Consider the following 137,042-nt stretch of genomic DNA (forward strand, 5'->3'; position numbering starts at 1 on the left):
TGCTTAGTTTGCAGCACACAGGCTTAGTTGCTCCAGGGCATGTGGAATCTTCCTGGACCAGGGATGGAACCCGAGTCCCCTGCATTGGCAGGCAGTTTCCTAACTACTGGACAGCAGGGAAGTGCCAGCAGCAGCTCTAAGTCCCTGCTCTGACACTTCTCGCTGACTCCGGTTGAACACTGCCCCTCCGCCATCTCCTGCTGTGTCATCTCTGGCTGCTCACCACCAGCGTTGCCTCTTCACGCCCTCCTCCTCCCCAAGCCTTTTCTCAGATCTTCCTTGGACCCTCACGCACCTTAAGAGTTTACTCTTCGTTTCTAAATTAAAATTTCACTTATTTTTACCTTTGCTTCTCAAATCTGATTGGCTGGTTCTGAGTCCAGATTTTGTGTCTGTCCTTCATGTTTGAATTTCTGATCCTAGGTGGTTTCACATCTTCCACTGCTGGGAGAGTCTTGTCCCTCTCAGGCCCCATGTTACATTCTAGGGAACCTAGGGCTCCAGGCTGTGGGTTTGGGGGACCTCTACCCACCTTGGCTGGCTGCCCCCAAGGCCCGGCAGGGGTAGGCAGGAGGCCAGGCTCCTGGAGGAGCTGGGCACATTACTTATTTCATGGGTAGGACATTGCATGCCCCAGGCCTTCCTCATGTTGTCGTGACTTGGGGTCCCTGTGAAGCTGCTCCAGGAGCCACTACGGTCTCTGTCAGGCCAGAGTCAGAGGGCAGCGTGGCCGGATCCTAGTGAGGGCCCACCTCCTGGTCTGCAGACGGCTGCCTTCCTGCTGCATCCTCCGAGCAGTGGTCACTCTTCCTCTCTGTCAGGGACCCTGGCCCCATCCTGGGGGCCCAATCTCCTAAGACCGACCCCACTGAGGGTTTGGCGCAAACTCTAGGCCCCCAAGAGGGCGTTTCCTCAGCCATCCCAGGGCTCCTTGCTTTGCTGCGGGGTTCACTGGAGACCCAGCCATCCAGACACGGCTGAGGCCTTTCTGCTCCTGGAAGGGAATCCGTCTGAGTGGGGGTTTCAAGTGGATTTGTGTAAACCGGGACAAAGTTCCCGATCCTTCATGTTCGTATTTGTGGCTCCTCTGTTCTCACTGTGATGTAGTTAACTGATTTTCCCACTTGCCACCAATAAACCAACCCGGTTCTTATCTCCACTTCAGTCCTCTTGTTTCCCACCTCCGTTTCTCCTGAGCAGGGGGTTGCTACTCCCTGGCTCCCTCCCCAAGTCGTGTGCCTCCTTTCCAGACACCCAGTCTTGCGTGTCCCTTCCTAGACACACCCCTTTGACAGACTGGACACCATGCTGGGAATTAGTTTCATTTTCCTTTATTTTTTTTAAAAAAGCCCCTAAGTTCTATGGCTTCCAGGAAGCATCAGAGAAACGGAAGTGCCATTTCTGTACACTTTGTAAAGCCAGACCTAGACGCACGCACCGCGAAGACGCCCCAGCTGCTCTACCCGCAGCTCGCGGCCCCAGGGGACCACTGGAACCGCACCGACGGGGCTGCCCGCTCCACACACACCTGCGGGGCTCAGACGGGCTTTAAGGCGCTTGTCTCCAGGCTCGGCCGGCAGCGCGGAGCGACACGAAGAGCCCGCACACGCGCCGCCCACGGGCCTCGAGGTGGCTGCCCCCAGCCCAAGTTCAGGCCGGCGGCTCCGCCGACAGGTGCCCAGGACCCCTGAGGGCCGCGCCTGCCGGCCCAGGCTTTGGTGCAGCATTTTGGTTGGGGGCCGCCCCCACCCCGTCTTCCCCTCCAGTCTGGGGAGGCCCAAGGCGGGCTCACCCCCGGCAGCAACGCCCCGCAGCGCCCCCTCGAGAAAACGGCCTTTGGATCGAGGGAGACAAGCTGGACTTTATGACACTAACGGGCGGGCGGCGGTGCTGGCGGCCGCTCTACTCACTCAGCAGACGCGGGTGGGGGCGCAGGGCAGGGCAGCCGCCGTGGTTTCTCTTTTCCTTGTTTTAAATAGTTAATGCTCTCGGAGAGGAGGACTAGACACAGGTGTAGAAATCTCGGCCAAAGTCTTATGTGAAGGTCGTGACCCCGCGCGGGGGGGGGAGGGGGGCGGCAGCGCTGCCGGCCTGCAGTCTGCGTCCGGCTGTGGCCAACGCGGCCGTGGACAAGCTGGCCCCGGGGGGCTGCAGCGGGAGGATTCGGGGGTCACTGCCCTGGGGTCACTTGTGTCGCTGCAGCGATTTTCTCTTTCTCCTTTTGAAGAAACAGCAGCACCTGGAAGGGGGACACAGGCTGGAAGGGGGCACAAGCTGCAGAAGGGGTGAGGGTGGAGAAGGAGGGACAAGGGCGCGAGGGGGCAGACCCAGGACACCCCTGCTTCCCGTCCCTGCCGTGGGCCTTACTTTGTGTCGTCAGCCACCTCCACCTCTGCAGGGGCTGTGATGGGGGCGTTGGAGTGCCCGGCGGTGGGGTCGTCGGCATTCAGCTCCCCGTTGGTGGAGTTGAGTGCCTGCGGGGGAAGGGGGTGGGGAGTCATGTACGCCCCGCCTGACACCCGCCCCCCCCCCCCCCGCCCAAACACACACTTTGGTGTGGCCCTTAGCCCGGCACTCACCTGGTTTTTGCTGTAGAGCAGGGCTTTCTCTCGAACCTGAGGCTGCGCGGGCAGGTCGGAGTGAGCCGTGCCGATGGGCGTGGGCTGCACGCGAGCGAAAGGCAGCTGAGGCTCGGCTGGGGGCCCCTGCCAAACGCCCCCACCTGCCAGGGGCCCCTCCCGTGCCAGCCCCCCTCCCTCCACATACCAGGGGCTTCCCGGCCCAGTCGTACTCGTAGTCAAACACGAAGCCGCTGCGGTCAAAGAGATCGGTAAAGAGCTTGCGCAGGTAATCGTAGTCTGGCTTCTCGAAGAAGTCTAGGCGCCGCACGTAGCGCAGATATGTGGCCATCTCCTCTGCAGACACCAACAGGGCTAGTGGAGGCCCGGGGCGGGGGCACTGGGCAGGGGTCTGCAGAGCAAAGGGGCCAGGATACGTGGGGAGACGACTCTCACCTGGGAAGCTCTCACAAAGCACCTCGATGGGCGTGGCCCGCTTGGTGTCCCCGATCTTCTGGTAGCGTTCCTTGAGCGTGTCGGCCTGCGGGGGAGTGCGGTCAGCACCTTGGCCGGCCGCCCACCTGCGGGAGACCTCCGGCCTGCCCACCCGGCCTGGCCCACCCACCTTCAGACCCTGCCAGGGCAGGCTGCCGCGCAGAAAGTACATGAACATGTGGCCCAGCGCCTCCAGGTCATCACGGCGACTCTGCTCTGCGGGGGACAGCAGGTCAGCACGGCCCTCCCAACCCCCGTCCCCGCCCCGGCCCACACACCACCCACTCACCCTTGCCCAGGTGCGTGTTGATGCTCATGTAGCGTGCCGTGCCTGTCAGGCTCTTGTGCTCGCGGTACGGGATGTGCTTCTTGGTCTCGGGGTCGATGTACTCCTTGGCCAAGCCGAAGTCGATGATGTGGATGGCGTGTTGCCGCTTCGTGCCCGGCCGCCCCACTAGGAAGTTCTCCGGCTTCACATCACGGTAGATGAGGCTCTTGGTGTGCACGTACTCCATGCGCGTGATCTGCCAGTGCCCAGGCGGTAGGTGGGCCTCAGCCCGCTCTCTGCGCCCCCAACTCCCGCCCCCCCGCCCCACCCCTTCCGCCCCAGCCCAGCCCGCACCAGCTGGATGGCTATCATGAGCACCGTCTTGAGCGTGAACGTGCGGTCGCACAAGTCGAATAGGTCCTCTAGGCTAGGCCCGAGCAGCTCCAGCACCATGGCGTTGTACTTCCCACACGGGCCGAAGTAGTAGACCTGAGGGACGCCCTCTGCGGATGGAGGACATACAGACTAGCGCAGGGCCCAGGCAGGCTCCCCTGGCTCCCCCACGCCCGGCCCTGGGGTACCTGCGGCGCTGAGCTGCTTGTAGAAGCGGTACTCCAGGTGCAGCTGCGGCGCCCGGGACTTGATGGGCTCCTGGGAGAGACGAGAGGACGCATGGGCGGTACGCAGGGCGCGGTCCTGCCCTCCTCCCGCCCTGACCCTGGCCAGGCCCACTGGGACAGCTGCCGCTTGGGGCTAGGGGGAGGGCTTGGACTCACCAATTTGATAGCTACGTATTCATTTGTATAGAGATTCTTTCCTGTGGGAGAAGCAGCACGTCAGGTCCGCGGGACTTCCAGCCCACGAGACTGCGAACCACCCACCCCTCCAAGGGGCATCTCCTGTTCCCCCCACAGCACTCCTTGCGCTTGTCCCCTCCTTTCCCAGTCTGGGAGGGAAAAGGATGCCTGCAAGGGGCTTTCCCCCCGGCTGTGAGCACCCCCACCCATCCCGTCCCCAGGCCAACCCTGCCTCCGCCCACTGGGGGCTGCTCCCCTGTCCTCAGCGGGATCCTTCCCGCCAGCACGCCCACGCACTCCACTTTCTCCCATCTAGAAGAGTGAACACAGAACAGAGTCCTGGTGACCCCAAGGCCCTTCTTCAGCTCCGGAGACCTGGAGGAGACATCCACACAACCCCACACCCTGTCTCTGTCCCCAGATGCTCTCTGGGCCCTCCTCCACCACGCCATTTGACCAGCACTCACCCCTCTCGGTTCTAGGGACCCTCGAGGGCGCCCCCCAAACCGCACCCTGCCCATAAGTCCAAATAGTTAAGTTGTAAACCTCTGCTGGACAAGCCCCACCGCCTCACTGTGGAGCAAGGTCCCCAGGCCAGGAGCTCCTTCTCCAGCCTGAGGCTTCCTAGTACAAAGCCCATTGGGAGGAAAGTAACCTGTGTCCTTGGCTTAGAAACTGACATGCCTGCAGCAGGACGTCTCCGGTAGCCCCTCACCAGCCACCTGGCCCTCCAGGTGTGCATGGAGAACCAGCTACTGTGCTCAACCTCATAAAACTGCAAACACAAAAGTTCCAGAACCCCTGCGCAGGCCATCTTTTCACCTGCTAGTTGCCACCCTTGGCTGAGCCCCAGACAGCGCCCAGGGGTGGCGGCCTGTGTGCATACCCAGCAACCTGCCGCACCCTCTCTGCCCCTCTCAGCACCAGCCGGCCACCCTCTGGGGCCTGAGTGCCAGCAAGCCCCACAGCATGCTGTGCCCCCAGGAGACCTCATGCTGAATCACCCCACTGCTGCATCTTGCTTCTGAGAGGGTCCAGCGTGGGAAGAGGCCTCAGCTAACCCTCCATCCCCCTGCAGTGGGACAGTCTGAGTGCCCAAGGTACTGGGCACATCTGCCCCACTCATGGGGTGGCTGAGACACCGATCTGTAAGACCACACAGGCTGAAGCCAAGGCCCACATGCCTGTCATATCAGCTCCCTCCTCCCCCCATCCTGGGTCTCCCATCACTGTGGCCCCTGCCTGGGGTCTTCAGCTCAGCCCCTGCTCCTCCAGGGCCTCAGTTTCCCCTATGGTGCACAGTCAGCTGGTCAATTTCCCCAGAGACCTGACAGCATGGCCCCCAAGTCTGCAGAGGAATCGTGTCTTGGGAATTAACTTCACAATGCACTTAGTGCTCAGCGTAGGGCACATACCACCTTCGTTAGGTTTATCCTGGAGGCACCTGGAGGGTAGATTTTTAAATGTTTCTTTTCCGACTGTAGCTCCAACAGAGAAATACAGCTGATACATGCTGGTACACCCAGCAGCCTTACTAAACTCACTCCCTCCCGTTTACTGAGCGGCCACTCTGGCCTCCGCACATGGACAGTCAGGCTGTCTGGACAGGTCACACATGTTTCTTCCTGTCCCATCTTTCCACATTTGGTCCATTCACTGCCGCTGTCGGGAAAGGGTACACTCTGGGACCCCTCCTGCAGCCTCTATTCTTCCATTCCGATGAGTAAGACACCCGTGGGCAAGGAGAGAAAGCCTCCATCTAGTCCTGGTTGTCAGATTTTGAGTAAAAAACAGGCATGCTTCTTGTGACCCCCCAACATTTTATTGTGAAAGCTTCAGATAAAGAAAACGCAAGAGCCGGGGGCACGAAGCCTGCACCCTTGCCGCCAGGCTCGTCAGCTCATGGTCTGCTCTGCTCTGCAGCACAGCTGCCCAGTCGTCACCTGTTCATTCTCAGATGCGTCTCAAAGTTGTAGACCTCAGTCCCCTGTTCCCTAAGTACTCCAGCCTGCAGACCACCTTTAGTCTGTACTCAGTCCCTGTTTTTCCCTTGGGAAGCGACATTTATCACTAAAGAGCCCTACATGAGCTCTGTGCCACCCCACCCCATCAGGACAGAGCACATCCCACTCACCTCCCCAGAAGAGGCCTTCCTTCGGCAGCACGTCACTTCTTGGCCAGGTCTGCTGGCTTGTCCTACCCTCCACACCCCCAGCCGCCTGGCCGCTGGCTCCTGGGAGGTGTCTGCTTGGATCTCACGCCCAATTTTAACCGCACCGCCTGTCTTCTGACTGAGCCATACCCGTTTCCTGTGCCGTGGACACTGGCATTTTGTCCAGGGGTGCTCTGCAAACAGCACCTCCCAGTATGCAGCTCGCCTGCTCCTGCTCTTAACAACACTTCTGGATGTTTAAACTTCGATGATGTCTAACTGGTCCCTTCCAGTAAATAGTGATCTTCTTCTATGTCTTGTGGTAGAAACCTGATGTTTTGCTGCATGTGTGAGCTCTGGGGTTCAGCTGAGTTTAAGGTGAATGTGTGGTCTGTGCACACGCACATGCGGGCAACTAGAGTCCGTGGTTACAGTCTCCCCGTGGACCTCAGGTGTTCTGGGCTTGGCAGACTGTGTGAAGAGTAAGAGTCTGTGAGGCCTGATGAAGAACAACTCAGGGGGGACACTGTAAGCAGAACGGAGATGCCAGGGGCTGCCCAGGGCAGGAGCAGGCTGCAGACACTGCATCCAGGACACGGAGACTCCCCGAGCTCCCCTCCATTCAGCTGAAAACCCGGAGAGCCCATATATTGGGAGGGGCGTGACTCCAGCCCTTAAATAATGTCTTCTCTTGGGCCAGCCTATCAAAGCTGCGAGCCAGCCCCTCATGGGTTCAAGATGAGTCCCCAGGATGAAGCATAATCCAGACCTCACAGGTGCTACCCACGTTGTCCAACAACTGATCAAACATCAGTACACATGTGAAAAACGGAACAGGACCGTAAGAAGGAAAAACAGAATCAAAGGGACCCTAGAAACTGGCGTTTAAAATAGACACTGCAGACAGGAACCCTCCTACACTGCTGGTGGAAATGTAAGGTCGTGCAGCCACTGTGGAGAGCAGTATGCAGATTCTTCAGAAATCTAAAAACAGAGCTGCCATATGATCCTCCAACTGGGCATATATCTGATGAAAACTCTAAATTCAAAAAGACACAAGCACCCCAATGTTCACAGTAGCACTGTTCACAGTAGCCATGACAGGACATGGAAGCAACCTAAATGTCCATGGACAGATGAGTGGATTGAAGATGTGAGACATATATACAATGGAACACTACTCAGCCACAGAAAAGAATGCAATAACGTCATTTCCTGGTGGTACAGTCAATAAAAATCCCTGCCAATGCAGGGAACACAAGTTCCATCCCTGAGCCACAGCTACTGAGCCCATCCTCAACAAGAGACGCCACCACAAGGAGAAGCGAGTGCACCGCAAGGAAAAACAGCCCCTGCTAGCCTCAACTAGAGAAAGCCTGAGCACAGCAAGGAAGACCCCACAGAGCCAAAAATAAATTTTTTAAAGAAATGAAAAAAAAACAAAACAATGTCTATATATGTGTAACTAAATCACTTTGCTGGAAGGTAGAAATTAACACATCATCATAAATCAACTATACGCCAATTAAAAAATAGCTACTTTAAGTATATTCAAGAATTAAAGGAAAAGATGCAAAATTAACAAGCAGGTGGAAAAATCTCAACAGGAGAAATAAGAGGAATCAAATGGAAGTGAAAAATACCATGTATGAAATGAAAATTTCAGTGGATGTACCTAATATATTATAGATGCTGCAGAAGAAAAAAAAGAGTGAACATACAATAAAGAAATGAAAGCTGTCCAGATTGAAGAAAAAACAAGCTGGGAAAAAACTCAAAGGAACTTGAGGGACCTGTGGGCTAGCATCAAACACTCCTGACAGGCTTCTCCGGTGGCTCAGTGGTAAAGAATCTGCCTGCCAACGCAGACCTCCGGTCCAGGAGGACCCCACATGCCACAGAGCAACTGAGTCTGTGTGCCACAAACTGCACTCCAGAGCCCGGGAGCTGCAGCGCCTGAGCCCGTGCTCTGCAAGAGGAGAGGCCACTGCAAGGGGAAGCTGAGGCACTGCCACTACAGCGTAGTCCCAACTCACTGCAAACACAGAAAAGCCCACACAGCAACGAAGACCCAACGCAACCAAAAACAAACAATTAAAACAACAACACACTCCTGACCATAAGTGACTGGAGTACGAGAATGAGAAGAGACTAGACAAAGGTAGAAAAAGTATTTGAGGAAATAATGGCAATCCTTGCCCAAATTCAATGAAGAAGCGCGCAGATCCTACAAACTCAATGAACCCATAGCAGGATAAACAGAAAAGCATACCTAAACAAGGCAGAATCAAAATCTGAAGCCAAAAATAAAAAGAAATCTTTGGGGGCTTCCCTGGTGGTCCACTGGTTGGGACTCCACTCTGCAATGCTGGGGATACCAGTTGATCCCTGATCAAGGAAGATCCCACATGCCATGGGGCAACTAAACCTATGTGCCACAACTGAACCCACGATCTCAAGCCTGAGAGTTGCAAATATTGAACCCTGCACACCCTAGAGTTCGTGCTCTGCAACAAGAAGTCACTGCAACGAGATGCCCATGCACTGCAACTAGAGAATAGCCCCTGTTGCAAGTAGAGAAAGCCTGTGCCCACCTTTCTGAAAACCCAGAGCAGCCAAAAATTTAAAAAAAAAAAAAAAAGAAAGAAATCTTTGAAAACAACCAGAAAACAAGACATAGGATACACAGAACAAGGCTCGGCATTAGTCACTGGGGAAAAGCAAATGAATTCCATATTAGGCACCATTTCACACCCACCAACATGCTCAGAATGGAAAGCGGGCAACCCGAAGTGCAGAGGAGACTGTGGGACATCCAGCGCTCTCCTGTGCAGCCTGCAGGGTTTAAAGAGATTCCCCAGCTCCGGAAACCAGTCTGGCGGTCCCTCATAAGCACCTACACTCTAAAAGAGCGCCCCGGGGCGGTTTTATTCACAACACCCCAGACCTGGGCACCGGTCCCTCAGCAGGACGAGAGGAGAGAGGAACCCAGAGTCACGTAGGCAGGCGCAGGAAACCACGTGACTGAGCAGCGGGGGTGGGCGTGGGCGCCGCGCTGAAACCGCTGGCGCTCCAGCCCTGACCAACCTTTACACATGAAGGGCACAGCACGCGACATGGCGGTGTTCTGGGTTTCGGAGCAACAACCGAACCTGGATTCTTAAAAGGCATTTTCTGCTGAAATTACCCAGACCTGTGTGGTTCAGGCCGCCGCCCCAAATGCCAAGGGCAGGACCCGGGGGTGTGAGTGCCGTGCGCGTGTCCGTGAGAGCACGTGCAGATGCTTAACTCCGCAGCAGGGCTGAATTTCAGCCCCATCAGGAGAAGCTGCGGTCAGGCAGTGGGTGGTGCGGGCCACGCTGGGGGGAACCCATTGGAGGGGGGGGGGGGGGTCTGTGTCTCCCCTGCCCACACCCCTGCCATCAGCAGGCCTAGCCCCACCCTTGAACCTGGAGCCCTGGAGCCTGGGCGGCGAAGCTCTGCCGGCCCCACCCCAGCGCCCTCGGAATCTGCCAAGGTGCAGACTCTGGCGGGCCTCTCCACCCAGCCTCATGGGGCTGCCGGACACATTTGACACTGGCAACAACAGACACGAGCTGGGCAATGACCACCAGACAGGGACTCAGGATCGCCCAGAGCTCACCACCAAGGGCTGTGCAGGATACGCCCCCGGTCCTCCGCTCTGCCCCGTTGGGTACCATGGGCCAGGAGCCCCCAGCACAACTGCTCCTTCCTTGGGGGCAGAAGCCCCACGCACTTACCTGTGTCCCATCCCTACGACTCCCACCGCCCCCGGGGCCCCAGACGTGATCGCGCGGGGCTCACCTAGCCGGAGCTCCCCGAAGTTGCCACAGCCTATCTTCTTCCCGACCCGGAAGTTGGGGCCCACCATCAGGACCCCCGAGCTGGTCCCCGAGCTGCGGACGCCGTGGCTGGCCCGGCCGGCGGCCTTGGACATTCTCCGGCCCTCCTCCGACTCCCCTTTCCCTCCTTTCTTGTCAAAATCCATAAGTTTGTGGTACCCTGGCCTCTCCACGGTGACTCTGCTGCCGTGCAAATCCGGCTCCACGGAGACCTGCGGTCGCGGCGGCTCTTCAGGGCTAACACCCCATGGCGCCCGGCGCGCTCCAGCTAGTGGGACGCGGGCGCGCGCGAGGGCCCAGCCGCAGCGCTCATCTCGGTGGCCTCCGGGTCGCGCACAGGGGGAGGACTCATGCTGCTGACGGGTCCCGGGGGCTCAAATCTCGTGGGTCTCGGCTGGAGGAGAAACAGAGGCCCAGGTTAGAAAGACACGCGCCTCCCCTACACGTGCCCCGAGGTCCAGAGCACAGCCTAGCTGGACCTGGGACTGGGCTGTTCACTGCTGGTGGAACCTCCTTCTGGAAAGATCTGAGGCACTGGTGCAACCTGGAGCCTTCTGGGGGCTGAAGGGTGGGAGGTTCAGGCCTCTTGAGAATCCCACGCGTCCCCTGCTGCCCGCCCCCGCCCTCCCCAAGGGCTGCAGGATGGCTCTGTGGGCAGGGGAGATGCCCAATTGAGTGACCCAGACGCCACCCCCGCCCCTGCCATGCGGCACTGAGCCCTTCGAAGAGGACAGATGCAGAGCAGTACATGCAGGGGCCTCGGAGACAGGACCCACCACTGACATGGGGACTCCAGAGATGCCCCTCCCTCCCCCACCCAATGTCCAGGGCACATAGAGGTCCCTGGGCCTCGTTCCAGGAGCTCATGACCCTGTGGTTAGGTGGGTGACCCACTGCTGCGGGACAGAAAGCAGGCAAGGAGGGGCTGCGGAAGCCAATACCAGCCTGGCTTCATTTGGCCCAGCGGCCCCCCGCCTTGACAGGGCTGGCTGGGCACATGTCGCTGGGGTGAGTCCGGCCTGGCCTCGCCAGTACAAAGCTGGGGTTGTGGACCGGATGGCAGGCACCCCAAAAGTCCCCCAGGCTGCAGGAGAAGCAGCCCAAGCCAGGGGGTGTGGACACACGGGGCAGGTGCCCTGAAGCAACCCAGGCTGTGTCTGTGGTGTGGGCTCCTCCCTCCCCCCAGCCCTCCCTACACCCCCGTGCAGACCAGTCACCCTGTGTCCAAGACAGAGGAGGGTCTCCCCTGCCAGCCATCCCCTTCTCTCAACCACAGTTACTACACCCTCCAACAGGCCCTCACTGCCTCCCGTTCTCTCACACCAAAGTCACAGGAATCTCTCCAGAAAGAAAACACTAGCGTCCTCCTCTAACACCTCCCTAGCCCCACTCTGGCCCAGACTGGCCACCGTGAGGCTCACACCTCTGCCCCTCCCTACCAGGCACTCAAGGGCTGACACCTGGTGAAGGCCACGCCCACTTAACAGCCAGGGTGAGGGGAGGCCAGAGGTGGCTCCTTCCCGGAGGGTAGGGTGTACCAACACCAGGGCCCTAAGGTTTCAGCAGGATCAGCTCTGTAGAGCCTGGGGCCCTGGCCCCTGAATGGGTGCCCACACAGCCTCCAGTGCTGATGGACAGAAGGGCCAGGCAGCCCCCTTGTGTCACTGACGGCACAGGTGCCAAGAACAGGCCCCAAAGAGGGGACCCCCTGGGTACATGCCCAGAGGCAGGACCACAAGCTGGTAAGACTGAGGCCGGGGTGCTCACACACACGTGTACACGCCAGTCCTCACTTGGGCACAGCCCAGGAGTCCCAGACAGGCAGGAGCCCGGGCTTCAGGCCAAACCTCACTGCTTACAGCTGGCGGCTCCCACGCTTCCCAACCACATGAACAGCGTACACAATCCTACCCCAGCCAAGACCGTGCACCCAGCTCCACCGCTGCTGGGGTTCCTGGCGGCCACGTCCACCCCCGAGCAAGGGCCCAGCCTGGGGCCGTGTGAATGCGGCTTTTACACCAGCAGCGTGTGCCCCTCCTGAGACCAGCGCCCTGGCACCTGTGGACGAGACCCCCCTCACCAGGCTCAGGGGTGCTGGCCTGGCCAAGCAGCTGCTGCTCCGCCTACACCTCCATCTCCATTGGTCGCGCTTACGGGAGACTGGCCGGAACCACTGCGACGCCAAGGGGGCACCAGACAGCAGGAGTGACCAGAGGGAGGGAGGGAGGAGCCTGACCGAGGAGCTGGGGGCTCAGAGCAGAGCAGGCTGTCCACCCCCCGACTCCACAGGCCGGCCTCCACCTCAAGGGGCCATGCTGAGCCCCAACTGCCCACAGTTCCCTGTGGGGGGAGGCTGTTCAACCTCAAGGATTTGGGAGTTAACTGTGAACAGCTGCTACAAATTTACAAGTAAATAACTACATTAAAAACATTAATATGTAGTAGAGAGCAAACGACTAATAAGGACCTACAGTAGAGCACAGAGAACTCTACTCAACACTCTGCAATGACCTATATGGGAAAAGAATCTAAAAAAGAGTAGATACGTGTAAACCTGTAACCGGTTCACTTTACTATATACCTTTACTAACACAACAATGTCGATCAACTCTACTCCAATAAAATTTAAAAGCACACAAAACGGCCAGCAAGCCTACTGGGGTGGAGACTGCATGCTTGGTTCTGAGTTCCTGGGACATCTTTATTCACATCTGGAGACGACGACCACGGGGCTTACAACCCCTTCCAGAGAGGACAGATCAACGGCTCTTACTAGACCTTGCTTTATGCTTGCAGAGTTGTGCTAGTCACCTCTGGCTCCAGAATGTTCCATCCCCCAAGAGGAAGCCTGTTCCCATCAGCAGTCACCCGCCTCAGCCCCTGACCACCAGGAACCCACTCTGTGTCCGTGGATCGGCCTGTTCTGGACACTTCCCACCAGTGGACTCACGCCCTGTGTGTCCTGTGTCTGCTTCTCTCACTGAGCATCGTGTTCTCAGGGCCTGTCCACGCGGTAGCGAGTGTCAGGGCTTCTCTCCTTTCTGTGGCTGAGGGATGCTCCTGGGTGTGGAGGGACACACTCACCCACAGGACACCCAGCTGTGTCCACTCTTGGGCCACAGTGAACAGAGTGGCTACAGTGCTTTTGCACAAGTTTCCAGGAGGCCACGTGCTGTCCCCCTCCCGGGCACTACCTACGGCTAGAATGGCAGGGTCAGGTGGAGGCTCTAGCTTAATTGCTGGAGGAACTGGAGGCTGCCTCCCATCAACTATCCCGCTCCCACCGGAGCCCTCTGCTGCCTCAGGGTGGTTCTGATCTGCATTTCCCCAATGGTCCTGCTCCACCTCCAGACACATGCCTTCCCCAGCACTCCCTCCCCCCACCCAGCACCAGACACACTCCTGTGAATCACTCATTGCCTGTGGGAACAGCACCCGCAGGGGATGGGCTGAAGGGCTGAGGGTCTTCACAGGGAGGCAGGACAAGGGCCTTCCCACCTTGAGAGGAGGTAAGCCCGGAAGCCAGGGTGCAGCCAGGCTCGGAGCAGCCGGACACCTGACTGCATGGGAGCTTGTGCCCATGACTCGATAACACGCCAATGTGGGATTCCTGCAGAGAGCAAGCCATGCCCTGCAAACATCTGGGTACCTCCTGCTCCCAGACAACACACCTGCACAGGTGACCCTCCTTTCTCTGAAATCCTGCTAGATTCCACAACAAGCGGACACCAAAAGCCCCTTGCCCCCGGATGAACAATCAGAAGTGGTTTCCTGCCAGATTTTGTTTCCTCTAGGAAATTAACTAAAACACAGGTCCGCACGCACACCCCCACCCACAAAGGTGCACAGAGGTGGTCGTAGAGCCCACGGGAAGCTCAAAGACAGCAAGGAGATGTCCGCATTCTTCTGTCTCCGTGCCTGAGGACACTGCGGGCACTCCCACCAGGCGCTCCCGCCCACAAGCAGCAGAGAAAGAGCCAGGGAGTGTACAGCCGTGGCAGGACACTGTAGGGCCCCCACCCAGGGGGTGGAGGAGACACGCATGAAGTCTGGAGGGACAGCGGCCCAACCAGGAAGACCACGTGGGAACAAAGGAGGGGAGGGGAGGGTTGGAGATTGGGGCTAGACATCCTGGCCAACAAGATGTGGGTGTGTCCGCGTTGATGGAGGAGTGGTGGGCAGGGGCCTTGCAGTCCCCCATGCCACTGCTGTGACCTACTCATCCCTCACAGGCAGGGACTAAGGTCTGCGTCCCACTTTGTGCCAACTGTTTTTATGGTGCAGCACCACCAAACGTCACTCTGCCCGGACAACACATACAAGGAACCCTCCAGACCTTACTTCCCTGTACTCCAACCCCCAACTCTCCTGGGAGGCCCTCCCCGGTCAGCAGCACAGGGCGCCTGCAACAGCCGGTATCCTGCTCTGACAGACTCCATTCTGAGCCGTGACCCCTGGTCAAGGCGGGTCATGCTCTCAGCCCCACCCCGAGATCCACAGCGGCCTCTTCACCTCTGTCTGGCCTCCAGCTGCAAACCTTTCTGAGCCCGCAGAGCTGCCTTCTGAAAGCAGCAAAGCCAGGAGACCTGCGCCCTCGGGCTGGCTGGGAGGCCGCAGGGTGCAGGACGCAAGGCTCAGGGTAGGGACACTGCCCCCCACAGACCCTCCTCCAGGGCTGCCTTCGGGGACCCTGGTAATGCCCAGTGCCTACTGTAAGTGAGCCTCTGCACCAGGAGCACCGTGTCAGCCCCCATGCCCAGAGTCACGGGGTTCCTGGTGTGCGGCACACGGACAGCAACCAGGCCTCAAACTAGAAGCTGTGGCGGATGTGCTGCCCCAGCCCAGCCCGCCAGCCCACGTGGCCCTGACGCGACACCAGAGGCCCGCCCCATCCGTCAGCCCCTGGACAACAGGGCAGGCGTGTGGCCACCACAGGGTCACTGCCTGCAGGGGACAGTGGACACCAAGGAGACAGGTGAGGAGGCCAGACCCTGACCCTCCCAGAGACAGGACGCCAGCGCCTACTCAACCCATGAACAGGAGCTACCACCCACCACCCCACAGGGGTCTTCCTGGGTCCTCTTTTGGGACCTCGGGGGGGATGGCCAGAGCGAGTCACCGGCTGGCCTGTGGGGCGCAGGAACAGCAGAGTGGACACAGGACTAAAAGCAGAGTCAAACGCCGCCAGAAGCCTGGAAGCCGACAGGTGCCCCCAGCACACCTGGTGAACCGGGAAGCAGGTGTGTGTGATGTCAGCAGATGCACTAAAACTCAGGGGGGGAGGGAGGGACCCAGCCTAACACCCGGCCCTAAGGCAAGCCAGTCTCACCCCACCAGAGTGCCCCCAGTTCCTCCCAAAGGCACCTGGACTCACTCCTCACTCAGGGAAGGCCCCCCCGGCGTGTGGACTCTGCTCAGGTCCTCGTGGGGAACTTAAACCCCAGGCAGGCAGGGCTCCCAGCCTACCCCCAACCCTCCCAGCCCACACCCCCAGTGACCCCTGGCCTGCCTTCCAGCTCAGGGGGCTTACCTGCTGCGTTCTCCTGGGGGTCCTCCATCTTGTCAGGGCCAGGGCCAGGCCCCCTGGCAGAGGCCCCAGGAACCCCCTTCTCTGACCGTCTCCACCCAGTGATGTCACAGTCCCTGCTGACGTCATGGGCACAGCCCTGGGCCAGAGGCAGGGTGCACCTGGAGGAGTGGCAGCGGCTTCCCTCCTGGGCGTGGCCCCACCACACCTGCAGGTTCTGTCGTGGTAGCCACCTGGGAGCGCAGGGCTCCAGGGTGACCCTGGCCACAGCCCCCTCAAGCGCCTCTGGACACACATGTCCCCCTCCTCCGGAGTCACCCAGGTCCTGGGCCCCAGCAGCCACGAGTACCCCAAGTGCCAGGTGGTGCCATCCACGCACCACTCCCTGAAAGGGACCCGGACTCTGGAGATGCGCCAGCCTGGGAGGCCGCAGCCTGGAAGCCTGAGGTCACTGACAGGTAGTGTTAAGGCAGAGAGAAAGGGAGTGGGCCGAGAACGGGGACCAGACCCCAGGACGAGGTCAGCGTCCAAACGAAATCAAGCAGAAACGGTTCACGACCAGGGATTTACAGACAACGGAACACAACCCTGGATAAATGGGAAAGGAGGGGGCACCCAGGCAGGAGCTGCAGCAACCCTGAGGGAAAGGCCCTGTGCGAGGACACGCAGGGTTCATTGAGAAGGGCAAGGAAGACGGTCAGAGCTCACGCTCAGGGTCATGAAGAGCAGGTGTGGGCAGATGCGCAGGTTCATCCAAGTTACAGACAAGCTCAGAAGGATGTGGGACTCAGAGCACTTTCCCTTCAGCCTTTCCAAGGACTTAAACATGTGCATGACAAACCCCACGGCCCCAGCCCAGCAGTCAGCAGGCCATGTGCTTGCTGGAGTGACCACCAGCCGGCTCCCTGGGCACACTTGAAAACCCCCACGACTGAGAGCTGAGAGAGAGAGATGGGGAGATGAGGGATGGGGAGGGACACAAAAGGTGCTCAAACCCCGCATAACGCCTGCTGAGAAGGGACCAGAAGGCACAGAGCCGGGGCTAGGCAGCCACAAGTGAGAAGACAGACACGTACGGAGACGGCTGTACCCCCCACAGGAGAGCCGACAACGGGCAGAGCCCGGGGGGCCTGGGGCAGAGAGGACGGGGGAAGCGGGGACCCTGGCTGAGGATGACACACCAGCACCGGCCCATCAGCTGCGACACAGGTGACAGTGAACTGAGGTGTGACCCACAGGGACCCCAAACTGATCCACAGACTCGCCATAAACCTAACACTGCTCTGAAACTGAGTCTAAACAGGTTGTTTAAAAAACAACCTCCACCACGTCTGGCAGTGCCCCCCAGAGCCCCCCTCCCTCTACACGGTGCCAGGTGGGCACACTCCTGCCCAGGACCTTTGCACCCGCAGCCCAGCACCCGCCCAGCCCCTCGGCCTCCACCACAGAGCCAGCAAGCACCCGTCCCAGGGACACAGAGGCACCAGCCAGGAGCACGGCTGCTCCTTGACGTCAGGGTCCACGACCCCCAGAGCAGAGCAGGGAGGACAGGCGATGCCTTGGTCAGTCAGAGAGAAAGACGGAGCCCCAGCTGAGCACCGGGCGGGGACACGAGCCCTGAGAATAATGGAGACATGGGCTCTAGGGCCAGACGAGGGGGAGACGCCTGATGACCTGCAGGGCAGCCTCCACGGTGCCCGGTGCCTGTCCCATGCCCACTGGAATCCTGGGCTGGCCTCTGCTAGCAGGTGCAAACTCTCCTGAGCTCAGAACGGTGGGGAGGGGGATAGGAGAGCTGGGCTGGACCTCCCTCCAGAGTGTGTAGCCTCAGCCCAGGGCAAGGGGCTGTGCGGGCAGACATTAAAGATATTAAAGGGCCAGAGCACCTGCAGACCTACCAGAAAACCACATGCCCTGTCTCCCCGTCTTACTGGAGCTGGCCGAGCATCACTCACCCGCCTAGCTCTCCTGCTGGGGGAGATGGCTCCTTTAGTCTGGACGGGTCCTCAGAGGTCGGCACATCCGAGACAAGGACCCAGCCCCTCTGCTCAGGACTGGTGGCGGGGGGGAGGACCAGCACCCACCCACCACGCAGGATCCCGTGTCCCAAATGGAGCCTCCCCAGACCTGGTGCAGCAGCGGGAGGGCCAGGCCAAAGCACAGGAGCACACGCCCCCGGGAGGATGGCTTCACTCCTGTGGGCGCAGCTGGAATGGTCTCTCGCCCCAAGGAGGAGACCCACGGCCGCTCCCAGGGGGGAGCGGAGCACAGCAAGCAGCCAGACCCGCCTGCAACACACCCATGGTGTGTGGGGGTTTGGAAGGACATCACTGACATGTGAACAATGCCCACCACCTAGATTCTGAGTGAGTTCTCAAAACTTTCCCACGCTTGGCCAAAACACCCATTTTCCTCAATGTGTGTCTTCTGCCCCTGAAAAACACCAACGACAGGACGGGATGATGGTAACACGCGGCCAAGGCACCTGGCCCTGTGGGGCTGCAGTCCCTCCCGGCACCCAATACACCCGCTCAGAGGGGCGCCAGGATGAAGACCACGGGCCGGCCTAGGTGTCTGAGACATCAAGGGGCAGGGCCAGCCCTGGCCCACGTCCTCTGAAGGGCTGGCGCTCCAGAAAAGTGCAAGGCAGCAGGAAGATGGTCTTCCAGAAAATGGCCAGGGTTCCCAGGATCGGAGGAGGTAGAGACACTATGACCAAGGGTCAGACCCTAACCCAGGACAGGACACAGAACCTGGAGAGGGAGTCTGCAAGGACGGGGACAAACAGGACCCTCCTCCACGGCAGGTGGCACAGAAGACGAAGCAGCCACCATAGAAAACACAGCAATTCCTCACAAGAGTCACCACTCAATCTACTCAGTGTCCACCCAGGAGAACTGAGAACACATCCACACAGACCTGTGTGCACAGCGTACAGGCATCCACAGCCGCTACTCATGACGGCTACGAGGCCCACACAACCCAGTGATCACACGTGTCCCTCCACACGGGAGTGTCCTTCAACCAAGAAAAGGGGTGAAGCCCTGACATTCATTACCACGTGGAGAGACCCTGAGAACACGATGCTCACTGAGAGCAGCAGACACAGAAGGACACACAGTGTGTGATTCCACTGATGGGAAATGTCCAGAACAGGCAGATCCACAGACACAGAGTGGGGTAGTGGTTCTTGGGGGCTGTGGTTCTTTTGGGGTGACAGAATGTTCTGGAATTGACTTTAGTGATAGCTGCACAACTTGTGAATATACTAAAACCACCGAGGTCTCCTCTCCAGTGAACTTTATGGTCTGTGAGTTGTATCTTAATTAAAGCCAGTGTAGTGTGTGGCATCACAATAAAGCTGTCAGGAAGGGCATGGGGCTGGGCAGGTGGCCCAGAGCAGGGCTCCTCTGTCCAGTGTGGGTCAAAGTTCGACCCTCAGGCAGCTGCCAGAGTCACACCTCCCACTCCTGTGACAGATGCAGTAACCATTTCAGACAGAAATCAAGAGGTGTGCACCCACAGGAAGTGAAGATGCAGAAGCCAGGGAGAAGGCGGGGAGGGGAGGAAGGAGAGCTTGGTCTTCCCCAGCAGCGCTGGCCCAGGCCGAGGGGACACAGAACTCACCCACTGCTCGCCCAGCGCTCTTCAAACCGGCCAGGGCAGCCACCCGGCTCATGCTTACCCGCACCCACCCTGGGCTGCTCTCCCCACCCGAGCCACCCTGCTGGCCTCCGGCCCATCTCTTCCCATGAGCTGGCAGCACTCCAACCCTGGTCCCCCAGATTGGCCATGAGCTGGGGAAAAACCCCTGGCCGAGAGGCTGCATCATAATCACCAGATGCCCTACCTGCCCCCAGATGCTGCCTGCAAGGACCACACCTGATCGCAGAGGTTCCAAATCCAACCCACCAGCGACAATGCAGCCCTGAGCCCCAGACAGACAGCAGAAGGACGCAGCCCGGAGCGGCTAGACGTAGATTAAACCCCAGACACCCAGCAGACAACAGAAGTTCAGATAAGCAACGAGTTAACTTTTACTGCAAGTGTGTCCCACACACCACCCGGGGTACGTTTATACCAGGCAACTTTCAACCGTCTGTCAGGAACTACAATTGCGCCTGGTGCCCCAAGCTTTATCAGCAATATCTGGCCACGCCTGACAGCAGTGCAGACAGCCTCCCGGCAGGACTCACTCCCCAGGGCCCTGATGTTTTTCTGCTCAAGCTCTGTATTTGTTAAAATAGAGTGTTTCCAATGAAAATTTAGCTTCCAAATGGTGATAAGCCACACACACCCAAATATGAAGGATGTAAACTATCTCAACAGTAACCTCTCACACCAACTACATGTTTGACCGTATCTCAGATACCCCAAACTAAATGAGATAAACAGGTCACCTGTTTCTTTCTGCTAACCAGCACACTGTCCACCATCCACATAGCTCTCATCCTATCTGTATCAGGGGCAGGGGCTGTGGGTCTTGACAGATACCTGTGCCTCCAAAAGACTTGGGACCACCTGCCCCCAGGGCACCAGCATGACCATTGTGGACTAGAAAGTCGAGGCCAGGGCATGAGAGACGCCGGGCATGCCCTACAGCATGCCTGGGTTGGGGGCACAAGTCGGGGACGAGCCAAGCTGGAGCTTCTGGGCCGAGGGTCTCATCATAGACTCTCCCACAGGAAGCCCCAAAAGCCCAGCCACAGCCTGGAGACCAGAAATAAACCAGGAGGGACCCTACGGGTCACCCTTGGGCCAGCAGGAGGGCGGCCCGAGGCAAGAGCAGAGGACATTGCCCTGTGGGGGGACCTCAGCCAGCCACCATGTCTGGTCCACAGGAGCAGTATTCCTCCTGACGTGCTTCCACAGACTTCCTGCTCCCAGGGGCAAAGGAAGGGGGCCTGTGGAGGCCCAGAGACAGGCTCAGGGAGCCTCTGAAATGGGTACCTGCAAGCCCCTCGGCTGCAGCTCACTGTGCACAGCAGGCTGGTAGGAAACCCTGAGGTGGGTGCTCACTGGACCCGACTGCCTTGCCACTGGGCAACGCCTGGACATTGTCTCTCTGTGGCTGCCCTAGAAAATGACCCACTCCAGCCCCATAGGGCGGAGGGGACAGACTCGGCCTAGAGAGCGTGTCTGACACCCCTGCCTATAGCTTCAGAGGAAAGACACCCATGTCCAGGGGCCAGCAGGTGAAGGGAGAACTAGGCCCAGGCAAAAAGCCCCACGACTGCTCCCTGCTGGTGTGAGAGTAGACGCCAAGGCAGGGCACCGATGGGGGCACAAGGGGTCCTGGAAGCCTCCAGTGCCTCAGGTTAAGCCACACAAGCAAAGGGCTGCCAGGCCCGTGGGTCTCCGTGGGTGGCTCCTGGGGAGGTGCGGCCTAGTACATGGTGTGATCAGGTTCCTATAAGACACCAGGCTCCCAGTGTGGGCCTGGAATGAGCCCACAGCCAACTCTAGAAGCCACAAGGAAGGGAGCCCTCAGGGCTTTGCGCCCTAGGCACCAGCCCCGTCCCTCTGTTGGACCCCTCTTCTCTCTCAAGCCCCTGGTCTTCCCAGAATTATCTCCCTTGGATTCTTCATCTCGGCCCACTCCCCATCTAGCTGCCCCGCACACAGCTCCGCTGGGTCACCCACCAGGCTCCCAGAGAGCCCTGCCAATGCCCATCAGCCGGGCCCTGGGACCGCAGCAAGCATGAGGGGCACTGCAAACACTCATCGAGGTCCCATGGAGGCTGCGGGCCCCACAGTGAGCGACACTGCCCTGCAACCCTGCCCTGCAAACTGGGGTGGGGATGGCCGGACCTCCAAAATGGGGATCATGCTGGATCACGCCAGGGGTGACGTTTAAGCACAACTTTTTAATACCCTGAGGTGTGTCACGAACCAACAAGAAGTCGTGACGTGTGAGGTGTATCTGTTTCTACCTTTGAACAGTCACGCCGTGACCCAGGATGACACAGGACATGATCTGCACCTGGGTGCCCCCGCCCGCCACCTGCAGGAGAGACTTCTGTTGCCTTTCCACTCATGCAGGGGCACTCCTGAGGAGCACAGGCCTCGGCAGGGTGAAGGTCCTCCTCCTGAAGGTCACTTGGGCCTCACTTACTCATATGTAGAAAGAAAGAGGGCTTGAGGTCTCACCCAGCAAGGCCCCCAAAGTGCCTGAATAGGGTGGGGCAGACACAGAACTGCTCAAGGTGGGACCTTCTGCACCACCAGGCCTTGGTCCCTGACCAGGCGACAAAGAATCCTGACTCGTGGCTAGAGCGCACCTGCTGCCTAGATCACAACAGCAAGGCCCCCATCAGGTGTGACAGCCCCGGAGAAACACCAGACACTGACGATGACCACGACCCAACCCGTATATACAACTCCTTTACAAAAACCCTTTCCAGGGAAACCAAAGGTGCCCCCCCACCACGCTGACCTGTCTGACGCCCCCCAGCCCTGCTGCCAACTCCCTCCCCAGACTAAGACCTTGTAAAGCCTCCCTGTAAGGCCTCTGTGGTGCTAGCAGGGAGGGGGGTAAGTCTAGAAACTTTCCAAGGCAGAGACCAAGCCCCACAACAGCCCTGAAGAGAAATGCTGCACCTCTGAGGCAGCCATGGCAAGTCCATCAGACAAGGCGTTCCTGGTATCCCATGCTGTCCAGGGGACATGCCCCTGTCCCCGGTACTGCCTTGGGAGGGCTGGGCCCTCCCTGAGTGCTTGCTCAGACCCACCACCAAATCCCCGCGGCTGTCCAGAACACCTCTCAGCTGGGTGGCTTCCCCGGAGCTGGATGAGCAGACAGGATGCTTTCAGTTTATTAAAAAAAAAAAAAAAAAACACCTCACCTACTTCCTCTTGCAACCCAGAGGTAATTACTAGGTAGTTAGAAGGAGGAGGAGATTCAGATGGAATCAGAAGCCACAGTGCAGAGGAGTCTGTGCTCACAGGACCTGCTGTCACAGTTCAGAGCCAGGTGACCAGATACCTGTCCCCAACCCGCCTCAGAGAAATGAGACGGATCCAGAATCAGATAAGAAGGCCCAACAGCAGGGGGGTAGAAAACCAGAGCCCTGCCCAACGCCCGCTGCGGACCTTGGGGTCTCGCCCATAGCTGGGGTGGCGGTCCAGCCAGCTCCTTCCAGATCTCCTTCCCTCTCTCCACTGCCAGATGCAGCAGACACAACTGGCCCCCGAATCTGGGAGCTGACCCCCACCAGCTAGATTCCCGGCCCACACTAACCACCCCCATTCCATTTCTCAGAGGTTGGGCCACAGACACCACCGCAGGGGTTGAACTAAACATCTGGGGCTCCAGAGACAATGAGATGGGCCAGTAAAGTCTTGTCTAGCCCAGTGTGTGCTCCTGAGGGTGCTATAGTCAGCCTGCCCCCGACCCCAACCTCCAGCTGCAGAGCCCAGAGCAGGTCACAATTCGGTGGAAACACATTAGATAAAAACAAACTCCCGGCAACGACCACAAACTTCCCCCAGCAGCTCAGTCTGTTCCCCTCGGGGGCCACATCCAGCCCCCCAGTGGCTACCCCCTTCCCTATCAGAGCCATCCTCCCCTCAGATTCGTGCTTCCCCACTCATCCCCCACACCCTGAGCCAAAGGAGCCCCTGAGGGTCAGGAAACGCCAACTGAGCCTGTCTATGTCCCTCAGGGCAGGGACGAAGCTGCCCAGAAGCCCCTCAGGATGGATGTGTGGACACCCCCGGGAACCCCAGACACTGGCCGGGCCTGGAGCCCCCTATGAAGGGGGCTGGGGAGAGAACGCTGGACTCCACCTACGTGCACGGAACCCTCCAGGCCGTTTCCTGCAAACAATGCCATCCGGAGGCCAAGGGAATAACCCAGCTGCCCAAAGCCGGCCCAGGACGACGCCCCGGACGTCAGGGCAGGGCTTTCCCTCAGGCCCCCAGCCCGGTCCTGAACGCCTCCCCTGAGAAAACTGGGGCAGAGGGAGCAGGCGAAGCGCAGGACAGGGAGGGGGTGGTGTGGCTGCCGGGCACGCAGACGTCGCCCCCCCCCCCCTTCATCTGAAGTGTTTCCGGAAAACAAAGCCGGTGGCGAGGGCGGAAGGGGGAGGCGCAGCCCGGCGAGCGCCGGGAGTTCCTGAGCGTCCCACAACAGGTCCCCCAGCCCAGACCCCTCCTGCTGTTCCCCTTTCCTGCCCCTAGCTCCCCCCACAAATCTGCAGGGCCACAAAGGGGCGAGTGTGCGCGCCAGCGTGGGGAGGAGCGACGGGCCCAGCGGAGAGGGCTGGAGAGGGGGAGGCCACGGGGAGTGGGCAGTGGGCTTGAGCACTTGGGGGGGCAGTGAAGGAGGGAGGTGGGTGGGGCTGAGGGATGGACAGGCCAGCAGTCAGGAGTGACGAATCCGTGGAGAACACTGAGGTCTGAAGTGAGGGAACAGTAGGGTCTGGAGTGAGAAATGGAGGAACAGTGAGGTCAGTAGTGTGAGGATCTGTAGGGAGTGAGAAGTGGCAGGACCTGAGTTTGGGAGTCACTGACAACGACAACGTCTGGAATGCAAGGGGGTGGAAACGAGGAGTTGGGTCGACAGTGTGGGGGTCACTGGACTGTAGAGGCAGTTGAGGTCGCCGTGGGGGGTGCAGTCGGGAGTGCAAGGGTTCACAGAAGCAGGTCCACATTGTGGACGTCTGCTAAGTCCGGGGGTCCGAACTACGGGGTGTACGGGGTGCGGGATCTGAGGAGTCTTCGAGACATATGAGCAGAGGGTCTGGGGGTCCGCGGGGGTGGGGCCGCAGGACACGCGACGCGTGTCCGCCGCCGCCAGCGAGGGCGCGCGCGTCGTTACCTGACAGCCTCCGCCGCGGCCGTAGCCCCGCCGCGGGACTGGGCGACTCGGGCTCCCTCAGCAGCGCTGCGTGGACCCCCGCTCCGGACCCTGTTCGTGCTCCGGCTCTGGCTCCGGCGCCCACTTGGGTCCCCGCTCCCGCTCCCGCGCCGCCGCCGCCGCCGGCCTCCGCATGTTGAGCGCAGGCCGTCCCCGCCGCGCGGGCGCCCGGCTCGCCCCGGTCTCGCAGCGTCGCCCGCGGCCCGCGCTTACGCCGCCAGCGTCGCGGGGGAGGGCCCGGCGCCCACTGCGCAGCCGCTGGCGGCCTTGGGGCGCGCACGAGACGTCACTGAGGGCGGGGCGGGGCGGTGCGCCCGCCGCTTTGCGGCAGCGGGTGACGCCGCGCGACAACCGCTGCGCTTTGCGGCCGCTCCAGGGTGGCCGGGCCACAGCCCGCGGGACTACCGGAGGGCCGCGGCCGTGAGGACACGCAGGGGCTGAGAAGGAACCGGGCCCAGTCCACCCTCCCGGGGGGGCGGGGCTTCCGCCGCCGACCCTGTCCCACCCCGCCGTTGCCATGGCGACGCGTGGCCGGTCGCCCCGACACCGCCCCACCGCGCTTCTGTGACGTCAAGGTCTCGCCACTTGACGTCACGGCCGGGCGGTTCCGCGGGGCGTGGTCAGCGCGGGGACGCGCCGACTTCCGGGGCGGGCGGCTGGAGTCGGGTTGGGTGGGGCTGAGAGCGGCGAGGGCTGTAGGTGATGGGCGGGGGGCGGGGCGGCGCCTCTCTGCGTGGTAAGAAGCGGTGACGTCAATGAGGAGCCAAGGAGGGGGTCACCCAAGGTACTGGTCCAGCTGGGCCTTCTGACCGAGCTAGGGCCCTGACACGCAAGCTGGCACTCAACAAGTGTGATCTGCAGAGTGCTGGCTCACGCACCGTGTCAGTCGGGGGCGACTGGCAAGGGGCCCACAGTGAGACCCTGCTCCACCTGGAGCCTCTTCCTGCGGGGAATTTTTACGGTGGAGGGAGACTCATCCATTCCCGTCTTTATGAAGTGCCTGCTAGCGGCTCTGAGAATAGAATGGTGAACTAGACTCTTGGCATGGCTTCCCAGCAAGTCCTCAGTCCTGAGCGCGGGGGATAGACAGGACAGAGACTAAATACACAGGACAGTTTCAGGTGGTGTTATAAGGTGGCTTGGAGCAGAATTACCGAAGGGCAGACCCTAAAGGCCAAAAGCTAGATGTGGCACATGGAAGGAAGATTTCCGTGGTCTCTGATTATCGTCCTGCTGTCCAGCAGCCAGAAGCGGGGAAGGAGAATTAAACCTGAGGGGAACGGCGGAATGGCAGAGCTTTAGAGCGGGTTCTGCCCCACTTCTCCTTCCGCCCCCTTGTAATGTTGACACCTCCAGAAAGCCCAGGTCACGTCCCCCTGTTGTCCTTTCTCAACTGCGCCTCACCCTCCAACCTGAACCTTACCTTTGTTTCAAATCCACCTCTTCCACCAGCCATGCCAGACCAGGGGCCATATGCCTTGCTCACTGCTGTGCCCGCACACAGTATAAACTCAGTCTGTGTGTGGTCACCATGTGTGGTTCATTTGTTATGAACGAAACAACCAATGACTCTAAGGTCCTTCCAGATTCTGGAGAGCCGGGAATTGTATTTACTCAGACTTCCTGGCCCCATCTGTCCTCTTCTCTTCGTTCTTAACGTTCAAAAAAAAAAAAAAACAAAAAAAAAAACCTGCTCTGGAGAAGGAAATGGCAACCCACTCCAGTATTCTTGCCTGGAAAAGTCCATGGACAGAGGAGTCTGGCGGGCTGAAGTCCATGGGATTACATGACTGAGCATGTGTGCACAAGGGTGGAGGGAAATGGGTTGGTAGCAATAAAGTGGTAGAACTAAAAAAAAATAAAAAAAAAAAAAAACAAACCTGCTCTCCAGTGCTCAACTCCCATAAGAGCAGGGAGCATGGTGGCCTCTCCTCCAGAGGTGTTTGACCATTAAACTTGAGCGCCAGCCTTGCTTCTGTAAAATGCAGGGTGGCTTGTGCAGATGAAAGACTGCAGAAAGGCCACGGTTGGGGTTGAGCCAGCCAGAGGCTGTCTGACTATGGGTAGGCAACTGACCCCTTCTGGTCCTCTGCATCTTCTTTTGTAAATTGTAACTAATGATACCCCACTCCCTTACATCATGAGAATCCATGGGTTAGTGAATAAAGAACTGCCAGCATAGGACCTTCTGCCTCACATGGACATATTTCTTTCTAATCACCTAGGATCTGTGAAAAAGCAAACAGGTTTCAAAGCTTCCTCTTTAACCCACTTCAAATGTGGCCCACATGTTCCTGCATCCTTTCAGCTTTGATCATGGAGACACCATTTGGGAAAGTTGGGATAGGGAAAAAAAAAAAAAAAACACCTTTTGGGGCTCTAACAAAATAACATTGTAAAGAGGATGAGCTAGTCTCCCCATTGCCCCCATCCCTCAAGGGTAAGTCAAACAACATCCCAGCTTTCTAATAAATCCCAAACAGCTGTGGGTTTCAGCAAGAGACAAACAGGAAATGCTCTCTTCTGTTCCTTTTACCCATGAAAGAGGCAGGTCCATGGAAAGATCCCAGGACAGGTTCAGGGCTGCATCCTGGTTGTCCAGCTCCAGCACACAAACACAAGTTGGGGGGCCATGTGCTTTTGTTGAACTGAATGGAAGTAGTAGCTCTCCCTATGGCCAGGTCTTTCCCCCAGTGGGGCAGGAACTTGGACACAGATATCCTCATTTTCGAAATGTGGAAAGTGAGGCTTATGGAGCCCAAGTAAAGTGCCCAGTGTCTCCCAGATTTGACCTCCAATTCAGCTGCCCTCCACCAGTGAGTACAGGGTGGGCCCAGCACCCCCACCCCAATCCCAGTGGCTGCAGGCGAGGTCTGGCAACATAAGCTAACCAGTGATTGGTATTGTGAGCCACCAAACATAAAGCAAGGTCAGAAGACAAGAGGCTGTGCGGCGCAGCCATGAAAACATGAAAACTCTGTGCTTCCACTGCAGGGGGCACTGTTCTGCCCCTGGTCAGGGACTGCTGCATGGTGCAGCCCCCAAGAAAGAAACCAAGGCCTCAAGGATGCAGAAGCTCCCCGGGCACTTCACTCCAGGGGTCTACCCATCATCCTCTGAGAAGAGCCCCAAGCAACCAGGTCTGTACCATGTGACTGCCCCGCCATCTCTGATTGGCTCAGGAGCCAATCAGCGTCTCCTCTAGGGACCAGTCAGCACACGGAGGCCAAAGGACCTGATTTGTGTGAAATACGACCCAGGCGATGGCCTTCTGCCACTACATGGTTGCCATTGTTGAGGTACAGCGTAGGCTGACCCAGCATCTCAACTTCCCCGGGTCTCCTGGGACCCTGACTTCTCATTGCCAAGACCTGAAATCCCACCAAACTAAAAAGGCTTAGTCCCCGGAGCACAGGACATACAGTGTCCTACTTGTCCCCAAGGGGTCCCCACGAGGAACGCCTTTGCCCCACTCTTAGGGCCGAGGTATGGGTTTATTGTTTAGTTGCTAAGTTGTGCCTGACCCTTTTTAGCACTCCCCAAAATTCATATTCCACCTGAAACCTCAGAAGGTGACTTTGCTTGGAAATGAGTGTTTGCTGATGTCATCAGTTAAGATGAGGTCATGCTGGATCATGCCTCTTGATGAGGGTCAAAGGAGAGTGAAAAGGTGACTTAAAACCCAACATTCAAAAAAACTAAGATCATGGCATCCAATTCCATCACTTAATGGCAAACAGATGAAGAAAAAGTGGAAACAGTTGCAGATTTTATTTTCTTGGGTTCCAAAATCACTGCAGATGGTGACTGCAGCCATGAAATTAAAAGATGCTCGCTCCCTGGAAGAAAAGCTATGACAAACCTAGATAGCGTATTAAAAAGCAGAGACATTACTTTGCTGACAAAGGTCGGTCTAGTCAAAACTGTTTTGCCAGTAGTCATGTACGAATGTGAGAGTTGGACCACAAAGAAGGCTGAGCCCCAAAGAACTGAGGCTTCCCCCCCCCCCCCGTCCTGTCGCCCCCTCCCCCGCTTGGCGTCTGGATTCCACCCCCGCGGCTCGGCCTTAGCTGCCCTACCCATCGCTGGGTCGTTTCCCGAATCCTGGCGCCCCGCGCTTTCCTTCCATCACCTTTTTCTTACCTTTTACCTTTCTCTCTGCCTGCTTGGCCCCTCCCCGCTCCGGTCTCTTCTCTCCCCCCCTGTATCTCGCCCTTTGGTTGCTAAACTCTTTAACACGCACGCTCTCGCCTTTCACTAATCTTTTTTTTTTTTAAACCCCACTTTGATTCTGTCCTTCCTTATCCACCCAAAGCTCCTATTTCCATCATCTCTCCACCTGATACTCTGTGGGTTTTATTCCTCCCTCCTTCCCAGGCTGTGGATTTTGCCCTTCATTACTTGCCCTCCTCCGTTCCCTGTCCTGATCTGAACTCCAGAACTGAGGCTTTCAAATTGTGCTGGAGAAGGCTGTTAAGAGTCCCTTGGACAGCAAGATGAAACAGTCAGTCCTAAAGGAAATCAACCCTGAATATTCGTTGGAAGGACTGATGCTGAAGCTTCAATACTTCGGCCACCTGATGTGAAGAACTGACTCATTGGAAAAGACTGATGTTGGGAAAGATTGAGGGCAGAAGGGGGCGGCAGAGGATAGCATCATTGACTCTGTGGACAGGAGTTTGAGCAAACTCTGAGAGATCGTGAAGGACAGAGAAGCCTGGCGTGCTGCAGTCCATGGGGTCACAAAGACACTTGAGGCCAGCTCACTCCAGGGGCCAGGCTGTGGTCCTGCCCTCTCATCACGCAGGACGCTTCAGAAGATGGTGACCTGTTAGCATCTCTTGGTCCTTACAGCAACCTTCGCTCACACCTGAACAGGGTCTGCCTCATGGTCCCCAGTCACCCACCAATGCCACGGGCATCAGCCAAGTTCCCGTAAATCAATTTACTCTGAAGAATCAACTCCAGTGACCTCCTGGCTGCCTCAAGAGAGGCGCCCAGCTGACCTGTTGGGTGAGCAGAAGCCATGAGGCAGTGGGGAAGACATTTTGGTTGGTGACAGCTTAGGTCACAGGAACAGAGATGAAGACTGACCAGGCGATCGGGCGTGTCTAGGGGTGGCCAAAACAAAGCACCCTGAATGAGCAGCTTCAACAACAGAGATTTACTCTCCCCTGGTTCTGGAAGCCAGAAGTTCAAGGTTGAAGTGTCTCGGTGGTGTTCCCTCTGAAGGGGGAAGTAAAGGCCCTTCTCTGAGCATCTGGCAGTTCTCCGACCCTGGCTGCATCACCCCCTCTCCAGCTGCCTTCTCCCAGCCTCGGTGTCTGGGTCCAGACTTCCCCTTGGATAAGGACACCAGCCATCCATCCTGTGTTGGGGCCATCCCACCCCAGTCCCGTCTGAACTAACACCATGTGCCCTCAAGGTGACCTGTCCCAGTCCTGGTCAAGGGCAGCCCCTCCCCTCAGGGGTCCTGCTGAGGATGCTCTCAGCACAGCCTCCCCTGTGGGAAGCCCTTCCTCCCCAATGGTGTCCACCACCATCATGAACGTGGCTCTCGTCCATTCCAAGGCCCTGTCCCCCATGGCCAGACCCCTCACTGCAGCCTCAGCTCTTCCTGCTCTGAAAGCCGTGGTTTTCCTGGACAGGCTGAGTGGTGCCCCCACATCCTAAAACCTGGGACCTTCCCTGGAATCAAGGTCTTTTCAGACATTAAAGCTTAGGATGCAGTTGAGGTCATGCGCTGTGGGATGCACCCCAAATCCGAGGATGGTTACCTTGTTCTACTTTTTTTTTTTGGCCATGCTAATCTTAGTTCCCTAACTACAGATCAAATCTGCGTCCCCTGCACCCCTGCAATGGACGCATGAAATCTTAAACCCCTGGACTACCAGGGAAGTCCCCAGGGATAGTGTCCTTGTAAGAGACAGAAAAGTTTGTGAGGACAGGCAAAGCCTGGAGCCACTGGGGGCTGGAAGAGGCTGGAAGGCTGCTGCCCTGGGGCCTGACATGCAGTCTGGCCACACCTGGATGGAGAGCCAGGGATCAAGCCTTCATTTAGGCCCCAGGTCAGTGGTCCCATCCCAGCCACCCCAACAGACAAGCTACCGTCTCAACCTGGCCTTCATCCCCTCACCTCCACCCTGTCCTGTGTCCCCTGTATCACCTCTGAGTCCAGGTTGCAGATCCCCTCCCCCAGGCCCACCTGGGCCACCCATCCTATCTCCAGCAGACACTGTTCGTCCTCTAGGTGCTCCTGCCCACCAACCTGTGTCCCCCATGCCAATGGGCAGCACAACCCCCACAGCCTCCTTGTCTCACTTGTGGATACTCTCGGGGCAGCTGTGATGGAGCATGGCGGACTGCACCCACCCGTGTATCCCCTCCAGTTTGGGAGGGCAGAGGCCGAGATCTGGTATCCCAGGCTGGCTCTTGCCAAGAGGCCACCTACCGACCCCCAGCTTTTGGAGGTCGCAGCAAACCTGGGCTGATAGGGGCCTCACCCCAACTCCTCCTCCACTTTCATGCGGCCCCTCCCCACGTGGCTGTGTCCAAATACCCCGCCTCGTGAGGCCCAGTCCTGCTGCGTCAGGATCACCTGCTCCCACACAATGCCCCCTTAACTACCTACCCCTGGAAGGATCCTGTTCCCAGGCAAGTCCTGCTCTGAGATGTGGGGTCAGAACCTCACATGAACTTGGGGTTACAGCATGCAACAGCCTCTATCACTTACTTTGGGTCCTTTCTCTCTGGGCGTCTGCTGCCCTCCCCCAGTGTCTGTGGAGTGACAGATGCACTGACCCTGTCCCGTGTCTACATGGGGTGTCCACTTTGCCACCAGGACCCCCCAAGAGTCGGGTGAGGACCCCTGCTGACCAAGCTGCTCCTACTCCAGCCGCTTCTGTCCTTGTGTCTTCCGCACAGCAAGTGGCGCTGGTATTTCATTTTCTGCAAATTTCCTTTTTCAAGTGAAAGCTGTTGAGCGTGAAGAGAACATGACTGAAAGCAAACAAGAAGGGAATGACCCCAAGGTGCAAGGATATGGCTTCTGGGTCCTCTGCAGTGGGTCAGGGCAGGGTCCCCAGGCAGGGCAGCTGGCAGCGTGGACAGGACTCGGCCCAGGCGCACAGCATGGTCCTGCTTTATCCCTCTTGAAGTCACAGGAGCCAGGATCCATGGGAGGAAGGCCCTCAGAAAGCTCTCTTGGAGGCTCACCTGATGCACAAAGGATGTCTTTATTTCCTGGATATCTTCACGTAACAAAAACCACAACGCGCAGTGAGGAGCGGGGGAGGGGTGGGTGCTGTGGGCGCACCCTACTACCTGCTCAGCGCCCATCAAAAGCTGTGCCCCGGACCCGGGAGGCTTGGCCCCACCGGGAGCGCGACGCTTGCCTCATCACAGGAGGCGGCCTTGGGGACATGAGGGAACCTGGTTTCCCATCTGGGCCCCAGACCCCGGTGCTCTCGCAGCCGTGGCCACTTTCAGGCACCACAGGGCGTTCAGCAGGAGTAGCCAAGCAAGCAGGCATAGGGGGCAGCCTCGGGGAGAGACCTGGCGGCCAGTGGGACAGGAAGTACGGCTTGTCCCGAGAGCTGGGCGACTGGGAGCCAAGGGGCAGTGTCAGGGCACCCGGGGCCTGGCCCACGAGGGCCGAGAGGACACTGGGAGGTGTCTCTGGCCCGTCCCCTCACAGAGGTGCTGGCTGCTTATGTGGGAAGGAGAGGGCAGGGATTCAGATTCCTAATAAGGCACAGACTTACTGAGTCTCCCTTGTCTCCGTCCTCAGGCTGGGGACTCCAGCTCCTGCCCCACAGCAGAGGAAGGGCTCCACTCTCAAGAGATGCACCTGTGTGCCATGTGTTTCCAGCGAGGCAGGCTGGCGGCTCCCTCCCCCTCCACCGCAGGCTCTAATGAGGTTCTGCCTGAAGGTCCCGGCTCTGAGACCCCTCCATGGGACAAGCGTGGCCCCAGACAGGGAAGCTGGAGGCAAGCTGCCAACAGACGACAGACAGACAGACAGACGGAGAGCAGTAGCTCCTATCATGAGACGGAGGAGGCGCATCAGCCTCTGGGCCTCCCCATAGGCTCGCCCACTACTAGAGGACGAGCCACCACCCAGGCCCTCAGTCTCCTACCAGACACAGAACTCTGGTGCCTGGACAGCCTCCCTCCTCAAGTCACTGGGCCAGGAGCGACTGCCTGGACGGAGGCTGCGAGGGGTGGCCCTGGGCTGGGCCCTTCTCCATGTCATCAGTTCTGAGAGGGGTGGCCCGGTCAGCCCCCCGCGACCCCGAGGGAGCCGGTGTGGCTGCAGCACAGTGGACGTCGCCATGACAAACGGTGCTCCAGACTATGGGGGGCGTCCTGCCGGATGGCAGTGACCAGACAGCTCCGGGCAGAGCTGGCAAGGAGCCCTGCCTCAAGAGTGAGATGAATGTGGGCTTGGGTAGCCGAGAGCCCCTGAGCTGCCCTCTCAGCTGCGGAGGGGCCTCACCAAACCCAAGGTGGTGGGAGTGGACGGTGAGGGGCAGGTGGGCCGGCGGCAGGTGGGCAGCAGGGCTGCTGGCTCCCCCTAAGGCCACTGGCCACCACTGGCCGGGTAGCTGGGCACGGTGGGGTACTCGGGCAGGCTGTTCCCCGAGAAGTTGTTGAACTGGGCCTCCCTGGACGGCGGGTTCCTCCAGGTGCCCGTGCTCCACTCCGTCTGCGCCTTCTGGAAACTCCCACCAGCCCCTCGGTAGATACTGTGCACCTGTGGGGGTGAGGATGATGGTGGGGAGGCCACTCCTTGCATGCAAGGAGGGGCTTTTCTTAACCAATCGTGACTAACATGACAGCATTTCCAAGAACTTTAGAAAACGTACAGAAGCAGAGGCAGGGGGCTCTGAGGGCCACGCCTATACTGTGACTGCTGCCGGCTTGTCCCCAGGGGTCTCCACTGTCCCAGCCAAGCCCCAACACTCAGCACAAGTGCTTCTTCCGGGGGAGGGGCTCATCCGGGGCAGGTCTGAAGCCTGGCGACCACCTGGTGACTCCTCCCTCAGCCATGTCAGACCTGGGACCCCCAGGTCACCAAGGGGGTGACATCATTCTCTTCAATGATGTCCTCAGCAGAGGCCTAAGCGGATAGGCCACTGCCCCTGCACTGTCCAGGAAGGCTGGGCTCCTCAGATCTGCGGCTGGGCTGTTTCTGGAAGTCTGGCAAATCCCGTAACTGAATTCATTTAACTTGAGGTTCCTGACCAGCAAAGCTGACGGTACTGTCCTTTCCCATCAAAATTCGTCTTTCTTCCTTCCCGGAGAACTGCCAAACCTGGAGTGGTGCAGGGGACCCCAACGAAGTGGCCCTACTCTAGGGGGCTTGCTTGGCTCGGAAGCCCCTCCCTTGTGCCGTGACACGTCCCTGCCAGAACCACAGCCACCTTGTGTGGCCTTCATCCTGGCCTCTGACCAAGTCTTCCAGGGTCTGTTCTGCCCCGGTTATCCCCCAACCCCCTTCAGGTCGTCCACATAGTCAGGGGGCTTTGGAGGCAAACATGGGGGGAGCAAGTACCCTTCTGTCCTCCCAGACAGTCTCAGGACCAGCTGAACAGCCCAGGCCTGGAAACCTGAAAAACAGCTGGGACCCTGCAACACGGAGGCTGGAGAGACCCCAAATCCAGGTTTCAGGAGTTGCTTGCCAGGCTGCAGCACAGGGCAGATCCAGCCTCCCCAAGCAGGCTACCAGGCACATGGCCAAGAAGGTCACCCTGGGAAGGCCAGGCAGGCGCACTGTCAGCCATCAGTCTCTACATGGTCCCAGGACAACCCTCGTGTGGTCAATGCCCCAGACTACAGTGCACATGTTCCTGCTGGTGCCTCAAGGCACTTGGAGCAGGGCCGTCCAGGGAGTGGCCGTGATGGTGGAGACAGTCAGTGCCAGCCTTTCAAAGCCTGAAAGGCCACTCGGTTTGAGGGCAGTGCGATGGATGTGAATTTTCAGTTTTAGTTAATTTCACTTAATTTGGATTTAACTGTAAGCAGCAGCACGTGGCCAGTGGTGGCTGAATCAGCAGTGTGGTCAACCCTCTGGGACACACATGCTGGGGACTCCAGCAGACACCCAACTGCCCCGATATGGAAGTGGTCACCCTTGGCCACACGGCGCTGTCTGCCCTCCTCCCTGGAAGGCTATGTGGGCAGGAAGGAAGGTAGTCAAAGGCCCAGATTGCAGAGAGTCTGCCCTGCTGTCAGCAATCACTTCACTCGCCAGCGCTTGGCCTCTTGCTCCTAAAACAAGCCAGGACGAGTCCCAGGGATGGGAGGTCAGAGAACAGGATGTGAGGGGGGAAGTGGAACATCCCGGGAGCTGGAGGACTCACCTTCATGATCATGATGGCCATCATGGCAGCCGACATGGAGAACATGATGGCTGGGAGCAGCATGACCACAGCGGCCCCGACGCTGGTCTGGAAGAAACCAATGGCTGCCAGCCAACCACTGCAAGGGGCGAGAACATGTGTGGGAGCCAGCAGGACCGGCAGCTGGGCCCACTACCTCTCTTATGTAAAGAGCTCCGGCAAATCAAAAAGAAAAAGGTAACCCACCAGCAGAGACATGGGATTCCCATGAGGACTACCACGGGGCCAGTATACTTAGGGAGTGATGCCCACCCACAAAGACGTGCAGGTCAGACAGAGGTCTCATTCTCACACCATTGTCCCAACACATGTCGTGTGGAGGACAGAGAAACAAACCCTATTCTGTCAGTTTGGGCTGCACCCTTTCTGGAGCACGATGGGGTCTGACCCATAACAAGGCTTAAACACTCATTTCCTTCTCCCCGAACTGTTTCACTCATCCAGTGTCTGTAACAAGGACAATCTGAGGATGATCAAAACACCCATTGGTTGGGCAAAGCATGAACGTCAGTTACACTAAGGAGATGTGAAAACAAGAGAAAGTTGAAGGTCTGAACCAGCACATGGGAGAACATGAATCTGGGGTCCAGGCAGGCCGGGGGTGGGGTGGGGGGGAGGCAGGAAATAGAGTACTTTTGAGAATGTTTTTTCTTAGTGAGTAACAAAACCACACAGTTCAGGAAGCTTAGAAAAACACACAATAGATGCCTCTCTCCTGTCAACGCCACTCCCCAGCCCAGAGGAAACTGGCATCCCTCATCTGCTAGTACACTTCCAGAGAGAGTTTACAGAAACGTGTGCAGGGGATTCTCTGGTATCCAGGGGTTAGGACTCTGTGCTCTCACTGCCAGGACCCAGGTTCAATCACCTGTTGAGGAACTAAGATCAAGTCACACAGAAAAAAAAAAAATGTGTGTGTGTGTGCGCACATGTGCACAGGTATACAACCTGCTGGACATGCACACACACACACACACGTGGACACGCCTCGCCCCTCTGAGAAGCCAGGAGGGACGTCCTCGCGTACAAATGCACACTGCTCTGCACTTTGAGGGAGTGTAAGCATAGCTGGGGGTCTGGGAAGATGACAGACCTGGAGATAAGGGGGATGGGATGAGGGTATGAGGTGTTCCTCCAGGGCCACTCAGCCAGGAGCTCAAGGGGCCAGAGCCAGGGAGATGGGGATGCAGCCTGCGAAGGCCAGGGGAGGGTCTGGCAGCTCTGATGAAGGTTCAAGAGTTACCATGTGGCCCAGAAATTCCACAGCCAGGCTTCCACCAGAGAGAACTGAGAACACATGTCCACACAGACAGGTGTACACAATGCACAGAAGAACTACCAGCAACAGAAGAGCAGAGAACCCAACGGTCCACCCACAACAAACAGGCACACACACTGCATCCCACCAACTCAGCCACCAAAAGGGGCAAAACCCTGACACTCGCTACCATGTGGACGGACCCTGAGAATACACTTGCTCAGTGAGAGAAGCAGACACAGAAGGACACACATCGTGTGATTCCACTGATGGGAAAAGTCCAGAACAGGCCGATCCACAGACACAGAGAGTGGGTTCTTGGTTGTTAGCGGATGAGCAAGGGACTGCTCATGGGGATGGGGCTTCACTTTGGGGTGGTGGAATGTTCTGAAACTGGAGAGAGTGATCGAACCTCCATCCTTGTAAACACACAGAACCAGAATCGTGCACCTAAGTGGCTGCCTTTCTGGGCTGGGAAGGCACCTCAAGGAAGCCCCATCTGTGGAAAGGACAGGCGGTGGGGGTCCCAGTCACGGAGGGTGCACACTCCACCCTACCTGGAGTCCAATGTGGACCAACCACAAAGGCCAACTGTTAACAAGCTGCAGGGACCCCAAGGGGAAGGCCTGACATGGTAGCACTGTGGGTGAGGGCACTGTGCCCACCACATCCAGTGGAGGCAAGGGCGTCAGACGGGTGGGGAGGCAGCTTGGGGTGGACGCTCTACCCCAGATCTGCAAACCACGAAGAAGCCCCATGTGAAAAGGTCACAAGCAGGCAGGACAGACAGGTCTGAGCCTCTGGTCACTGTTGCTTCCTAGTGTGAAGCAGCACTATAGTCTTTTACACATAAAACGTCTCACAGGTTTTAAAAGGCCTTCTGAATGGACTGACAGGGAAGCGTTCACCCAGCGGATGGTGGAAGTCTGGGGCCAGCGGGGAGGGATGGATACCCAGGGCCCAGGACTGGTCGGGTGTCCCTGTAGCTCCACAGCAACAGTGGACCCCCCCCCATGCTGTCCATCGCCCCCTGGAGGGGACTTGCAGGACTGCGGCCACCCAGACTGGAGCAGGTGGCTCTCTGGAAGGACCAGCCCTGCCAACCTGTGGGTTACATGAATTCTGACCCCTGGGACTTAAGATGAAAAGTTTGTTTCAAATCACTGAACATGGAATAATTCACTATAGCAGCGGCAGACACCTCATGTGTTAATGAGTGCTAAGTCGCTTCAGTCGTGTCTGACTCTTTGTGACCCTATGGACTATAGCCGCCAGGATCCTTTGTCCATGGGATTCTCCAGGCAAGGATACTGGAGTGGGTTTCCATGCCTTCCTCCAGGGGATATTCCCAACCCAGGGATTGAACCCACCTCTTTTATGTCTCCTGCAGGGGCAGACGGGTTTTTTTTTTTTTTTTGGGCAGATGGGTTCTTTACCACTAGCACCACCTGGGAAGCAATGGAAAATACCTCTCCCAGATGGTGGGGCATGGCCCTCCCAGCTGCTCTCGGACCCCGGGGACACACAGCTGGACATGTCTGCCAGGTTTTCCCGGGGGTCAGGTGACTGGCACAAGAACCACTGCGCACGGGCTACTAACCCGGCACCTCCCAGGGTAGCGGTTTACAAGAGCGAGGAGCAGACTTCACCCTTGTCTGGCCATTGGCATTTTGGTGTTCTGGCCACAGTGTTCCACCTAAGCTCATGTCTGTCCTGCGCGTGACACATGTCCCCATGGCTGACCCCGCAAGCTTACCACGCGCCCCATCCTGAGAACCCGACGGCCTGGATGATGGTCAAGATGAACTGGGCTCCAAAGATGAAGAAAAACGCCATGAAGTTGAAGGAGCTGTCGGATCTGGAGGGAAGCAAACGGCTTTGTTACCAGTACTGGAGGGGAGGGCGGGGTGAAAGTGAAGGGGCGGGGCCGAGGAAGGGCCCAGGCCAACCCGGCTATCCACCGCACCTCCGGTTCCCGCCCCCAGGAGGAGGACACCCCTGACATGCTCCTCACCGGAAGGGGATTTAGGAGCCCCCACTATGCCCAAGGACCTGCCAATAGCCTGAGGTCAATCTGATAGGTTCGTGGTGGGTTTGTGATGCCCTGCTGTCCCGGACAAGGGAGGCTGCAGGGGGCTCACATAGGGAGGGCAAGCAAGGGGAGATCTGGGATGGAGGATGGGCGGGACCTCACAGTGCAGGGCTGCGCCTGGGCTGCCCCCAAAGCCCTCGGGGGGTCCCCATTCTTGCACACAGTTGCTGGAATCAGCTTGTGACCTGAAGTCACAGTGCCCCTTTCGCTTCAGCACAAGTGGACACGTTTCTGGTTCTTGTCTCCAAAGGGCCCCAGGGGCCCCACCTGACTCCCACTGAGGGTCTGGTATTAGGGGCCACATGGAACAGACATAGCACATGCCTGAGTGCAGAGGGCAGGTTTGGGGTGAAAGCCACAAAGCAAGATTCACAGTAGCCAGAAGGGGGCAGCAACACCAATGCCATCCACAGATGATGGAGAAACACCACTTGGTCCCTGCGCACATGGGAGCATCACTCAGACCCCCAAAGGGATAAAGCCCTGACACTTGCTACCACGTGGATGGACCCTGAGAACACGATGCTCAGTGAGAGAAGCAGACACAGAAGGACACGCAGAGTGATCCCACTGATGGGAAAAGTCCAGAACAGGCAGATCCACAGACACAGAGTGGGTTCTTGGTTGTCAGAGGCTAAGGAGATGAGGATGGCGCTAATGGGGATGGGGTTTCTTGTTGGTTTGTTCTGGAACTAGACATGCTGGCTGTCCAGCCTTGTATAAATGCTAGAAACACCAAGCTGTTGAACAGGTGAGCTGAGTGGTATGTACAATATGTCAACAAAGTCATTAACAAAACAGGGACAGATGGATGTGGCTTGTGGACCCCAGTACAGTGTCATCCAAACATGAGAAAGAGGCATACTCACACCTGGGCCAGGCGGTGGCTGCAGATAAGGGTGCACCCCTCTCAGGACTTGGCCCGGAGGGGGGCACGCACAGTGAGGTCACCTGCTCTTGTTTCTGAGCTGACCGTCAACCCCAGACACTCCCCAAGGGCCCCTGGAGGGCAGGGGCCACCCCAACTCACCGGAAGGCCTTGTAGGCGGGCCGGAACCAGCACACATAGCCGCAGGGCGAGAAGAGGAGCAGCCAGAGCAGGGCCAGGCCGAAGTTAGCGCCTGAGCCACCCGCGATCCACCAGGCCAGGCAGGCAATGAGGTTGACGCCCAGGGTGGCACAGTAGACTAGAGGAGGGGAGGAGAAAGAGGGCGCTGAGTGGGACACCCCCTACCACTGGGGTGTGGCTCCCACGAGCACAGGGACCTTGGGGCCAGAGAAGGGCCTGGGGGGCTGGGGCTCTGTGCCGCTGCCCACCTGCTCCATCCACTCCGGAGAGGAGCTCATCAGTGTATGTACTCAGTTATGTCTGACACTTTGCAACTCTATGGACTATAGTCTGCCAGGCTCCTCTGTCCATGGGATTCTTCAGGCAAGAATACTAGAGTGGGTTGACATGCCCTCCTCCAGGGGCTCTTCCCAGCCCAGGACTGAACCCACATCTCCTGTAGCTTCCGCATTGGCAGGCGGGTTCTTTACCACTGAGCCATCGGAAAGCTTTATTACTAAACCCTCAGGCTCCCACCCACCTGGGTAGTGCACCCCTCCCCCTGACTCACACAGCCACAGACGGTAGATCCTCTTCACCAGGACCTGGTGCTCAATAGGGATTTCGTCAGAGAAGTTCTGGTAGAAGCAGGGCTTCAGGGGGATGAACTTGGGCAACGGGGGGAAGTTGTTCTCCTTTCCTGCAGGGATGGGAGGGCAGAAAAAGACTCACATTGCACTCAGCTTGTAGTGGCCCTAGGGCTGTGCCCATCTGCTCCTGGGACCTGTGGATGCATCACCTCACGGGGCAGAGGGGACTTCGCCAGAGGGATTAAGCTAAGGCCCCTGAGACGGGGTGATCCTGGATTCCCTGGGGAGCCCAGTGCCATCATAGGGTCCTTATAAAAGGGAAGGGGGAAGGTCAGAGGCAGAGAGACGTGAGATGCTGTGCTGTTGGCTGTGAGGATGGAGGGAGGGGCCACAAGTCAGGGATGCAGCACCTCTAGAAGCTGGAAAAGGGGGGAGCCAGTGCTCTCTGGGAGCCTCCAGAGGGACCAGCCCTGCCCACACCTGGATTCAGCCCTGTGGTACCCATGTGGGACTCCTGACCTCAGGACTGTCAGAGAACAAATTCTATTTACTTATTTATTTATGGACTTAGTTTCTGACCATGCCACATAGCATGCAGGATCTTAGTTCCTCCACCTGGGATTGAACTCACGCCCTCAGCACTGAAAGCATGGAGTCCTAACCACTGGACCTCCAGGAAGTCCCAGAACAAATTTCATTTAAGTATCTGAGTCTGTGGCGATTTCTTACAACAGTGAACATGTGAAGGCACATGTGAAGATTCAACAGCAGGGTCCACACATATCCACACTGTTGACTCCAGGGCAGGTTGTGGCATCTGGGATGTGGGAGCTCCCTGGGGTTGCCGTTACAAAGGACCACAGGCTGGGAGGCCTGATTGGACAGAGGTCTGTCGCAATCATCTCCAGTGTCACAGAGCCACGTTTCCCTCAGATGCTCCGGGCGCCCCGGGGTTGTGAACCTGTCCCTCCAGCCTCTGCCCCATCCTCCCTGCTTCCCTGTGTCTGTGCCCACGTCTCCTCCATCTTAGGATGTCAGTCCCACTGTTATCTCAGGGCCACTCTGCTCCAACATGACTTCATCTCACAGCCACACCTGCCACTGGGTCCTCTTCCTGGAGTCTGGGCTCCACGGGGTTTTTGTTTTTGTTTCCTTGGCCTCACTGTGCAGCTTGTAAGATCCTAGTTCCCTGACCAGGGATGAACCCAGGCCCCTGGCAGTGGAAGCTCAGAGTCTTAACCACTGGACCATCAGGGAAGTCCTGGGACTTCCTGTTTTCCAACACGGAACACTTCCATCTTCCATGTCTCCATGGCCAAGGGGCCGAACTCGTCTCTGTATGGTCCCTCTTTAGCACCTGTGCCACCGTGGTGGGCAGTGGACAGACCTCATAGCACAGTAACAAAGTGCTGCCTGGAGCCGCCCACTTCAGCTCCACGTCCGGGCAACTACCTGGGTGTCCCATGGGCTCTGCTGGCTGGGCCAGGTGCTCACTGTGCGGACTCGTCACCCTGTTGTCCAGTCCAGTGGCCAGAGCAACCCCGACTTCTATCCCGGGAGGAGAGCGAGGCTGTGCCCCTCCTGGGGTCACAGTGTGCCCAGCTGCCTGGGGAACTTTCCAGATGGCCCGAGAAGCCAGGACCCCCCACTGCGGGGCGCGGGTAGGACTCACCTGACATTTCCGCTGTGAAGACAGGGTGGGAGTGGAAGCCTGCAGCCACCTGGAGGGAGACAGGCACAGTCAGGGGGGCCCTATGGCTGCAGGGCGAGCCCAACACCACCTGTGGATCCAGGGGCCACTGCAGTTACTGCCCTAACTACCAGAGCATCCATAGGGGTATCTGGGCTCTTGGCTCAAGGCCAACCCAGCCCTGCATGTGTGACCCCAGTCACCACCTCATGTCAGAGCCCACCACCACCACCCCAGGCAGCTTGCCACTGATGTGGGGGAGGCATCTGGGTGGAGGGGCCCAGTGACCCACCACTACTGCCCTCCTGCCTTGTCCTTCCCCAACTCCCCCACAAAAGTGAAAGTGTTAGTCACCCAACCCTTAAACTTTCCCTTTATCCACGGATGGCTCTGCACACTTCCTGTGGCCACAAAGTCTCCGAGTCACCAAAAACTGAGTTCACACTCATTGCTGTGTGACCTCAGGGAAGTTACACAACCTCTCTGGTCCATGGCTTTTGCCCCTGTGAGCTTTGCAAGGCCAAGGACCCCACTGCAACCCAACTGAAATGCCTGGAGACAGGACAGGCACCCAGCGGCCCTGCCCAGCAGGAGCCCAGGAGCCTGTGTCATGGAGCAGCCCCTCAGAGGCGGCACCACAGAGGCACCAGTTGCACAAAGACCTAGGAGGCAGACATTTCCTTCTCCAGGAAGCAGGCCAAGCAACGTGGCCACACCTGGTACCCAACCAGCACAGCTGAGCCTGAATGGCCCCCAGTGCTGGGCACTGAGCAGGTGCAGAGCCCCACATGGAGGGGGTCCAAGGGAAGGATCCAATGATCCAGAGTCCTCAGGTCCACCCCCGGCCCCCAGCTCGGAGAGGGCCTCCCCCTGGGACCCGGAGCCTGGCCCAGCCCAGCCCTCCTGCCGCAGGCCCCACCGGCCATCCGCCGCTCCGGTTCCAGCAGACCCTCCACCTGCCCAGCCCCCATGGGCAAGGAGTAGCCCTGGGATGGGGGCTCGAGGCATGGATGTCTCAGGGACCTGCAGCACACACATTTGCTGCTCGGAGTCCCGTACACCTGGGTTCCAGGGCTAACCACTCCAGAGCAGGCAGAACCCCCCTGGCCCCTCCAGGGACCCTCTGGGCACCTGGGAAGGACGGGAGACTGATGCAGTCAGCAATATCCAGGCTGGTGGGCCCTCTCCCTAGGCTCTAGCCATAGCCATCCAGACTCAGGGCCCCTCCCTGCCTACACTCCACTCAGCAGCTCACCTCCTCGTGCAAATCCAGGTGTCAGAGAAAATGGCCACCCTGACCCAGGGACTCTCGGCCACCGGGGCCTCACGCCTTTGTTAACAGACACCAACCTGGTTTAAGTTGTTTATTTTCACATGTCAAAGCTGTTCCCTGACACCTGAGAAAAGGGGACCCAACGCTGGTGACCCCAGGGGCCCACCTGGGTCTGAAGGTGCCTGGCTACTCGGCCAGCTGGACCCCCACTCTGCCCAACTTTGAGGAAGACCGTGTCCAGAAAGGGGATGCCCCCCAAGTGCCAGCAGAAACAGCATGAGTGTCCATGAGCTGAGACAGAGCAAAAGCCCCTGGCGATGTGAGGAAAGCCAAGAAGGGTCCGGGCTAGCGCCTATGCCTTGGGGTCCAGCCCGTCGGGGTCCAGTTGGCGGCACTGGGCCTCCAGGATGCCGCGGAAGGCCTGGAAGCGGTGGTTGAGGTCAGGCCGGGCGTGCAGGCGGAAGCGGGTGCCGAGTGCGCCATCAGGCGAGGGCGCCCCATAAAAGACACGCCGCACCCGCGAGTGGACCAGGGCCATGGCACACATGGTGCAGGGCTCGCGGGTGATATACAGGTCGTAGCCGGTGCACACATACGGCAGCCCATCCTCGTCCTCGTCCAGCTTGCGCACAGAGCCGGCGCGGACGGCCGGCGCGAAGGAGCAGGCAGGGTGGGGCGCCAGGTTGTAGGCACCGCAGCCCTGGCCTCGCGCCACCAGGTCAATGCACACCATGGCAGCGTGCAGCAGGGGGCTGGCAGCGCTGCTACAGTCGTGGCCCGTGGCCAGCACGCGGCCTGAAGCCGGATCCACCACCACCGCGCCCACGGCCCTCAAGCCCCTCGAGGCTGCCTGCTGTGCGGCCCACACGGCCCGCTCCATGTGGGCCTGCATCGCAGCCCGCTCCTGGGCCGAGAAGAGGCATCCAGCCAGGGCTCGGGTCACCTGCCTGTCTTCATGAAAAGTCGTGGGCCAGTGAGTGCGCGCCTCCTCGAACTGGCTCCTGGTCAGGGGCGGCCGCACAGGCACAGGCACCAGGAAGGGCTGCCCCAGGCCACGGGTGTCCACATCCGGCCGCGGGAGGAGCTCGGCCAGCGATCGCAAGCCCCGGGCCGGCCCCGCCAGGCACAGCAGCATTTCCAGTGAGTGCGGGCGGCTGGGGTCAGGGCTGGGCCGCACCCTCTTGAGGTGAGGCTGCGCAGGCAGCGGGTGGACTGCTGACACCTCCTTGAGGAGGCGTGAGGTCTGGCTCTTATCCAGGACGGGCGCAGCATAAGCCAGCACCAGCTCCACGGACCCAGACTGCTGCTCTGACAGAACCGGGAGGGCTTGCCACGGCGGTTCTTGCTCAGGACTCTTGGCCTTTGCATCTCTGCGCAGCTCCATGACGCCCAGGGCGGGGTCCATCCTCAGTGGGGCTCTGACTGTGGGAGACAGAGACCGGAGCAGGGCATCATCCTAGGCTGTGGTGGGGCCTGACGAGCTGGAGGGGTCGTCCCAGGAGCGTGCCAAGTCTGCAGGCTCGTCCCACCGAGCAAAAGGCACCAGCAGTTGTGCTCTCACTCACATCTTACTAACGCCGTGTTTGCACAGAGTTTAAACCGCCCTTGTCTGGGTATCTTTCCTCTGCCCCCTTTTTTCTACTGAGAAGTGCCATGAGCAAAAATGCACACTGGATCCCAGAGACTTAATACAAAATAGAAAATGTAACTGTCTCGTTAAGTCTCTTTCTGTATTTCACGGACACAGAAGACCGACTCACTACACCACTTTATTCAAAGGCTTTGAGATCCTTGGATCCTCTTATCCTTGGGGGCCCTGGACCCAGTTCCCCATGGATGCCGAGGGATGGCTGTGTTAACTACATGGCTGAAGTGGGAATACTCTACATGTCTCAGGTTAAATAAACATATGATTAAGGTTAAGTTCAACCGTTTCTTTGTAGCTTCCCAAAACGTGGCTTCTACACACTTCATTTCGTGTACATGTCTCACGTTATATTCCTACTGGTCAGGGCTGCCCTGGATGACAGCAGAAATGGGCCACAGATGACCTTCACATGGCTCCAGGGGAGCTCTCTGCCATGGCTGCAGAGCCCGGTGCCCTGGCAGTATCTGGGATTGGACCAACCCCTCCCACCTCTTTCCCATGGACAAGGTGTGCTGAGACCGTGTCACAGTCTGGCCCTTACTGCTGCAGTGCAGCCTACTCATCATTCCTCAGCCCATGGGCCCTGCAGCGGGCACAGGAGGTCCTCACCAACCACTACAAGCAAACACACAGCATGGCTAGGGGCCCCTCGGGTACCCAGGACGCCCAGGCCACGTCAGGCCCTGAGGAGGGTCCTGGGCATGCTGGGTCTAAATCCGCTCCCAGCACACACCGTGCCCAGGGCAAAACGGCTCCCACAGCCTGGTCCAGGCCACAAAAGATCCCACTGTCTCCCGGGCAAGACAGACACAGTCCTGTTTGTCCCTTCAAGACTGCAATCTCTGTCTGACTGAAACAAAACAAGTGACAGAGACAGGAGGCTGGCCTCGGACTGCTGCTGGTGGGGCTGCCATCCTCCAGGGAGAACAAATAAAAACCACCAGGAGGCCACCATCTGGCCCAGTGACCCCACTCCCAGGTGCACGCCCAGGAGAACTGAAACACATGTCCATACATGTCCATACAGCCATCTATACACACAGCACGACTCACAACAGCAAAAGGTGGTTGCAAGCCCACGTGTTAACTGGAAGATAAACACATAAACACCAGGTGGTCCCTCCACACACGGAAGCATCCCTCAGCCATGGAAAAGAGAGAAGCCCTGACACTCACTGCCACGTGAACGGACCCCGAGAACATGATGCTCAGTGAAAGCAGCAGACGTAGGACACACGGGGCGTGATTCCACTGATGGGAAACATCCAGAACAGGCAGATCTACAGACACAGAGGGTGGGTTCCTGTTTGTCAGAGGCTAGGAGGTAGGGGGTGGGGGGATCTGCTCCTGGGGACAGGCTTCCTATTGGAAGACAGAGTGTTCTGGAACTACACAGAGGTAATGGTCATATAATACAGTAAATACACTAAAAAACACTAATATGTGGGTGATCCCCACACTATGTGAACCGTACCTTAGTAAAGCTGCTGCTCTTTGTGGCGGCGGTGGGGAAATCTGGCAGTCACCAGGGCGTGCATGCTTGCTTAGTCAATCAGTCATGTTGGACTTTTTGTGACCCCATGGAATGTAGCCCACCAGACTCCTCTCTGCCCAGGGGATTTCCCAGACAAGAATACTAGAGTGGGTTGCATGTCCTTTTCCAGGGGATCTTCCCGACCCAGGGATCGAACGGGCATTTCCTGCATTGGCAGGTGGATTCTTTACCCACTGAGCCACCAGGGTCACAGCACACCTTGAACAAGGCCCAGACCTCGTGACTGCTGCCAGTGCTGAAACCACTGCCTGTCTTCACTCCTGCAAATGGGCTCCCCAACTTCCCCCACGACCGAGACAGAGGCTGCGGGGCTGGTCCCTTTCCAGAGGCCAAGGGACTTGCCCAGGGCCACGTGCCTGGGAGGGCAGAGCTGCAGCCCCGACGGCCAACAGCTCCCAACTCTGCTTTCTGAGCCCCATGGTGGGGAGGGGCTTTACAGATGAGACACAGGCTTCTCCAGGGTGACACACCCAGACTGGGAGCTGCGGCCCACCTGGGAATGGCCCCCACGCCCAGCGATTTGCTTAAATGAACCCTGGGGACCTCAGCATGCTGAGAGGATGATCTGTTCCTCTTTTCCTCCTCAAAATCACACGTCCACCCCAGCTCTGGGCACCCCACTGCCCTACCCTGGCCGAGCGCCCTGCATGCACACCCCCCCACACACACACACTGCCCCACACCCTCCCTGCTGCGCACTTGGCTGCTCCGCCCAGCTCAGGCCCTTCCCTGGGTGTGTCTACCTCCCTCTGTCCACAGCCAGGCAACCTCCTGAAGGTTCCTGTGCTCCAATGGGGTGGAGGCCAGCCCCCTCCACAATCCTTTGTATTTATGGTTGGAGCCTCTGTGGCTGGCACCCACTGTCAGGGCCTGTGGGGAAGGTCCAGGAGGGTCCAGGAGACCAGGGAGCTGGGACCCCCAACAGCCAATCCCCTCACTGGGTGACGAGGCCTGAAGCCCAGGAGGCATCAAGAACATGGGGCTTATTCAGTGAGCTGAGGCAGCGTCTACAACCAGAGGTAAGGGCCTTATCTCACCCCTGGGTGTGTCACGGCCCTGCCCACATTCTCCTGGCTGAGACCAGGCCTTACGCCCAGGATAAGCTTCCCCCTCAGTAAAATGGGATCCACCACCACCCTGGCTGAGACAGAAAGTGAGAAAATCCATGAGGCTGGGCCCACCCCAGGGCACAGCTCTTCTCAGGAGCCAGTGCCCTGGAAGGGCAGATTCCGGGAAGGCTCCTCGGAGGCAGTGACCCACAGCTGGACCTGGAAAGCAGGTGAAGCAGGGTGGGGAGCCCTGAGCAGAAGGAAGACCCAGTGCTGGCGTCTTGGACTCTTGAACAGCCAAGGCGGCCGATGGCTTCAAATATGGTATCTAGAACTTGGCCCCGTGGAAGGGGGAAGGTGCATTAATGTCCACATCTGACAAACTCCCCAACAAAGCAGGGTCCCCAGATAACATGCAGCACACCCCGCTAAGTGTGAACCCACATGAGCAGATGACTTCTGAACATAAATGTGTCCCATGGAAGCTTTGCGATACTCTTATACTAATACATATATATATATGTGTGTGTGCATATATTTGTTGTTTACACAAAATTCTAATTTAGTGGGGCAACCTGCCTGGTTATTTGCAGAACCTAACAACCCTACAAGCAGGCCTGTGTGCATGAAATATCGATAACCATGTGCATGTGGGGTGTGGCAGACCCAAGGCCAAAATTTAAAAAGGCCTTGAAAACTCACACTTCCCTTAAGTATCAGCAAAGATTATCAATTCTTAGGGCTTCCCAAGTGGTTCAGTGGTAAACAATCCGCCTGTCAATGCAGGAGACGCAGGAGATGCGGCTTGATCCCTGCGTCGGGAAGATCTCTTAGAGAAGGAAATGGCAACCCACTCAAGTATTCTAGCCTGGGAAATCCCATGGACAGAGGAAACTGAGGGCCACAATCCATGGCGTCGAAGAGTGGGACACAACTGAGAGACTGAGCGCGCGCACAAACAAGACGTACAGAAAGATTTGGGGTTTTCGCCCAAAGCGGGCGGAAAGCTGGTAACACGACAGCACGGAGGTAGAAGGCTGACCAAGACCCGAGGCCTGAGCACAGCGGAAGCAGTTAGGGCACGGGGTCTCAAAACCGGACGGCAGGGGCGAGCGCACGCGCAGAAGGACGACGGGCGCCGAAACAGGGGTCCTCAAACCTGGCCGGCCCGCGCGCACGCGCACACGCGTCCCTCCACGCGTTCGCCCGATGCGCGCGCACGAGCCCGGTCCAGTTGGGCCCCCTCGCTCCCCGCGCGGCCGGCGCCCCTCCACAGGCGCGCCCCCTGCCTCCGCCCTCCTCGCCCTCCGCGGGAGCCTGGGTCGTAAAAGCCCGAGACCCCGGGGCCGTGTGCTTACCTGAGGAGACGGGCGGAAGCGCTGCGCTTCACCAAGTCTTAGCAACCAGCCCGCCTGCTCCGCCTCCGCCACCGCCTGGAGCCTCGGGGCACGACGGGAGCGTAGTTCCAGGGGCGGAGTCGGCGCGAGGCGGAGGCGAGGCCCGGACTACAATCACCACAAGGCCGCGCGCACCACCGACTCATACCTCCCCTTTCTTGAGCGCGGCTGCTGTGACCCGCAAGATAGTGAGGCGAGCTCTGAGTCAAGGGTTCGAGACCCAGCACGGTGGCAGGAAAAGTTGGACCCTGCGAGCCTTTTGGGAAATCAGCAGAGTGAAGAAACTGAGGCAGAGGGGTTCAGGCCACGTGCTGCAGTCACTCCCAGAGTGCAGTTTGCTGCCGCCACGTGGCTCCAGAGATCCTGACCCCACAGACTCGGTTAAGGTCGGCTTCCAGTTATGGTCTGCGGACCCAGCCGACCCCGGCCTTATTTTATCGTCTCTACAGTAGACGAAGAGGATCTGTTGACGCTCCCAGGCAAAACTTGCTAATTTTATGAGAAAATCCAGTTATTCATTCTAGTTAGAGATTAAAACCAGAGTCTCAACCAGGGGCAGTTTGTCCCTCCACTCCCAGGGGTGGTTACGTACGTGGTGGCTACTCCGGGGTTGAGGGTGGGGGTCCTCCTCTCATCAAAGCCTAGGATGTCACTGAGCAAGTGAAAGTGGCTCAGTCGTGTCCGACTCTTCGCGACCCCATGGGCAATACAGTCAGTGGAATTCTCCAAGCCAGAATACTGCAGTGGGTAGCTTTTCCCTTCTCCAGGGGATTTTCCTGACCCAGGAATCAAACCGGGGTCTCCAGCATTGCAGGCGGATTCTTTGCCAATTGAGCTATCAGGGAAGCCTTACAATGCATAGGATGCCCCGAAATCAGCCTCCCCAATTGTCCACAATGCAGGCTTTGGAAGACCTTGGTTTAACCCCACTGCTAAACACGGAGAAAGTTTTAGGTCCAAAAAAACGATCCTAAAGAGGGGAATTTTCAATCTTTCCATTTTTTTCCCTGCTCCCCTCCTTCAAAAGCCAAGGAATCAAAAAACAAACAAGGAATCCTCTGGCAAGATACGTCCAATGTCTGGAAGCTGGTGGCTGGAGGAGAGAACCCTCCTGGAGTCCTCGCTGCACCCCAGCTCCACAACCCTACAGGGCCCTGAGAGTCCATCCTCTGTGTTTCTCCTCTTAATTTGCAAAGCATCGCCTGGTGTCCCGCTCTATTCCTGCGTGAAACAGCATGGGGGGAAGCCATTCTACTTGAAGCTAGTCACTCTCTTTTTCTTTTCTCAATTAAAGCTTAGATTGATGTGTGCTTTTAACTTAAAAACAAACAAACAAATAAAAAAAAAAGACGTTCCATCCCTGGATGGCCCACTCAAGCTAGCCAGACGTTCCTGTCTAGCTTTTTTTTTTTTTTTTTTTTGGCCACAACAGGCAGTTTGTGGGATCTTAGTTCCCCAACCAGGGATTGAACCTGGACCATTGGCAGTAAAAGCGGGAGTCCTAACCAGTGAACCTAGGGAATTCCCTGCTGATTTTTAAAAATTGCTCTTTAATTAGTATGTCGTTAAAAGCAATGCCTAGATTTTTTGCATCTAAAAAGTGGATTTCTTCAACCTATTTTTCTGCATGTTTTAAATTTCTCAAAATGCAAAAATACACAAATAGGGGTGTAAAATTGTGCAGCTGCTCTGCAAAACATTGTGACAGTTCTTCAAAAAGTTAAACATGGACTTACCCAAAATACAGCAATTCCATGTCTGAGTATAGACAGAAAAGAGTGGAAAGCAGGGATTGAATGGGTATTTGCACAGCCATGTTCATAGTAGCATTATTCACAATAGACAAAGGATGGAAACAGCTCAAATGTCCATCATCAGATGAATAGATGAATGTAATGTGGTCCATCTAATGGAATATTATTCAGCCACGAAAAGGATGGAGATTCTAACACCTGCTATAATGTGGCTGAACCTTGAGGACATGAGGCTCAGTGAGAGAAGCAGACACAAAAGGACACACACTGTCTAATTCCACTCAGGGGAAGTCCCTGGAGGAGTCAAATACACAGAGACAGGAAGTAGATGGTGGGGCCAGGGTCTGGGAGAGGGGATGAGAAGTGCCTGCTAATGGGTATGAGGTTTCCTTTTGGGGTGATAAAGATGTTCCACAATTAGAGACTTCCCTGGTAGTCCAGTGGCTAAGACACTATACTTGTAGTACCAAGGGCCAACAGTTTGATTCCTGGTTGGGGAACTGGGATCACACATACTGTGTGGTATGACCAAGAAGATTTTTAAAAATGAAGATGTTCCACAATTAGAGTTGACGGTTATACACATTGTGGATGTGCCTTCTCTACCACCAAATTGGTGAATTTTTTGTTGTGTGAAATTCTCCTAAAAACAAGAACAACATAAAAGAGAGGAAAAGAAATGGTCCTTGACTTCCTACCTCCTCCTGCCCTCTTTTCCTTGCAGAACAAAGATAGATAAGATTTCTGCAGTCCTCTTTCCACAGCCTGACAGTTGCTGGCTGGCCCCCACCCACCTGTCTGCCTGCAGGGTCCCCCTGTCCACAGTGACTGGTTTGAGGAATAATCTTGTGACTCAAGTTGGACCAATGAGAGTCAGCCGGGAGACTGTCAGAAATATTAATATAAGCAGAGTCACTCATGGTTCCTTAGGGTGAAAGCCTGGAGCTGCCAGGAGTTATGTTTTGCCACCCCACAGCTGATCTTGTCTAGGATGAAGCCAAAACAGAGGAGGGCAGATCCTAGAAAGAAAGAGAAGTCCATGCCTTTAACAACATTGTTTAAGCACCTTGATCCAGCCATACCTAATCAGGACACCCTTGGTCTTTCCTGTGGATTTGGTTTGGGTTTGTGTGTGTTTGTGTGCGAGGAACTTTTTTATTTATTTTTATTCTTATTGGAATATAGTTGCTTTACAATGTTGTGCTAGTTTCTACGGTACAGCAAAGTGAATCAACTGTACACATACATATACCCCCTCTTTTTTGTATTTCCTTCCCTTTTAGGTCACCATAGAGCATCAGGTTGCTTGTGCTATACAATAGGTTCTCATTAGTTATGTATTTTATACATAGTATCGATAATGTATATATGTCAATCTCAACCTCCCAATTCACCCCACTCCCCACCTTCCCCCTTTGGTATCCATACATTTCCTTTCTTTCTTTTTTTTTTGAGTCATACTTCAGGCTTTTGAAAATCAAGAGTTTCAGCTCCTAATGTTCCTTTTGTTTTGACCTGATCCTTCATCCAGCACATCCGACAAGTAATGTGACCATCAAAACTCACGATGGCAGGTTAGTGTCCAGAACTGAAAGGTAGCAGAACCATGGAATCGGTTCCCAAACTGTAAGCTTAGCAGCAGCAGATTGCACCCTGGAGTTAGTCAGAAGCCTGGGTCAGCTGCCAGTCATTAGCCTTTCTCCTCTGCAGGGCAGGCGGTTGACAAATGTGTCCTGGGGGGAGAGAGGCTTCCCTCCAAGCCACCCTATCTCCATGGGGCTGGGGCCAAAGTCAACATTTCTTGTGCCAAGTTGTGTGGCTTGTGTGTATCTGGCTCTTCATCCTGTTGACTTTCTGAGGTTGCTATGGGCATCTGTATGGGACCCAGGTGCTTCCCGCCTCTGTGGGGATCTTCCTGGAGATGGGCTGTGGGGGCTGCCTTCAGCTCCCCAGGGAAGGCAGATTAAAGCTGCGAGAGCCTGGAGGGAAAGTTGCCAGCCCCTGCTTCCCAGGAGTTACAGGACACTCAGCAAGTGAATCCTTACCTAGTTACCCAGGTTCTAAGAGGGCTCCGTGACTCTATCACTCACACACACACAAGATCAGCCACCAGCCATCTGTTGTTGTTTAAGAGCTAAGTCATGTCCAACTCTTTGGGACCCCCATGAACTGCAGCACACCAGATTTCCCTGTCCTTCACTATCTCCCAGAGTTTGCTCAAACTCATGTCCATTGAGTCAGTGATGCCCTCCAACCATCTCATTCTTTGTCTCCCCTTTCTCCTCCTGCCCTCAATCTTTCCCAGCATCAGGGTCTTTTCCATTGAGTCGGTTCTTCACATCAGGTGGCCAAAGTATTGCAGCTTCAGCTTCAGCAACAGTACTTCCAATGAATATTCAGGGTTGATTTCCCTTAGGATTGATTGGTTTGATCTCTTTGCAGTCCAAGGGACTCTCGAGAGGCTTCTCCGGCACCACAATTCGAAAGCATCAATTCTTCACCACTCTGTCTCCTTTATGGTCCAACTCTCATAGCCGTATATGACTACCGGAAAAACCATAGCTTTGATGCCAGCCATCTGTCATCTGGCAATTTCCCAAGCCCGGAAAACATTAGTTTCCTTTGCAAACTCAAGTATTGCAAGATTCTGAAATGCAACCTCTTTTCTCACAGCCCTTTAACCCTTAGTTTACACACAATGATAACCTACTTTGTTCTCTGAGTTGCCAGGTCTCAGATGCTGAAATTAATGATGATAATTAACAGTGATTAATATCTACTAAGTGCTTGTTTGTTACGAGACACCATTCTAAACACTTTACATCATCTCATTTAGTCTTTTCAACAACTCTGGAAGACAGCACCACTAGCAACCCATTTTAAAGATGAGCAAACTGATGCAATCTCCTAACCACGCAGCTCTCTTTCACTGCATCTGTGTCCTTCTGATTATTTTATATTCATCCTTAGGTTTCTGTGTGCACCGCCGCCCCCGCCTCCCACCACTAACATCCCAAGGTCTGCCTAGTTTAGCCAAAAACAGGCCTGGCACAGCTAGGAAGACCACAAACCTTTGTTCCTGAGTTGCAACCATAGAATGACCTCTTCTCTTGTCAGGGGGACTGGAAACGCACACCACCAGGCACACATTCCAGCTGATCCTCCCCAAATCCCTGGCCACCTGGGGATGGAGTGTCAAAAAGGAACCCCATCTCCAGGTCTTCCTGTTCTTTCCTGGCCCACTCTTTATTTTATTGTCTTTCCAGCATTTATATTAGCTGGTGATTTCTTTCTCTTTTTTTTCCTTCATTTATTTGGCTGCACCAGGTCTTAGTTGCAGCACCCATCATCTTTAGTTACAACATATGGGATCTTAGTTTCCCAGTCAGGGATGAAACATAGACCCCCTGCTTTGAGAGCATGGAGTCTTAGCCACTGGACAATCAGGGAAGTCCCTAGCTGGTGATATCTTATTTACCCAGAATGTCTGCTCCAAGATGGCTGGAAATTTTGTCTACTGCGGTATCCCCCTTGCCCAGAGAGCACACGCATGTGAACAGGGAAAGTTTTTCTTGTTATGTAGGCAAGTCCTTCCCTCACGCATCTCCCCCCGCCCCTAGCCTGCACCCCTTCGCCGACCCTCCAGGATCAAGCGGGCACTGTCGCCACCTACCGGCCAAAGGTAGCATGACCCGAATCCTGGGCTTCATCTTCAGGATCTGGGAATGCAGTTATTGAGTCATTTCCCAAAAACCATCCATGCCCACCGCCCCTGGCGCCTCCCAGCCAGAAAGTAGCAGCATCTGACTCAAGGTTGCTCTCACCAAGGCAGGGGCCGCGTGAAAGAAGTGGATCTTGGGGCGCGGTCCCCATCACCACCACCACCTGAGGTCCTTTAGAAATGCAGACGCTTGGGACTTCCCTGGCTGTCCAGTGGTTAAGACTCTGAACTCCCAACTCAAGGGACGCCAGTACAATCCCAGGTATCGGAACAAAGGTCTGCCATGTCTCGGCCAAAAAAAAATTAAAAAAAGGAAGAAATAAAGATTCCTGGGCTCATCCTTGGACCTGCAGAATCAGAAACTTGGGGCGAGGCCGAGCCTTCTGTGTTTCAGTGTTTCACTGAGCCCCCAGGGGGGCAACCCTCCAGGCCCTGAGCAGCAATCCTCAACCACCTTTGCTCCCCAGCATTTGCCACAACTGGAGCGTGCACCTGGCACGGTGCAGCTGGGGACCACAGATGCTGCTCGGTACCCTACAGTGCCCAGAAGGGCCCCAACTCAGGACTGTTTGGCCCCAATAGCAGCAGTGCCCAGGTCAAAAAGCCCCTGCTATTTGGGAGGAAAAATGGAATCTGATTCAATTGAGGCCATGCTCACACTACAAGCCAAGGTAAATGCCAAATGGTCAGACAGCATAAATCGGGGTGGCCCCCAGGGTCTGCTTCTCCTCTTCTTCCTCCCAGTTTCGTGTGTATTTAGATGTATGCAGCATCCCAAAGTCACTGCAGATGGTGACTGGAGCCATGAAAGTAGAAGACACTTGCTCCTTGGAAGGAAATCATTGACAAACCTAGACCGCATACTAAAAAGCAGAGACATCACTTTGCCGACAAAGGTCTGTATAGTCAAAGCTATGGCTTGTCCAGTAGTCATGTATGGATGTGCAACTTGGACCAAAGAGAAGGTTGAGCGCTAAAGAATTGATTCTTTGGAACTGTGGTGCTGGAGAAGACACTTGAGAGTCCTTTGGACTGCAAGGAGATCAAAGCAGTCAATCCTAAAGGAAATCAACCCTGATTATTCACTGGAAGGACTGATGCTGAAACTGAAGCTCCAGTACTTTGGCCACCTTATGCATAGAAGTGACTCATTGGAAAAGACCTTGATGCTAGAAAAAGATTGAGGGCAGGAGGAGAAGGGGGTGACAGAGGATGAGATGGTTAGATGGCATCACTGACTCAATGGAAACAAATTTGAGCAAACTCTGGGAGATAGTGAAGGACAGAGGTAGCCTGGTGTGCTGCAGTCCATGGAGTTGCAGAGAGTGGGACACAACTGAGTGACTGAACAACAACAAAAACAATCTGCTAATCCCAAACCCCTAATTTATCCCTCCCCCACACCGTTTTACACTTTGTAACCATAAGTTTGTTTTCTGCATTAGTTTTGATTTTTGTAATGTTTTTTGTTGCTCAACTACATTGTTAACCATGGTACTTTTTTTTTTTGCCATGCCACAAGGCATGCAGGATCTTAGTTCCCCAACTAAAAATTGAACCCTTGGCCCTTGCATTGGAAGCTTGGAGTCTTAACCACTGGACCACTACGGGAGTCCCTTATTTTGATTTTTAAATATATTGAAATAAAATTGTATTTACCTCTACAGTGGAGTTTTTCTGACGTGACTCAAGTCCAGCTCTGCAGAGAAGGATCCAGGCAAGTGAGCCCAGGGGATGTGCTGTGGTTCTTGGACCTCCACCTGCTAGGGTCATGACTGCCAGATCTGACCTCCTGGGGTGGACAGGGAGGGTCCTGGGCTCCTTTGGCCTTACAGTTAAAAAACGGAAAAATTACTTAGATACAATTATTAAGTTTTGTAACGTGTATTGAGATAAAATATCAGGGCCTATACTTCACTCATTTAAATCGTACAGATCGCTGGTTTTCACAAGCTTGTGCAACCAGCACCACAATCTATTTCAGAGATTTTTATCTCCCAGAAAGGAAACGTCCCCCTCTTCATTAGTAGTCACTCTTTCCTGGACCCTGGACACAGAGCATGGAGTAGACCACAGACTAGGTCCCTGCTCCAGAAACGCTCATGAGCAGTGGAAGGAGACAAGTAATAACCGAGTCAGATAAAATAAAGATGAGGTTGGGACTTATCTGCTGGCCCAGCATTAAGGGGATCCTGGATTTGATCCCTGGTCAGAGAACTAGATCCCATATGCTGCAATTCAATATCTGGCATGCCACATCAGAGAGGCTAAGTGCCACAATTAACACTCAGGGCAGCTAAACACATAAATAAGTTCGGTCATTTCCAAGACTCACAGGAAGTGCTCTACAGAAAACAGAAGGTAGGTGCTGCTGCTACCAAAAGCTCAGCCTCTGTACACCGGTGCCCAATCAAACCCTGGAGACAGAAGTCTGGGTGAAGTAGAAAGCTGCTCCGTCAGTGTCTGACTCTTTGCAATGCCATGGACTGCAGCCCGCCAGGCTCCTCTATCCATGGGATTCTCCAGGCAAGAATACTGGCGGCGGTTCCCATGCCCTCCTCCAAGGGATCTTCTTGACACAGAGATGGAATCCACATCTCCTCCATCGGCAGGTGGGTTTTTTACCAGTAGCTCCACCTGAGTCAGGAGATCCCCTGGAGAAGGAAACAAACGGCATTCCACTCTAGTATTCTTGCCTGGGAAATCCCATGAACAGAGGAGACTGGCAGACTACAGTCCATGGGGCCACAAAGAGTTGGACATGACTTAGTGACTGAGCACTTGGTTCTGCACATTGAAACCTGGAAGATTCCCTGGGGTTTGAGTTTGGAGAAAATTGGGGCAGGGGGAGGAGATAAATCAGGGAGCCAGAAAGCTCAGCTACTTTGGACAACCATTTGGCAGTGTGGATCAGATCTATACTCATGGAGCTTCCTCAATGGCTCAGTTGGTAAAGAATCCGCCTGCCAATGTGGAAGACACAGGTTCAGTCCCTGGTCTGGGAAGATTCCACATGCCACGGAGCAACTAAGCCTGTCCATCAGAACTACTGAGACCACATGCTATGACTACTGAGCCCACTTGCCCTAGAACCTGGGCTCCACAACCAGAGAAGCCACTACAGTGAGACGCCCACACACCCCAACTAGAGAGTAGCTCCCGCTCACTGCAACTAGAGAAAGCCCAAACATAGCAACGAAGACCCAGCACAGCCAAAAATTAGTTAACGAATTAATTTAATTTAATTAAAGAATACGAGTGCTTATATCCAGGAAAAGACTCATAGGAACTGTGTTCATAATAGCTCCAAAGTGGAAAGCACCCAAGTGTCCATTTTTGAGAGCTGGGGCAAGAAATAGTGGTATGTGGGACTTCCCTGGTGGTCCAGCACTTAAGGCTCTTCACATGAAATTCAGGGACCTAGGCTCAACCCTTGGTTAGGGAACTATGATCCTGGATGCTTCAACTAAAAAAGATTCTGCATGCCACAGTGAAGACTCTGAGAGCCACAATTAAGACCTGGCAGCAGCAGCCAAATTAATAAATAATGAATAAAATATTAAAAATAGAAGTGGTATGTAATAAATAAGGTCCTACTGTATAGCACAGAGAACTATATTCAATATCCTATGATAAACCACAATGGAAAAGAATATATATATATATGAATATTAAAAAGAGTGTACGGACTTTCAAGGCGGTCCAGTGGTTAAGACTGTGTGCTTCCACTGCAGGGGCCACAGGTGGGAAAACTAAAATTCCACATGCCACACAGTGACCAAAAAAAGAAAAAGGAAAAAAAAATGTATATGTAGGCATAACTGAATCACTTTGCTATACAGCAGTAATTAATACAACATTGCAAATCAGGTATATTTCAAACAATCACAATTCTCAGGTCATTGTATCAGAAGAACAAGAATGCATGTGAATTCTTGTAATCTGTATTTTGACTTAGGCTCATACAGTGCATTGAGAAAGACTTCATTTAGATAATTTGTGAACTTAATATATGTAAATTAATAAAACTGAGTCGTTTTTTAACATGTTAAAAAAAAAAAGAAACAGTGGTATGGTTACAAAATGGAATGTTATGCAGCAAGGAAAAAGGTACCCGCCTGCTGCATGCAACCTGTTCTGCATCCCAGGGACACAGTGTGGAAAGGATGAATCTGGCTGGGAGAGAACAAACTGTAGAACTCCATTTAGGGAGAGTACAAAATTGGACAAAACTCATCGGTGGTGATGAAAGTCAACCACTGGTGACCTCTGGGAGGGGAGGAACTGGGACAGGGCGAGAGGGAGCTTCTGGGGAGAGGAGGGCCGAGGATGGGGCTGGCAGCGGGTCACAGTGAGCTTGTATATATTTGTGTGCAATTTTTAAGGACTATTTGTTTCTTTCCTTTTTTTTTTTTTGGCCATGCAGCTTGGTGGTTATTCCCCAACCAGGGATCAAACCTATGTCCTCTGCAGTGGAATCTTAGAGTCTTAACCACTGGACCTCCAGAGAATTCCCAATATATCTTCTTTTTTTCAAACATGATTTCTGGGTGTGTCTGTGCAGGGGTTCCCGGATGAGGCAGTCCTTTGAATTGATGGGTTCCCTAAAGCAGATGGCCTTAAGTGGGCATCAACCCACACATTGTTGACCTGAATGCAAAGCGAGGAAAGCGGAATCTGTCCCCTCTGCTTGATGGCCGGCAGGACCACCCGTCACTTCCTGTCCTTGGTCTTACAGCATCAGCTCCCCTGGGTGTCCAGTTCGCAGACAGTAGGTTCAGATGGAGGGAATTCTCAGTATCCATCATCCTGGTTATACATCTCTTTCTGGGCAGCAGTGTATCTACATTTATATCCTCATCTATCCTATTGGCTCTGTTTCTCTGGAGAACCCTCATCCCAGCTCTCAGGCTGGTTCTCCTGCACCACTTTGTTCTGAAAGCCAACTACTGAGACCGGGCAGCCAGGCTGACTGGTTCTGGCTGTGTCCACAGGGAAAGAGTGGGGCTGGTTTCCGGGGAGGGGGCTTCCTCAGAAAAGTCCCATGCATGCTCCCCACCCCACCCCCCAACCACAATCAGCTGGGTGAGCAGCGCTATTTTCAGATGCAACCCCCCCCCCCCCCCCGACTTCCTTCCTTGCCTCTCAGAAGCCCACTTCCTGACCGGTCTCATTCTCCCCCACCACGGGGTGGTGCAATAAAAAACGTGTCCATGAGAGTGTTTCTCCACCAACTCCCAAACCCTGACCATGCGTGGGTCCCTTCCCCAAACCACGATGGGCCACAAAACATAGAGATCCCAGAGCAGAATGAAAGTGCAGATGCCCTTGGTCAAATCCTAAGAATTTCAAGACACAAGCAAATGCCTCCTGAGCTGGGGACCCCAGGTGACTGCAGGGCTCTCAGGCCAGGATGCTGGCACTGGCCTAACTACCTGCAGACCTCCCCCTACCTCTTGGTTTCATCAAATTATATTTAATTGTGGTAAAATACACATACCATAAATTTGCCATCTTAACCATATTTTAAGTGCACAGCTCAATGGCGCTAAATACATTCATACTGTCCTGCAGCCATCCCCATTATCATCTCCAAAACTTTCTTATCTTCCCAAACTGACGCTCTGCCCACATGAAACACTGACTCCTCCTCCCCTCCCCCAGCCTCTGGCCCCACCATCTACTTCCTGCCTCTGTGGGTCTGACTCCTCTAGGGACCTCCTGTGAGTGGAATCAGACAGTGTTTGTCCTTCCGTGTCTGGCTTCTCTCACTGAGCATCACGTCCTTAAGGTTCAGCCAAGGTGTGGATGTCAGAGTCTCCTAACACATTCCACTGTGTGGATGGACCACATTTTTTCATCCGTCAAGCCACTCATGCAGCTCCTATCTTTGGCTGTTAAAAATCATGCTGCTCTGAACACTCTTCTACAGTATCTGAGTCCTGACTTTCAATTCTTTCAGGTCTGAACTTGAGAAACACAAGCATGAATTATTTTTTGGCTACAATGAATGTCATGTAGGATCTTAGTTTCCCAACCAGGGATTGAATCCGTGTTCACTGCATTGGGCATATAGTTTTTATTTCAGTTTCTCACCGATCCTAACAGTGAAACGCTCCCTTGGCCGAGCAAAACCAATGCAAACTCAGAAGACACATCAAAGCGTGAGGAAGAGAAAAAAAAAATCTCTTGCAACCTCATCTGTCAGCATCTTCCCCGTTCCCAGGGTGGTGTGTTTTTCTCCAAGTGGTGCCTGGGAGGAAACAGCATGAATCTTCTTAGAATCCTCTTCTTCCAGAAAACCTCCCCGCAATCTCCACCCACCAGTGGGAAATGCCCCAGGTATTGTTTTAGTCCTACCCAGAGGACAATCCTAAAGGGTTGATATCCTTCCAACCCTGAAAATTAATTGGAAGGACTGATGCTGAAGCTGAAGCTCCAATACTTTGGTCACCTGATGTGAAAGTGCCAACTCACTGGAAAAGGCCCTGATGCTGGGAAAGATTGAAGGCAGGAGGAGACGGGGCCGACAGAGGATGAGATGGTTGGATGGCATTATCGGCTCAATGGGCATGAGTTTGAGCAAACTCTGGGAGATAGTGAAAGACAGGGGAGACTGGCATGCTGCAGTCCGTGGGGTTTCGGACATGACTTAGCAACTGAATAACAACACAGCGGAAGCAACCTACTTGTCCAGCAGGAGGGGACTGAATACCCAGCAGTGGGGCCAGCCCTGGGGTTGCATGATAGGATTGCAAGATGGGCCCAGGGGGAAGAAGTGACCATCTGGGCAGTGTTGCTAAGAGCTGCTGTGTGTATCAATAATAATAATAAGGAATAATGACTTTTTTTAAAAAAAAAAGGGACTTCCTTGGTGGTCAAGTGGTTAGGACTCTACCTATGCTTGCACTGCAGGGGAGGGGTGGATTTGATTTCTGGTTGAGGAACTAAGATCCTGCATGCCGTGGGGAGCAGCCAAAACATAAAAAAAAGTAATAATAAATGGGACAGTCTCTTTACACCTGCTCATAGGTGGACACAGATGCCAGAGTTTCTCAACCCTGAATCAGTTGCAGCCTGGAATAGTGGCCGCCTTGAGAGATGGGGTCATGTTTCCTGGGGAACGAGATTGGGGCAGAGATGTTTTCTGCACAACTGTATAGATCCTTTGAATTTTGAACCATATAAATATTATTTCCCATAAAAATATAAGTCAAAGTGAAGCTGTTAAAAAAAAAAAAAAAAGACTAGCAACTTTGTAATGGTCTGCATATCTCAGGGTGCTTAGTTGTTCAATCATGTCTGACTCTTTGTCACCTCATGGACTGTAGCCCTCCAGGCTCCTTGGTCCACGGGGATTCTCCAGGCAAGAACAGTTTTTTTCATCAAGCATCAACCATAATCATTTTTTTAAGAAAATCTTTTGGCCAAACCACATAGCATGTAGGATCTTAGTTCTCAGATCTGGATTTGGACCTGTGTCCCCTGCACTGGAAGCATGGAGTCTTAACCACTGGATGACCAGGGAAGTCCCCAACCATAATCTTTTTATTTAATTTCCTCTCTTCACTTTGAGGATATTTTTCTGTTTTCGCTATTGTAAATAATGCAGGGATGAATATCTATGGACAGAACTTGCAGTGTTCATTGGATGATTAACTTTGCTTCTTAAAAGAACTCCTTTCCTCCCTCCCACCTCCCCTCTCTACTTTAAGCATTTATTGAGCACCAACTGAATGCTGAGCCCCAAACTGGGCACCGGAGATACACAGGAGACCAAAAGGACACCAATGCAGATGCTTTTTGTTTTGGAGTTCAGTGGTTAGACGGAAACTCCTAGAACTTTCCAAGTGACAGACTTGTTCTTCACCTGTGCCTTCCACAATGGGAGCCCCCCAGCTCTTGAGCACTTGAAAGGAGGCCATTGCAACTGAAGAAGCCCAATTTAAATTGTATTTACTTTTCATCCATTTATTTAAGTTTAAATAGCAGCTCAGCGCTGATGGCCTCCATACTGGATAGTGCGTGTGCTGTTGCTTCAGCCATGTCTGCCTCCTTGTGACCCTAAAGACTGTAGACCTCCAGGCTCTTCTGTCCTTGGAATTCTCCAGGCAAGAATACTGGAGTGGGTTGCCATTTCCTTCTGCAGGGGATCTTTCCAACCCAGGGATTGAACCTGTGGTTCTTATGTCTCCTGGATTGGCAGGCGGATTCTTTACCACTCTCGCCACCTGGGAAGCCCCTATTGAATAGCACCTGACTGGAGCTCACTGATCCGGGCAGGATTGATCGCAGAGACAGACAGCAGTGAACACTGGCTGGAAGCAAGGTCTTAGTTCCCTGCCCAGGAACTGAACCTGGGTAGTCTGGATGAAAATCAGAAATGCTGGCCACTACTAGTCCACCAGGGGCCTCAGGCTTAAAGCAGAGTTCCTCCTGGCTGTTTACCTCATTGAAAAATGCATTTCTCAAGGAGGCCAAAATCTGTAGAAACACTACAAAGCTTATTATTAGAGACACAACACAACAAGCTGGAGAGCACACAGAGAAATAATTTGTTTAGTTAAAGGACTTCCCTGTAGTCCAGTGACTAAGCCTCTGGGCTCCCAATGCAAGGGGCCTGGGTGCAATACCCGGTCAGGGAACTAGATCCCACATGCTGCAGCTAAGATTCTGGCACAGCCAAATAAATGAATAAATATTTTTAAAGAGCTTCCAAACATTAAAAAAAAAAAAGACTGAAGCAAGGTAGAGATACCCCTACACCCGGAAAAGGGTGCGAGCATCTTCCCTAATAAGGAAGAGTGCAGTGAAGAGACGACTAAATCATTTATATATGGTAGTTCTTCAGGGTCTTTGTTTACCTTTGGCCAATTACCTGGTTTATTTTTCCACACCTCACCCACCCTAGGACCCTCCCCAACATGTGGGCACAACTTTTTTCCAGTCTAGAGGCCTATGGGGAGGCTTGTCCTCACCTATTATGGGGTGGCAGCCCTTCCTCTTTGACACCCAAGGAGCTTTTCTGTACCTGTGCAGTGTTCCCTTGCCCCAAGGATGGGAAACACGTAACCTCTTGATCTTTTACTTAAACAGGATTGCTTTTAAGACCATTGATTCCTGAGACTTCCCTGGTGGTCCAATGGTTAAGATTCTACACTCCCAGTGCAGGGGGCCTGGGTTCAATCCCTGGTCCGGGAACTAGATCCAACATGCCACAACTAAGAGATCCCACGTGCTGCAACTAAGACCAGGAGTAACCAAATAAATAAATAAATATTTAAGAAATAAAAAAAGACAACACTGGACAGCCACATCTAGGATAATGAAATAAGGTTACTCTTTAATTCCATACACTCTTTAATTCTATACACAAAAATAAGCTCAAAATAGATTGAAGACCTACATGTGAGACAAGACACTACCAAACTCCTAGAGGAAAACAGGCAGAACACTTTCTGACATAAACCACAGCAACATCTTTTTCGATCCATCTCTCAGAACAACGAAAATAAAAACAAAAATAAACAAATGGGACCTACATAAACTCAAAAGCTTTTGCACAGTCAAGCAAACAATAAACAGAATGAAAAGACAGCCCACAGATTAGGAGAAAAATATTTGCAAATGATGTGACCAATAAGGGATTAGTCTCCAAAATTTACAAACAGCTTATGACACTTAACAGCATCAAAACAAACAACCCACTCAAAAAATGGGCAGAGAACCTGAATATGCATTTCTCCAAAGAGAATATACAGAGAGCCAACAGGCACATAAAAAGATGTTCAACATTGCTAATTAGTAGAGAAAGCAAATCAAAACTCCAATGAGATATCACCTTAGACTGGTCAGAATGGCTAGCATAAAAAAAAAAAGAAGAAGAAAACACAAATACTGGAGAGGATGTGGAGAGGAGGGAACCCTCCTACACTGTTGGTGGGAATGTAATCTGATAGAACCACTATGGAGGACAGTGTGGATGTTCCTTAAAAAACTAAAAATAGAGCTATCATATGACCCTGCAATCCCACTCCTAGGCCTATATCTGGACAAAAACATGATCTGAAAGGATGCATGTACCTCTATGTTCACTGCAACACTGTTTAAAATAGCCAGGACATAGGAGCAACCTAAATGTCCACCGACAGAGGAATGGATAAAGATGTGGTACATATATACAATGGAATATTACTCAACCATTAAAAAGAATGAAATAATGTCATTTGCAGCAACAAAGATGGACTTAAAGAGTGTCATATGAGTGAAGTAAGACAGAGAAGGAGAAACATTGTATGACATACCTCATATGCAGGAACTCAAAGCAATGATACAAATGAACTCACAAAACAGAAAGAGACTCCTAGACTTAGAAAAGGAACTTATGGTTGCCTGGTGGAGGGGGGGTGCATACGTGCTCAGTCGTGTCTGACTCTGCGAACCTATGGACTACAGCCTACCAGGCTCCTTTGTCTGTGGGATTCTCCAGGCAAGAATACTGGAATGGGTTGCCATGCCCTCCTCCAGCAGATCTTCTTGACTCAGGGATTGAACCCACATCTTTTAGGTCTCCTGCATTGGCAGATGGGTTCCTTACCACTGGTACCACCTGGGGGAGAATGGATACATAACTGTGTATGGCTGAGTCTCCTCACTGGTTACCTGAAACTAACATGACCTTGTTAACTGACTATACTCCAACACAAAATAAAATTTTAAAGTTTGGAAGAAAAAAAAGTCAAGACCATTGATTCCTGTGGTCACATTATTTTCCTGACAGGCTGAGGTCTGTGCTAGTGGCAACCAAAAGTTTGCAGAGCCTCCCTCCATCCTCCTGAACTCCTTCCTCTTGGCTGGGAGTTATCCTCCTCCCATGTATCTATTGACTCCTCAGAAAGCATGGGGACAGCTGGGGACATAGTGGACAAGAGTCCGGCTCCCTGCCCTGGGAGGGAGCTTGGAGCTCAAGGAATATGGGGAGGATAGATGACAAACAAACAAACAACTCAGTAAAATGATGGCAAGTTTTCTATTAGAAAAATAAATAGGGTGTGGTAGGGACTTTGGCTGAGGGAGGTCAGCGAGGGCTTCCTAAGGAGGTGATGTTTGTCCAGGTGCCTGAGGAGGAGGAGGAGCCAGCCATGTGTCTATCTGGAGGCATTCCAGGCAGGAGACATTGCTTGTGCAAAGGCCCTAAGGTAGGGACAAATTTGGATCATAGAAAAAGCAAGAGAATTCCAGAAAAAATCTACTTCTGCTTCATAGACTATGCTATAGCTTTTGACTATGTGGATCAAAAAAACTGTGGAAAATTCATAAAGAGATGGGAATAGCAGACCACCTTACCTGCCTCCTGAGAAACTTGTATGCTGGTCAAGAAGCAACAGTTAGAACTGGACATGGAACAATAGACTTGTTCCAAATTAGGAAAGGAGTACATCAAGGCTGTATATTGTCATCCTGCTTATTCAACTTTTATGCAGAGTACATCATTCGAGATGCTGGGCTGGATGAAGCACAGCTGGAATCAAGGGACAGCACCCTAGAGGACACAGCTGAGGGAGGGGGCAGCTAGGTCCCAGGCAGGGGATCAGAGAGAACCAGCTGGAAACCACCTCTGGACAGTGTCCAGTCCTGATCCTGAGTCCTCTCCCAGCAGCTGACCCCGGGGAATGGGGCCTTGGGGGAGGACGCTCCTCTTTTACCTTTATCAAGAGGCTCTTTAGTTCCTCTTCACTTTCTGCCGTAAGGGTGGTGTCATCTGCATATCTGAGGTAATTGATATTTCTCCTGGCAATCTTGATTCCAGCTTGTGCTTCATCCAGTTTTAAGAAAAGACTGACTTAAAACTCAGCTTTCAAAAAACTAAGATCATGGCATCCGGTCCCATCATTTCATGGCAAATAGATGGGGGAAACAATGGAAACAGTGACAGACTATTTTCTTGGGCTCCATAATCACTGTGGACAGTGTCTGCAGCCATGAAATTAAAAGACGTTTGTTTCCTGGAAGAAAAGCTATGACAAACCTAGACAGCATATTAAAAAGCAGAGACATCACTTTGCCAACAAAGGTCTGTATAGTAAAAGCTATGGTTTTTCCAGTAGTCGTGTATGGATGTGAGAGCTGGCCGTAAAGAAGGCTGAGCACTGAAGAATTGATGCTTTCAAACTGCCGTGTTGGAGAAGACTCTTCAGTGTCCCTTGGACTGAAAGATCAAACCAGTCAAACCTAAAGAAAAAAAAAAAAAAAACCTAAAGGAAATCAATCCTAGATATTCACTGGAAGGACTGATGCTAAAGCTGAAGCTCCAATACTTTGGTCACCTGATGCAAAGAAGTGACTTGTTGGAAAAGACCCTGATGCTGGGAAAGATTGGGGGCAGGAGGAGAAGGGGACGACAGAGGACGGGATGGTTGGATGGCATCTCTGACTCGATGGACATGAGTTTGAGCAAGCTCCGGGAGATGGTGAAGGACAGGGAAGACTGGAGTGCTGCAGTCCCTGGGGTCGGAAAGAGTTGGACACAACAGAGTGATTGAACAACCAGGGACAAACTTCTCAAGGGTGGCTTGGCTGGGGTAGAGAGAGCAAGGGCAAAGAGGTGGGGAAAATGGGCCAGTAGGTGCTGGGCAACACCAAGCAGGTGCTTTGGGAAGGGAAGGTGATGGGACTGACCTTCAGAGACCTTGAGGAATTCACAGCAGTGCCTTCATCTTTTCTGGGTGCCTTCTGGTTGGTGGGGGAACTCTGCAGGGGTGGGGCAGGCCCCATTTGGGTGGGAACTGAGCCTATCCCCTCCTCCTGGCCACCCCCTCCCACACATACACAGGTGTTCCCCTTGGGGCATTTCAGTCCTGAACAAGCTGGGGTTTCAAGTGTTGCAGCAGCTCTGGCCCTTTCTAGCCCAGGGGAGGAGGGGACGATGGGGCCAGGGGGTGGGGGAGTGTGGAGGAAGGCTGTGGACTGGCCTCTTCCTGTTCTGGCACAAGGAAATGTAAGGAGCCTGGCTTAGGTGTGACATTTGGACCTCCGGAGGACAGCTGATGCTGGGAGCCTTGAGGGGACAGCTGAGGCAGGGACGTCTCCAGGCACCCAGGGACAGCCCCCTGGAGCACACAGCTGAGGGAGGGTGAGCTAGGGCCCGGGCAGGAGGTCAGAGGGAACCAGCTGGAAACCACCTCTGGACAGTGTCCAGTCCTGAGCCTGAGTCCTCTCCCGGCAGTTGACCCCCAGGGAATGGGGCCTTGGGGAAGGACTGGTCAGGGAGGCTTATCTCTGCAAATGAAGCTGAAAGTTAGATTCTCTGGGGGAGGACAGGGAGCTGGGGCTGGCTGCAGAGGGTGGAGCGGATGTTGAGCTGCGATAGGCTGTCCTGCCCAAGGCCAAGGCTGTCCCACTAATTCGCTGTCCTGCTTTGGCTAGGCACTGTCAGCCTCTGCAGTTTTTCTGTCTTCCTCCCAATCACTCGTCGGAAAGGCCTGCCCTGACCACCCGGGTTACTTTCAGCCACACTGCCACTTTGTTCCCAAGCCTCATTCTTGTCCATCTGCTTTGCCTTCAGCTGTGTCACCAGCCGCTGCCTCCCTGCCTGCAGCGTGAGCTGAGTGGGAGAGGGTCGGAAACCCTAATATTTTAATGCTCAATGAAAACGCTTAACGTGCGTGTGTGCTCAGTTGCCTCTGACTCTTTGCCACTGCATGGACTGTAGCGCCAGGCTCCTCCGTCCATGGGATTCTCTAGGTCAGAATACTGCAGCAGGTTGCTATTTCCTCCTCTAGGGGAATCTTCCCAACTCAGGGATCAAACCTACATTGCAGGCATATGCTTTACCAGTGAGCCACCAGGGAACCGGGGGTAGGGGTGGTTGGTTGGGAGTTGGGGGGGCGTGGGGAGGGGGAGCTTAAAGTGATGCAAAAGGACCCATGATGAACAACACATAAAGATTTGAAATAAAGGCTGAATCATCCCAACCAGGGGCCTACTTCCACCAAAACTTTATGTTTTTTTAGTAGTGCATTAAAAGAGTTCTTATGTTGACCACTGAGGTTTTTGTTCTGTGCTAAATCGCTTCAGTCGTGTCCGACTCTGTGCGACCCTATGGACTGCAGCACGCCAGACTCCTCCGTCCATGGGTCCTCCAGGTAAGAAGACTGGAGTGGGTTGCCATGCCTTCCTCCAGGGGATCTTTCAGACCCCAGGGATCGAACTCTAGTCTCTTACATCTCTTGCACTGGCAGGCAGGTTCTTCACCACTAGCGCCACCTGGGAAGCCCCACTGAGTTTTTTGGCACCCTGTAAAATCTGATACCAGAAGAGTTCCTCACTAGAGTGCTAGCCCTGGAATGAGAGAAGGATTAAGTGACGGGTTATGAGTCTCCACTCCCTGAAATCTTGATTGGAACCTGAAGCTCGGCCCCTGCCCACCCAATCGCCCCGCCCATCATAAATTCCCCGCCCACCATGAGAGTTAACCCCGCCCCCGGACGCGCGCCGCGCCCGCTCCCGGTCCTGAACCCCTGCCCCTTCGGCCCCCACGCACACCTTACGTCACTTCCGGGGCGGTGGCGGGAGTGAGGCTCACTTCCGCCCGCGGGGGAGCGGCGGCGGTGGCGGCGCAGGAGACCGGTCCGGGGCGCCGAGGGATTGACGGACGCACGGGCGGGCGGCCGGGAGCCATGGAGCGCGGCCCCGGGGCCGGGGGGCGCGGGCCGCGGCGGTGAGTGTCAAGCAGGGGCTGGCGTGGCGGCTCTGAGCGGCCTCAGTGCCTCCCGGGGCCGTTTGGAGAGCCGGGCCGGGCCGCGAGGCTGGGGCAGTCCGGTCGGACGTCACTGAGACCCCGCACTCCCGGGGCGGCCGCGGTCCCGGGTGGAGGACCACTGATCAGGGCCCGGGACCGCGGGACAGCGTCTCCGACTCTGGCAGAGCTCCGTCCGCAGTCCATTCAGTCCTCCGACGTGGGATATGCGCTCACTCTCTCGGGGACGCGGCCCCGCCTTCGAGGAGTGCACTGTCCGAGCCGCGGACTCTGACCCCCGGCCCCGAACAAATGCCCCAGCCTGACAACCCCGCCCGCCACGGCAACCGGAGCCGAGCCTTGCATCCTAAACGTCTCCAAGTGCGTCCGGCTTGGACACCTGGTCAGGCTTCCCAGCCTCTGCTCCAGTCCCATCTGCAGGCTGCTACCAGGGCACCATCCACAGCCCCTAATCCATGGGCTCCACCCCAGACCCCCACTCCTTAGGCTCCCCATTTCCCCCAGGATGAATTTCCCCCAAATTCTGTAGTAGGATTCACGGGCGGGGCCTGACCCAGCTCTCTCCAGGACCCCTCTGCTCACTATTCCTCCCAGTGTCCGTCTAGTCCAGGATCCCTAGTTCCTGGAACCCGCTGTCACCTCTGGGGTTTGACTATCCTTTCCCCGCTGTCCTGGTCCCTGTCACCAGGCACTTTGCAGGCGCCTTTCAGACTGACTGGGAGAGGTGCGGTCACAGTTGTCCATATTTAGGTCGTCTTGGAGAATTGTAACTGCCTGACTCCTTGTTGGTCCTCATGATACCAGCAGCCCACACTGGGCCTGGCAGCACGGTGCCGGATATGTGCTTGTGGACAGAATTGCTGGGCTCTGAGTGCTGGGAGTGCCTGCCCAGTGAGTGAGGCATCTAGGTGTGCGCTGCAGTTTGAGGCCCAGCACTCTCATTGATACATGGCACCCTCGTTGATATCCGTGTAAGACCATGGGAGGTCCCAGGTCTGGGAGGCCTGAGAAGAGATTATATCTGCTCTCTGTCAGGCATGACAGACTGTAGAGCCCCCCCTTTCCCCCAGGTCCTTTGTCGTTCATTCAGATAGTGTTGATTGAGTGAGAACCAGTGGTGGTCCTGCCCTCATGGAGTTTCTCTTTGGTTGGAGGTGGGGGGTGAAGGCTGAATTTATACATACAAGCTGTGGAGTCAGATCTGGAGCCTGTGGGGAAGGGACTAACCTGTTTGGAAGGGCACTGGAAGATGTGAATGGTGAATGGGACAGGGAGCCCAGGCCGTGTGATTAGGGGAACTGCTGGGGCTGCAACTCTGAGGCAGGACAGGTGTGGTTCATCGGGGAAGAGTGGGTTAGTGATGAGCAAGGGAGGCTGGAGAGGTCGGCCACAGCAGACGGTGGTGAGGGATTTGATCTCCATCATAAAAATAGTGGGACCCCTGGAACAGCCCAGTGGCTGGTAGATTTGTGTTGTGAAAAGATCTTTTGGCTGCAGGGGGCAGAATGGCGTGGAACAGGGTGGCAGTGGTCAACGGTGGGGGGGAACCAGTGAGGAAGGAGACTGTGTGTGCCCCCGGTGGTGGTGGGAGGGAGAGAGGCAGTCAGCAAGCCCTGTGATGGGCCGGTCTGAGGATGCAGGGAGGTGTCAAGGATGTCATCTGGTTTCTGGCTTGGTCAGCAGGCCCTTGTCCATCTTGGGGTGCCTGTTCATCCTTGGGTCTCCAGGGGCCTCCTACCTGCCCACTGGCTCTCAGCCAGGCCTTCCTCTCAAAACCAGCCTCGCCTTGCTGCCCAAACTCCAGACCCACCATGCCATCAAAGCACCAGTGGAATGTCAACCTGTTGGGGCCCGGACATCTCTGAGAATATGTTGGAGCAGCCTCAGTTTGATTGACACTCTGAGGAGTGTGTCCTGGGCACGGAGAGGTGTTGAGCAGCATCCCTGGGTTCCACCCACTCAATGCCAGTAGTAACCCCCCCAAGTCATGACAACCATAGATGTCTCTCCAGTGGTTGGCCCATGTCCCCAGAGGGCAAATTTGCCTTGGTCTGAGAACCAATGTGATAGACTCTCCCCTCTGAACATACTTGCATGTAACACAAGCATCCCACCTGGGAGTCTGGGGGCTCCTGGAGGCCATCTGTGTCCCTGCCTCCCTCTCCCATACCCTTCCATGTGCCCCTGATCCAAGTGACTGTGAGATGTAGCTTTCTGCGGCCCCCAGTCTCAGATCGCAGGTCTGCAGGGGGCAGGTGTGTTTCTGGGCCTTGGACTGCACCAACCTGCTCTGCATAAGCGTGGCCCTGGCCCAGTGGTTTTCAAATGCGCTGGCCGGGAAACCGAATAGGCTTAGGTGCTCTGCTCTGCTGCCAGCAGTGAGCTGTGAACACGTGTCCCTCCCTCACTCCAGGCTGTAAGGACAACGTAGTGAGTAGGTTTTTCTCAGACCTCTGTATTCCAGCCTCTCTGTTGGCAGCTCCGTGCAAATTTGAGTGTAGTTGCTTTAGCAGCTCAGCTGTAGTCTGCTCGAGATCGGGTTCAGGACATTCTGTGCCTGTCCTGAGCCCTGCCTGTCCCACCTCTTTCCCTTCATCTCATTTACTCTCTTTGTGACCTGTGTGGTATCTGTACTGATGGAAGTGTAAACTGAGGCCCAGGGAGGCTAAGTGACTTCCCCGAGGCCACAGAACCCTAAGCTGGTGGATTAGGGGAAGGTGCCCCAGGCTTCTGTGGACCCCAACCCCCACTGGGGCCTGGCCCCAAGCACAGGAGAGAGCCATTGTCCTGGCTCCTTGGGCCTTTCCAGCCTGGAGATGTATCCTGCTTTTGTTCCCAGAGCCTTTGTTTGTTGTATTTCCTCTGCCTGGGCTCCTGTCTCCGGACGTCGCAGGCCCTGGGAGCATGCTCCCGGGTCCCTGTGGTCAGCAGTCTGTCCTCCCTTGGCTGAGCTGTGTCACCTGGGGGTGGCGGATGGGAGGGGGTGGAGGAGAGTCTAGGTCAGCTCTGTGGACAGAGGTCTGGGGGTACCGGTCTCCCTGGACCTGGGGCAGGGGCAGTATTAGGGAGAGTTGGGTAGGCAGGGTGCTGATCACCCAGCATGGCCTGCAGGCAGAGGCTGGACTGATGAATGGGGTTAAATGCCAAGAGTCACCTGCAGGCTGAGGAAGTGTGGTAGCAGGCAGGGGGCTGGTTGGGTCCCACCAGGGTTACTTGGGAGGCCTTGGTGCCCCAGGGAGGGCAGGCCAGGCCAGGCTGTGGGGCAGTGGGTGGAGCTGTGGAGATTGGGCGGAGGGGAAGGCCCCAGGCTTGGGACCCATGGGAGCCCCGGGGGAACCCCACATTATGCTGTCCCCCTACAGGCTTTCCCTCTGTGCCACACGGACACACGAGGCTGCGAGGCTCCTGAGGGCTCAGCTTGGACCGCGATGGGGCTGGGCCACGGCCTCCTAACGGGGCTTTTGTCTGGGGCGGTGGCCGGGGGTCGCCCTGTCCCCTGCCCACGTCTCCGAGCACCCCCAGCCCTCCCCTGCCGGGTGAGGCCCGCCCCGGCACCTGGCCCCCGCCATGAACGGCCTGTCAGTGACCGAGCTTTGCTGCCTCTTCTGTTGCCCGCCCTGCCCCGGCCGCATTGCCGCTAAGCTCGCCTTCCTGCCTCCGGAGCCCACCTACTCGCTGGTACCTGAGCCTGAGCCCGGGCCTGGTGGGGCCGGGGCTGCCCCCTCAGGGAACCTGCGGGCCTTGGCTGGCACCCCTGGGCGCTGGAAGCTCCACCTGATGGAGCGTGCCGACTTCCAGTACAGCCAGCGCGAGCTGGACACCATCGAGGTCTTCCTGACCAAGAGCAGCCGGGGCAACCGCATCTCCTGCATGTACGTGCGCTGTGTACCTAGTGCCAGGTGAGCCGCGCGGACACGAGCCCTGTGGTGGAGGGGCCAGCCAGGGTGGGGGCCCCAGGTACGCTCTGTGCTCAGCCTCTCATCGTGGCCCATGGAGACCACCAGAGGGCCAGGGCCAGCGAAAGCCCATTTGGGTGGGCGAGCGCCCCAGAGACTCTTTCTGCCAAGGAGCCGCAGATGAGACCTGCCCACAGCCACCGGGAAACTGCTTGGGGTCCTCCCACGTGAGGCCTCCTGGGGGCCCTCTCTGGGAGCCTCCTGCCTCTGGGTCTCAGTGTTCACAGGCCCTGGGTCAGTGTCCTGGGCCCTGAGCGCCCAGTGAGGCCTCGGCACCCGCTTTCGGGTGGTGGCCCTGAGACCAGGCTGGAAACTGGGGCCAAGTCTGACTCCCCAAGCCCCAGGGTGGCACAGAGGTGGGGCCTCCAGCCACTTCTGCCCACAGAGGAGGCCAGGTCCAAAGGGCAGGCTTTTACTTCTCGGCTGGGCTGGGCTGGGGCCCAGTGGTGCTGGAGGAAGAAGATTCTGGGAGCCTGTTGACCAGGATCCATCCAGACTGGTCACCTGCTCTCACAAGACTGCCTGGCAGGGCCGCGTGGGACCCTGGGCAGAGATAAGGGCCCTGGTCCTTCCCCGTGGGGAGGGAAGAGCCACCTTGCGGTGAACAGGGGCTGGCCCTCCTCCCTGTGGTCGGAACGCCTGCAGTCTCATTCTCCAGGAAGGTTCAGAGCAGCAGGGAAATGAACCGCCATCCTTAGGCTGTCAGAGTCTCTCCATCAGGAATGATTCCGGGGGGAGGCAGCTGCCACCCAGAGCCATCTATGTGAAGGTCACTATGGCTTCTCGGGCTCACACTGGGTGGTCCCCTGGATGATGGGGAGCCTGAGGCTTCACTGTCTATCCTGGCCTAAGTCCCAATGAGCGGAACCAATCCTCTGCTGCTTTTGGCAGGGTGCCAGGCGCCTCCCTCCGTCACCCTCTGACCTGTGCTTCCCCGCTTCCCCAGGTACACAGTTCTCTTCTCGCACGGCAACGCAGTGGACCTGGGCCAGATGAGCAGCTTCTACATCGGCCTGGGCACACGCATCAACTGCAACATCTTCTCCTATGACTACTCTGGTTACGGCGTGAGCTCGGGCAAACCCTCCGAGAAGAACCTCTACGCTGACATTGATGCCGCCTGGCAGGCCCTGCGCACCAGGTAAGCCCAGGTCACAGTCGGGGGGCAGGGGTGCACGTCTCCTCACAGGTGACTGGACCCCATGGGAAGAAGCCCAGGTAGGGGGCCGCAGGGTGAAGCCTGACCCGAGTTCTGTCTGCTTGGTGTGCAGGGAAGCTGAATGGGGGCCCTCCGCCCTCCTTGGAGTGATCTCCTGGGAGCCCCAGTCTGGGAGGGGCAGGGACAGGGCCTAGGGTTCTCTCCATGGGAACGGAGGCTCCGCCTGGAGGGAGGAGTTAGGCAGAGGACTCAGGCCTCTCCTGGGCCTGGGATGTGTTGTGTGAGGGTGGTGTGAAAGGACTCGGAGATCCCCATGCCTAAGGGAGCATTTGAGGGGTGGGGAGGGGCCAGGTCCCTTGTTGTGGAACTTGGCTTCATTCTGGGGAGGGTCTCTGGGCCTGGAGGTGTTGTCAGACAGCTTAGTTCCCAGCACAACCCCTGCGGGAGGTCAGCTAGCAGAGGCTGGGGCCTCCCCAGGCACAGTACCCAGCACAGTTGCTGGCTTGACTCAGACAGGGTCCCTGTGGTCTGGTCTACGCCTCTGGCCCTGGAGCCAACCGCCCTTGTCATCCAGGCCCTGGCAGCCCCCTTCCTCCCCATGCTTGCTCACTGAAGCATGGTGGCTCAGTCTCAGAGCCAGCACACACAACCTGTGGCCTGGTGCCCCATGCTGCCCTGGAGGGAGCATCTGACCCCCAGCCTCCCAGAGACGGTGCCCTCTGCCTTCCCAGGGTGGTCCAACCTTGGCCCTGCCTAGCCAACTGGTGCAACCAGCTCCTGCAGGGCCCACAGCCAGCCTGCCCTGGGGAGGCGGGGCCCTGGTTGCTGTAGTGATGCACCAGGAGTGCTTGATGCAGGCCCTGGGAGCAGGGTCCCCTGGCACCTCTGTGGTACTGGGGACTCATGCTGGGTGACCTGGTGCAGGTGTTCCACACTTAGCTTCCTCAGCCTGTCCCTGCTGGCTGGGGGTTGCTAGTAGAATCACACCCTTCCGAAGGGTGAGGATTCTGAGCTCTGTCATCCGTCCATCTGTCCTGCTGCCAGTATTGACCTCCAGCAACCTTGTCCCTCAGCCCCAACAATTGAGAATCATTAGGAGGGCGGGAGGCGTGGGCCCAAGCAGTGGTGCAGGGCGGGGAAGGGCTGGAAAGGCTGTGGAATCCAGCACCTGCTGTGTTTGTCCAGGTGGAGACAGCCAGGTGCAGCTGAGAGTCCTCCCCGGAGCTGGGTGGTAGGACCGGGCTGGTGCTCAGCACAGCGGTACTCCTGGCAAACCAGGGAGCAGGCTGAGGTGGAGCAGCCAAGGGGGGTTGGCACAAGGTTGGGTGGCACCCCCAAGGCCTAGGGTTGGGGGCCAGAGGGCAGGGACAGGTGCTGATGATCCCTGGGTCCTCGAGTGCCCTGGCCACTTGGAACAGGGGCACCCCTTTTGAGATCACAGCTGGGGGAGTGTGGAGGGAAGGCCATGGAGACCTCCTATACTGGGAGGGTGGTGAGTGGGTCCTTGAGTGGTCAGGAAAGAACTGTGCTGAGGTGGTGCTCCGGGAGGTCTGTGTGGAGTCACGGGGAAGGGGCATAGGACCTGACCACTGTGTAGGAAAGGTGCTCAAGGAAGGAGGTAGTGACCACTCACTCCCCTCAGGGGCCACTGTTCCTGCTTACCCACATTTTACTAAGCACCTGAGGGGCTGCATACTGGCTGAGATAACTGGGCAGGACTGTCTTCATTCCCCAAGGCCAAGGGAGTGGGTGAGGGCGACTGTAAGACACACCCCCTTGCAGTGGGACCAGGAAGGGCTGTCAAAATTCCGAACTGCAGCGGCAGGAAGGCCCCAAGCAGGTTCTGCATGTGGCCCTGGTCTAGTGTGTGTACGGGTCGAGAGGGCCGGGTGACCGGAAGAAACCCCAGGGACCTGCCTCCAGGAACCACAGCGCTGGTAGGGCCTTCACAGGTGTACTGCCCAGGTGTGACCAAGTAGATACTATCGAAACTGAGGATCTGGGCTGCGGGCAGTCTGTTCTCCTCACACCTGAGGATCCTGCCTCCCCTGCTGAGCCAACCCCCTCGGTGCTGGCAAGTAGGGGAGGATCCCAGGTCCCTATCATATTTCCTGGAGCCTGCGCAGGAAATGGAGGGCAGGCAGTGGGAGGGGTGTGTGAGTTGCTTCGCGGCTGATCCTGCCCCTACCGCCGCCAGGTACGGCATCAGCCCGGACAGCATCGTCCTGTACGGGCAGAGCATCGGCACGGTGCCCACCGTGGACCTGGCCTCGCGCTACGAGTGCGCCGCGGTGGTGCTGCACTCGCCGCTCACCTCGGGCATGCGCGTCGCCTTCCCCGACACCAAGAAGACCTACTGCTTTGACGCGTTCCCGAAGTGAGCGCGGGGCAGGGCGGGGCAGGGGCGGGGACTGGTGGTGGGGCGGGACCTTGGCGGGGCGGGGCGCGGAGGCCTAATGTTCACCGCCCCGCAGCATCGAGAAGGTGTCCAAGATCACGTCGCCGGTGCTCATCATCCACGGCACGGAGGACGAGGTGATCGACTTCTCTCACGGGCTGGCGCTGTACGAGCGCTGCCCCAAGGCTGTGGAGCCTCTGTGGGTGGAGGGCGCCGGGCACAACGACATCGAGCTCTACAGCCAGTATCTGGAGCGCCTCCGCCGCTTCATCTCCCAGGAGCTGCCCAGCCAGCGCGCCTAGCCTAGTGGCCGGCCCGAGCCGCGCCGGGACCTCAGCAATAAGGCGGCGCCCGGACCCTGCCCCGGCCCCGGGGGCTGCATGTGAACCCCCGGGCGCCCCATGCCCTAGAGGCAGCCGGCCGGCAGGGGTCGGGACCTGCCCTGGCCCCCTGGGCCGTGGACAATGTACAGGTGACGGAGCTATGCGCTCCTTTCCTTTTGGAAGCAAAACGAAGGAAAAACGTGAAAACAGAAAGATTTAAAATTTTAAGGTTCCTCTTCCTTTCTTGGCTTGTGCGTGCTCTTCATGGGGCTCAGCGAGCCCAAGACGGGGGGCGGGGGGGGGGGAAACCAGGCTTTGTCCCCATCCCCTCCAGGGGAATTCACAACTGAAGATGCCAGGCCAGAGTTCCGGTCCTTGAGGCTGTCGGTTACCTAGGTGGTGATGGAGGGGCGACAGCATTCGAATTCAGGACCCTGCGTTCTCCGAGGGCACGCCTGGGGAGGGTGGTTGGCTCCCTGTTTGCAAGACAACCCTGGGGGTGGGAGTGGCCGCCGCGTGTTTAGGCTGGGACTGCCCTGGACCCTCAGCGAGACAGGCACCCTTCCGTACCCGTGTGGTAGACATCGCAGGATTAGGGTTAGCTCTCCCTGCGCAGAGGGCCAAGAAGAGTCTTGCACGCTTGGGTCCAGCGGAGGGCAGTGGCAGGTCCGAGGCCCCGTGCGACCTCCCCAGGAATGGGGTCACGAGGAGCACTGCCGCAGCACTACTCCGCGGTGGATGCCCTTAAAGACAGGAACGGCCTAGATCTTTCGGGACCCTGGCAGAACTCCCGGCTCACCACCGCCCCCCGGGGTGCCCCCTGCGACCTCCAGGGGCGGCGTTCTAGAGAGCGGAAGGCTTTAGAGACGGGCGACCTGTTGTCCACGCCGAAGTCGGGCGGCAGCTCGGCGTGCCCGACACCAGGCAGTGGCGAGGCCGGGAGCCACCGCCGCTTCCGCCTCGTCCCCTCGGGGTTCGTGGCCCCTTTAAAGGGGGCGGTGTCTCAGACTGGGGGCGGGGATGACGCCGAGGGGCGCGGCCGAGCGGAAGCGGAAGTGGGGTGGTGCTCGCTTGGCTACGGTGGCAGGCGTGGAGCGCTTGGAGGCCACGGCCTGGTGGGTAAGTGGCGGCGGCTCGGCGGCCGGCCCTGCCCTTGCCGCCGTCCCGGCCGTGGGGGCGCCCCCAGCGGGCTGGCCGACGCCGGCTAGTGTGTGTCAGCGCTTTCTGTGCTCTCAACTGGGCTTCGGGCCGGGGGTGCTGGGAGAGCCGAGAGTGGCCCCGGGCACGTGAGACCGGCCCGGCGGGAGCCCTGGTCCTGAGTTTCCCGACCGAGGACGTTACCCAGGCTTGTTCCTCCCGAATCCCCGGGCCCTCCCGCTGGGAATCTAGGTTCCCGTTTGATAATCCAGGACGTCTGGGAGCAAAACTGAGCGTGGCTGTGTACTCCCGGGAGCAGAGAGCCTCCTTGGTACTGGCTGGTCCTGGTGACCGAAGTAGACCGGTCTTTACCGATCCCTCCCAGCACGTCCGATTCTTCGGCCGTCAGCTGCAGTATTCCGTCCGCAAGCCCCTACCCTGATCCTCCTGCCTTGTGCTGCCACTGACCGCCGCTGCTGCCCCTGTCACAGAGCCCGCCGGCTTTTCACCCCATCCGAATGCAAGTTATCCGAGGGCTGGGGCTCCACGGTGCAGCAAGTCCAAAGCGACGGCTTACGACTGAACAGAAATGTTTTCAGGCACAGAGTAAAAACTTCAGAGTATAAGAGTGTTGGGTGATAACTCACTGCTCTTCCCACCCCTGACCTCCCAGTGTTCCCGTCCACGGCGGCACAGACAAACAGTTTCTTAGGTGTCAACAGAGAAAGTGCATGTGTAGCCAAAGAGTTTATACAGAAATGTGATCCTGTTATCATCGTGGCTTTGAGAATGTTCAGTTACCCCTACATAGATTGGATTCAGTCCTTCTAATGGCTGCACTATATTTTATTAACACTGTAATTTATTCATCCTGTTACTTTTTGGTCGAAATTTGTTTTTTTTCCCAAGTCTGTAACAGGCAATGCTAGGTCCAGTATCCTCATACACTTCCTTTCCTAAGTACTGGTATTTTTGGAAACAATTCCTTACTGCAGAAGGGCTTTCCATAGATCTGTAAATGGGCAAATGATCTCTTAAAATAGTATTTCATTGTAGCTTCATTTGTGTTTCCTAGAAATATAATCAAACATCTCAGTGGTTCTGTCAGACTTATTTATTTTTTTTTATGTTGATCATTTCTATCACTAATATGGTCATTTTGAAACTGGAAACTATTTTAAACAGTAGATTTAAAAGCCATTTGTATTTCACATTCTTTGCCCATTTTTCTATTGAGTTCTTGGCGTTATTGTTTGCTAGGAACAGATTTAAGGAAATTATCCCACTGTGAAGAAGAAAAAAGTATTTTTTTCCAACTTGTCATTGGGTTTGACTTGGATTGTATGCGGATTTTTTTGTGTTTATTAATTTTATTTTTGCCAGGCATTTAAAATCATTATCAGTCATTAATTTATCAATTATGGCTTCTGCATTTCAAATTATGCTCAGAGATACCTTCCCTACTCCAAGATTATAAAACATTTTGACTTTTTTTTCTGTAAATATAATAATTTGTTTTTTAAACATGTGTTTAAATTTTTGATCTAATTCTAGAACCGACTCCTGGGAAGGAGTGAGATAGGAATCCAAACTGCTTTTCCCCAAATCGTTTGTCCCCAATTCCATGTCCCCCAAAAGCCATTCTTTGCCGACTAAAGCCCACCTTTTAGCCTTGACCACAGGAGAATTCTCCGTGCCTGGGGGCCTGTTTCTAGACCCTATCATCCCAGCTAGCCAGAACCCTGCTGACTTCTCTACTGGGTGTCCAGAGGCCCCATCTCCCCTCAGGAAAGTCAAGAGAAAACTGTCTAAGAAGTAGTTGATGACTTGCATGCCTTTTGTGTAATGCTAGTTCTGTTAGAAAGGGTTCTGAAAACTTAAGACTTTAGGGCCTCCCCTGCACCCCAGTGCTGACCTTTTTGAGGCAGCAGCTTTTGTCAGGAGCCCCACACCCCTGCTTTTACAAACACCACCCTCCTCCCCTGCATGCCTGCCCAATGAACAGAAGGGATAAGCTAAGGCCACGGGGCTCCTCAGGCTGGCCTGGCCTGTGGGCGGCTCTGAGGGGCTCAGTCTGTGGCCTCTGGGGAACCATAAAGGGGCCTCAATGGGGGGGATGCCAGTGGTACCTTCCGGGATGCTCCCCTCTTCCTTTCAGTTGGTACAGCCCATGGGCCAGGCCGCCTGGGACAGGGGCCAACTTTCGGTTCTCCATTTTGTGAATTTCCCAGGACACATGTATGCACAAGTGGCAGCGTTCTCCCTTGCTCAGCAGGCACCACAGCTCCCCAGAACCTCAGGTCCTCCCCTTGACACCTGGCCTGCCACACCCCACTTGACACCTGGCCCCTGGGTCCGAGAAGCAGGTTTCTGGCTCTCTGTTAGAGGCCTGAGTACGCCCTGACACCCAGAGACCCCAGGGGATACAGCCTGCCCAGGGGCTGTGGGGTTCTCAAGGGTGGGATCTGGGTTGTGCACAGGCCCCTCGCCCTGAGGAGCCCCTACTGGACTTCCTGTGGGCCCTGGAGTCCCAGCCCCCAAGGGCCAGCCATCGATCTTCCCCTCCCTTCCTCTGGCGACCCTGCTTCACTGACTACCCGTCAGTCAGACTGAGCTGGTGGGACCCACCCCTCTGGTTCTCCATGTGAACTGGGGGCCTCAGAGGTTCCAGAAGAGTGGGGGGGAGTTAAGTGTCCTCAGCCCCTGGTGGCTGTAGTTGACAAGCAGGGGCCTCGGGGTGGGTGCCACCTCTCAAGGCGCCCTGCAACCCCATCTCAGGCCTGTGTGTTCCCCCAGGCAGGCACATGTCTGTCTGGTTCATGGCCAGCCTGTTAACCGTGGAATCCAATGAGGTGGGGGTGCCAGCCTAACGTCGGGGTCCCCCTTTCTTAAGTTTTGAAGCTCCTGCCGTGTGACAAGGGGATCTTCACGTCAACAACACTGGGCTGCTGGGGTTGCTGTCCCCACTTTGGGGGAGATGGCTCAGGGCTCAGGCCTGGACTCTGCTGCTCAGACGGTCTCGGGACACAGGCGTGCCCCAACTAGACAGCGAGCTCTGTGCTGCCAGACACCAGGGCCGGGGACACAAGTCAGAGCCACATCCATGTCCACAGCATGTGCTGGCGAGGTGGACGGGCCTGGCTGCAGTCACGGTCACAGCTGGAAAGAGCTGGGCCGGGTGCTCTCCAAAGCCTAGCAGAGTGCCACCCAACCTGCCGCGTTACAGAAGAGGGCTTGTCACCTCCATCAGAAGGTCACGGGGAGGCCAGACCCATGGGTGATCCCCACTGCAACTGCCCATCTGAAAGGCACTCTGGGGGTGGATGCTTTTCAGGGAGGGTCCCGGGCCAGCGAGGAGTGGGGAATGAGAAGGAGCCCTGATCCTGCAGGCCAGATTCTATTCCCTCCCGCCTCCTAGAGAAGGGATATGGGGGCCCTGGGTCTCTCCCTGCAACTTGGAGAGGGGCCTGGCGCCTCCCGTGGGGGAAGACAGCCACATGCCCACTGCCTGCCTACGCCTGGCCAGGGGCCCACTGTATCTCCTCCTTTGTGTGACGACCCCTTGGACTGCAGTGAATAATCTGACACATGTTAGAAATAAACACGGATGGGTTACAGACAAGGCAATATGGGCGTGAATCTTAAAAAAAAAAACACTCATCAAAGTGCAGCAACCTCATCTCCAGGAGGGATAGGGGCTTTGGTCCTTTGAGAGCCACAAGAAGGACCCACATGGAGAGGCTGAAGGTCACACCCACACATACCTGGTGCCAGGCAAGTGGCAGAAATGGGTGCATCTGCCTGCCCAGTGTGCTGCTCTGAGAAGATGGATCCCCCCACCCCTACTCCCCGCCATGTCCCCTTGCTTTTCTTGTGTCTCCTGGCCCCTGCGGAGGTGACCACTGTGGACAGGCAGGCAGAGGCCACTGTGCACCAATAGGCTGCCGAGACAGGTGGAAACACCAAGAGTTCACAGCGTGAGGGGGCACATGACTTCCAGTGAGCTGGAGCTCACAGTGGCCGACCCTGTCTGTGTCCTGGGCCCCCATGGCCACGTGCTCTGTGATGCAGTGACTGACACTCAAGTTCATCTGTCCATTCTCCTTTTCTCCCATTACAACAGTGCAGCCATACACAGACATACTTGTTTCCTTAAGAATATTTCTGGTGGCTGATTCATATCAATGTATGACAAAACCCACTGAAATGTTGTGAAGTAATTAGCCTCCAACTAATAAAAAAATTAAAAAAAAAAAAAGAATATTTCTGGGGCAAAAAAAAAAAAATTTCTGGGGGGACTTTCCTGCTGGTCCAGTGGTTAGGCACGGGTTTGATCCCTGGTTGATGAACTAAGATCCCACATGCTGTGGGGTACAGCCAAAAATCAAAACAAAAACAAAATGGAGGTAATAGATACACATGGATTATGAAAAGGTTGAACTATAGAGAAAAGTAAAGGCTTGGGTGGGAGGGAGACCCAAGAGGGAGGGGATATGTGTATACATATGGCTGATTCACTTCCTTATACAGCAGAAACTAACAACATTGTAAAGTAACTGTATCCCAATTAAAAAAAAAAAGAAAAGTAAAGACTTCACTGTTTAAAAAAAAAAGCTATGGCCCTTCCAGCATGTCTATACATACAGACACACACATACATCTGTACCGCAGCCTTGATTCTGACCCTGACCTGTCAGGGACCCCCTGTATGTTGTCTTCTCCTCCCCTTCTGTAACTTCCTCTGTCTGCCCCTGTGCAGCATAGTTCTGTGGGCCCCGTGGTCTGGTGAGAGACCTCTGTGAACCCCTTGGTTCCATAAGGGAAGGCTGGAGATGGACCCCTGTTTATAGATCAGTAAACTGAGGTCTGGAGAAAGAGAGGACTGACCACTGTGTGGCTGCCCAGACAGGACAGACGCTCTGCTCCTCTTAGCTCTGCGTGCAGGCAGCCGCTCCAGGCCACTTCTGGATCCTCTCCCAGCCTTGACTTCATCTATGAAATGGGGCTGACAACTCTTGAAGGGTAGTAGTGAGGACAGAGTGACAGAACTTAAGGTGGAAGTGAGCACACGGTCAGGAGGGTCATCAGGCTCCACGGGTCACTCACATTCCCCTGGGCCCAGGGTATGAATAGAAACACTGAGTTGAGAGTGTGCCCTGCTGGGGTCTTCGGCCTGCAGAGTGGCTGGTAGATGAAAACCACAGCTCCAAGACCCTGATTCTCCCTGGGAGTGGGTGCGTGTTTGAGGCTTGTTCAGGGCCACGAGGCCTGCCAGGATGGCAGTGCTGACCACTGCTCTGACATGGTCCAACCCCCGCCTTGCCCGTGGGGAGAAGGTCCCCCTCAGTTACTGCCCCACTTTCCTCTGGGTGCCCCCTTGAACAGCAAGCCCCAAGTGGAGCCAGCTCTGGGATACTCCCACAGCCCCTCCACGCATCAGGTTTGAGTCCCAGTTGCCTTGCCATAGACTCTGGGCCCCTGGAGGGCAAGGCCACAGGGGGTGATGTTGCTCTGGGCCCAATAAACACCACTGGAAGGAACTGACAAAGGGTCCCTGCCTCCTTCTTGTCCTGCTCCTTCCCTGCGTGCTGGGGTGAGCTGGGGCCCATGGAGCAGCCTGCAGAGCACTTCCTGCCTTACCTGGACCTGGGAGAGACTGGGCTCAGGGCCCGGGAACCACCTGTGGGCTGGGGTGCTGAGGCCCTGGAGGGCTGTGGAGATGGAGTGGGTGAATGCCTGCCCAGGTGGTCCACCCTGTTTGAATTTCATAGGCATGGGAGGCAAAGGCCAGCAGGAATGCTGACCCCCATTGCCCAGTGGGTGCTCACCTGGACAGTGGTTGTCCTGAGTGGTCTTCTCTGCTAAAGGGGCTGAGTGTCACTGCAGCCTGAAGTCAAAGCTCCAGCATGCCTCTCTCTCTCTCCCAGAGAGGAAGGCGCCACCAAGGATGGTCAGGCCTAAACCAGAGGGACCCGAGGGACAGCGACAGGCCTGGGGACAAGGGTCTGAGCCAGGCTATATAAGCCACAGGGCGAGGGAGAGGGGTTGCTGCAGATGGAGAGGATGTGAGAATACTGCCCTAGGATGGGGGTCGGGCCAGAGTTCCCGGCTGCTGTCCACACCCAGACCTGGGTGGGTCACTGAGAAGACGAACCCGTGGCGGAAGGCCCCCTGGAGGTCGCTTCGGCCACTGCATCGTCCCGTGGCCAGCCTAGGAAGGGGCGGAGGCGTGGCTGCAATGGAGGGGACCACCCCCATCGCCCCACTTCCGCCGCCCGCTGCTTCAGACCTGCGGGTTAGGCGGACCCCGGGCGTCTGCTTTCCCGCGTTACCGACGAAGTTAAACAATTTGGCCTGGACGTCCTTGGGGGTGAGGCCCCACTTTCCCTGTTATCGCCCCAAAGATCCCAGGCCAGCGCCGGGGAGCGAAGTTCCCGACTCCCGTATTCTGACAAGGCTGGGCCACTCTTTCTCCCCAAAGCACCCCGAACCCTGCCCGCCCTTTGTGACCCCGGTCCTCCTAACTCTCAAATGGGGCGCAAAAAGAGAAACGAACGCAAGCTCGCTCGACACAGCCAGGAGAGGAGTTCCTCCCTCCCCAGTCTAGCTGCGGGTCTACGAGAAAGGCGATGGGGTCCCCCATAAGAAAGGGCGAGGAAACGCAAGGGCACGCGGTCCAGCAGGGCCACAAGCTGGGGAAGAAGAGAGGGGGAAGGGTCGCGCACGTGGCCGGGGGGCGGGGCTGGTCGCTTCCGCACCCCCACCGGGCCACGTGGGGAGCGGACCCCTCCCCCATCCCGACCTGGGGCGCGCCCTGGACCGGGTGGAAGCGTCCGGGGAAGGGGCGGGAACCCGCCGGCCGCGCGCCCTAGCGCGCGGTGGGCGAGCCCGCGAGGAGGCGGGGCGCGCGCCGAGCAGGGAAGGGCTCGCCCTAGGGGGCGGGTCCACCCAAGGAAGGAGGGGCGTGCCGGGATGGGGCGGGATTCGCTCCGGAGGCGGGACCCTACCAGGGACGGGGCGGAGCTTCCTGGCGTGAGGAGGGGGGTCCTCTGGGGGCGGACCGGAGGGAGCCACTGAGGGAAAGGCGCGCCAGAGTGGGCTGGCTCCTCAGCCTGCTGCCCAGCGTGGGGAAGGCGCGCTAGGGGAGGGAGGGGGGCGTACTGCGGAGCCAGAGTGGGCGCGACAGGGGGCGGTTCCTACGGCCCGGGCTCCGCCCCCGGAGGCCTCGCACAGAGGGCAGGGTGGTGGAGGGCGAGCCGGGCGGGGGGCGTGGCAGCGCGCCCCGAGGGGGCGTCCTCCGGGCGGGGCGGGCCGCGGCCGCCCCCGCGGGCTCCGGTGCGTCAGGGCGCGTCAGGCGGGGCGGGGCGGGCAGAGCGCGGGCGGCGGCGGCGGCGGCGCGCGCCGGCCTCCTCCTCCTCCTCCCGCACTTGAGCAGCCGCCACCGGCCGGACGGGCGCCGCTCCTGCCGCCTCCGCTCCGCCCGCTCGGCCGCGCCGCCCGCCCCTGCTTGGCATGTCGGCAGCCGTGGCGTGCGTGGATTACTTCGCCGCCGACGTGCTCATGGCCATCTCCTCGGGTGCCGTGGTGCACCGCGGGCGGCCGGGCCCCGAGGGCGCGGGCCCAGCCACCGGCCTGGATGTGCGCGCGCCGCGCCGCGAGGCCGCCCCGCCCGGACCCCCTGGGCCGCTGCCGCCGGCCCCCGCTGTCCTAGGCCCAGGCCCCGGCGCTGCCGCCGCCGCACCCCACCTGCTGGCCGCCAGCATCCTGGCTGACCTGCGCGGTGGGCCCAGCGCCGCTGCGGGGGGCGCCTCGCCCGCCTCCTCTTCTTCGGCCGCCTCGTCCCCGTCCTCCGGCCGCGCCCCCGGCGCCGCGCCCGCCGCCGCCAAGAGCCACCGCTGTCCCTTCCCGGGCTGCGCTAAGGCGTACTACAAGTCCTCCCACCTCAAGTCGCACCTGCGGACGCACACAGGTGAGCCCGATCGCGAGCTGGACCCGCGCGGGGGCGGTCTCCCGCGCCCCCTCCCCCGCCGGGACCCCGAAACTGCGTGGCGCGTCGGGGGCGGGGAGGGGGGCGCGCCCGGGCAGCCGCCGCGCCGGCCGGGAGGGCGGGGCCTCGGTGGGTGGGGCGCGCGCGGGGGGCGTGGCGGCCACGCGGTCGGGCGGCGAGCGGATGGCGGGCGCGGAGGCAGCCGCAGGAGCTCTCCGGTTGCCAGTTGCTGCGGGGTCCGCGGGCGGGATCGGGGTTCCCGGGTAGTCCCCTTCGCCCTCGGCCTGGTTTCTCTTTTGTTTTCCGTTGGTTTCGTATCGGGGCGGTGGGCAGCGTGGTCGAAGCGCTCAGTTCTGAGGTTCCTGTTCCCTCCCCTGCCTTGGTTTCCTTATCTGTAGAAAGGCAGCAGGCACCGTGGCGCTGCCTCCGAGGTGGCCGCGAGGATTCATCCCGGAGAGCGGCTGAGCGCCTGGTGCTTGGCGAGGTTGGGGGATGCCCGGCACGTTTTCTTTCTGTCCTTTGCTGTGTTTTGATAAGGCGGAAGGTGAGGCTGGGAGTGCGGGTTAGGGCTTGAGCCTCAGGAGGAGGGGGATCCCTGAGGGCGTCCCGTTTTCCCCGTTTCCCATCCCTCCCACCTGCTCCGGGAGCCGAGGAGGCTTGGTGGCGGGGTGGGGGAGGGCCCGGCGATGCTGTCACGTCTCACAGCTCAGCCCGGCGGCAGGGGGCTCTGGCCACCCTTTCACTCGGGCACCCCCCTCGTTTTTCCTCTTGCGGTTCCTCCCATTTCTCCCTATGAAGTCCCACCTTCAACCCTGAGAATTTTTTCTTGGACTGGAGGCCAGGGGATGGTGGTCACCAGCCTGAGCTTGAGCATTGGAGGTGATCCTTCGGTTGGGAAGGGCAGGGAAGCTGGGTGGGCGTGGGCTTGGACTCGGTCGTTCAGCCACTTTCTACCACTAGACCTCCCCTTCTGGGTGGGTTTTTGGTCTGTATAAAGGGCCCTCTGACCGCCTTCTCCTGAGGGTCCTTACGTGGGTCACGTCAGGCCACAGGGCACATGGACATGGCTCGGTGGACATGCTCCCGTTGTAGGGACACGTGGAGGGCCGAGGCGGGGCTGGCCCTGGAATTGTGGCAGAGACACGGATGGTGTGACCCCTGAAAGCGGCTCAGACCCCCTGGTGCCTTGGTTTTTTTCCCCCGACTCTGTCCTGCTCTCTAGGTCAGGTGAAGAGTGAGGGGGCAGGCCACTTCCCACTGTGGCTCCCCAGGGACACTTTCCCAGGGTTTGCTGGGGTTTTAAGGACCTCCGTGAGTCCCTAGGCAGTGTTGACTGCCCCCTACGCCCGTGGAGGAGAAAGGACTCCTTGTCCAGTGCCTGTGTGTATGTCAGTGTTGCCATTTCTGGCTTTAAAGAGAAACTGAGACCCAGGAGACCTAGTCGGGGTGTTCCGGTGATGGGTGGGGGAGGGCAAGGAGCCATTCCTCTATTCCATGCTCCCTTGATAATAACTGTGCTCGGCACTGGGGGGCACCCGGGTGCTGAGAGTCAAAGTCCTGCACCCAGGCTCCCTTGGTTCCAGTTTTGGATGCTTTGGGGTACCTTCATGCTTAATGATGGCTAATGCGGCATCTTTCTGGCACTCAGGCCCACCAGACTCTACCTTACCAAATGCCCCTGTATCAAGGCCTTTTGGCTTTTCCAGCCCCCAGGGGTGGGGAAGTCTTGCCTGTCTTAGATCTGTATGATAGAGTGGTGTTGCCCACTGCCAGGGGCAAACCTGGGGACAGATCTGATGAACAGCCTTAATTAGATGCTGGTTGTCTGCTGCAGGAGCCAGTGTGCCCCAAGGGTCTTTGGGAGGGGTTCCTGTCCCACCCATCACTGCCGGACAGTAGCTCTTCTGTCTGTAGACAGAACTCCCTTCCTGGCCTGGCCCCATTTTACAGATGAGCAAGCAGACCCAGCAGGAGCCGTCATCGTCTCTGCTCCATTTGGCACAGAGGGTTGGGGTGGGGAGATGTGGAGGGCCGATGGGGTCTTCCTCGGGGCCACACAGCTGCAGGGGAGCAGCTGGGAGCAAGGATGGCTGGCCTCCAGTCCCCTGGGTCTGGCCTGCAGTCCCTGGCCTACAATGAGCTCCCCTGCTTCCCGCGTGGGGCAGGGAAAGACTTGGAAGCTGCAGGAGATGTTGACGCGGTTGCCATGGATACCGAGATGGAGAGGGAGGGAGGTGGGGCGGGGGCGGAGGCGAGCTGGCAGTCTACTCCTTGCTCTCCCCACCTCCCTCATCTACTGTTTTCCAGCCCCAGAGCCCCCAATGCCCAGCACCTCCTGGGGCGCTCAGGGCCGCTCCCCACAAGGAGCTCAGATCTGGAGTGGGGGGGACTGTTAGTCTTTGGCACTGCTCACTCCTAGACCAGGTCATTCTCTGTCTGGCATCCTGGCCACTGTAGGGTGTTGAGCAGCCTCCCTGGCCCCCACCTTGGGCACCCTCAGTTGTGACAATAACAGATGTTCTCAGACAGCACACACTGTCCCCTGGGGCTTGCAGGATCTCTCCTGTTGAGACCCCTGTCTGGTTATGCCTGAGAAAGAGTAGCTGAGAGTTGATTGTGTGTGAGAGGGACACCGTGGGGATGACCTGATCCCTGTCCCCCGGGACCCCTGGAATGTTGTGGGGGGCAGTGGCAGCAGTGGTAATGGAGGAGAAGCCTTCCTGGAGGAAGCAGCTTCTCGGGTGGATGCTGTGGGTTGACTGCAGCCTGGAAGGGCGTGTCTCAGGAGAAGGGCAGAACCATGGCTGCAGGGGGTGGGGGCAGGGACCCTGGGGGTGGACTGGGAGGCTAGAGGCTCTGGTGGAAGGTGGGGAGGGGGCCGAGCAGGTGAGCGGTCTGGTTAATCCCTAGGGCAGGGTGGGGGTGGGCGGGGAAGCAGGCCGGCTTTGCAGAGGAAAATCCGTTTATGAGGATGGGATTAGGGTCCAGGAGAGGGGTTGAGGAGCGGGGCTGTGGTGTGGGAGGCAAAGAGAAGCCCCATGACACTGGGGACAAGAAGTGGCCAGGGGAACCCCTGTGTGCTGACCGAGGAGGGTAGGGGGTGCAGGTGGGGGTATTTTTTGCTGAACAGGCCCCCAGGAGGGGAGACTGAGGCAGCAGCGGGCATGGGGGCTATGTATGGAGGCAGACCCCACCTCTACCCTTTGCAGAGCCATGAGTGCCCCTAGGGGCAGGTGGGGCTCAGGAGACTACTGGTTTATCTGGGGGGCCAGAGTGTGGCAGTGCCGAGGTGGGGTGGGGGGTGCAAGTGCCCAGGACTGCCTCCCCATCTAGCCCCCTCCTCTTGGCAGTAATGCAGTGAGCAGCTGGGACTGGCCCTGCAGTGCCTGTACCCCCAGCTGGGGGCTGGGGAAGGATGCCCCAACATTTTTTGGGGGTGGAGAGGGTGCCCCAACATTGTGGGGGTGATAACCACCCCCCACCCAGGCTCCCTGATAAAGGTGGCCCAGATGGCCCGGGAGTGGGCACATGATACCAGCCTGAGGAGCCGGCCTCTCGGAGAGGGAGGGAGCCACCCTCGCCCAGTCCTATTTCCAGAACAGCAGGGCTCCGGAACACATATGCTCTGGGGGCCTGAGGGGGCCGTGACCCCTCAGCCCTAGGCACTGAGAGGGCCACCAGCCCCCACGCTGAAGATGCCAGTTTGGGTGGGGCTGTGGTAAAGCCAGGGCTGCCTGGGTTCCCAGGGAGGGAGGCAGGGTGTGAGGCAGCAGGGGGCCCGCCTTTTAACTAAACAGGGCTGGGGGGTGGGTGGAGTGGCTCCTACCTGGGGGTTGGGGGGTAAACCAGATGATGCACCAGGATATTTGGCTGCTGGTTAGCTGCTGCTGGAGCCAGCCACTCCAGCATCATTCTGTCTACTCGGGCCCTGTAGACTCTGCACATGTGTATCATGCACCCTCGGGGGCCAGGCTTGCGCCCTCAGCTTTAGGGTTGGCTGGGGGGCAGAGATCACATCCAGGAGAGACTGAGCTCCAGCACAGGAAAGCTGAGAACGGGGAGAGTGGAGGGGGTATGCCAGGAGAGTGTGCTCTGAAGGGTAGAGAAGAGATGGGATGGAGGAAGGAGTAGAGGTTCCAGGCAGCAGGAATCAGGGGTGTGAGGAGCAGCCAGGCTGCGGTGAAGACTTCAGCTTGGACCCTGAGCCCAAGAGCACAGCACTGAGCAGTCGGCTCCGGCACCAGCGAGGGGCCTCACCATTCCAAGCCAGAGCTAGGGCCTGGAGACAGGGAGGTTTGGAGATACTTTGTTTGAAGGGGGCTCTGATGGGATCTGCTGCCAGGTACCACCTGGGAAGGTGAGAACCTGGGAGATCTCTGCCTAATAAGCTTTTGGTGCAACTGGCAGAGCAATTGAAATGGAAAACCTATAGGAGGAGTGGGGACTGGGAGGGAGGGAGGTGGGAAGTCTTGGGTTTGGGGGAAGGGGGCTAACATGTGGGGGGTATTTAAGATCACAGAGTAGATCCTCATGCCTGCTGGTCCTTGGAAAAGCCTTCAGGATGGCCAGCGCACATGGCTCTTCAGACTTCACCATCAATTTTCCATTCTTTTGGCTGCATCTCTGTACTACTCTTTGGGTTCTTTGTGGCCTATTCAGCCCAATCTCCTTTGGAAAGCTTCCCCGCTTCCGGCCCCCCATCCTGCCACCTATTGCAGCCCCAGCCTTCTCCAGCTGTCCTGGGATGCTGCCTTACCTGAGCCCCGCCCCCCGTGCAGTCCGCCTGGCAGGTGGGCATTTATGCAAGGGTTGGCTGTGGGCTGCACCTTCCCCTCCTTAGAGATGACCTCCGGAGGTCACGGAGGTTAGCTGTCGGACCCTTGGCCCCTAGCCCGGGGAGGTGGATTACCGGCTTCCCAGCCCCACCCCACGCCCTCTTCAAAGGCGGAGCAGGCTGAGCCAGGCCTGGCGCACGGTCGCCCGGACCTCCTGGCCTTCATTTTCTGGCTGTCCTGAGTTCACCCCAAAGCCCAGCCCAAGTCAGAGGGTCAAGTCCACCGCAGCCCCGCCTACCGCATCCTTCTCCAGCGCCCAGGTAGACTCTGGAGACAGGCGGCAGGCCAGGTGCAGGCAGGCTCTGAGCCTCCGAATATTACAACACGCCCACCCCCACCTCCCTTTCCACCCCCGCCAGTGGACTGAGAGGGTGGCAGGACATGGCATCCTGCAGGTATTCGTCTAACGTTGTGGGGGCGGGAAGCCTGCGCTCCGGGACGGCCACCCACGTGTGCACGTGCGCCGCACTCCCGGGCAACCCGGCGTGGGGCGGGGCTGGCAGGCGTCCAGCCGGCTGGGCGACCCCCGGCCCCGGCGGAAGCGGGACCACGTGAGCGGGGCCGGCTGGGCCTGCGGCTGTTCTTGCCGCCGCCGAGCTACGTGCGGCAGCTGTGTTCCCGGCAGCTGCGTGCGTTCAGCCCCTACGGGCCCCGGCACCGCTCTCGCAACCTGCCGGTGGTGGCGGAGGAGAGCTGCCGGGCGGAGGGAGGGAGGCGGGACCAGCCCCGTTGCCCTAAATGGGGAAGTGAGCCAACCCGGGCGGGAGGGCCCTCCCCCACCCCCACCGGCACCACCTGCCCCCCCCAGCCCCTCCGCTCCTCCCCGCCTGCGCCCTGCAAGATGGCGACGGGGACGCATGCCCCGCGGAGGGGCGTCCCTCCCCCCTCCCGCCACTGGGAAGCCAGCAGCCCCGCCCCCATCGCCAGACTCCCCCTCCCCCAGACTTCGGCCCTCGGGACCTGTCTGTTCCAGGTGGGGTGGGGTGGGGGGTCCTTTCCCCGCACTGCTTTGAGCCCCGTGATTCTGTTGAGGAGGTCCCCTCCCCGACCCCTCCCCCAGCTGCTGCGGACTTTGCCTTCTGGATTGTTCCAGGGGAGGCGAGTGCTGGTGGGAGACAGCCTCGGTGATTTGGGGCCACCTGTGGTCTTGGGGACAGTTGCTCTCCCCCCAGCAGCACGATTGTGGCCCGCAACTCCCCTCCCCCAGGGAGGTGGCACCAGCACTTCTGGGTTCGCAGCCCCCTGGGGCCTGCCCTCCCCCAGCTGCAAGCAAAACCGACAGGTATCCCACAAGAAATCTTCTGGGGGGTTTTCTACTGGAACCCTTTTGTGCCGTGCTGGGGGTGTCCCGAGTCTGGCCAGGAGGAAGGATGGGGGAGGGGAGGTTTTACTGGGCCTCCTGGGCCGCGGGTGATAGTAGGAGCCTCTCTGAATGAAGTCTACTGGTGCCCCTCTGCGGTTCCTCCCTCCTAGCCTTTCTCCCTAGGCAGGCCTTGCTTCCAGAGCGGAGATGTCACTGGGTCACTCTGAGATTCCAGCCCTCCCCCACTCCCCCACGGCTGCAGCTCTGTCCCATGGCCCCTGCCGCTGGCTCCTGGTCATCTCTGTATTCCCCCATAAGGGCGCTTCTCTAATCCCTGGCAGAGGACACCCTTCAAGTCTGTCTCCCTCGCCACCTCCCCCCAGCGGTGGGCGTGTTCTCTGAGGCAGGGTCAGCCTGGGTCACCAAAGTCCCCTGGGCCCGGTGTGGCCCTCCCAGTGTGTAACCTACCCTTACCCCACTGTGGCTCCCCGTCTCTTGTCCCCCGCTGGCGTTCCCCCTTCCTCTTCTGGGTTCCATTCTATGCCGCGAGGAGAGACCCTGCCCACATGCCCGCATCTATTCCCCCCAACACACCCCGCAAAACCCCTGCGCATTGGGCACACAACGTCTAGGGGGTTCCAGGGTCCCAGGTATCCCGCGCTGGGTCCCGGAGGGTGCAAACTCTGGGGAGCTCACCGCCCCTAGGACGGGCGTGGCGGGGGTCCCCCCGAGTCGGCTGGGGACACGCTGACGATACACGGTTGTGGAGAGGGGATCGGGCGGCACTGTCGTAGGGCGGAGACCCCTATGGGATGGGCGGGTAGGGACAGGCGGGCGGGGATGGCGGCGGCCGCCGGGGCAGGATGGGCGAGGCCGGCCTGGCGGTGGGAGGGGTCTGCGGAGGAAGTTGCCGGTGGCGGCCCGCCCCTCCCCTAGCCTTCTGCTCTGCGGGGGCGGGACAAGTCCTGCGCTGCCTCGGGCTCCGCCCCTTCCCGCGCCAGGACCCAGGGGCAGTCCCCGCTGCGCCTTCTGACCCTTCCCACCCTGCTAGCGCGGCCGGGGTTTGGGGGTGTCCCTTCACATGTTCCTCTGCTCATAGAGGGCCACAAGGGTCAGTGGTGGCCTCAGGCACGGGAAACCGCCCAGATGATGCCCGGCACCTGCGCCCCTGGTGGTCATTTCCCAGAGGAAGGGGCTTAGCTGGGATCGCCAGCACCTGGGAGCCCTCGGAATGCCCCACAGGAAAGGTAGAAGGGAGTTTCGCGGAGGCGGGGACAGCAGAACTGTTGCCTTAAGATCGGAGCAGGCACGTGTGTGGCAAGTACGTTGGGAGACACATGTCACCGAGGTGACGCCGTCTTGGGGGTAGAGGTAGGCGGACAGGCCTGGGAGAACCGAGTCTCTGTAGGTTTTCCTTTCAACTCGTGGCAGCTGCTCCCAGTCTGTAATTACCATTGTGCTCAGTCGGTTCAGTCGTGTCGACTCTTTGCGACCCCATGGACTGTAGCCCACTAGGCTCCTCTGTCCATGGGATTCTTCAGGCAAGTATACTGGAGTGGGTTGCCATGTCCTCCATGGGAATCTTCCCGACCCAGGGATCGAACTGTCTTCTGCATTGGCAGGCGGATTCTTTAACTGGCGCCACCTGGGAAAGCTAGTAATTACCATTAGTCGTAGGAAATAGACGAGGGGATATTCACAGGGTTCGGGAAATGAGCTGGGGTCACTTTATACATTTACACGTTTTAAATTCACACCCAGAATTCAGCCTCTCGAACGAGTTTTGCGGGGGAGGGAGGGTGAGACAAATGACCAGCACCCTTTGAGATCTGATGGGATGGCGCTCTCTCCCCACATACACTGACCACTGTCTGTCCTCCATGCAGGTGAGCGCCCCTTCGCTTGCGACTGGCCGGGATGCGACAAGAAGTTCGCACGCTCTGACGAGCTGGCCCGCCACCACCGGACGCACACCGGCGAGAAGCGCTTCCCCTGCCCGCTCTGCTCCAAGCGCTTCACCCGCAGCGACCACCTGACCAAGCACGCGCGCCGCCACCCCGGCTTCCGCCCGGAACTGCTCCGGCGCCAGGGCGCCCGCAGCACCTCGCCCAGCGACTCGCTGCCCTGCAGCCTGGCGGGCAGCCCTGCGCCCAGCCCAGTGCCCAGCCCGGCCCCAGCCGGCCTGTAGAGCCCTGTTCCAGCCGCCCTGAGTGCACCCCCGCTGGGCCTGGGCATGGAGCACCAGCAACCCACCTGCTGTCCCGGGCCCTGGTGGGGCTCGGACTGACTGCCAGACCGGCCCCTTCCAGTGTCCCCCTGAGGGCCCCCCCGAGTTGCCCCTGCCCCCTTGAGAAAATCAGCAGGGGGCCTGAGACTGGAGCGGGGTCATCTGGGCCTTGGAGGTCGCTCTCCAGAGGAGCGTGGCCCCGTGTCTGTATATAGCCATGATGTTAACTCTCTTCCCAGCTGTTGAACAGGGACCCTAGGTGGGGGGCCAGAAGGGGTCCCTTCTCCCTGCCACCGCCCTGCTTTGGGTGGCATGTGGGCCTTGGGGGGAGGTGCCCCAGGAAAGGCACCCCCTAACCAGCGTTCAGACCTGGCCCCCAGGCCCCTCTCTCCAGGTTGGGATGAAGTGTGCAGAGCCATAGGTGAACTAGGGGTTACCGTGTGGGCTGCCTCTTGTCCCCCCATACCCTGCCCCGGGAGCCCTTCACCCCATCGAAAGCCATTGGAGACGTTCAGGGAAACAGGGTGCGGCCTGGCCGCCCCCATTCGGGTACTCAATCTCAGGTGTCCACAGGCTCTGGCCCACTGCCCAAGGGAGGGGCCCCTCAGCTCCCCAGCCTCCAGGGCGGGGTGGGGGAAGTGGTAGGGTCTCTACAAAGGGTCCTGATTTTGCTTCTGAGACTTGGGGTAGGGAGGGAGAGAAATGGGGGTTCTTCCAAAGAGCAATTAGACTCATTTGGGGGGGGGGGAGTGGTATCACGGGATACGAGTAAATGCAGGCTTATTTATTGTCCTCTGTCTGCTGGAGTGGGGGCTGCACTGCCTCTCGCTGGGTGGGTGTGCGAGTGTGTGAGTGAGAGATTGGGAGAAGCTGGTGCCATCACCGGCTTCCCTCCTGCAGGGGAAGAGTCCCCAACACTGGCCTTGAGCAGCATCATGTGACAATCAGTCCCTCCTGTTTGGACCAGAACAGCCTTTGGGCCAAATGGACCCCTTCCCAGCACTGTGGCTGGGGGCGAAGAGGCCCTGGGCCCTGGCTCCATCCTGCCCCCCTGGCAGTGGTGACCAGGTGGCCCCTGGACCCGCGGTTGAGGTCCCACCCACGGGGGCGGGAAGTGTAGCTCGATTTTTTTTGGACCGGGTAGAATATTTTTTCAGGCTCCAATCCCTTCCTTGATCTGGGCCCCTGTGGGTGGTCTGTTGTCCTCAGGGGTTGTGGGTGTGGGGGGAGGATCTGCGTGGTCTAAACTTAGGGTAGGGGAGGGATAAATGCCACATCCCCTCCTGGGGTCCTCCCACTGTGGCTGAGGTAGGATTTCATTTTGGACAGAGACTGAAGACCCCAGCCTTGGAATGGGAAGGGACCCAGGCTCCCTGTCCCTTACCGTGAAAAGGCCTATTCCATAGCCTTTGGCTGCAGATCTGTGGCATTCTCCCAACCTGTTCCAGAAACTTCCTGTCTCCCAGTAGGGGGCTGGGGCGTTTGGATGGCACTAGTGTGGACCCAAACCGGCCCTGGCAGGATCCAGGGGCAGTGCCTAGGGTCCCGGGGAGGGAGGCTGTGCCATGGTGAGATGCCTTAGCCCAGGGTGGGGGGGAGGGGTGGGGCGGGCCTAACCTTGTTTCCCTTTGTGTCCGTCTGGATGCCCCCTCCCCGTATTGTCCCGGCGCTGGCCGGTGCTTTTCCACAGGAGGTGGACTGTGGTCTGAGGACCCAGGGAGCTGAGAACTTGCCCTTCCGCCCCTCCCCAGTGTCCGGGGGCCTGAAGGGACCGGTGGTCACTGGGACCTGGTTCCAGCCATTTAACTGTGGCCTCTAGAGGTGGGTGGAGGGGGAGGGCCCTAAGGGAAGGGACTTTGCTTTCGGGTGACTCCCTGCCCCCTATCCTGCCTGGCCTCATCCTGGTATTTAATTAAACAAGTCTTTTTTAAACCCGATTCCGGAGCCTGTGTGGTTTTTCCCTTCGCCGGTCCAAGGCGGTGGACCTCTGTCCCTCTTGCCAGTGAGGGTCCTCAGCCTCGTCTTGCGGGAACTGAGCCAGTGGGCTGGTGAATCCGCGGACTTGCTGGCGGTCTTGGCAACGCCCCTAAGGCCGGAGGAGGGGGCTGCCCTCTTCAGCTCGCGCTGCAGACCAGCGGCACCCACACCCACACCTCGGGCATCTGAGCCCCCGGCCCGCCTTCCCGCTCCGTTACCCGGCAACTGAGGCGCGGTGACATGGCGTCCGGGGACGTCTGCTGCCCGTCCCTTTCCGGCGCCGCGGGCGCGGGGAGCCCGCACTTCTCTACACTGCTCTACAGGGCTCCTCCCGAGGGTACCCCGCACCCCCGCCCGGCTCCTGTATCCAGTCGTCGGGCCGCTCCTGTATTGTATGCCTGCTGTATGCCGGCTCCCAAATGGAAGGGAGGAGAAGTTGCCTTGGGAAATTGGTGAGAGTTCTGATCCCCTTCTTAGGAAAGGTGCACCCCAGATTCCAGCCATCTCTAGAGCCCGGAAGGACAGTGGGGCTGCGGTGACACGCAGCGCAGACACTCCCCCAGGGTTTTGCTACTTCCCGCCCTCGAGAAGGCGGCAGCCCCGCCACCTGGTGGTCGCCCCCGGCATTGCAACACCGGCTCCGTTAATTCTTCTCCCCAGGGTCCTGCCCTTGGGACCGCCAAGGTCGCTCCAATCTAGACACGTGGCCCTCGTGTTACCCTCTGGAACCCCCTTCCCTCTTGCTCTCTTTCTTACTGGAATATGGCCCGAAAGCCCGCAGATATCCCTCCTCCCTCCCCGGATCTCTGTCCCACTCCAGCTCTGGCAGGTTTCTCTGCTCCTTTGCGTCAGGGTTCCTGGAATGCTAGGTCCGCAAGCTCAGAACCCCCTTAAATCTCTCTTGCACGCACTCCCCGTGTCCCGGAATAACCAGGAGGATTTCTGCCTCCTAGACGCTCCATTGGCAGGTGATCTCGGGGACCCTTAGCCCCCTTCCCCAGGTTCAGGTGCCCCTGTGCAAAGACAACCCCTGGTTCACGCCAGCCTCACCCTCAACTTCGGGCCCAGCGTGTTCTTACCCCTCCCCTACTGCATATTCATCTTTCCAAGCATGCATAATCTTGGGGGTCGTCCTTGACTCCCCGCTTTGGCTCACCATCCACATCTAGTACCTCCGGAAATCTCCCTGGAGCTCTACCTTCAAAACGTATCCAGAGTCCACTCACTTCTCCCCTCTCTTTTGCCACCACCTGGTCCCACATCGTGGCTCACCTGAACCAGTCCAGCTTCCCTGATTGGTGCACCCACCGCCGCCCATAATAGCCACCAGGGGGCGCCCGTGAGCACCTGAGTCAGGTTTCCTTTGCCCACAGCCCTCAGGGCTACCACCTCCCTTGGGTAAAGTCCAAGTCTTCCCCAAGGCTCACAAGGCCCTGTAAGACCTGCCCGGTCCCCTTCCTGCTCTCCCCTCCTCCCTCGCTCATTCTGCTCCAACACCGGCTTCCTCGCCGCGGTTGCTCCGATAAGCTTGATGCAGTCCTGCCCCTGGGCCTTTGCCCGTACTGTGCCCTCTGCCTGGAATGCCTTTCCACCAGATGTCTGCTCAGCGTTGTTTCCTTCTTCAGAACTGCTCAAATCCCACCTTTCCCGTAGGACTACATGGACCACTCCCTTTTCCCAGCCCCCTACTCTGTTTAATCGTAAAGGAAATCAGTCCTGAATATTCATTGGAAGGACTGATGTTGAAGCTGAAACTCCAATACTTTGGCCACCTGATTCGAAGAACTGACTCATTGGAAAAGACCCTGATGCTGGGAAAGATTGAAGGCAGGAGGAGAAGGGGACACAACTGAGAGACTGAACTTCCTACTCCGTTCTACTCCCCCCACCCCATAGCACTTTTCACCTTGTACTGTGATATCTCACTTACTGATTTCCTGTTGTCTGTCCGCATGTAGACACTACCTCCACCAGGGTGAGGATATTTGCTTTGTTCAGGAGCCCACCCTACTTTTGGCAGTGGAGGAGAGGCATGGAGAGATCCCCGGGGGTGAGGGGGTCTCAAGCCTCTGTGTCTGCAGGGACAGCAGGCTGAGCTAGGGAGATGCTTGGTAATTGCCAGATGGTGGACAGCCTGGAAATTGTAGTTTCTTGCGACATTTCCCCCCCCCATTTTTTTTTTTTTCTGGCCGCACCCTGCAGCCATTTGGGATCTTAGTTCCCTGACCAGGGATCAAACCCATGCCTCTGCATTGAGAGCGCAGTCTTAACCACTAGACCGCCAGGGAAGTCCTCCCACAATTTTTTAAACGGGCAACAAGCACATTTACACCATTTGAAAAACTAGTACTGAAACAAAACTTGTGGTCAGATACATATAGACGCATGTTCACAGTAGCACAATTCACCATAGACAAAAACCAGAAACCACTGAAATGTCCATCATCTGGTAACTGGATAAAATACTTTGTGGCATGGCCTTGATCTTCAGTAGGTGCTCAAATATTAGGTATACCAATGAATGAATCGGAACAGGTCTCCTCTGGTGGACCTGGAGATTTAACTGCCGCAAGTGTCCAGGTGGAAGAAATGAAGCACTTACTGCGAGTCAACAGGGCCGAGTTGAATTTCAGAGCCTGAACTGGGTAACTCAGGTGCGGTTGAGATGCATCTGCAGAACTCGAGTAGACCAGCAGAGGGCGCCTTAGGAAGACAAGCTAATAAAACGCAAATTGAATGCAAATAAGCCGTAGCGGGACAGTGAGGGGCTTTTTTTTTTTTTTTTTAAATCAGGCGCGCCTCGGACAGCCCTGGCGCCGCAGGGGCCTGGGGCTCAAGATGGCGCTGCTGCCGCTAGAGGACCCGCCGGAGGCGCCGGCGAGGCACTCTGAGGCCTCAGACAGGGCAGCCTGTGTCCTCTATCCCTCCCTTGGGGGCCATCTGTCTCAGACCAGGGTCCTGCGATCCGTCTCGGTCCCGCGGGAGCAGGCGTTTCTGATCAGGCGCACTTCGGGCAGCCGCTCCCGGGGTCCCTTGCGGCAGCATCCCGGGGGCCTCCGGGGACCTCGGAGCAAGATGGCGGCGGCGGCGGGGTCCGTGAGGCGCGGGCGGCGGCGACCGCGGCGCCAGTGAGGGGGCCCGGGGGCCCGGCGGCTCCGGGCCGGGGCGCCGCCGCGGGACGGACCATGCTACGCTCCACCGGCTTTTTCCGGGCCATCGACTGCCCCTACTGGGCTGGGGCGCCCGGGGGACCCTGCCGGCGGCCCTACTGCCACTTCCGGCACCGCGGGGCCCGGGGCCCGGGCGCGCCCGGCGAAGGTGGAGCCTTGTCCCCCGCAGCAGGTAATATCTACCTGCCCGCTTCGAGTTCGGTTCCCCGTCGCGGGTTGGACCCCAGCGCCCGGGCTTCCCTGGTTTCCCGTTCCCCGCTTACCTCTCCCTGTATACTCGCGAGCGACGTCCCTCCAACCCGGGGTCACCCACCCCGGAGCCCAGTGCCGGTCTCGGGTCCTCTGACCCTGCGTTTTCGCGAGTGTAAAACCTAAACAATGAGAGGACCTGCCTTCCTAGAGGTGTCGCGAGCGTGAAGCGCGTGGGGGTCGGGAAAAGAGCGCGGCCAGCACTGGTCAACAGGCTCGGGACTCCTACCGGGGGAACCGTTCCCGCCCCCTCCCCGGCCCGGGGTGTTGGTTGCAGCCGTTGTTTACTTCCGCGCTCGTTCCCCCGCCGCACCTCTGCTCGTGGCCGCCCCTGTTGACAACAGCGGAGTCGAAAGGGTCTTGTTTGGGAGCTCTCCGACTGGGTGTCGAGCCCCGTGTGTCATGCTACGGTCAGGGAGGGAGTCAAACCTGATTGATTGCGTGTGTGTGTGTGTTGGGATGGGGGACAGACTTCCGAGAGGACGTTCAGAGGCTGTGCATGTCTCTGCGTGGTGATTGTTAATGTCACAGAGTTCAGGTGAGAGCTGCCAGGAGGCAGGCACTGTTTCTCTTAGGAGGTGTGGGCCTTGAGCAGAGACATGAAGAACGGGGGCAAAAAGAGGGGCATCACAAGGAAAGGTCCACGGGGAGGATGTGTGTCATTCCTTTCAGGCGAATTTAGGCTCCGGTTGTGGCCCCTGTTCTCGGGGACTGGCTCCCTCTTTCCATCAGACCCAGATTTCCTTGTTCAGTATCCTTTGTGCTTAAGACACAGATCTTCATCTCAGAGCTTTTTTACTTGAGAAGCACCCTTGCTTGTATGAAGTCATAGGCCTGTTTCCCCCACCCCCCAAAAAAAGGGGGGGGGGAAGGTAGAATTGTCTCAGATTTCCACCCTAAATTTTGCTTGGCCCATTGGCCTTACATCAGCTGCCCAGATGCCATCATTCAAGGTCAGGCTCCACACCTGGGTGGGACACCGGCCTGGCTCTTGGGAACCTTCCCTCAGGGAAGGAAGATAGCTGTGCCCACAGGTGCCTGAGTTTCAGGCCTGAGTGTGGGACGCTCCTTGGTGGTCACCCTGTCCTGGTGCACTTTCTCGCTGCATCTTTTGACATGCTGGTGCAGTCTGCATGGTGTTCTGTAGAGAGCCCCTGATGTTTAGGGGATAGACAAACTGGACAGGCCGGCTCCCTCAGACCCTGGGCCGCGACTCGTCTGCAGGCCCACAGGTTGACTTCCAGCCATCTGAGAGTGCTGATTTATCTCTTCGTGTATTCTTTCTAGTTCATTGGTCTCTTGATGTCTTCCTGCATCACAAATGGCCAGTTTCCCAAAGTGTCATTTTTGAGAACCCATTGGTGATGTGGTCCTGTCTGCTTCACTTTCCCGCAGGAAAAAGTGCAGCTGCCTACCCCTGACCCCAGTGTCTGCATTTTCCTTTTGCAGGTGAGAAAAAGCAGTCCTCTTCTCCTCTGGGGGGTGGGGGTGGGTCTCTTCCTGCAGCTCAGCCTCCGTCTTGCTGTGGGGCCTCTCTGATGCTGTTTCCTCCTCTGTGGCGTGCTCAGGTGTGCCTCCCCCCCCACCCCCTGCCCCTGCACCTTTTAGCTCCCCCTTGCTCTGGACTTTGACAGGCACACTTCCTGTGGGGCTTGCAGAGGCTGCAGCCACAGGCCAGACTTTGGCTGGGTCCCCGTGAGCAGACTGACATGGCCCAAGAGCAGATGCTCGGCCAGGGTGGGCTGGGCAGGGATGCAGATGGTACTGACTGCCTGCAGGCGGGATGTAGGGGTTCCAGCACCTCCGGCCTTGGTCTGCCGGCCCCCTGAGGCCCATGTAGGGCCCATCCCAGTCTTTCCGGCCCTTAGATCCGCTCTCCTGTGCTCCAGGGTCCCCACCCCCTTGCTCCGCTGGGGTTGCCCAGTTACTGCCGTGCACCCTCAGGCATGCTCTTTATTCATGACCCTTAACCGGTGGGAGGGACAATTGTCCCAATTTTACAGAGGAGGAGACGGGCCCAGAGAGGGGAAGCCATGCACCTGTGTACACATGGTCGGTAAGTGCGCCTCATGGGGTCGGATCAGGGTGGTCAGGCCCTTGCCGCCTCACTTCCTGCTGCTGGGCACCTGGGTGCCCATCACGTGTGGGCTCAGTGCTGTGTCCCGAGGCTGAGAGGCAGCTGTGAGACCCAGGGAAGGGCCTCACCCATGCTGCAGGGCCTGAGCACTGAAATCTCCCGAAGACTGGCCGGAGGAATCCCTGATTCGTGCTGGAAGGCAGGGTGGCCCCAGCTGGTGGTGGTCGCAGCTCCCCTGGGTCTCACATGGGGGACCCTTGTGAGGTCCCCTGGGGGACCCTTGTGGTGTGGTGTTCTGAGAGCAAGCCTTGATTCTTAAGGGAAGCTAAGGGCCAGGAGTCAGGTGGGAAGGGAGGGTGCAGCCAGAGAAGTGCGTGCTTCTGAAGGGGCAGTAGCCCTTCGCTGCCTTCCCCATGGGCTGGGGGCCAGCAGGATTCATGAGGGCATGACTCCCCACTGCCCTGATGGCCGTGCTCAGAGGCAGAAGCAAAGTGTTCCTCTGTCTGGTGCTTTCTCTTCCTGAGTGAGCCATACACACCCTTTCCTCCCTTTCCTGGGAGAGAAAAGCCCAGCAGAGAGCAGTGTCACCTGTGTATCTGAAGGTCTGGCCGGGTACTTGACGACCCCCAGGGCTTCCCTAGCTTGCCTCCAGGTGTGGTCTGGGGTCAGGCTTGTCAAGGGCCTTTGACTTTGTCGGGAGAGGGTGGAACCATGAAGAATACCAGAAACTGGTGGGGAGCCGTGGGGGGGCACATCCTGGGCTCTGTGCAGGGTGGAGCAGCCTCTCTGGCCCGACCTCTTTGATGCCAGGAGTCCCCCAGTCTTAATAAGCACAGGTGCCCCCAGACTTCACCCAGTGTTCCGTGGGGGCAGGAGCACCCCGGAAAAGACCCCTGGTCATCAGTCTCACCTCCCCACCCCTCCTGGGGAGCTGTATGCACAAGTGCAGCTCAGCCAAGGGAGCTGGGCCACCAGGCTCAGGGGACACAGGCTTGCCACCTCCCAGGGGAGGAGCCTGCACTGCCATCCAGTGGGTGGTTCCATTGTTCTTGAGTTTTCTGTGAAGAGGGAGTGGAGGAAAGGTGCTGCGGGTTCTCAGAGCAGCATGAATCCCTTTCTTACGCCAGGACGAGGGCGGTCTAGATTCAGTGGGTCATGCAGCCCCTGTCTTCAGAGGCAGTGTCCCATCCCAGCTAAGTCATCTCTGTTCAGAGTGCTTTTTTGGGGACTCAGAGTAATGTTCATTTTAAACACACAGGAAAATGCTGGAAAGTCAAAGGAGATGGGTCGTGTATGTGGCGATGCCCCCAGTCCTGCATCAGCAGGCTTGCTGTGCCTCCTCCCAGCCTGGGACGTGGTCTGTCCTTCCTGTGCTTGTAACCCTGCTCTTCTTGGGAGCTGGGTCCTTCTGTCGAGGTTGCAGAAACCCCAGCGAGGTGCGAGGCCTGCCCCGTGCTTCTGGTTCCCACACCTGGTGGCCCCTCTTGAAGCACCTGGGGAGCTTTCTAGACTGGCCTTCTTGCCCAGATCCAGGCTCGGGCCATTTGAATAAGGATATACCTGCCTCCAGATCTGGTTTTTTTTTTTTTTTTTTTTGCATTTTTAGGGTTCTCTGCTTAGTGTCAGCAAAGCAGTGTCTCGCCTGGAGTTCATGCTGACCTTCCCGGGGACACACCTGTGGTTGTCAGGAAGTAGGGAGCTCCTAGCACCGGCGGGGTGGGGGAAGGGGTGTCCGGGGACGCCGCTCAGCGTGTCACGGTGCCCGGGCCGGCTCCCTTTCCCTGCACACGTGGCCTTGTCCCACTCCAAGTGTCCGTGCTGCCAAGCGAGATGGAGGAGCCTGCACCGTGTCCCAGCCCTGGCCTGCCTTTGTATTTGAGGATGGGCTGAGCCAGCCAGCTTTGGCCTGCTAGAGAGCACCACCCCGAGAATTGCCACACCAGCCCTCCCAGCTCCTCCGGGACCCAAGGTGAGAGGCAGAGCAACCCAAGCGCCAGGGTTGGATCGGCGAGGACAGCACAGCAGCCCGGAGAGCTCGGGAGCTATGCGGGATGCTTGAGTGCACGCCATCCCCAGAGCATCTGGCAGAGGGGAGGCACAAGCGCCATGGCAGACTTGCAGCCCTGCAGGTGGAGTAGTGCCTCAGGTGAAGGTGTTGGAGCAACATCCTCCATGGTGTGAGGAGCCTAGCCTCCCACTGCTCAGTGTCACCACCTCTGCTTTGGCCACCCCTTCTGCAAGGTGGGGTCGTGATGTAGGCCCCTCAACAAGCAGTGCGCCTCTCCCATCTCACCCAGCTGTCCTGCGCGGTATCCTTGCCCTGCCGTCCTCTTGCCCTGGCTCCTCCCTCAGAATCCCCTTGACCAGAGCATTGCACTTGAACAGTGGTTGCTCAGGAACTTGGTTTGTTGGTGTTGAAGCCATCCCTGTGTGGAAGGTCGACTTCTGTCAGTGTGATCTGACTCCCAGCAAAAACTGTGCCCGTCGTTTTAGGGTGATGGGTCCATGGCTGAGGCTTTCTGTGAAGGCTGACCCCTCCCCGAGCAGTCTGCACAGGTGGCAGGCAGGGTTAGAAGCCCAGAAAAGTGTAGGGAGCAGGACAGGTGGCTGGCAGACCTGAGCGCTCTTGGTGGGGGCGGGGGGCCTTGGCCATCTTAGCTGTGAGCTCGGCCAGACACACACAGGCATGGTCCACCCAGCCTCTGCGTCAGCTGTGAAATCCGGAGCTGGCTCTGGCACCCTCCCAGGGCTCTTCAGGTCTGTCTGAATTCAGTACTCATCTGTAGACCACCTGGGGGGGCTCTGGGAGGGAAGGAGTGTCCAGCAGCACATATCTGGGCCAGAATTCAGGAGAGCGAGCCATTGGCACCTGTGGTTGCAACGAGTCGGGCGAGTGTTCCCAGGCAAGCAGTTGCTGAGCTGGGTTTTGAGGGATGAATAGGAGTCTGCCTGGTGCTTGGAAGCTGATGGTCCTCCTCTCTCTGCCTTCGAGGCTTCTGCCGCCTGGGCAGCTTCCTGTCGAAGGAGTGGGCCTCGTTGCTCTCCTTGACTGGTCCTTTTGTCCGACTCATCTCTCATGTGGCAGGGATGGTGCCTGTCTCTTCCTGGCCCCCTGACCTGCCCCCTTGGGTTGTGACCGTCCCCTGGGGTGAAGGAGTCCCCACTGTTGTCTAACCAGGGCACAAAGTAGGGAGTGGCACTGCCACATGCATATTGTCTGTTGATGGGGGCAGAGGAGTAAGGGGAAGGTAGGGTGGTAGAGAGTCCTTCGGACTGTAGAGGATCAGGTGGCACTGGGTCTTCTTGTCTGGGGAGGGGAGCCAGGGTTTTGGGGTATGGCACTGCCCCAGTCCCAGCCTCCTCTGTGAGGGGGTCACAGCAGGCAGGATGGGCGTGAGGATTAAAGAGGAAGGCCTCAGAGTTAGAGTCGATTGGGTTGGGGCCCGTGCCTCCCAGTGGGGGCTTCCTGCCCAGTTGTCTACTCATTAACTGCACTTGCAGCTGGAGTTTGCGGGCCGGGTGTCTGCGGACTGTTTCCTCAACTGAGAGTGGTAGGGGGAGCAGAGGGCAGGGCTCAGAGGGATTGGGGTAGCTGCCACCCCACACTGTCCTTCCACCCGAAGTGGGCTCTGGGCGATCTGTTCCCTGAGCACCGTGGCCATGAGTGTCTGCTCCTGGCTGAAGGTGGGACAGCCTGCCTGGGCTCTGCCATGCTGGATGCCTTGTCACCTGGAGCTGGTGACCAGGGCGTGTTGGGACCAGGTCACAGGGAGAGCGGCCCTGGGGTGCCAAAAACAAGAGGGGGCTGGCGCACAAAAACCGGGCCCAGGGACAGCCCAGGAGCTTCCCAGGGGCTTCCCCAGGGTGTCTCTTCAGTGGTGGCCCCGCTTGGCAGCCTAATTCTTGCCCTGGGTCTGGGGCAGGAACTTCTGTTCTGAGAGTAACCCCAGCAGCCAGGCCTTCCAGGAGCTTTCCCAGTCAGCTTGAGAGTCGACCCCTTGCTGAAAAACAGCCAATTAGTCTTGTTTACCAAAGGCATTCTTCCCTGGTACAAACCCCAAAGGAGCGCCCGTTGGCTTCCAGCCAGATTAATTCCCTAATAACGAGAAGGTGCTTCTGTGGCGCCACAGCACCTCTCCTTTTGAGGGTCACCTGTCGCTTGGCAAAGGTTTTCTTGGAAAGTTTCTCCAGTTCCTTCTGGTCCCCTGAGGGCCGGTCACTTGAGGCAGGGTGGGGTGGGGGCTAGGTAGCATCACAAATGCCTTCTCCATCTACCTGCCTCCCCCCAGAGGCCTCCAGAAGCTTCATCAGGAGCATGGGGGTCGAACTCTGGGCCCCACACACTCATTTCTGAGCCGCAGGGGCTGTGGCTGAGCCCCGGCAGCTGTGTGCTTAATGTGCCTAGACCTGCAGCCTTATGTCACCTCAGGGACACTGAGGCTTAGAGGTGAGGGTCTTGACCTAGACCCTCTGCCCCTCTCCTAGAGCTGTTTCTTTTTTTTTTTCAATTTAGCCTGTTGGGATGTGAAGAGGGAGCCTCCCTGGTACTGAAACATCCCACCTAGGCAGGGCTCTGGGATGCCCAGATCTTGGGGGCTGGGCCTTGCCAGGGGCTTACTCCCTGGCAGAGTCTGAGTTGGGCCCTGGAGGCTGCAGGAAGTGGAGGGGGTACTGCCCTCAAGAAGCCCCCTGACGCTAGTGCAGGCCCTCATCAGAGAGCAGGAGCTCCTCTCCCCATCAGGGCGCCCAGCGGGCCCCCTAGGGCCTTGGCAGCCTTCCGCCCTCTTGTGGCCTGGCCCTTTGGGTACCTCCTTCCTCTCCTTGCTTCGCAAGTGCAGGCTTGTTTGTGATGGGATTCCTGTCACTTCATGAAGTGCAGAGGTCTGAACTCTGGCATGAGAAGGGCATGAGGCACTCCGGGGGGTTTCTGTGTTGCTGGGGCACCTTGCTGCCTGTTCCAGAGCTGGTCAGAGTGGGGAGGACCTCCATCCATTAGAACCCCTCTGGGGGGAGGGGCATTTCCCCCAGATGAGCCCTGCTACTGGGAGCCATCTCAGCCTCAGGAAGGGAGGTCAGGGTGTGAGGGGGGTTGGGGCTGGAGGCCCCCCAAGACTTGCAGGACCCAGCCCATCCCTTACTGGACATGCCCCGTCAGTGCCCCCCAGCTTGTGTTCTAGGCCCTCCACTCTGCTGGGCAGCCAAGACTTTGAGGGGAGGGGAGAGCGCTGGCTTTTCTGTTCACATGGGCCGCAAGTAGCTGGGGTGGGTCTGTGGTAGTGCCTGTGGGCCCGCTGTGGGTTAGGGTCAGCTGCAGGGAGGGCCCTGGATCCTGCCCTTGGGGGCTTCTGGACCTCTCTCTGGACCTCTGGATGGTCCTTTCATCTTGAACCTCTTCTGGGGCAGAGGGGCAAGTGGCTGTGTGTTCTGACCAGTCACCTGGTCAGTCAGTCACTGGCTGCAGTCACCAGCACCCAGTCCTGCCATGGCCTGTGCGACTCGGTTTTACCATTCTGTCTATAACCTGCAGGCTGGGTGTGTCTCTGGTGGTCTGAAGCACAGATACACACGTCCTTTCAAGTGTCGCTTGAGAGATAGGTTCCAGGGTAAAAGCCGGACAGTAGGTCTGTGATGGAACCTGCACCCCTGGCCCCCTGGTCCTCCAGCAGCCCAGCTACCCACCCTTGTCCTGCAGTAGCGCCAGTTGTCCTGTGCGTCCTTTCTCAGGGGTGTATGCATTTCCTGGGGCTTCTGCAGCAAGAGCCCCCCTCACCAGGTGCCTTAGAAGAGCACAGGGTTTCCTCTGGCGGTTCTGGAGGTCAGAGGCCCAGAGTGGGGGCACAGCTGGTTCCATCCTGAGGCTCCTGGAGCATGGCCAAGCACAGGGCATCAAAACAAGTCACTTTTTCTTCAGAGTTTCACAGACTCGTATCTGGGAGACACTCTAACCAGGAACCATTTAAAATTCCGAAACAGTTGAATCTAGTGTGTCGCTCCCTTCTGGGAGCATTGGGCTTTACCTGCTCACATCTTACGGAGGAGCTTTGCACCTTTGTCCCTAAGGGAGTCTCCTGTGAGGTCCCTGCCAGCTTGGGTGGTGTTGGGCTGCTCCTGTGTAATGTACCCTGGAGGCGGGTCAGTAACAGCAGCTGCTTGCCCACCAGCTGCCCCACCACTCCTGTTCTGATGCAGACATGAGTGTGTCCCATGCCTGCCCTGCCATCCACCCCACTGTGCTTCCCCATGTCATGCGTTGTCTGAATATCTTACACTTTGGCATCGTTCGGGGGACAGCGTGCCTCGCTTCCCCTGTGAAGTTTGCCGTGTTGTCCTGCGTACACCCCAGCTGCCACCTCCTCACAGTCGACACTTCAGGACTTTGCATGTTCTCACTGGTATATGCACCACTGGTGGACTTCTCTGTGGGCAAGAAAGTGTGTGGGAGGACAGAGCCTAAAGGCGCAGTCACCAGGCAGGGCTGTGCGTGTCTGCCTGCTGCTCTGGGTGGACTGTGTCAGGCCACCTTCTGTTCCCTGCCCCCGAGTCAGACGGCTCTGTGCACTGTGCCTTTGGCCCTGGCTGGCTGGCTGGCGGGCCTCCTGCCAGTGTCCTCCTGCCTCCCTGGCTTCAGGGAGCTGCGTGGTATGGCTTCAGCGTGGGCTGAGCCATGTGGGAAGCCCACCCTTGCCCAGCTCCCCAGACCTCACCATCCGTGTTCCAGGTCAGGAAGACCCCAGGCTCTGTACCCCACACCCTACTTGGTGGTAGGACCTGCATGGACCCTCCAGGTTCCTTGACTTGCTGCCAGAGTTTCTGTGCGGCCGGCCATAGGCCTGGCCCTGGCAGATTCTGGAAGGCCCGTCCTCTGCTCTTCCCTGCTGGCCCCAAGGGTCAAGGCCTGGCATTAGGCAGTGGCTGGTCACCAGCTCCGGGGGCCGCTGCTGCACCAGCCTGCTCATGACTGTTTCTCCTCTTTGTTTCAGGGCTTGGTTATGACCCGTACAACCCTGAGCTGCCCAAGCCCCCCACACAAAGGGAGAATGGCGCCCTGGGCAGAGGCATTGATTCCCGCTCAGATATCCTGGAGCTGGAGCTGGTCAACCAGGCCATTGAGGCCGTGCGCTCTGAGGTGGAGCTGGAGCAGAGGCGCTACCAGGAGCTCCTGGAGACGGCCCGGGAGTGTGGTTCGGCCGAGGCCCCTGTCCTGGCACCCCATGGCCCTGCTGCCTGCCCCGCCACCAGCCTGGACGGGGACGCCTTCCCACTATCTTTCGATTACAACCCCAGTAGCCATGGCCTTTTGAGCCCCGATGCCAGCTATCAGCCCACCCCACTGGCTGCCACCGCTGAGCCTGGCTGCAAGTACTCTCTAGCCTCGCCAGACCGGGCTCAGGGCCATGGTGGAGGGGGTGGCGGGGCCCTGGAGTATGTCCCCAAGGCCGTGGGCCAGCCCCGGCGGTACGGCCGCCCCATCTCCAGCAGCAAGTACGTGGTGGACAACTCGAAGCCGTCTACAGACCTGGAGTATGACCCCCTGTCCAACTTCTCTGCCCGCCTGCTTAGCAGGGCCAGCACCAAGGACGAGAGGGCCCCCAAGCGGCCCAGGTGCTCCCGTGGCAGCGAGCCCTACACACCTGCACCCAAGAAGCCCTGTGACCCCTTTGGCAGCTGCGACGCCAGGTTTTCGGACTCTGACGATGACGCTGCTGTCACTCCAGGTGACAAACCCGTCACCACCAGCCCCCCAAGAGCTCAAGGGGGTGCTGAGAGCAAGGCCCCAGGGAAGCCGGGCTCCAGGGAGGGCCCCGAGCTGGAGGAGGGCGGCCTTCGGGAGACCAAGGAGATGGCGGTGCAGTGTGACGTGGAGGATCTCGGGCCACCGCCTCGGAGCCCAGGCAGGCCACCCTTGGCTAAGCCTAGCTCACCAGCCAGGGCTGCGCCAGAGCGCAGCAGCCCCAAGGAGGGGAGGCCTAAGAAGAAAAGTGGGGTGCCACCCACTGCCAACCACAAGGACAGCGTCCGGAAGACAGATAAGGGTAAGGATGGTGCACGAGGGAGGCCAACTGAGAAGCCTACTGCAGACAGGAGGGGCCCGCAGGCCGGCAGCCCCCGGCACAAAGCAGAGCGGCCCCACGGGACCAAGAAAAAGCCATCTTCAGCCACTCCGGTGGCCAACTCAGGGAAAGGCCGACCTGAACGGCCAGGACCGCTGCCGAGCCCCGCACCGGGGGCAGCCCGCCAACCACCAGATAGGATGGCTGGGAAGACCCTGTCAGGGAAGCTGGCAGAGAGGAAGGCCCGCTCGCTGGACGAGGGCGCCCCCCGGGATGCCCCCAAGCTGCCCAGGCGGGCCCTGAGCCATGCCGAGCTCTTTGGGGATGAGAGTGAGGACGAGGACCCGCGACCCGAGACGCCGGCCACCCGGCCTCCCGCTCCCCCCAGCCTCAGCTCCAGCTCAGACTCGGACTCAGACTCGGACTCCAGCCTGGGCCTGTCGGCTGCGCAGGGGCCGCCCAAGCGCCTCAAGGCCTCCCCGCCCCCCTCCTCCTCATCCTCTTCCTCAGGGGCAGGCTCTGATGTGGACTACTCGGCCCTGGAGAAGGAGGTTGACTTTGACTCTGACCCCATGGAGGAGTGCCTGCGCATCTTCAACGAGTCAACGGCCGTCAAGACTGAGGACAAGGGCCGCCTGGCCCGGCAGGTAAGGGCAGGCCAGCTGGGCACCTCCCTGGCTCCCTTGTGACCAGAGGCCCAGCACCCAGTGGAGATGGCTTTCTCAGCGTCAGCCTCTCAGCTCATTCAGAATTCAGACCCCTCGATGGCTACCACTTCCCCCGCTCCTGATCCTGCTTCTCCCCTGTCTCTCTCACCTCTTCCGGATTCCTTGCAGACCTGTTTCCCCTCTTTTCCCCTCTCCTCCCTCTCAGACCCCCAAACTCAGCCACGCTCCACCTTTCTGGTTTCCTGCTGCAGTGTCCCCATCTCACCACCAGAGGGAGCTTTGCTCTGAATGGAGCTGGCACAGCCAGTCCCACGGGCAATGTGCAGCTGCTGGGGGATCCCTAGGGGGACCCTGGCCCCACCCTCTGATCCCCCCTCTTTAGTGCCCCACCCTGTTCCTGGCCCTCTGCTTTTCCCATTTCTTCCTTCATTCCCACAATTGTGAACCTGCACCAGTCCCTGTGCTGGGTGGACGGGAGCATGGGCTGGGTGGTCTGCAGAACTCACCCTTTGGGGGCTCTGAGAGGTGGGCCCGGGTGCCAAGTCTGTGTCCTCACTTGGAGGCAGGGCCTGTGTGTGTTCTGGGGGGAGGTGAGAACCCTGAAACCCCCTCTACAGCCGGGCAGCCAGTTACTGTCTTCCCACCTGCTCCTGTATCAAGCCTGGGGTGTACCCCAGGCCAGGACAAGCGAGAGGAACTGTGGCTGGTGTGGGGTGGGCTCGCTGAGGGACAAATCTGTGTCTCAGCCCCCCAAGGAGGAGAAGACCGCAGATAAGGGGCATTCAGGCCTGACCACACTGTTTCCCGGGCAGAAGAGGAGGATTTCTCACCTCTCCAAGCAAGGCAAGGAGGTAAGTGTCTGCCTCTGGGTCCTGGGGGAATGGTCACCCATCTACAGAGGCAGGGCCTCCTCACGTTCCCTTGCTCTGGGGGCCTCTGGCTCTGCCTGTGTCCTGCAGAGCCATTCTTGGGGCCCACATCCGGTTGTCAGGGTGTGCTGAGTGCTGGGGGCAGAGTGTGGAGCGTGGTGACCAGATGAGGGCAGCCCTCCGGCAGGGTCACACTGCCCAGCCCGAGTTCAGAGGTGGGCTCTGATCCTGGGCAGGTGCTGCCACATCTCTGAGTCTAGGGTTCTTCCCTTGTAGTGTACAGACACGATCAGTTGTCAGTCATCCTGGGGCTGATAGTGAGCTAGCACTTGGAAGGCTGGGGCAGAAGACAGAAGTGGAGGTGATCCACTCACCAGTCCTTCTGCACCCCGCTGGGCATTCTGAAAGTACTCTTCAGAGAAGATTGGATCGAGCAGGATATACTCTAGCGGGTGGGTGGGAATACACAGCCTGTGCCTGCAGAAGGGCTGAAGGGACTGGGCACGCAGAAGCCAGCAGGGCAGGGCTGGGCGGGGCCGGGGAGAGTGGAGCGTCATGGTGAATTTGAGTGCTGAAGTGCCAAGCTGGTTCCTGCCTGGGTATGAGCACACTTGGGAGGAAACCAGCTGGTTCTCTTCAGGCGGTCAGCAGACTCAGATGAAGGCCAGCTGCTTCCCTCCAGGGCACCTGCCTGCCCAGGCGAAGGTCCCTGGGCTGGCCTGCCCCATCCCGCAGTGCTGCCCCTGTCCTGATGCCCTGGAAGGCCTGCTCTGGATACCTCTGATCCAGAGCGTCCTGGGCTTGGAATTCTTCACCCAGGCGGAGCCCACGAGGAGAGGCCCTGTGCCCCCTGCTCGGCCCCCGACCGCCCAGGAGGTGTGCTACCGACGGGCCCAGCAGGCGCAGAGGGAGTCAGCCGGCTGGCTCCAGGCCGCCCAGCAGCTGGCTGAGAAGCCGAGCTCTGTCCACATCTCGGCCCCAGGAGAGAAGCGGAGGATCGCCCATGTCCCCAACCCCCTCCTGGCCGCAGGTGGGTCCCAGAGGCTGGGGAATGCTGCCACCAGCAGGGAGAGCCCCGGCCTGGCTCCTGCTCTGTCAGGGGCTGTGGCCTTGAGCAGTGCTGGCTGGATGTCTATGCTTACCTGTGAAGCAGCCCCGATGCTAGTGGGAGGTGCTTGGCGGGGCTACCCTGGGGAGTCCGAGGGTGGCTTCCTCCCTTCCCTGTCTGTCCCCAGACCCAGAGTGACTCTCCACTCCTCCCCTGCCAGCCTGGTCTAGGAGGCTTCCACCTAGGTGTGGCACCTCACAAGGTGTTACTGAGGGGGTGGCTCTGGAGGCCCTCAACCCTCCAGTCAAACCAGTGGATCTGGGGTAGAGATTGGGACTGGGTTTCCTCACCTCCCACCCTGAGGCTGCTGTCCTCTGACTTGGGCTTGTCTGAAAGCTGGGTTACACCCCAACAGTCCGACAAGCGTGGGGCTTAGGCATGCAAAGGGAGCAGGGCTATACAGCCCCTGGAGGCTCATACAGATGCAGAGAATTCAGCTTCCCTGGGTGAGAGTCCCTGCTATCTGACCACCTCCCTGGGTGTCCTTGCTGCTGCTTCCAAACCCGTCTAAGAGCCAGCCCTGAGGAAATGGCTCCAGGTGTCTGAAGGCTCCTTAGGTTTCCTGGTGCTAGAGCCTCCCAGAGGAGAAGCCCTCGGGGTTCCTGGCCCTCCCCTCAGGGTGTCTGAACCGGAGCTCCCAGCAGCCATGCAGTCCATCTCCAGCAGGGCACGAGGGGACAGGGAGACAGCCCTGGACCATGGCCCTGAGGTGCACATTCAGAAGCCTAATCTTACTCTGGGCTGTCTGGTCATCTCCGATGACAGGACAGTTCTGTGGCGGTGTCACTGCCTGCACTCTGGCATCAGGGCGGTTCCCCCAAGCCTCAGGGGGACTCACCTGCCGATGCCTCCTACTCTACGTGACCCTGAAAGCATCACTGAGAAGTGTGCATCCTTAGAGATGAGGCTGGTGGGGAGCTCACCTCCCTCTTGGCTGAGTCTGGTGTGGGCAGGCTTGGGTCACCACTCTGTCCGCGCCTTCGTGGTCTCACTCTGTCCCCATGCCCCTTCCCCACCCTTACTGCCAGCTGCTGCTCCGCCTGGGGCCCTTGGAGACAGCCCTGCTGGCGGCCCCCTCCTCTGTCTGGTTTGTGACCTCATCAAAGGGAGTGGCAGAACACTGGGGCAGCTGCAGGCAGCTGGCTGGTCACAATGAGTGGGCCGGGGGTGACCCGCATGCTCTGGTGCTCAGCCCGGGAGCCAGGGCCTTTCGTCCCTCACACTTCCATGCCTTGGAGTCAGGGGCCGGAACATGTGGCAGAGGCTCCCTGCACCCCCCACCACTCGCCGCACCACACCGGCGGTGACCTTGCCTGAGCCGGCCTCCGAAGCCCCATTTTCGCCCCCGCCCCCTCGATGGACTTACCCGAAAGCCGATAGAGCCTGATGTCATTCCACAGCCCTCGGGCCCGACCCCGGCCCCTCCCCCTGTGCTCCCAGATGCACGTCCTGCTGGCGCTCCACGGCCGCGGCCGCCTGGTGCTTTGCAGCTCGGTGATGGGCGTGCTCTCCTCCTGTTCTCACGGCCCCTGTCCCCCTGCAGCCCCCACAGGTGCCAAGAGGACCCTCTCGGCCAGCAGCAGCCAGCCCCCCAGCGGCCCCGAGCCAGGCAGCCAGCCCCTGAAGACGCGCACATTGTCAGGCATGGCGTCCAAGACCACCACCACCGTGGCCCCCAAGCGTGTGGCGCACAGCCCATCCTTACAGGTGAGCCCTCGGTACTGCCTGCTGTCTCCCTTTAACTGAGTCGACCCTGAGCTGGGTCAGGCCAGGGTCAGGTGGGAGCAAGCGTGCCACCCTCTGCTGGTCTCTGTTCCTCTAGAGTTTAAAGAAGCCCATTATCCCAAAAGAGTTCGGGGGCAAAGTCCCCACTGTCATCCGCCAGCGGTATCTCAACCTGTTTATTGAAGAGTGCCTCAAATTTTGCTCTTCTAACCAGGAAGCCATAGAGAAGGTGCGTGGTGAGGGTGGGAGAGAGGGGGCATGGTGGGAGGCGGGGCTGGGTGGGGCTGAGTCCATGTCCTCCCACAGGCGCTCAACGAGGAGAAGGTAGCCTACGACCGCAGCCCCAGCAAGAACATCTACCTGAACGTGGCTGTGAACACCCTCAAGAAGCTGCGTGGCCTGGGCCCAGGTGCCGGAGCAGGTCTCAACAGTAAGTCACGTCCAGAAGACCCAGGCCTCGGCCTTCAGCAGCCCCCCTCCCGTCAGGAGGCTGTCAGACAGAGGCTCTGCTGTCCCCGGTTGTTTGGCTCCTGTGGAGGATGATGTTGGCCCTGCGCCCTCAAGAGAGCCTCCTCTCGCTGTTAACCGTCCTCCTCAGTGAACTGTGGGGCCGCTGCTAATGGGGGGCCTCTTCAAAAGCTTGAGGCAGGAGGGTGCTTCTTAAGCTTCTTACAGAATGCATTGGCGCCTTCTGCACTTCCGTCTGCCACGGGCTGGCTCCCCTTCCTCCCGTGTGGAGCTCTTCCCTTTCCCTTCTGAGTGGTGAAGACCCCAGGGAGGGGGAGGGGCTTCCGGGCAGCCTACTGGTCCCCAAAGAGTTAAGGTCATAGGAGGTCAGGCTGTTCCCTTCTTTGGGGAGCAGGGCACTTGGAAGGACTCAGGCTGAACTGTGCTCACTACCCTTTTGCAGAAACCAGCGGCCGGAGGGTGGTGTCCCATGAAGTGGTGCTGGGGGGCAAGTTGGCTGCCAGGACCAGCTTTTCACTCAGCCGCCCTAGCAGCCCCCGTGTGGAGGATCTGAAAGGTGAGCCTGGTTTCTGCAGGGCTGCCCCGGCAGCTCTCAGCCCCCTTTGCCTGGGCCCTGGTGTGGCCCCAGTGTGGCCGCGGGCTGACCGTCTCTCCTGTGTCCCCAGGGGCCGCCCTGTACAGCCGCCTCAAGGAGTACCTGCTCACGGAGGGCCAGCTGAAGGAGAATGGCTACCCCTTCCCGCACCCTGAGAAGCCTGGCGGCGCCATCATCTTCACAGCTGAGGAGAAGAAACCCAAGGACTGTGAGTACCCTGCACCACCGCCCTGGGGTGCGGGGGTTGGGGAGGGGTCCATCTGGGGATGGAGTGTTAGAGCCAACGGGTGTGGACACAGAGTTCTGGGCCAGGCAGGCTGGCCTGATGCACACCGCCCCACCCGGTAGCCTCCTGCAGGATCTGCTGCCGCTGCGGCGCTGAGTACCTCGTGTCCTCCTCTGGCCGCTGCATGCGCGAGGAGGAGTGTTACTACCACTGGGGGCGGCTCCGCAGGAACCGAGGTGAGACCCCTGCCGGGCTGGGCTGGCCTGGCCACTTGCTCTGATTGTTTGTAACTTTTTTTTGACTGTGGGTTTTTATGGAAAAGATAATCCAAAGTCCTTCCTGTGACAACATTCATAAAAGGAAGGTCTCTCGCCCCACCCACTGGGTGCTCTTTCCACCCCTGTTGCCTTTGAAGAATAGGGGCAGTTTGGCCCAAGGGAACCAAGGCTTCATCCTGTCTTGTGGCTGCTTGCTTCCTTTTGTCGCCAGTGTGGCCATTTCCCAACCACGGGCACATACAAGCCTCCTTAAGTTCTGCCCGCTGACTGCCCTAGACCCTCTCTGGGTGGGCAAGCCTCCATGGGGCCACACCAAGCTCGTCCACACTGCTTAATGAGGAGAGCTGGTGCTGGGTGAGGGTGGGAGGGGGTCTGCCAGGGGTCTCGGCCCCTCACACCCTGGTTGGGCCTGGTGCCCCCCTAGGGAAGGGGCCTGGGAAGCCCCTGGCCACCGGGCAGACCGGGTGTGATGGACTGGGCCGGGGCGTCGGGTGGACCTGCTTAACCGCATCTGTTTGTAGTGGCCGGTGGCTGGGAGACTCAGTACACATGCTGCTCAGCTGCCATAGGCTCTACTGGCTGTCAGGTCGCCAAGGTAAGTGTCCTGGGTCATTCCTTGTCCTGGGGAGTGCTGGCCCCAAGCCTCCCTTTTCCCATACTTGATTTTCCCGCCTGGTGTGGGGACCTTGGGTAAAGGACTGCTGCCAGCACAGCCAGCACAGCTCAGCCCCTGAGTCCAGCCTTGCCCTTCCAAGCCCACCACCTGATTGTCCCTTCCTCCTACCCCAAGCAACACGTGCAGGATGGCCGGAAGGAAAACTTAGAAGGGTTTGTGAAGACTTTTGAGAAAGAGCTTTCAGGAGATGCGCATCCAGGAGTCTATGCCCTCGACTGTGAGATGGTGAGTGGGCCTGGCTGCCCTGGACTTCCTCAGCCCTCAGGGGGCTTGCTGCCCAGGAGGGAGAGGCTTCCCAGTCCCTCTTGCAAAACCTCGGGCCTGCGCCAGCATCAGAAGAAGAGGGTGTCTGGCAATGAGTCCACCTCCCTGCCGAGCTCATGTTACAGCCTGGCCAGCACCTGAGTCTGAGGGCCTGGTGCACAACACAGCCTCTGGCTCAGCTCTGGGGTGGGGAGGGCGGGCACCCATGTTCTTCTCTCCCTCTGACCCCCCAGAGAAGCCCCTGGAAGCCCTCTGGCATGGGTTCCGTATCTAAAAGCGGGGCCTGAGTTGCCACCTGTGGGGCTCAGGGACCCTGGGCTGTGGAGCGGGAAGGGCTGTCAGGACCCTCCATCTGAGGTGTGTCCCCCGGCCCCACAGTCCTACACCACGTACGGCCTGGAGCTGACGCGCGTCACGGTGGTGGACACGGACCTCCAGGTTGTGTACGACACCTTTGTCAGGCCAGACAACGAGATTGTTGACTATAACACTAGGTGCGCGCCCTCTGCCCATTCCCCATCACAGCCCAACCCCTGCCTGCAGCCCAGTCCCCACCTGGCCCCAGGTTGGGGCCTCCCAGCTCCATAACGCCTCTGTCCTCCCTCCCAGGTTTTCAGGAGTGACCGAGGCTGACCTTGCAGACACGAGCATCTCGCTCCGGGATGTCCAGGCCGTGTTGCTGAGCATGTTCAGCTCAGACACCGTCCTCATTGGTCACAGTCTGGAGAGCGACCTGCTGGCCTTGAAGGTACCCTGTTCCCTCCGTCCTGATTCCCAGAAGGTTCCCAGAAGGCAGCTAGGGCCGATTGTTCTCAGTCCAGGGAGGGAGCTGTGGAGTCTGAGGTCAGGCCCCGGCGTGCACTCTGGGACCCTCCCTGACTGCCCGCCCACCTGCCTGCAGGTCATCCACAGCACCGTGGTGGACACGTCCGTGTTATTCCCGCATCGCCTGGGCCTCCCCTACAAGCGCTCCCTGCGGAATCTCATGGCCGACTACCTCAGACAGATCATCCAGGACAATGGTGAGTGCTGGGGCACGGGCACATGGGGGCCTGAGGGCTATGGGGGCCGCAGGCTCCCGGCCCTGACACACCTGTTTGCTTGCAGTGGACGGGCACAGCTCCAGCGAGGATGCCAGTGCCTGCATGCACCTGGTGATCTGGAAGATCCGAGAAGACGCCAAGACCAAGCGGTGACTGCCGCCTGCCCGCCCGCCCGCCTCTCCCACAGCCCCGGCCCGTCCTCTACCCCAGGCCTCTTCCAAAACAGTGCAATAAATCTCGAGAGCTAACCCTGTCCACGTCGCCGAGACACAGAAAACCGAGAGAACCAGATGAGCCGGCGGCAGAGAGCCCAGCGCCGAGACCGACCCCGGAGCCCTGAGCCCCTCCGCGCCCCTGCCCATCCCTGCCTCTGCCCCTGACCTCTGTCCTCTGAGACTGCTGCTGACTCCACGGGCAGGGCCGGCCTGCCATCCCCACAGGCCCTGCTGGTGCCTCTTCTTGTGGGTGGAGGGTGCGGGGGTGGCAGGCTTAAGGGTTTGTTTGTGACAGGGGTTTGTCTTTTTATTTTGTATTGTTATTTTTATTATTTTGAATTTAAACCTGATGACTTGACAGTTGTCTTCCCCACCCGGAGGAGCAAGAGCCCGGTGCTGCCTTCCCTCCTGGGGGGTGGGGGTGGAGCTGGGAGCGCAGCCGGCACCCCAAAGGCCACCAGGACCTGGGAGTTCCACCTAGCCTGGGCCTGGACAGTGGGATCTGGCCTCCCCAGCTTACCTGGACCCTGGGGCTTCTGGGAACCAATCCAGCCCCTCCATCAGCCCCCCAGGCCTCACCTTCTGGACACCCTAGGGCCTCCTGGCCTCTGGACACTGTCTTCCCGCCAGAGCCCTGCCCTCCCCTGGGGGCTGTCTGTAAAGCCCCACAGCCCCCTTCCAAGACCCCCTCCCCCCCAGGCAGGGGCAGAATAAATGTTTGTACGGATTTTAGAGCCTCTGGCATCTGGTGTGTTCTTGCTGCCAGGTGTGGCTTCCATGTACATTGGGGGTCACTGTCACCCCTAGTTGGGGGGCGGGGGGTCAGGACCTTGCTCTCCCTCGTGGACCCAGGGCCCCATGCCTCCAGACCCTTCCCAGTGCTGGTGATTACAGCCAGCAGCCAAGAGTCAGGCCCCTGCCACTAGCCACTGACGATCCTGACCCTCGGACTCATTATGACCCATATTCTAGTGACCTATTGACTCCCCCCCCCCCCCCCCCCCCCCCCCCCCCCCCCCCCCCGCTTTTTTTGAACAAGGAGTGGTTTTCTAAATACAGGATGCAAGCACGTCTCCAAAGGACATTGCTGTGTGGGTTCCATCCCTCTCCCCCTCCCCAGAGCATGAGTACCCCAGGGAGGCCTTGGGCAACTAGGGAAGGGGCTTCCAGATGCAGGGGAGGGCATCAGGTTGGGAGTGAGATGAAAGCTTTCAGCTTGCCAAAACTGCTGGCTCACAGAGGCCGAAGAGCCTTTGCAAACCAGATTCTGCCTGCTTGGGAAACTGCTCTCCCTTCTGTCACCATGTGGGGAGGGGCGGTGCTGAGTACCCAATGCCCTCTGCATAGGCGCACGCCTGGTGGTGGTGTCTCCTGGAGGCTGTTGGAGCAATTTGTCCAAGTCCCTCCCCAGGGTGTTTCTCAGTAAGCCCTGGATAGGGCTGGAAGAGCGGGACGCTGCTCGATGTTCAGGGCTCCCCAAGAAATGGGGGCGGAGGTTGCTGCTCTGACGGGGCGGTCAGCTCCTGTGTTGTGTCTCCACCCCATCATTCATTCACCCAACATCAGTTCGGAAGGCAGGACAGGCAGGCACATTTGGCCTGTTGGGTCACAGCTGGCCAGAGGGAGGGACTGACTCCAAAGTTGGGGAAGTACCTTCCTAATTTCTGTTTTTCAGAAGGTTCCTTAAAAGAATATGAAAAACATGGAGAAGGAAATGGCAACCCACTCCAGTATTCTTGCCTGGAAAAGTCCATGGACAGAGGAGCCTGGCGGGCTGCAGTCCATGGGGTTACATGACTGAGCATGTGTGCACGAGGGTGGAGGGAGATAGGTTGGTAGCAATAAAGTGGTAGAACTGAAAAAAAAAAAAAAATGAGAAACAGCTTAATCACCTCCTGTGAACCCTCAAACTTGCCCCTCCTAAGAGGACCCTACCTTTAGTAGTGCCTCACACACACTGCCCCACCCTGGCCCAAGTACCCTACCTGTGGCCTGAATGCTGCCCAAGCCTCATTGCTGTCTGCCACCCCTGCCCCCTCCAAGAAGGCCCCCAGAGCCCTAGCTGGGTGCTGAGTAGGCAAACTCCAGGCTGTAACCCTCTGTGCTGCTTCCTGGTAGGATGGTCTCAGTGGTTCTAACAGCCTTCCCCAACCAGACGCCCAACACTCACCTGTGCATAGGAGATGCTCATTGAAATGGGATGAATGAAAGAGAACCGAGGCCCATGGGTCAGACTCAGTTCCCGATTATCTAACACCCCAACGTCCTTCCTCGGCCTCTAGCCTCTCCCCAACCCTGTGGCCCCACCCAGCTTCAACGAGGTCCAACCCACCTCACTGAGTGCAAGCTTTACAAGATTCCACCACTAAAGGACTTGCCCCTGTGTCCTTTGCGACCACAGTTTGTTGTGAATGACAAACCTAGACAGAATGTAAAAAAAAACAAATATCACTTTGCCGACAGAGGTCCATATAGCCAAAGCTGTGGTTTTTCCAGTAGTCATGTATGGATGTGAGAGTTGAACCATAAAGGCTAAGCCCTGAAGAATTGATGCATTTGAAAACTGGTGCTGGAGAAGACTTTGACTTCTGACCCATCTGACTCTTTGTGACCACATGGATGGCAGCACGCCAGGCTTCCCTGTCCTTCACCATCTCCTGGAACTTCCTCAAATTCATATCCATTAAGTCAGTGATGGCATCCAACCATCTCGTCCTCTATCATCCCCTTCTCCTCCTGCCTCCAATATTTCCCAGCATCAGGGTCTTTTCCAGTGAGTCAGTTTTTCACATCAGGTGGCCAAAGTATTGGAGCTTCAGCTTTAGCATAAGTCCTTCCAGTGAATATTCAGGATTGATTTCCTTTAGGATTGACTGGTTTGATCTCCTTGCAGTCCAAGGGATTCTCAAAAGTCTTCTCCAGCACCACTTTTCAAATGCATCAATTCTTCAGGGCTTAGCCTTTATGGTTCAACTCTCACATCCATACATGACTACTGGAAAAACCACGGCTTTGACTATATGGACCTCTGTCGGCAAAGTGATATTTCTGTTTTTTTACATTCTGTTTAGGTTTGTCATTCACAACAAACTGTGGAAAATTCTTAAAGAGATGGGAATACCAGACCACATGACCTGCCTCTTAAGAAATCTGTATGCAGATCAAGAAGCTACAGTTAGAACTGGACTTGGAACAACAGACTGGTTCCAAATTGGGAAAGGAGTACCTCAAGGCTGCATATTGTCATCCTGCTTATTTAACTTATATGCAGAGTACATCATGAGAAACACTGGGCTCGAGGAAGCACAAGCTGGAATCAAAATTGCCAGGAGAAATATCAATAACCTCAGATATGCAGATAACACCACACTTATGGCAGAAAGCAAGGAAAAACTAAAGAGCCTCTTGATGAAAGTGAAAGAGGAGAGTGAAAAAGTTGGCTTAAAACTCAATATTCAGAAAACTAAGATCATGGCTTCTGGTCCTATCACGTCATGGCAAATAGATGGGGAACAATGGAAACAGTGACAGACTTTATTTTTGGGGGCTCCAAAATCACTGCTGGTGGTGATTGCAGCCATGAAATTAAACAATGCTTACTCCTTGGAAGAAAAGTTATGACCAACCTAGACAGCATATTAAAAAGAAGAGACATTACTTTGCCAACAAAGGTCCGTCTAGTCAAAGCTTTGGTTTTTCCAGTAGTCATGTATGGATGTGAGAGTTGGACTATAAAAAAGGCTGAGCACCAAGTAACTGATGCTTTTGAACTGTGATATTGGAAAAGACTCTTGAGAGTCCCTTGGACTGCAAGGAGATCCAACCAGTCCATCCTAAAGGAGGTCAGTCCTGAGTGTTCATTGGAAGGACTCATGTTGAAGCTGAAATTCCAATACTTTGGCCACCTGATGCAAAGAACTGACTCACTGGAAAAGACCCTGATGCTGAGAATGATTGAAGGCGGGAGAAGAAGGGGACGACAGAGGATGAGATGGTTGGATGGCATCACTGACTCAAAGGACATGGGTTTGAGTAAGCTCTGGGAGTTGGTGATGGACAGGGAAGCCTGGCGTGCAGCGATTCATGGGGTCGCAAAGAGTCGGATACGACTGAGAGACTGAACTGAACTAACAGGTTTGTCATAGCCCCTTAATACAAAAGTCCAGATTAAGACTCTTCCATCAAGCCCGGCTGTCAAGGCCTCACTAGGCCTCGCCTTCGGCCCCGCTCCTTGGTCCCGCCTCCTTTAGCTCCGTTGCGCGAGGTCACACTAGGCTCCGCCCCCTTGAGCCCTGTTCGGCGTGGATGACTCTCGGCCCCGCCTTCGGTATTGGCCCTGCTTCTGGGTAACGCCCTTCTTCCTTGGACTCACCTTCCGCTCAGGCCACGCCCTCGACGTCTCGCACCGTCCTTGGCCCCGCCCGCTTTTTCCCCGTTCCTCGAGGTCACTGGGCCCTGCCTTCGGCTCCGCCCCTTTGGACCCTGTTCAGTTTGGCCTCTCTCGACCCCGCCTTCGGCCCCGCCCCTACTTTAGTATTGGCCCCGCCTTCGGTCCTAGACCCCGCCCTTCAGCTCAGCTCCGCCCCGCGCCCGCGCCCGCGCCGCCCGTTTCAGGCCCGTTGGCCCCCGGCTAACAGCTTCCACCACGTCCGTCGCTTTGAACTCCAGCGGACTGCCCCAGGCAGCCCGGCCCCGCCCGCCCCGGCCCGTGCAGGTGAGCGGCGGCGCTTCCACAGCTGTGTATCTCCGTGGGCCCGAGCACCCTCTCTGAACTCCGCCGGGCCTGAAGGCGGGAGGCCGTGGCGGAGGAGGCGCCCCCAGAAGTCCGCGCGGGCCAGGGTCCGGGCGGGCGCCGGAGCTCAGGGTGTCTGGTGGACCGAGATCTCCCGGTGCATTTTCCGGGGACTGGGCATCGAATCCTGCGTCGCTTCGCTGTGGGAATGCTCGGGATTTCCCCGGGGTTAGTGGACGTTCTGGTAAGCCGAGAGTGCGGTGAGGAGGAAGCAAGTCCTTGTTGGGGGAGGCGTGTTGCCCTCCCCAGATACACTCTGCGTGAGTTCTGACCAGCACAACCCTCTAACCCCATCTGGCCCGGGCCGGGGTTCCTAGTGGCTCTGGTCCCACAGGCTGAGCCTCACTCACCCCGAGCCTCGTCTTTTCTCATCTGGCGAATGGGCACTGGCCTTCATCAGGCTCCCGGGAGCGTCAGCGCCGGCCCTGAGTCAGGCCCTCCCCACCACCTCACCCCGGGGCCCTGGGGACACCAATGACTCAAACGCCAGCAGTCCCTGCTCTGGGAGGTTCCGGTTTCAGCAGGCAGCCCAGATGGGGGAAGAAGCAGAGAAAGGATGATCAGAGCTGGGATGGGGGACCCTGCAGGCAGAAGGGAGGCCCAGAGGAGGCTCCAGAACAAGCCTGGGCCGTCTGAGAAATATGAGCTGAGAGCAGATGGGTGAGGAGCCTCCAGCCAGCCTGTTAAGAGGGAACCGTCCTGCTGGGAGAGGGAACAGCGGGACCAGGGGTGTGCAGTGCTGGGGCTGTGGGTCATTTGGGGAGCTGCCAGGGGCACTGAAGGACTAGGAGGGGCCAGGCTCCTGGCTCTATGGAAGTCTGGTGGTTGCTGCCCCAGGGCCACACTCAGACCTCTCAGCCCCTTGGCCACATACACTTCCTTTTGAGATATGACAGGGAACACTGGGGGCCCATTTAGTCTGTCAACAAAGAAATAGATCGAACACCTGACCAGGCTGGATGTCGTGTGCTATGTGGAAGAACACGTGTGCAGCCTTTCCAGGAGCGGCAATGGGGGGCTTGGACTACGGAGGGCTGTGCAGGGCTGTGGGGTGGGGAACAGTGGCCAGGTGACCGCAGCAGTGAGCAAGGACTCACAGCTGGTGACGGGACCTTCAGATTCTGGGGAGGAGACTCGCAGGTGGGCGTAGGAAATTACTTTTCCAAGAAGGTTGGAGTGGTGGGCACTGTACGGCTGCCAGTGTGACCTCAGGCCACTCCGCCCAACAGCCCCACCAGCATGGGCAGTCTCGCGTACCGAGAAGACCTTGAAGAGGAGAAGAACTCAGGTGCATGTCTGGGTGAAGCGTGGGCATAGGGTGGGGGGAAAGGTGTGGGCACAAGGTGGGCTCCACCAAGGGGCATTAGAAAGTGCAGTGGCTGAAGTGGGGAGACAGGAGGCCCAGTGTGGGGTTCTCATGGGTTTACATACAGTTCAAAACCCTGGGACTGAAGGGTGGACTCAGGACTTGGAAGCCTGGGACCCAGAGCACCTGTGCTGGGCATGGAGCCTCCGACACCTTGGAGTTCATCCCTGGGGCCTTGTAGTTTACCCCTCTGTAGAAGGAGTGGGTGTGAATAGGTCTCCCATGGCCTAGGAGTTGTTTCAGGGTGGCTGGATCCTCAGATCTACCTGGGCTCCCCGAGCAAGTGCCTACCATGTACAGAGGCTGAGGGCCCTCCTGTCTGTTTACCAGCTGGATCCCCCAGGGGCCCATTAGCCCTCCTCTGGGGTGTCATTAGCCTGTGTTTATCCTCCAGAGTTCACCTGGGAAGTGCAGGCCAACAACCAGGCCTACAACAGCCAGTTCAAGGAGAAGGTCTTTCTATGTTGGCAGAGAAAGAAGTACAAGGTGGGCAGGCCTCCCCTGTCCCTGCTCCCACGGCTTTGGGGACCTGCCAGTGAGGGAGAGTGGCCACCAGGGCTCTGCCTGCTGGGTTCTCCCACTTGGTCCTGAGGACTGTAGTGCTACCCTCGCAGAGTCACTGGTCTGGCACGGATGCCCCACGTGGCTCCTCTACCCTAAATACATTCCTAGGCAGCCTTCAAAGTACAGTGTGTCCGTCAGGCTCTACCTACCTGCAGGGAATCCTGGGGTCACCAACCCAGCTCACCAAGCCTGCACCCAGTAGGGGCTCTGTTCACGCTGTTCGTGGCTGGAGGCTGTGCAGGTGGGTGGAGGCCAGGTGGGGCTGGGCGGGCAGACCCCCACGCCAGCTCTCCTTCCAGAAGAACGTCATCCACACGGCTAAGTACAATGTCTTCTCCTTCCTGCCCTTGAACCTGTACGAGCAGTTCCGCCGCTTTTCCAACCTCTACTTCCTTCTCATCATCCTCCTCCAGGTGAGGTGGGGGCAACCCAGGAGTCAGTGCCCATGGTCACTCCACTCCATCTACCTGCTTGAGCTGTCTCCTCCAGGAAGCCCCCAGCCCCACCCCAGGGACTTCCCACCTTCCCACATGGCTCTGTAGACCCATGTGTTTGTCTGTGTGGTTAGTGGGTCAGTGTCCATCCCCCACACACTGGGAGTTCCCTTACGGCTTGATCCTCACTGCCCAGCCCTGGACCTGGAACACAGGACGTGCTCAATATCTATTGAAGGATGTGGGTGCATGGATGGCTCCTCCAGGTATGAGGAGGCCTCCTGACCCCTTTGGCCTCAGCAGGTCCCAGAGGGCGAGGAGGAAGGATCAGATTCTAGGGACCCACTGGGTTCCTTCCTGACATCAGGCTGGTCATGGGTGGAGATGGGTGAGCAGTGGTGGGTAGGGATGGGACCCTGTGTGGTGTGGGAAGTTTCCAAAACACCCCAACTCATACCCAGTATCTCATTCTGATCTGAGTAAAGTGAGACACTGCTTTTATCCATCGAGCCAATAAACACTTATTGAGGACCTACTGTATGCAGGTCCTGTTCTGGGCACTGGGGACCCAGTAGTGGCCCTGACACCTGTCTTAAGGTGGCTCAGGACTGGGGGAAATGACTGTCATTAAACCACATGGTAGCAACCAGTGATGGGGTGGTTCCCCACCCAGACTGTGTTGAGGGCAAATCTGAGGTTGCACAGAGGGGATCCCATGAGAGCCAAGGCCTTGAGGAGGGAACAAGTGTGGGGTTGGGAGGGCTTCCTGGAGGAGAGGACCTGGGGCGGGGTGGTGCATGGAAGGAAGAGGAGGCAGTGCTGGGCAGGAGGTCCAGGCGGGGAGAGAGCCTAGAGGGGAGTTGCCTGGAGGTGGGAACGGCAGGATGTGAGGTTGTGGTGCTGGATGTGTGGGCGGGAGGGTGCAGGATTGGGCGGAAGGGAGGCGGTCAGGGTGGCCAAGAGCGTTGGCTGGCATGACCCATCCTCTGTGTCAGAGCATCCCCGAGATCTCCACGCTGCCCTCGTTCACTCTGCTCGTCCCGCTCATCTGCCTCCTCACCATCCGGGCCATCCGAGACCTGGTGGATGATATTGTAAGCAGGGATGAGGTGGGGGCAGGGTGAAGGCAGGTGGGTCCTCCTGACTCCTGGGTGTGGTGGGAGGAAAGTCCACACAGGCAGCCCCGGTGGGCTGTGTCGTCCATTGTGTTCTGTGGCCACTGGGGCAGGTGCCAGTGTCCCTTCAGCACATCATCCAAGTGTCCACACGGGCGGCCTGCAGGAAACCGCCCTCTTTCTGCCGCCAACACTCTCCCGGAGGCAGGGTCACTGGACAGGCACCGTGGGTTTGGGCTCTCTAACCGGGCACCTGTGTCTGTCCTGTTGCCTGAGCGGCATGAGGGGAATTGTTGCTGCTCTGACCTACCCCCATCGGCCCAGGGGCGACACAAGAGTGACAAGATTGTCAACAATCGGCCGTGTCAGATCCTAACGGGGAAGAGGTGAGGCCGCAGCAGCTAGGTGCGTGATCTACCCAAGGGAGGCAACCCCAGCATGACAGAGGGATGGACACTCACGGGGGGTGTGCCTGGGAGATCATCCAGCATCTTTGGAGCTCCTGGACATCCTGTGGGGCCAGGGGAAACCCAGACCAGCACTTATGGGATGCCTGCTGTTTACTAGGCCTAGGGTGGGCCCTGTGAAGGGGCAGGGGCTGAAGATCCAACTGTTCACCCTCATGGAGCAGAGTTCAGCCAAAGGGGAGGGCAGGAAGGTCTGAAGGGCCTTGGAATCTGGGAGGAGGGAGCAATCAGGGCGGGGGTGTGGGGGCTGGGAGGACTCCCCACCCCACCCCTGCCACCCCCACCCATGCAGCTTTCTGTGGAGAAAATGGAAGAATATACGTGTGGGAGACCTGGTCTGTCTGCATAAAGACAGCATTGTCCCGGTGAGCTGCAGAGGGGTGCTCCAGAGACAGGGCAGTTCCCCCCCTCCTCCCCGTCCCTCACCCTGCCCCTATGCAAGGCCATCATCGCCTAGTCAGTGAGCTGGGTGGGGGTTCGGAGGCAGGGCTGCCCCCCTACCCCCACCACTGGTCTCCCCCCTCTCTGCCCCCATACAAGGCTGTCATCTCCCACCCTGCTCCCCACCCCAGGCTGACTTGGTTTTGCTGGCCAGCACAGAGCCCAGCAGCTTGTGCTATGTGGAGACGGCTGACATCGACGGGTGAGACCAGGTCATCACTAGGGCTTTTGGGGACTTGGGGGCTGCACACCCAGCCCACTTGGATGTTGTGGTCCTTTGCCCTGGGAGCATGCGGACACTTGAATGCCAGCTGGGGCAATAAAATGCACCACCATTTCTGGAAGCCCATCTCCCCCACCCACCATGAGCCAAATGCCAAAGCAAGAAGGCCCAGGGTCTGGCCTCAGCCCTTTTGCAAACATACTGTGTGACCTTGGGCAAGGCCCTCTCCCTCTCTGGGCCTCAACCTCCTTCTTGGCAACTGGCGCACAGTAGGTACTTAGGGGAAATGCCAGAGTGGCTCTGGAAAGAGGCTGGGCACGCCCTGACTGGGCACTGTCTGCCCCACCTTTTGTCTTGCTCCTCTTCTTGTCACCAGGGAGACCAACTTGAAGTTCAGGCAGGCCCCAATGATCACGCACCACGAGTTGACCAGTATAAGGAAGATAGCCTCCTTCCAAGGTGGGAGCTGGCAAACCCATCCAGCCCCTCTGGGCTCTGTCTCCCCCCGCCCCACCCCCCGCAGTGGGAGCACAGGTTCCTCACCTGCTGGGTGGAGGGTGTTGTGCAGCTTCTGACATCCAGATGCGCACATTACCGTCTATTGTCCTGTCTTATTTATTCCCAGACCATTGGGGCTGAGAGAATTTTTAGCAGACAGACTTCTTCCAGGTCCATATCAAATCCCTTAAACCAATGTAACAGTGGAGGTGTTTCTGTTGTTATTACAAGGCGTGCTACAGCGTTTGATCAAGTGTTACATTTTATTTTTAACCCATGACCACTTTAAAGCAAATGCTTTTGGTTGTTTATTCAAAAAGGCAGCCTATGGGAATTCCTTGGAGGTCCATTGGTTAGCACTTTCACTGCCAGGGCCTGGGTTCAATCCCTGGTCAGGGAACTAAGATCCCACAAGCCGAGTGGTGCGACCAGAAAGAAAAACTAAACAAAAAACCAAAACAAGGCAGCCCATGTACACTGGCTAGCAATTCACCTACATGTTGGGAGAGGCCCACAGGGACATCTCCAGGTTTATTTTTTTTTGCCAGGAAAGTATGACATTTCACACCTATTGGTTCAGTTACTGTTTGCTGAAACCCAGCAAGGGGATAATTTTTTTAAATTGTTACTATTTGCTATCATTATTTTCCTGTCACATTGCAAAGGCAAGTTACTCTAATTGGTTCTGGAGCATGCCAGAACCTTTCTCTCCAAGCACAGCCCCTCTGTTCCTGACATCCAGACACTGGTTATGTGTCTGCTCACAGATCTGGGGAAAGGCCTTGCCATCCTGACAGCTCTTTCTGGGTCCTGACCCACTCCAGCTACGCCAGCATCCCTGCCCATTTTGCAGAGGTAGAGACTGCAGTTAAGAGGGGTAGTGAGAGGTGTGGGCTTGCCCCATGGCTCCTCCTTCCTTCTCCTGCCCCTCCCTAGACAGCTCTCATGTCTACCTTCAGGAAACACAGGCTCCAGCCCCTGAGAAGGAAGCGTGGGGGTCACTTAGGAGCCCTGTGGGCCCCCCAGCCCACTCCCTGCCAAATGCTGTCTTGGGCCAGCCTTTGCACGCTGGGTGGGTTTTGTCAAACAGAAGTGAGACCAGTGGCTGTACTCTCTCAGGGTGATGGTGGACAGGCCCTCCCCTACTGTCTGCTGGGGAACTCTGTGCCCTGTGTTTGGTCCCTATAGTTCAGGGTGCTGGATGGGGGGCACCCCTTCCTTCCCTCCCTCCTCACACATGTATTCAGCATTTACTGTGTGTCAGGTGCTGGACTGGGCCCTGGTGTCCCCAGCTCAACTGAGATAAGGCTGGTTCCTGCACTGGTGGACCTTACAAACATTTAAAAGATATTTATTGATTTATTTGGCTGTGCTGGTATGTGGGACCTTTTTAGTTGTGGCATGGGAACTCTTAGTTGTGGCATGCGGGATAGTTGTCTGACCAGGGATGGAACTTGGGCCCTCTGCATTGGGAGCAGGGAGTCTTAGCCACTGGACCACAAGGAAGTCCCTCACAGACATTACCGATACGGCTGCAGGAATAAACATCTGGTGACATCAGACACTGGTGGGGGGGGGGGGGAGGAAGGGGCTCAATAGGGGGCGACCATATCTGGCTGGAGGATCAAGGAGGGCTTCCCTGAGGAGGTGTGTGTACCACCACAGGAGATAGCACACGCAAAGGCCCTGAGGCCAGGAATGCCCAGCTTGGAGCATCCAGGAGGAGGCGGTGTTGTATAGTGGGGGGTGGAGGTGCCAGTGGGGCTGGTTTGGGGTAGTGTGGGGCCCATGCAGGTGACCCTGGCTGGAGAATGACAGGAACATTCCCTGAGTCCCCCACCCCCAACCTGTATTGAAGAGGGATGGCTGAGTTGCACCATGCTCGTGGCTCCCTGAACACTGGGTTGCCCACAGGGAAGGTGGTGTGTGAGGAACCCAACAGCCGAATGCACCACTTCGTTGGGTGCCTGGAGTGGAAGGGCAAGAAATACCCCCTGGATATTGGTAACATCCTCCTGCGAGGCTGCAAGGTCCGGAACACAGACACCTGCTATGGACTGGTCATCTATGCTGGTACAGCTGCTCTCCAGGGACCCTGGGGCCTATTCTGTCTAGGTCAGGGGTAGGGGTTGGGTGGGTGAGAACCCTGAAGTCATTGTCAGGAAGTCACAAGGCTGGGTCTGGCCGCCGCATGTCTGCTGCTATGGGATGAAGGGCTCCTGGCGTGGTTTCTCTGGACCCTCATTTCTGAAATTGCAGGAATGGACATGTTGAGCCAGCACCTTTGTTTTGACTGGAGAAATGGGGGTATTTATAACAGATGGAATGATGGGTGGTGGAGTAGGTGGCTAGATGGGTAAGGGGTGACAGAGAAATGGAGGGTGGGGTGGATGGATGAGCAGATGGGAGAGTGGATGGATAAATGGATGGATGGATGGATGGACAGATGGTAAATGGATAGATGGATGAATGAATGGATGGTGGATGAATGGTTGGTGGACAGTGGATGGATTGGTGGATGGATGGTGGATGGACGAATGAAGGGATGGGTGAATGGATGAATGGATGGTGGATAGATGAATAGATAGATGAATGGATGGATGGATGATGAATGGGTGGTAGATGGATGGATGGGTGGATGGAAATCTTGCAGGTTTTGACACAAAGATCATGAAGAACTGTGGCAAGATTCATCTGAAGAGAACCAAGATAGACCATCTGATGAACAGACTGGTGGTCCTGGTGAGCTCCTTAGACCCCCTGCCCTGGGTGGGGGGCCATGGAGGAGGGGAGTGAAAGGGCCCCACCGCACAGAAGCCCCGTAGCGGTCATCTTCCAGGCTTCAGGTTCCCTCCTCTGAAGAATATGCAGCCTGATCCCCTGGACAGGCCAGAGAATTTTTTCTTCAAATGCCAATTTGGAGGGGGCAGGGGGGGAAGGTTTTATAAAACAATATTTGATTGCAACGTTTCCAAAACCTGCAGGAGATAATAAGATACCCACCTATCCTCCACTGAACTTTAAAAATCCTTAATTTTTTGCCTAAATCAACTTTACCTTTTTAAAAATTATCGAAATAATTTTGCAGCTGCGAAGCTCGGCAGAAAACCTGCAAATTGCCCTTCCCCTGGACTGCCAGTCCCTCCCCACCCCGACCCCCTGTCCCCTCCTGGAGCAGTGCTGGGGGACACCCGCTCCCTGCCCTGTGCTTGTCCGTTCACACTAAGGGTGCGTGCATCCCCAAGGTGCCTCGCCCAGGCCCCCTCACGCTGCGCCCTTCCTCCCCTCCCCATGCAGATCTTTGTGTCCATGGTGGTGCTTTCCATGGCCCTGGCCTTTGGCTTCTGGCACAAAGTGAAGGAGTTCAAGGCCCATCACTACTACGTGTCTGCCATGCACACGCACAGTGTGGCTATGGAGGCCTTCTTCATCTTCTGGGGCTATCTCATCCTGCTCAGCGTCCTGGTGCCCATGGCCATGTTTGTTATGTGAGCCCCGGGGCCTCCCGCCCCCTGCTGAGCCGGAAGGGAAGGTGGGGGAGGGACAGCAGGCCCAAGGGCTAGGCGGTGCCCCACAACGTGCGAGTGCACATGCATGCATCAGCAGGGCCGAATTCATCTACCTGGGGAACAGCGTCTTCATCAACTGGGACCAGCACATGTACTACGAGCCCCAGGACCTGCCCGCCAAAGCGCGAAGCACCAGCCTCAACGACCTGCTGGGCCAGGTGGAGTACGTCTTCTCCGACAAGACGGGCACGCTCACCCAGAACATCATGACCTTCAAGAAGTGCTGCATCAATGGAGTTGTCTACGGTGGGACCCCGCCCGCGCCCCACTCCCCACGTCCAGGGTCTCACGGCAGTGGCCCGGCATCCAGCATCCCACACCGATTGGTGCCCCACCACTATTGCCAAGGGGCTTCCTCTCATTTGGGGGTTGGTCAGCTATTCCTGTAAAGGACCCACGGGTCAATATTTTTGACCACCAAGGCCACTGGGTCTCTGGCCCCAGAAAGCAGCTGCTGCTCTCACCCGGACTCCGAAATTTTAATTTCATAGCATTTCCACGTGTTGCACAAGATAATATTCTTTCCAGGTTTCTGCCAACTCTCTAGAAATGTGATAAATGTTTATAGCCTTGCAGGTCACACAGAAATTGGTACCGAGGTGGGGGCATCGTTCACCAGTCTCTGGTCTAGTTGATAAGCAGCGGACAGAGTTTAGACCAGGAGCCAACAGAGGGCCCCCTGGGCAGTCCCATGACAGACGTGGGCCCCGCCCTTGGGTCGATGCCACCTGACCCTCAGGTAGGGCACCAGGCCCGTGCTGAGCGGCACCAACCCCAGCAGGTCTCTGATGTTTCTAGACGTGCTACGGACCCAGGTTTTTCTGTGAAATCACCCTATTTTTCAAAGTAGGTGGCCAAGTCCAAATTTTAAAAAGACACCAGGAGGAGGTCAAACCAAACATATTCTATGGGGCTGAACCCCACTCCCATACACCATCCACCCCACCGCCGTGGAGGGGGGCCCTGGGACACATGGCTGCATCCTATTCTCCTCCAGGCAGAAGCTGAGGATGGGGTCTTTGGTGGCTTGGGGCGCTGGGTCCAGGGCACAGGCCTGGCTGGTCTAGCTGCAGCCAGCAGCCCCAGGAATCCTGGCCCGGGGGGGGTGCTGTGGGACCCCATGCGGACACTGGAAGCTGAGGCCTAAAGCTGAGTCTTTCCCCAGGCCCAGAGGAGACCCCAGGCAAGGTGAGCCCTGGCCGCCCCGGAGCCCTGGGTGGTAGGGGGACGCGCAGTGACCCACCCAGGGCTGGCCTGTGCCTCACCCACCCCCCCACAGGAGAACCCCTTCCTTTGGAACAAATTTGCTGATGGGAAGCTGCTGTTCTGCAACACGCAACTCCTGCAGGCCGTGCGGGCCAACCAGGACTGGAGGGTGCGCGAGTTCTGGCGTGTGCTGGCCATCTGCCACACGGTGATGGTGCAGGAGATGAACAGTGAGTGCCCCCCCAACCCCGGGGGTGGCTGGGCCCAGACTCCCCAGATGATCTCCCACCAACTCCCAGGGCCCTCTCATCATGATTAGAGAGCGCCCAGGCCCCCAGCACGAACCCCACCTAGCCTCTGCCACCAAGGGTGACTTGGCCTGTCATCGTATAGAGAGGAGGAGGACTTGTGGACTGGGATGCAATCACCCACTTTCTTTTATTGGGCTTAGAGGTCGTCCCACAAATACATGTTGGGCACTTCCTGTTTCTGTTTCCTCCCTGTACTAAGCAGGTGGAGACAGGTGGGTGGTGGGTCTCCAACAAGGTCAAGCTCTCAGACCCCTCCCCGCCCTGCCCCCTCCCTGGCCAGACCAGCTAGTGTACCAGGCAGCTTCCCCGGACGAGGAGGCACTGGTCACAGCGGCCCGAAATTTTGGCTACGTGTTCCTGGCACGCACGCAGGACAGCATCACCCTGATGGAGCTGGGGGAGGAGTGTGTGTACCAGGTCCTGGCCATGATGGACTTCAACAGCATCCGCAAGCGGATGTCAGTGCTGGGTGAGTGCCCGTGGTCCTGGGTGGGGTGGGGGGAGGTGGGGAGGGGAGTGTATGTGGGCAGCCAGGCCTCTTCCTCCACAGTCCGCAAGCCCGAGGGCTCCATCTACCTCTACACCAAAGGGGCTGACACAGTCATCTATGAGCGCCTGCAAAAGAAAGGCGAGACAGAATGGGCCACAGAGGAGGCCTTGGCCGTGAGTCCCTGTGGGAAGGGAGGGTGGAGGGGTAGAGTCGAAGACACAGGGGCAGGGGAGAAGAGTGTGCAGAGAAATGGCCTCAGGGAAGCCATGTACAGTTGGTCAAGTTGCACACTGTTCTGCCCAACACACACACACACATACACACACTCAGGGGCTGAAGATGGAGCCCAACTTCAAGCTGCACTGCCCAGAGGGGACATCTTCTTTTGAGTCAGGCAAGGACACCCTGTGGGTGGGTTTTGCCCTGGATGCCGCCCCCCTCTTCCAGCCAGGCCTAGGTTCTGGGACACACTCAGCCCACCCTGCCCCAAACCTTTCATCTCCACAGGTGAAACCCAAAAGCCTTGGCCCCACTTTCCAGGCTTCATCTTTCTGTTTCCTGCTGTTTGTCATCTCTAACCTGGTCTCCCTGCCCTCGAGGGGTTTCCCAGAACCCCAATTTCTGGTGTTGCCTTAGGGCCCTTGCACATGCTATTCTCTGTTCTCCTCTACTCAGGTGCTCGGCATCCTTCTGTCCTTGAGGTTCAGCCCTAGGTCCCCACCTCCAGGGAGCTCTTCCTGCCCTGACCCTGACATAGGCTGTCCTGCCATGCGGGCCCAGTCCTGAACCCATGGGTCCCCAGCCTCACCCAGCACAGGGCCCAGCAGGGCTGTTTGTGGAAAGAATGTCCTCTGTCCCTCTGCTCAGGAGTCTCCCAAAGTGCCCTACTCTGCTGGGAGGGAGTGGTGGGGAGCAGATGTCTTGGTCCTGACCCAGAACCGAAGTGCAGTCACAGCAGTGACCCAGAGCCCAGGAGCTCGGCAGGATGGCTGGGCTCAATTGCCCTCGGTATGGACAGGGAAACTGAGGCATGAGAGGAGGTGCACAGGCCTGTCTGGGGCATTCGACATGTCCACATGCAGCCACCCAAGCCCATGTCAGTCAGGAGCAGAAGCCAGTCGAGGGGCTGCCTGTTGGGGCAGAAGACCTGGGGCAGGGTTGGAGCCTAGGAAGGAAGAGCTGCGATGGAGCAAGAGAGCCCTGGGTCCTCCCCTGGGCCTGGAGACAGAGTCCCACAGGATCCTTCCTGTGCCCCACCCCCTACCTCAGTTCCTTGAGGAGTGAGGCAGAGAGAGGGCTCCAGGGACGGCAGAATCCTGATTGGGAAGGGCTCTGGCAGGGCTTCACTGAGGGTCTTGCCTAATGGTTAGAATTTGCAGCACAAATCATAGGGTGGATGTTCCTGGCTAGGGGAACAGGCAGGCTGAGATCTGGAGGCAAAACAGAGTGAGTGGGGTGTCTGGGGGGTGATGAGTTGAGACAGAGAGGATGTGGAGCAGGATGGCGTGTGGTCCCAGCCTCCCCCTGCCACCGGAGGACAGACTGTGTGGGCAGGGGCAGGTTGGGGGCCCAGGCAGAGGGAGAAGGGCTGCAGGGGTTCCCCAGAGTGGCAGGGGTGCCAGCGTCATCTGCCTGCTGGCCCCAGTCCTTTGCCACGGAGACCCTGCGGACGTTGTGCCTGGCCTGCAAAGAGGTGGATGAGGACGTGTACGAGGAGTGGCGGCAGCGGCACCAGGAGGCCAGCATCTTGCTGCAGAACCGCGCCCAGGCCCTGCAGGAGGTGTACGAGGAGATGGAGCAGAGCCTCCAGGTGGGTGGAGCCGGGGGCGGGGCGCCACACCCCAGCCCGCCGGGGAGCTGGGTCCCTGCTCAGTCTGTCCTCGCCCACTCTGTCCTCCCCCCCTCAGCTCCTGGGAGCCACAGCCATCGAGGACAGGCTGCAGGACGGTGTCCTCGAAACCATCAAGTGTCTCAAGCAGGGGAACATCAAAGTGTGGGTCCTCACAGGGGACAAGCAAGGTGGGTCCTAGGGTGGCAGCCCCCAGCTCAGGCAGAAGGGAGGCCCAGGGAGGGCTCATCCCGTCCCAGAGTCACCGTCAGGCCCTCCGTGTTGTCTGAGTTCACTGTACCCCCCACTGTGTGTCCCTGGGAAGGGAGAACCAAGACCCTGGGTGCCTCTCTTGGGTGGGCTGGTGCCATACTGAGCACCTTCTGGGGATTTGGCCCCCTTGGCAGCTCTGTTTGGTGGGGCCCTGGTTACCTCCCGGGGCTCAGAGAGCACTGGGCACCTGCCTGGAGCTGCCCAGCCACCTAGGGGCCAAGTTGGTCCTGTGGCTGTGGAGCCCTGGTTCTCCCAGCCCCTGAGGCTTCTTGGGGGGCCTTCTCTGGGCATTGGTGCCTGCAGGGCTCCATTAGGACTTCTGTGGGCAGGAGGCACGTATACTCCAAATATTTAGAATGACATTTAACAGCTCTGCTGGTGTAAAGACCAATCTCCAAAGTGGATTTTTTTTTTTTTTTGGCCGCATTGCCAGTCATGTGGGATCTTAGTTCCCCCATCAGGGATGGAACCTGGGCCCACTGCATTGGCAGCATGTAGTCTTAACCACTGGACTGCCAGGGAAGCCCCACAGGCTGGATTTCTGTATTCATTTTTTTTTTTTTTTTTAAAGAAGTTAAGTCACGTTTTTCTCTGCACCCCCCCCCCCGCCCCCAGACATGAAATCATTTTGTGGGGATCCTAGGCACTGAAGTGTCTAAGGTTAGTGCCTTGACCTTGGCCCCAGACTCACCTGCCTGCAGCCGCCCAGCCCTAGCCAGAGGTGGAGTCCTCAGCATGCTGACCTGGAAAGTCTCAGGGCTGACTCTCATTGGCTGCCGTGGTCACATGCCCTCCTCTGAACCAATCGCTGTGGCTAGTAGGAAGGGCATGCTGCTGTGATGGGCAAGGTGGGTGGGGTTGGCCTCCAGGCAGGGGGGCCTCCCCGCAGGGGTTGAACTGGGCTGATTTGCAGAGACAGCGGTGAACGTTGGTTTTGCCTGCGAGCTGCTTTCAGAGAACATGATCATTCTGGAGGAGAAGGAGATCGTGTAAGAAGTGGGGATGGGGTGGACGATCCTGACGGGGGAGGGGGGTCAGGGTGGGGATGGGGCGCCCACGACACAGCCATGGCCCTGGGGTCTGACTGGCCGGTCTCCTTGGGGCTGGGGTGTGGGTGCAAGGAAGCCTGTGTGGCTGACGTGGCTGAGGCCTGGCTGGGCCCCCATCCCCACCCCCGTGCAGACGGATCCTCGAGGTCTACTGGGAGAACAACAACCTGCAAGGTGGCAAAAAGAAAGAGCTTCCCCTGCAGTTCAAGATGGCCTTGGTCATTAACGGGGAGTTCCTGGTCAGTGTTAGGTCAGAGTGGACAGTGGGACCCTGGTACCCCGGGGAGGGGCCTGGGAGGAGCTGCGGTCTGAAGCTGGAGCTGCTTCCACTGAAAGGCCCTCAGATGCACCATTGGACCAGCCAAGGTGACGGCCACTCCGAGAGATAGTTCTCAGCTGGGCCAGAGCAAGGGAGGGTGCAGTCAGGTCCAGCTGGGAGGAGGGCACAGTTAGGGCTTCACCGGGGGGAGGGGGCGGGAGAGGGAGGGTTACAGCGGAGTGACCTGCCCCTGTCACCCATGAGCCAGGACCAGCTACTGCTGTCCTTGCGCAAGGAACCCCGAGCCCTGGTCCAGAACGTGAACGTGGACCCGCTGGAGTCCTGGCAGGAGCCAGGAGAGGAGAGGGTGGACTTCCTGCAGGCCAGGCGCCTGTCCCTCATGTGGCGGACACTGGG

At 57.6% G+C, this 137,042-nt stretch overlaps 7 protein-coding genes across 18 annotated transcripts in view; 4 read left to right on the forward strand and 3 right to left on the reverse strand.

Annotated features, from left to right (window-relative positions):
* Window positions 1-1,315: 1,315 nt before the first annotated feature.
* On the reverse strand, window positions 1,316-24,620 carry CSNK1G2 (casein kinase 1 gamma 2). Of its 2 annotated transcripts, XM_043465539.1 has the most exons (12): window positions 24,482-24,620; window positions 10,096-10,527; window positions 4,098-4,138; window positions 3,903-3,972; window positions 3,676-3,824; window positions 3,343-3,577; window positions 3,184-3,269; window positions 3,015-3,099; window positions 2,767-2,915; window positions 2,580-2,663; window positions 2,368-2,474; window positions 1,316-2,239 (listed from the first exon to the last, which is right to left on the reverse strand). In XM_043465539.1, exons 2-12 carry the CDS (start codon window positions 10,277-10,279, stop codon window positions 2,185-2,187), a joined length of 1,245 nt encoding a protein of 414 aa, XP_043321474.1. In that variant the 5' UTR covers window positions 10,280-10,527; window positions 24,482-24,620; the 3' UTR covers window positions 1,316-2,184. The 2 variants fall into 2 exon arrangements, with proteins under 2 accessions (XP_043321474.1, XP_043321475.1); XM_043465540.1 differs by lacking the exon at window positions 24,482-24,620 and having other exon boundaries at window positions 10,293-10,381.
* A 7,116-nt stretch (window positions 24,621-31,736) lies between these two features.
* Window positions 31,737-48,571, reverse strand: SCAMP4 (secretory carrier membrane protein 4). Its single transcript, XM_043465542.1, has 7 exons — window positions 48,485-48,571; window positions 41,584-41,632; window positions 39,893-40,021; window positions 39,304-39,460; window positions 37,938-38,039; window positions 34,885-35,002; window positions 31,737-33,275 (listed from the first exon to the last, which is right to left on the reverse strand). The coding sequence occupies exons 2-7, from the start codon at window positions 41,588-41,590 to the stop codon at window positions 33,096-33,098; spliced, it is 693 nt and encodes a 230-aa protein (XP_043321477.1). The 5' UTR covers window positions 41,591-41,632; window positions 48,485-48,571; the 3' UTR covers window positions 31,737-33,095.
* ADAT3 (adenosine deaminase tRNA specific 3) lies at window positions 43,225-48,587 on the reverse strand. The gene is made up of 2 exons (XM_043465541.1): window positions 48,485-48,587; window positions 43,225-44,296 (listed from the first exon to the last, which is right to left on the reverse strand). Exon 2 carries the CDS (start codon window positions 44,277-44,279, stop codon window positions 43,227-43,229), a length of 1,053 nt encoding a protein of 350 aa, XP_043321476.1. The 5' UTR covers window positions 44,280-44,296; window positions 48,485-48,587; the 3' UTR covers window positions 43,225-43,226.
* A 19,973-nt stretch (window positions 48,588-68,560) lies between these two features.
* On the forward strand, window positions 68,561-76,820 carry ABHD17A (abhydrolase domain containing 17A, depalmitoylase). Its single transcript, XM_043465544.1, has 5 exons — window positions 68,561-68,717; window positions 72,119-72,655; window positions 73,659-73,853; window positions 76,069-76,248; window positions 76,346-76,820. Exons 2-5 carry the CDS (start codon window positions 72,324-72,326, stop codon window positions 76,569-76,571), a joined length of 933 nt encoding a protein of 310 aa, XP_043321479.1. The 5' UTR covers window positions 68,561-68,717; window positions 72,119-72,323; the 3' UTR covers window positions 76,572-76,820.
* Window positions 76,821-85,096: 8,276 nt separating this feature from the next.
* On the forward strand, window positions 85,097-96,018 carry KLF16 (Kruppel like factor 16). The gene is made up of 2 exons (XM_043465545.1): window positions 85,097-85,698; window positions 93,741-96,018. Exons 1-2 carry the CDS (start codon window positions 85,242-85,244, stop codon window positions 94,040-94,042), a joined length of 759 nt encoding a protein of 252 aa, XP_043321480.1. The 5' UTR covers window positions 85,097-85,241; the 3' UTR covers window positions 94,043-96,018.
* A 3,093-nt stretch (window positions 96,019-99,111) lies between these two features.
* Window positions 99,112-118,476, forward strand: REXO1 (RNA exonuclease 1 homolog). Its single transcript, XM_043465546.1, has 16 exons — window positions 99,112-99,400; window positions 108,535-110,252; window positions 111,020-111,124; window positions 111,962-112,172; window positions 113,794-113,957; window positions 114,073-114,204; window positions 114,282-114,405; window positions 114,886-114,999; window positions 115,109-115,246; window positions 115,387-115,500; window positions 116,064-116,137; window positions 116,333-116,443; window positions 116,861-116,976; window positions 117,092-117,230; window positions 117,384-117,504; window positions 117,590-118,476. Exons 1-16 carry the CDS (start codon window positions 99,244-99,246, stop codon window positions 117,676-117,678), a joined length of 3,627 nt encoding a protein of 1,208 aa, XP_043321481.1. The 5' UTR covers window positions 99,112-99,243; the 3' UTR covers window positions 117,679-118,476.
* A 3,291-nt stretch (window positions 118,477-121,767) lies between these two features.
* ATP8B3 (ATPase phospholipid transporting 8B3) overlaps window positions 121,768-137,042 on the forward strand; it is a 21,650-nt gene continuing 6,375 nt past the window's right edge. Inside the window, exons 1-22 of one of the 11 annotated variants that reach the window (XM_043465548.1) lie at window positions 121,768-122,454; window positions 123,762-123,820; window positions 124,293-124,384; window positions 124,762-124,875; window positions 125,892-125,990; window positions 126,336-126,397; window positions 126,771-126,843; window positions 127,051-127,121; window positions 127,519-127,601; window positions 129,555-129,713; window positions 130,294-130,382; window positions 130,938-131,128; window positions 131,244-131,455; window positions 132,375-132,397; window positions 132,489-132,645; window positions 133,007-133,195; window positions 133,277-133,389; window positions 134,862-135,026; window positions 135,124-135,235; window positions 136,231-136,306; window positions 136,500-136,605; window positions 136,894-137,042. The exon at window positions 136,894-137,042 is cut by the window's right edge and continues 236 nt beyond it. In XM_043465548.1, coding sequence (XP_043321483.1) covers window positions 123,772-123,820; window positions 124,293-124,384; window positions 124,762-124,875; window positions 125,892-125,990; window positions 126,336-126,397; window positions 126,771-126,843; window positions 127,051-127,121; window positions 127,519-127,601; window positions 129,555-129,713; window positions 130,294-130,382; window positions 130,938-131,128; window positions 131,244-131,455; window positions 132,375-132,397; window positions 132,489-132,645; window positions 133,007-133,195; window positions 133,277-133,389; window positions 134,862-135,026; window positions 135,124-135,235; window positions 136,231-136,306; window positions 136,500-136,605; window positions 136,894-137,042 — 2,384 coding nt within the window. In that variant the 5' untranslated portion in view covers window positions 121,768-122,454; window positions 123,762-123,771. The other 10 variants (XM_043465549.1, XM_043465547.1, XM_043465550.1 and 7 more) reach the window with 10 other exon arrangements.

Source organism: Cervus canadensis, chromosome 4 (assembly GCF_019320065.1).
Source record: "Cervus canadensis isolate Bull #8, Minnesota chromosome 4, ASM1932006v1, whole genome shotgun sequence".
NCBI classification, from domain to species: domain Eukaryota; kingdom Metazoa; phylum Chordata; class Mammalia; order Artiodactyla; family Cervidae; genus Cervus; species Cervus canadensis.

Bases quoted from the DNA above. Each gene is read 5' to 3' on its own strand.
- CSNK1G2 (XM_043465539.1), bottom strand. From the start codon at position 10,279: ATGGATTTTGACAAGAAAGGAGGGAAAGGGGAGTCGGAGGAGGGCCGG. The intron at 3,270-3,342 runs GTGAGTGGGTGG...TGTCCCCCGCAG, and splicing joins CAACACGCACCTGGGCAAGG to AGCAGAGTCGCCGTGATGAC. The intron at 2,475-2,579 runs GTGAGTGCCGGG...CTTCCCCCGCAG, and splicing joins TGCTCTACAGCAAAAACCAG to GCACTCAACTCCACCAACGG.
- SCAMP4 (XM_043465542.1), bottom strand. The intron at 35,003-37,937 runs GTAAGCTTGCGG...CGCCCCTTGCAG, and splicing joins TTCTCAGGATGGGGCGCGTG to TGGTTGGCTGGCAGCCATTG. The intron at 33,276-34,884 runs GTGAGTCCTCCA...TCACCCCCACAG, and splicing joins TGGCCATCATGATCATGAAG to GTGCACAGTATCTACCGAGG.
- ADAT3 (XM_043465541.1), bottom strand. From the start codon at position 44,279: ATGGACCCCGCCCTGGGCGTCATGGAGCTGCGCAGAGATGCAAAGGCC.
- ABHD17A (XM_043465544.1), top strand. From the start codon at position 72,324: ATGAACGGCCTGTCAGTGACCGAGCTTTGCTGCCTCTTCTGTTGCCCG. The intron at 73,854-76,068 runs GTAAGCCCAGGT...TACCGCCGCCAG, and splicing joins TGGCAGGCCCTGCGCACCAG to GTACGGCATCAGCCCGGACA. The intron at 76,249-76,345 runs GTGAGCGCGGGG...ACCGCCCCGCAG, and splicing joins TGCTTTGACGCGTTCCCGAA to CATCGAGAAGGTGTCCAAGA.
- KLF16 (XM_043465545.1), top strand. From the start codon at position 85,242: ATGTCGGCAGCCGTGGCGTGCGTGGATTACTTCGCCGCCGACGTGCTC. The intron at 85,699-93,740 runs GTGAGCCCGATC...TCCTCCATGCAG, and splicing joins GCACCTGCGGACGCACACAG to GTGAGCGCCCCTTCGCTTGC.
- REXO1 (XM_043465546.1), top strand. From the start codon at position 99,244: ATGCTACGCTCCACCGGCTTTTTCCGGGCCATCGACTGCCCCTACTGG. The intron at 112,173-113,793 runs GTGGGTCCCAGA...GTCCCCCTGCAG, and splicing joins CAACCCCCTCCTGGCCGCAG to CCCCCACAGGTGCCAAGAGG. The intron at 115,501-116,063 runs GTGAGACCCCTG...ATCTGTTTGTAG, and splicing joins GCGGCTCCGCAGGAACCGAG to TGGCCGGTGGCTGGGAGACT.